The sequence below is a fragment of the Amblyomma mixtum genome, chromosome 4, assembly GCF_055824585.1.
Source record: "Amblyomma mixtum isolate Tamu chromosome 4, ASM5582458v1, whole genome shotgun sequence".
Classification (NCBI taxonomy): domain Eukaryota; kingdom Metazoa; phylum Arthropoda; class Arachnida; order Ixodida; family Ixodidae; genus Amblyomma; species Amblyomma mixtum.
In genome coordinates, this window is record NC_143015.1 from 33796008 (window position 1) to 33940186 (window position 144179).

At 47.1% G+C, this 144179-nt stretch overlaps 2 protein-coding genes and 1 pseudogene across 2 annotated transcripts; 2 read left to right on the forward strand and 1 right to left on the reverse strand.

Annotated features, from left to right (window-relative positions):
- The first annotated feature begins 1809 nt into the window (after window positions 1-1809).
- Window positions 1810-82510, forward strand: LOC149346093 (uncharacterized). The gene is made up of 4 exons (XM_089541250.1): window positions 1810-2175; window positions 14679-15428; window positions 81770-81956; window positions 82434-82510. Exons 1-4 carry the CDS (start codon window positions 1810-1812, stop codon window positions 82508-82510), a joined length of 1380 nt encoding a protein of 459 aa, XP_089397376.1.
- Window positions 82511-100608: 18098 nt separating this feature from the next.
- LOC149346094 (uncharacterized) lies at window positions 100609-101685 on the forward strand (annotated as a pseudogene).
- Window positions 101686-130858: 29173 nt separating this feature from the next.
- Window positions 130859-132157, reverse strand: LOC149346095 (uncharacterized). The gene has a single exon (XM_089585348.1). It carries the CDS (start codon window positions 132155-132157, stop codon window positions 131300-131302), a length of 858 nt encoding a protein of 285 aa, XP_089441474.1. The 3' UTR covers window positions 130859-131299.
- Window positions 132158-144179: the final 12022 nt, after the last annotated feature.

Below are 144179 nucleotides of genomic sequence, written 5' to 3' on the forward strand. Positions count from 1 at the left end.
TCAACGTTAGTGATGGTGTGCTTACGCAGGTGGAACGATTCTTCTGAATGATGAACGCTTCGTATATCTCTCGCATGAGCTTTCGGGGGTATCTTCTCAGAATCTTGCAGCGTCGAAAGTGTGGAATGCATTCGCAGTCCGACACGTGTCCCGCTAGCTTGCTGCCATATCCTTTTTCGATGTTGCCGACGTGTTCCATGAGACGTATGTTGACGCAGCGTCCTGACTGCCCAACATATGACGCCCCGCATGACAAGGGGATCTTATAAACTACATCACTGTCGCATTCGGTGAATTTGTCTTTGTGCTTTGTTTTACAACGTGCTGTTTTTTCAGCGCCTTGGTTGACCATTTTGCACAACTTGGATAATTTGCTGGGCGCATTGAAAACTAAGTCCACTCCAGCTCGCGCCACCACTTCCTTTAGTGCGTGGCTGACACCGTGGACATATGGCATGACGGCTACCTTCCGCTCTACTTTTTGAGGCTTCTTGGGGTTCGGTCGCCGGAACTCTTTCAGTAACTTGAAGCCAAGGCTACAGATGAGGTCGTCCGGGAAACCAGCTTCACGTAACCGTGTCAGCTGTGTCTGGACGCTTTGCTGCTGACGGTGAATGCAGGATCTATTCACGGCACTCCTCAATGCGCCTGTGGCCACAGCTCTTTTTACCAGTTTCGAGTGCGCCGATGAATATGGTAGCAGGCCTTTTTTTTGACCGCGGTGCATAACACCAGCACAGATGGGCTTCTTCGATGAATAGTCGTAGATCAAGGAACTGAAGCTGATTCTCCGTCGGTAATTCTTTGGTCTGTTCAAGGTCAGCAAGACCTTCACAGAAGATCTTGAAGATGCCGTCGACAACGTCCTTGTGCTGCTCCTGGTTTGGAAGCTTGTGGATAACAAGGAAGTCGTCCACAAACCGGAATGTCCTCACGACAGTGGTATTAGCCAGAGTTTCTTGTAGTTGACGGTCTCGGCGAGCTAGCAGAAGGTCACTGAGAATTGGTGCAACGCACGAACCAATGCATACGCCTTGCCGTTGGATGTATAGGTCATCATTATGCTTTACAAATGTCGAACGTAGATAGAAGGCCAGCAACTCAAGGAATCTATCCGCATTGATTCCGAATTCATTCTGGAACCTTACAGTTCCCATGGCATCGATTCCTTCTCTCACTGTCTCAAACAAGGCAGTATGTGGCAGAGTGTAATAAAGATCTTTGATGTCTATTGAGAAGACATTCACTTTTTCCTGGCAGCCGTTCATGAGAAATGCGGAAACTTCTTCTGTCTTCTTGACAAGGAAAGGGTCTTCGACGGCGAGGAAGGAGAGCGATTCTTGCAGGTATCGTCCCAAGGGTTGCTGCCACGTTCCTCTTTCAGACACAATTACTCTGAAAGGGCAGTCGTCTTTGTGGGTTTTTGCCGTGAAGAAGGCATTCAGGCATAAGCCCTCACTGTTCTTCACAGCTAGTCCTAGTTTTGTCAAGTTGTTGGCTTCACACAGTTTTAGGGCTTCGTTGCTTACTTTTGGGGGTTTAATCTTGTTCAGTTTGCGGAAGTTCTTTGCGATGGCCTGGCTTGCCTTCTCGCCAAAGGAAGCTGACGACATGACGACAAATCCTCCTTCTTTATCCGACAATAGACTGAGTTTTAAGTCGAGCCTTTAAGTCGAGAGTTTTAAGTCGAGAGTTTTAAGTCGAGCCTCGAAGAAAAGAGCCTTTCCACGCCTTGACAAGACGGCCAAGTCTTTACAGGAGGCGGACCTCAGCCTTCTATTGTCGGATAAAGAAGGAGGATTTGTCGTCATGTCGTCAGCTTCCTTTGGCGAGAAGGCAAGCCAGGCCATCGCAATGAACTTCCGCAAACTGAACAAGATTAAACCCCAAAAAGTAAGGAACGAAGCCCTAAAACTGTGTGAAGCCAACAACTTGACAAAACTAGGACTAGCTGTGAAGAACAGTGAGGGCTTATGCCTGAATGCCTTCTTCACGGCAAAAACCCACAAAGACGACTGCCCTTTCAGAGTAATTGTGTCTGAAAGAGGAACGTGGCAGCAACCCTTGGGACGATACCTGCAAGAATCGCTCTCCTTCCTCGCCGTCGAAGACCCTTTCCTTGTCAAGAAGGCAGAAGAAGTTTCCGCATTTCTCATGAACGGCTGCCAGGAAAAAGTGAGTGTCTTCTCAATAGACATCAAAGATCTTTATTACACTCTGCCACATACTGCCTTGTTTGAGACAGTGAGAGAAGGAATCGATGCCATGGGAACTGTAAGGTTCCAGAATGAATGCGGAATCAATGCGGATAGATTCCTTGAGTTGCTGGCCTTCTATCTACGTTCGACATTTGTAAAGCATAATGATGACCTATACATCCAACGGCAAGGCGTATGCATTGGTTCGTGCGTTGCACCAATTCTCAGTGACCTTCTGCTAGCTCGCCGAGACCGTCAACTACAAGAAACTCTGGCTAATACCACTGTCGTGAGGACATTCCGGTTTGTGGACGACTTCCTTGTTATCCACAAGCTTCCAAACCAGGAGCAGCACAAGGACGTTGTCGACGGCATCTTCAAGATCTTCTGTGAAGGTCTTGCTGACCTTGAACTGACCAAAGAATTACCGACGGAGAATCAGCTTCAGTTCCTTGATCTACGACTATTCATCGAAGAAGCCCATCTGTGCTGGTGTTATGCACCGCGGTCAAAAAAAAGGCCTGCTACCATATTCATCGGCGCACTCGAAACTGGTAAAAAGAGCTGTGGCCACAGGCGCATTGAGGAGTGCCGTGAATAGATCCTGCATTCACCGTCAGCAGCAAAGCGTCCAGACACAGCTGACACGGTTACGTGAAGCTGGTTTCCCGGACGACCTCATCTGTAGCCTTGGCTTCAAGTTACTGAAAGAGTTCCGGCGACCGAACCCCAAGAAGCCTCAAAAAGTAGAGCGGAAGGTAGCCGTCATGCCATATGTCCACGGTGTCAGCCACGCACTAAAGGAAGTGGTGGCGCGAGCTGGAGTGGACTTAGTTTTCAATGCGCCCAGCAAATTATCCAAGTTGTGCAAAATGGTCAACCAAGGCGCTGAAAAAACAGCACGTTGTAAAACAAAGCACAAAGACAAATTCACCGAATGCGACAGTGATGTAGTTTATAAGATCCCCTTGTCATGCGGGGCGTCATATGTTGGGCAGTCAGGACGCTGCGTCAACATACGTCTCATGGAACACGTCGGCAACATCGAAAAAGGATATGGCAGCAAGCTAGCGGGACACGTGTCGGACTGCGAATGCATTCCACACTTTCGACGCTGCAAGATTCTGAGAAGATACCCCCGAAAGCTCATGCGAGAGATATACGAAGCGTTCATCATTCAGAAGAATCGTTCCACCTGCGTAAGCACACCATCACTAACGTTGACGAAAAAAGAAATGTGTTATCTGCACAAGCAATGACGACAGAAGTGACAAAATGACGATTTCAAGGCTTTCTTTGTATTTTAGACGATACTTTCTGTATTTATTGCAAGCAAAGCAGTAAATTCCTCAGTTGTCAGTCAGTGCTGTGTCTGTGTGTTTCTTGACTGTGTCCTGTCCCTGCGCACTGTTTTAAGTTGAAAAATGAACCAACTGGCCCCGCTACTTCCCATGATGCGGATACAATAGTTGCTTATTTTATATATCTCCACACTTCTCAATTTTGTGCCACTTCAAGCACTGCTGATGTTGTCTACGTAGCGCGCAGTATTTTATAATGTCGCTCTCTGAATAGCAGTACTTGGTACTAAGAGGTCCTTGAACACTCGATGAATTAGAACATGCAATTAGTGTATTGTCACTTTCAGAAAGCCCCGCCTTGTCAGCCTTTCACGGGAATTTTACCAGGCACTTAAGTCTGTTTTATCCGGAGTCCTACTCCAAGTTTTAGAGACCAGTATTGAAGTTGGACTTTTGCTACAGTCACTTGCCAATAGTCATATTGTAACGTAACGTTACAATGAAGCCTCTTGCGCCGGAACACCAGCAGCAAGTCAGGTCAGCACGAGGCGGAGCATAGTCACTTCGTCTTTCTCCAATTGCCCGTTGCGTTCCTCCACATCTTCTAAGGAAGGCATGTATCATTGCCCCCCTTGTTTGCAGCATCGCCTCGATGCGGCCGACTAGGAGCATACTGATGAGCTATGGGCTGACAGGTAGTTTGCTAAGTTGGTACAAGAGTATCACAGCACAAAACGGGGCACTATCAGTCTCCAGATCAGTGAGCAGGGCGGCCGTGGTAGGGTTTTATTCGGACGACGTGTACAACGTCAGTGAGCTTGCGTCGTCTGCGGCGTGAGGGGTCTTGGGTGGCAGATTCAACTTCGTAGGTAACGTCACTGATGCGGCGGAGGACACGGTATGGTCCGAAGTACTAACGCAGTAATTTTTCAGACAGTCCGGGATGATAAACAGGTGTCCAAATCCAGACATAGTCTCCAGGCTCATAGGAAACGAAGCGCCGTCCCTGGTTGTAGCGATCAGCGTCTAGTTGCTTTTTTCATTTATTTACCCTAAAGGCCCACCTGGGCATTACCTAGGGGGGGAACATCACGAAAGAAATACAAAGATCAAAATACAATGCATAAATTCAAAGAACACAATACAAATACCAGGATATACAAGGAACAAAAGACGACAGGTAAATCAAAGGTAAATCTTACATACCTACTCTGCCCCACTATCTTTTAGTATTGAAAGAAACTGGTCGCGATTAATAGTGTTAACTACAGAATGGGGGAGGGCATTCCATTCTCTTATCGCCAGGTAAAGAAACGAGAATCTGACTGCGTCAGTTCGCGCAAATGGAGGTTAGACTTTTTTTTTTTAGTGGTCAAGTCGATGAAATTTATATGCGCTGCCGTGCCAACTGCCGCGCTTATTCTGCACGCTGAGCAAAACTAGCGACGTCCAAATCAAGCTCACGTTCGCAGTCGGGGTATACGGGCAACATCGTATCCAGGGGAGTGGTCACTCGGCGGCCGAAGACAAGCTCGAAGGAAAGCTCGTCAAGCTCGAAGAGACAAGCCGCGTCGTCTCTTGAAGTGCCGTATTGTACGCGAACATGGCGTATTGGAGAATTTGATCCCAGGTCTTATGCTCTATATCCACGTACATGGACAAGATGTCAGGCAGAGTTCTGTTTAGCCGTTCCACCAGGCCGTTAGTCTCCTGGTGGTACGCTGTGGCCTATCTATGGCTAGTGTGTGTAAGATTCAGCACTGCTTTAGTCATGCGGGCCGTAAAAGCTGCCCCACGGTCGGTAATAATAATAGCCGGGGCGCCATGGCGCAATACAATGTCGTGAACAAAAAATGCTGTGACTTCGGTGGCAGTTCCACTTGTGAGCGACGCGGTCTCAGAATACTGGGTCAGGTAATCCGTCGCGACAACACTCCAACGCTTTCTATTAGTTGACTTTGGAAAAGGGCGAAGGAGATCCATTCCCACTTGTTGGAAAGGAGTTTTCGGTGGAGCAATAGGTTGAATAAATCCGGCTGGTTTCATGGGGGGCGATTTTCGGCTTTGACAGTCACGGCAGGTTTTAACATAAGATCGTACTGAAGGTAATGATTTCGGCCAATAATACTTCGCCCGAATTCTGGCAAGCGTGCGACAAACTCCCAAGTGGCCGGCGGATGGTTCGTCGTGACAAGCGCTGAGGATGTCAGGCCGTAGGTTCATAGGTACTACGAGTAGGAATGTTTCTTGTGATATTTCAAAATTGCGCTTGTGGAGAACCCCACTTCGTAAAGTGTATGACTGCAAGCCACGACGAAAAACAGGTGGTACCCGATCACCGCGGCCTTCTAGATACTCGATGAGCGGCGCCAGCTGCTGGTCCTTGCGTTGAAGGTCAGCCATATGGGATTGAGTAATGGCCCCAATGAAGGGAAATCGTCGGCGTTTTCCGCTGCAGCGCAGTCCAAGTGCGCGCGTGACAAGCAATCTGCGTCTTGGTGTTTAAGTCCCGACTTATAAACGACGGTAACGTCATACTCTTGAAGATGAAGGCTCCATCGAGCCAAGCGTCCAGACGGGTCTTTGAGGCTTGCCAGCCAGCACAGCGAATGATGGTCGCTGACAATACGAAGGGTCGTCCATACAGGTATACAGGTATGGTCGAAACTAGCTTATGGCCCAGATTATGGTCCGAAGGCCGCTGGCATTAGTTTTCCCGGCGAGGGCTGGGAGAGCGGCGGCTTCGGGGATAGCTCGGAGTTGAGGAACGGTAGCTTGTCGGGGACGTAGACTGACGCTCTTGTTAGCGGGACGTAACAGGATGCTGTTGCGCAGCAAGGTGGCTTGCGATTTCATTAGGCCGCTCGCCATTTCGAGGGCAGGGGTCGTCCCAGTAGAGGTGCCCTGCTGCACCGCAATGGTAGCAGAGGGGCCGACGGTCGCGGGCCCGCCATACTTGACTCTTAAGGGGTCGCTGATAGAGGAGGACCGTGCGGCTCCATTGCTGGAGCTGCGGTGTTGATACTGTGGCCCTGCGTGAGAGCCCTACGTAGGACGGACGCGTAGGTGGGTCTCGCGTCCAGCTGGTAGGAAACGTCAGGAACTTGCTCAGCTGCCATACGCACCTCGTCCCAGACGACTTCAACCAGTGATGGAAAGGACGGCGTGTTGCAAGGCATCCGGAGGGCTTGCAGTTCTTCTCGCACGACAGAACGAACGAGGTTGCGTAGTGCATCCATATGCTACCGCCCTGCATAGGGAGTGCGTCGGACCCAATGATCTTCACGTCACGATTGTATTGATGAGCCCGGTGTTGCAGCGTCGTCTCCATGGTGGTTGCCTGACTGAGGAACTCCGCAACAGTGCGCGGTGGGCTGCGCACTAGTCCTGCGAAAAGTTCATGCTTCACGCCCCGCATCAGGTGGCGCAGCTTCTTGTCTTCTGGCATCTGTGGGTCTGCGCGCTTGAAAAGAAGTGCCATGTCCTCATAAAACATGCGCACGCTCTCGTTTTGGCGCTGGTTGCACGAGTGCAGCGCAGCTTCTGCTCGCTCCCGGCGGTCGGCACTTGAAAAAGTGGCCTTCAAGACCCGACAGAAGGCTTCCCAGGATGGAAAGGAAGCCTCATGGTTTTCAAACCATGACCGTGCCGACTCTTCAAGAGCAAAGTACACGTTGTGGAGCTTACGCTCATCGGTCCACCCGTTGTAACGTGCCACACGCTCGAAGGTCTCAAGCCAGTCCTCGGCGTCCTCGAACACGTCTCCATGAAATGACGGTGGTGTTCGCGGCTGATGGCAGAGGATGTTTGCGCGAAGCCTACTCTCAGATGTCATTGCCGCAGGTGTTGCAGGGGCCCGAGGCTGCGTCGTCCTGGTAGCGGCCGGAAGGGGACCGAATTCCGGGGGCTCTCTACGTAGGCGGCGGCCGAGGCGCTGATGTACCGGAGTAAGCTCTGTAGTCAGAGGTAGATTATGCAGCACTGGAAGCGAACCCGGCACTGCCTCTACCACATTTCTAACGTAACGTTACAAAGAAGTCTCTTGCGCCGGAACACCAGCAGCCAGTCAGGTCAGCGCGATGATGATGATGATGATGTCCTCAGCACTAGGCGGAGCAGAGTCACTTCGTCTTTCTCCAATTGCCGGTTGCGTTCTTCCTCATCTTCTACGGAAGGCATGAGTCAATATTTTGTTAATACTAAACACTGACGAAAAGGAAAAACTACGATTTGTTCAAGTGTACAGACGCAACACGCTTTCTAACGTTAATTAAGGCGAACACGCTTTCCGAGAACAAGCTTCTCAGGATGCGGGAGCAACCAGTAAGGAAAGAAAACAAACTCGCCAAAAAGTTCTACACATGGCTGCTGAGGATTGTGTTATATGCTCTGTCGTAACTGCTGCAATTCGCTGTTGCGAAAAACGCTGTTCGTCCTCCCCCTTTAGCAATAAAGAATAAAGCTTCTATTGAAGCAGAAATTTGGAGGAGCTGCTGCACATTCTATGTGCACCAATATTGCTTTTCGAAGTCCCTCCGCTGTAGCGCTGTTGCCGTACAATTAGGCTGCCACAGTGCCCACTGTGGGTGAAATTTGGGACGGGCACATTCTCCAATCCGCGCAATGACCGTTGCAAGATGTGTGAAAGAAAAAAGCATGACGTCGCACGAAATGTGCGTTTTAGAAAAATCTGCGGAAAAATAAATCCTACTCCGATGTGAATGTGGGGCTCATTTTATACATGCCATTTCAGGGTGGATGATAATCCGGCATCAATTAAGGCTGCTTTTTCAGTGATATGTAACAAAATACCAGTGCTCTTATCGGTCTCCACGGTAACCCTCTAGGGTTCCGTGGGTTATACACACAATTACTGTGATCCGTGAATTATAGCGATCCCAGTCTGGAGGAGCTGCAATAACCTGAAAGAAAGCTACTGGCTGCACCCGATTATTTAAATTATACTCGTTGATGAACCTCCCCAATTCACCATACAGTTTAAAGTCGTAACATATAATGCGCTTTTCTTTGTCAGCATGATACATGAAATGAGAAACGGAGAGTCTATTTTTAAAGAACACAAAGCAAGCTGTTGAAAAGTCTTCTGAGTGCAACATATTTATTGTAGGTTACAAAAAGCCTGCTGGGCAACCCCTGTATCCATTTCACTTCCTCTCATGGTCTCTTCAATGGCAACAACGTCTAGTCGAATGCCCGAAAATGATCGGCGCAAGTGTACGTATTTCGGCCTAGACCAGAGCCCACAGATGTGTTGCGACGATCAACTGCCTGTCGTTCGCTATGGTGACCTATGTGTACTTAACGAAATAAAACAGCGCAGGGAACGGGACGAAACACGAAGGAGCAAAACACAGACACGGGCGCTGACTAACAACTGAAATTTTATTTCGATGCAGGACACATATATAAGGTACAAAGAGGGGAGTGTGTCCAAGGCGATCCTGCACAATCACCGAAACAGTGTAGTCGCGTCCAAGGATAAAAACGATAAAAAAAGGTGAAAGGCCGAAGAAAAGACAAAAAGCGATAAAACCACGGTGTAAAAGGCCGGGACGGAAGGTGAAAGCGATGAAAACAGATATACACATAGCCAAAAAAGGCAAAAAACAGCTTTAAACTAACGGTAAAAAGGGGACTAAAATCGCGAAACGTTCAGGGGTTGACGTCGTCTTCTCAGCGCCAAACAAGCTTTCCGCCCTATGCCCGAAGGTAAACAAACCTCTGATCGCCCGGGGGTGTGGGCAGACTCATTCGGAACAACTCGTCTCCTGCAAAACCGGCGTCGTCTACTCTCTGCCCGTATCCTGTGGGAAGAGATACATTGCCCAAACAGGCCGGTGCCTCAACTTTAGGCTTCAAGAGCACAGGAACAATGTAGACAGTATTGCTATTTCTGGGCACCTTGCCAAGCACTGCAAAAAGTGCAAACGTAAGCATGATGATCCGGACGAAACCTGTTACCTAGATTTCAATCGCTGCACAATTCTTGCTGGAGGACGGGATAGGATATCTAGGGAAATCGCAGAAGCGTTCGAAATCCACAACGCAAAGGAACGATGTGGGAGTACACCCTCCCTCTGCTTATCGCAAAAAGAATTGGATTTTCTTAGAGGCAGGGTGAATGTTTAATCCTTTTCTTAAATGCCCCTCTCTGTCATTTTTGTTAATCACCATTGCGCCGCGATTTTAGTCCCGTTTTTCACCGTTAGTTTAACGCTTTTTTTTTTTGCCTTTTTTGCCTATGTGTATATCTTTTTTCATCGCTTTCACCTTCCGTCCCGGCCTTTTAAGCCGTGGTTTTATCGCTTTTTGTCTTTTCTTCGGCCTTTCACCTTTTTTATCGTTTTTACCGTTGGAGGTGACTACACTGTTTTGGTGATTTTGCAGCATCGCCTTGGACACACCCCCCTCTTTGTACCTTATATATGTGTCCTGCATCGAAATAAAATTTCAGTTGTTAGTCAGCGCCCGTGTCTGTGTTTTGCTCCTTCGTGTTTCGTCCCGTTCCTTGCGGTGTTTTATTTCATTGCGCAATACCAACTAGCCCGGCATCTTGCACTTATATGTGTACTTATGTCAGCCATCCGCGATGTCTGGCGCCAATCCAGAAGGTGAGACCTCCCTAGCGCTGGCATTCTTTCTTGTCGATCTGGAGCGCCGAGAACATTTCTTATGCTTTGAATCGACGGCGGAACTTCTGCCTGAGCCATCGCGGTGACTAAATGGTTGTGGTGCTCGGCTGCTGAACTGAAAGACATGGGCCCAATCCCGGCCGGTGCAGTCGAATTTCGATGGAGCCGAAATGGTAGAGGCCGATGTCTGGGCTATGTAACAGAAAGCTAACAACCCGAGGGAGTCAAAAATTTCCGGGGCCCTCTATCACAGCGTGCTCATAGTCTTAGTCGCTTTGGGACGTTAAACCACATAAAACGAAAACTAAATTTTTATTCGCTAGAGACGGCATCCTCCCGAGAGGACTATGCTATAGCCGCAACAGGTCGCCGCACGTGTTTAACTGTCATTCACTCGCGCTGCAGGCTGCATGTCATCGTCTGCATTAACTTCCTATCCCTGGATCCAGAACACACCGCTTCCGATGGTCCTCATAAGGCGTGTTAAGCGGACCCAAACTTTAATTGTTGGCTACCACTAAGGTTAGCAGTCAAAGATCTCACCGTTCTTTTTCCCGGAGCCAGACCTTGAAAAGGTAGCATCGAACTAAAGGCGAAATAGTACCCTACGTTCCAGCCAGCATACTTCACATTGCATGAAGTAAGCAAAATCCCCCTTAATTTTTAAGGCGGAAGCCTTTAATGCCTCATCGTTGTAAGCAGGAGCTGTCGACAGAAATGTCACGCTTTTCAATTGGTCGAAACGGTCGTGACGTCACAGGGCGCGAATTTCAAACGGGGCCAATTGTACTTTGGCTACTAACTATGCAACCAATTAAAGGGATCGTATAGTGATGCTCCAAGTAAGTTTGAGTGAGTTTAGTTAATTGCTTACTTAACCAATTAGTCTAATTAACCTTTCTAGTCAGACCAGATAAATAAATAAAACCAAGTAAGAAATTGGCCGAGCTTGGGAATCGAACCCCGGTCTCCGGAGTGCGAGTCGAGCACGCTACCACTCCACCATGCCAGCTCGATGGTTTCGAATGAACAAAGGTGCGTCTAGTGAATACGGTGTCTTCGTTCACTCCCATCTTCCTCCCTTCCCGTTACGGCGAGGTTTAGGTGTCCACCGAGATATGAGAGACAGATACATTTCCTTTCCTCAAAAGCCAATTTACCAACGAGCAAGGCGTATTTGTCCGCGTTTCAGATTGGTCCAAATTGTCGTGATGTCACCACGCGCGAATTTTGACGGGTGTCCACTGAAATATGTGAGACAGTTACTGCGCAACTTCCTTTCCTCAAATACAATTTTCAACTAGTGTCTACTGAGATATGTGAGACAGTTCATGCGTAATTTCCTTTCCTCAAATACAATTTTCATTTTCTTCATTACGGCCCATCTTTCTTCTTTCACTCACACTTCCTCCCTTCCTGTACCATGCGGCTCAGGTGTGCACCGAGACGACAGAGAATTACAGCCCCATTTCCTTTCCTTAAAAAGCGTTGCGTTCAAAGGGCAACGCATCGCGCCGAACGGGTGGTGGCGTTCCTTGGACTCCGTGGCAGCGCTACAACACGCTGTCGCGTTCCACTCCTAAAGGCGAAGCTTAAGCGTCATTAATTGGCAGTTAATTAATGCACCAACAAAATGTGCAGTGAACAATCGCGTAGCAGAATGCATGCAGCTCTCAGGCTTTCGCCTTTCACCACTTTAGCCGCTAAAGTTCCTCGTAATTTTTTTGGCTTTAGTCGAAAAGTACTTACAGCAGACGCACTGATGACCGAAATATTCTGATGTGCTGAAGTAGCGCAGTGATCAGATAACCAATGTTATGTTGGTACCCTTCTTGTCTTTGTGCTCTGTTTCAGTGCCTATAACCTGATTTGCGAGTATCTGATGCGGACTTTGAGGATCCTCACCAAAAGTACCAAAAGCATTACAAAAGCACAATATCGGACTGGAACACTCTGCCTTCACATATCGCAACCACCACTGATCCTGATAAATATTTTAAACTTATATCTTCAATAACTACTGCTTAACTCTTCGCATACATTGTTATTTTATTTGTTCATGGCTTCCTTTTTTGCAGGGTTTGTTACTAAAAAGATTCATTGTATTAGTGTTCTGTTTGTATAATTTTAATAATGCAGTAATCTTCGTTCTTTGCCTCGCCGCCATTCTTTTGATTCTTTTGCTTACTTATTTCATCCAGTGTGTCTTATTTGTGCTTTTGTTGTTTGTTTTATATTTGTGGTTTTTTTTTATTCTGTTCAATTGCCTGTGCCCCCCCCCCCCCCTATGTAATACCCTCTCGAGGGCCTTTAGGGGTATTCTGTATAAATAAATAAAAATAAAAAAATGTTATCTCAGAGCTCTTCCTGGCTTCACTTGCATGGCATGATGATCAATCCCTGATCAAGCCTTGTGGCCCCTCCCTGACAACCAAATTCTCAGTATGTGCATTCACGCAGTTAGCAAATAATAAAAAATGTCAGCAGATGTACAGTCTACCTTCTCCTGGATTTAATAATATCCCATCTTCTTGTCGTTGTCAAACGCAATACAAATCCCGGAGTAAGAAGTTGCACCGATGGTAAAAAGAACGCCTAGTTCTCGTGGTTTTCGCTTGGTTCTCGGTGATTTTCATATTTTTAAGGTTTTAAATGTTACTTTTTTCTTTCCTCATTTAAAGACACCAAGACTAACAGGTTCCAGCTCGTGAACAGGCTTCGCACGTGACGTCGGATGCTTGGCCCAGACGCGTAATTTGAGTAGAATATCTAAGAGCAGGCTGCAAAATCGCTTCACTCTCCCAAAGGAAGCATTCAGCAGTGAATACAGGATACGGAAGCGAGATACCGCGTAACTTCAGATAAAGGACTGTCTATCATCAATGTGCTATCACCGCAGTCGTGGCCTAGTGGTTTGGCCGTCCGCCTCGGCTGCGGGAGGTGGCAGGTTCGAAACCCACCGACGGTTACCCAGCGTATAAGGGTACAGGCGCACCCCGACCTGGCGGCCGGTTTGTTCGTGAGGTACAGTCCTGGGAGAGGCTCCGTATATCCCGCTGAGCTCTTCGGAGCACCCACCCTGTTTCGAACAGCAGCCTGAGAAGGTTGCCTCATGTGTGTGATTGCGCTGTCCATGTGTTTGTCCTCGTGCCGTCTTAGTGTTCAATGTAAACCCTCCCAGGAAGGATGCCCAGGCCATCAGTGCCGGGCAAAGGACAAAGCTATTCCAGTGAATGTGTGGCCGCTCTTGTGGCGGGAGGTGCGGTCGCCGCCACGGAGCTTCTTTTTGCTTCCGTTCTTTTTTATTGCTATGATAGCTTTTAAAAGGACGCGGATGACCGGTGCACTCAATTTTTGACCCCAGTTAAAAATCATTTGTTGGATCTTTCTGACTACTTTCCATTTATTCCGCCACAACGACAACAACAAAGATTACGATATCTTTTAATACTCAGTAATATGGTCACAACTAACAAAACTCGTGCTGAATTATATGTTAAAGACTGGTATTCGCCTTAACTTTTTTTAAAGCATGAAATGCTGTTAGCCCCCGTTGTCAGTGCGCCATCTATGACTTTGGCGCTAGAAAGAAGGAGGACACGAAGCCGTACCTAAACGAACATTCGCGAAACTTTCAGTTCGCCTGCGTCAGGTGCCTATGTGCTGCGCTGTCGCTAGTGCAGCGCATGCATCGATAACAGCGTCTTTACGGTTCGTGCTGGTAAAAGCCACATTGCGACACGAAGGAGCCATCGTTCTGTCCAATATCCAGAGAGGAGCACGCGTAGCACTACTTTCATTTGATAAGCGAGGACACATCGCCGCGTGAATTATCGTCATTACGTAATGCATGCGTCAGTGATACAGGTGCCATTGCGCCATCTATCAGCAGTACCAGTCATCAGCTCTGGTCGCGCGGGTCAACGTACTTTAAAAGCGGCAAAGAAAGCCGAGTGCGCTGCCGCTCGCGAAAGAAAGCTGAGGAAAGAAAAATTGCTGGCGTCGAAAGAGCGTCGAAAGAGCGTCGAAGCGGATTTTTTTCGGGTGGGCTCGGATACACGCTTTTCGGATAAGTTCCGAGTACGGCTCCGGAGCGACTTTCTGTTCCGGTTCGAACCGGTCTTGACCAGATCGAACCGGTTGCAACGGCTTCAGGAGAAAAAAAAAATTGTGAATATAACAAGGATTTTAATCAACCTTGTAACGTTGGTTTCTTTTGTGTGTGGCAACGATAAATGAAATAAAGAACTAAAGATTAGTTGAATGCGAGATTTTTTCACTCTGTCAACATTAATTTATTGTCCGCTGAAAAATAAAGTGAAGTGGAAATTAATCTAGATCGGCTATTTATACGCTAGAGTCCATCTGAAAAAGGTACATAAGGCAAAACAATGGCGCATTTTGCATAAATAATACCCTCCTGCTTCAGGAGCTCCGGAGACCCCGTCGTGCCATTAATACTACTCCCCTGCACCTCGTGTAATCGGCCATTCATGCTCAGCAACCATTTTTGTCTTGCTCTACAGATTTTGGCGGCCCTTCTGTGCGGACCAGTTCCACCGCGTGGCTGCGACCCAGTGGCTACGTCGTTTGACCTGGTCAACGAGCCCTCGCATCGCGGGAATGAATGGTGGCCCAGCGCCTACGCATCAAGGGCAATCGACGTGGATGTGTTCAGTGAGCCGGCATCGGAAAATCTGGCTCGTGCCAGGTGCCCGGCGATTACATTGCTTTCCGTTCCGCAACTGACAGCGCATCGCTTCATCTCGACAACTGTGACGTCACATCACATGGCTCAGCAAGCCCCTTTAAAAGAGCGAGCAACATCGACTTTCTTCAGTGGGCAGGCCAGCAGCAGTATCGGCAACATGCTCAGCAACCATTTTTGTCTTGCTCTACAGATTTTGGCGGCCCTTCTGTGCGGACCAGTTCCACCGCGTGGCTGCGACCCAGTGGCTACGTCGTTTGACCTGGTCAACGAGCCCTCGCATCGCGGGAATGAATGGTGGCCCAGCGCCTACGCATCAAGGGCAATCGACGTGGATGTGTTCAGTGAGCCGGCATCGGAAAATCTGGCTCGTGCCAGGTGCCCGGCGATTACATTGCTTTCCGTTCCGCAACTGACAGCGCATCGCTTCATCTCGACAACTGTGACGTCACATCACATGGCTCAGCAAGCCCCTTTAAAAGAGCGAGCAACATCGACTTTCTTCAGTGGGCAGGCCAGCAGCAGTATCGGCAACATGCTCAGCAACCATTTTTGTCTTGCTCTACAGGTTAGTAAAAACGTTCCCATGTACTGTTATCGTAGTGACAACCGGTTTCTGTTGCTGCTGCCCTGCCCACAGTGTTTCAAATGTATTCTGGCGCACATTGCTTTATTGCCTACTAACCTACTTCTTTCGGGCGATATTGAGACAAACCCGGGACCAACTGAGAAGCAATTGCTGTCGGAACTGCTAGACGGCCAAAAGAAAGTGCAAGGAACTATTGAAGGCATTATCGACGGTCAGAACGAAATAAAAGAGCAAATGGTTACACTAAACAACAGAATAGATAGCATTGAACAACAGTTGTCCAAACTAGGCACGCTGACAAAACAAGTAAGCGAAATAGAAAAAACAATAGCAGATTTTGACAGCCAGTTGTCCTTTCTGATGAATAAGGTGGACGACTTAGAAAACAGAAGCCGTCGCAATAATCTTATAATTTACGGTTTAGAAGAGTCAGAAAACGAGACGCTTGAAGAACTTGAGAACACAGTGAAAGACGACATAATAAAAGAGAAGATAGGTATAACACCTACAGGTATAGAAAGACTTCATAGGCTTGGCCGTAAATCCAGTGACAAATCTAGACCGGTTATCATAAAATTTCTTGACTATCGGGAAAAGGCATCCATTTTACAAGCAGCCTACAAACTAAAAGGATCGTCGTACTCTATCTCGGAAGACTTCTCAAAGCGCGTGCGTGACTTACGTAAACTTTTATGGGACAGCGCAGCGGAAGAAAAAGCAAATGGCGCTAAGGTAAAGCTGGTCTTTGATAAAATTAGCATTGATAGTGTTATGTTTGCATGGGATGCCCAGAAAGGAGAGCGCGTCAGATTGGTCAATAAGAAAAAAAACTGACAGAAAAAGCATGATCCTACATCCTTGAAAATCTTAAACATTAACTGCAGAAGTGTAATCAATAAAGTAACCGAGCTTGAAGGGCTCCTTTTTACTAACGATTCAGACATTGCTGTGCTAACCGAAACATGGTTACATGATGCAATTTTCGACAGTGAATTCGTGCCTACTGGTTACAATGTACTCCGGAAAGACCGTACTGGAAGAGGTGGCGGCGTCTGTATGATATACAAGAAATCATTACGAGTTTTAAGGATGCCTGATGTGCCTAATGTAGAGTGCATTTTCAGTAAAACATATTGTGGTACAATCAGGTACATTATAGGTGTGTTGTACAGGCCCCCTTCTTCTTCCATATCGGTTTTAAATGATTTGAAAACTTACATGAACACATATTTAAAACCTGGCGATCGGATAATTCTAGCTGGCGACTTTAATCTGCCTAATATTGACTGGCGCACGATGTCCCTCAAAAACCATAACGACAAAACAGGTGATGCCATGTTGGACATAGCATTTGCATTTGATTTATCCCAACTTGTTGACGAGTACACCAGGGTACACGATGGCGCTAAATCTATACTGGACCTTTTCTTCGTAAGCGGATCTATTAGTACTAAAACAAAATGCGAAATAATCCCAGGAATCTCCGATCACCAGGCCGTGTTCCTTACCTTATCTGATGCCGCTATTGACAGGCATCCAAAGCAGTCATGTTTTTCTAACTTCTCACGCGCTGATGACACATCAATAATCGATACCTTATCCTTTTATTTTGATAGTTTTTCGAAGTCTACCGCAAATGTAGACGATCTGTGGATTTCATTCAAGGATCTGGTTATGATGTGTATTAACCGTTTTGTGCCAAGCATTGTTAAAAAGGCAAAACGTGACAATCCCTGGATTTCCCGCACTTCAATACAAATGCGTAGAAAATTAAAAAAGTTGAAAAAGAAAAGGCAAGCAGTTGTCCAACCTGAAGGCCTGCTGGATAAAATTTCCGCTCTGTCAAGTCAACTACGAGGACAAGTAGCACTTGATAAAGAAAATTATTTTGGCGATTTGTTGCCTAATTTTATAACTAGCTCGCCTGAAAAATTTTGGCGTACAATCTCACCAGTATCAAGGGATTCTCATGCATTTGAAATCAATGGCACATTAACACATGACGGAAAGGTAATATCAACCGCCTTTAACGAATACTTCAAATCCGTTTTTACTAAGGATAATGGCATACAACCTGTGTTCGAAACATGCTTACCTCCGATGCCTGATCTTGTCATCAGTGAACAGGGTATAACTAAAATGCTTTTGAATCTTAACGTAAAAAAATCCCTTGGGCCTGATAAAATACCCAATGCATTCCTAACGAGGTATGCAGAATGGGTGTCCAAGTATTTGTTCATAATTTTTTCTAGGTCTCTAAACGAAGGACAGGTTCCGGGCGACTGGAGGACAGCCAGAGTCCAACCAATTCATAAAAATGGAAACAAACAGTACATTAATAATTACCGACCGATTTCATTAACATCGACAGTTTGCAAAATTATGGAACACATAATACACACCCACATTTCCCATTTTCTTGAACAACACAATTTTATTACAAATTTCCAACACGGATTCCGGAAAGGTTATTCTACTTGTACCCAATTAGTTCAGACTATACACGATTTTGCGAATGCTATTAACAATAGTAGCCAAACAGATGCCATTTTTATGGATTTCGCCAAAGCATTTGATAAGGTCTCTCACAAAAAACTGCTTTCCAAAATTAATAGCACACTCAGAAATAACAAAATCATTAATTGGATTTCAGCATATTTGAATAACCGTCAGCAATATGTCTCTTTTGGGGAACATTCCTCTCAAACTGTTTTTGTTGACTCTGGCGTCCCTCAGGGCTCAGTGCTTGGCCCACTCTTGTTTATCATTTACATTAACGACATCGTGAAAGACATTCCTGTTAATATTAAACTATATGCGGATGATTGTGTGCTATACTCCGAAATTAAAAACATGTCAGATCAGGTAAAACTTAATGAGGCTTTTCAGAAAATTAATGCCTGGTGTGATGCATGGCAGATGCCTATCAACTTTCAAAAAACCGTGTATATGAGAATCACTCACAAGAAAAGTCCACTGATGTTCCAATATTCATTTGATAACAACATTCTTTCCGAAGTCTCACACTACAAATATCTAGGGCTATGGATTACTAACAACCTTGACTGGACTAAACACATTGATCAAACTGTAAATAATGCAAACCGTAAACTTTTCTTTCTTAGGCGTGCATTGAGATTTTCCACACCCCGAGTTCGGCTTTTAGCGTATAAATCGATTGTCCTTCCAATACTAGATTATGCGGCAATAATCTGGGATCCATTCACCAAAACAAACGTAAATAAAATTGAAAAAATACAAAAGAAAGCAGTACGTTTTGTTTACAATAGCTATGGACGCACATCAGTAAGTGACCTCTTAAACAGGGCTGCTTTAATATCTATAACCGAAAGGAATCGCGTTGCTCGACTAAAGTTCTTATACCAATTGGTCAAAGGTCATTTTAAAATTAACATTGATGGACTAATATCCTTCTCTTCAGGTTATTCTACAAGACAACGTCACAATCTTACAATCACCCCTTTCACCCAGCGTAATAACTGCTTTAAATATTCTTTTTTTCCGCGAACAGTAACGGAGTGGAATCAACTTACTAACGACGAAGTCCTACAGCTATCTGTAACATCATTTATCGGCAACCTCAGTACACAATAATGTCCTCTGTCATGCATTCCCGTTTCCAATTTTTTATGACCTGACTTTAATATTGTGATCGTTTTGGTGCTCTTTCTTCATTTCATTAATTCCCTGTTGACCATGTTCACTGATGACTTGATAGTAGTGTATTTATATGCCCCAAACCTTATTGTACTTTTTTGCTGTGTTACGTCATTGAGCCTTTCATTTTTGCTGTTGTGTTTTTGTTGCTTATTATTAATTTGTGGCCTTTGTACTTTTTTTTCTTAATATTTGTACTTACCTATTTTCTGTATGCTCACCCTGCGAAAATCCCTTCCTGGGATTGCAGTATTAATAAATAAATAAATAATAATAATTTCTCCTACACAGAGTACTTGCGCGGGTGTCGCCAGGACAGCCGCATGCGACTTCTATGTTACCGCCTCCTCTTGAGGGAGCAAGCTGGACTGTATGGGCAGATATAATTACAGATATACACTTTTCCACAGCCTGAAAACTGACTATCCAGTCTCTCGCCGCCACACCTCCGACCTGTACCTTTGACCAGACCCCTCATCCGACCACCTCTCCCCCGACCCTCTATACCACATGCTCTGAAAGCATACGCGATCCCCTCTGCCCATCCATGACCCCATCAAACAAAAGCCTCGTGGGAACACTGGCTCTCCCTATAAACAACCAAGAGCTTATCAAGCATCTTTTCTTTTAATCACCTGTTCGACATCGACTCTCTAACTCGCGTTTTATATTTGCTTCTATATCTCAGTATCTTCAAAAAAAAGGCTGATCTTATAAGACGGGTACTGCGGTAACAAAGGACAGCATAAGAATACAGGACAGCGCGCATCCGGTCTTCTTCTGTTGTCCCTGCTAGTTAGCGCAGTACCCGTTTTAAAAATGAACATCCACCAACTAGCCCAACTTTAGACTCTAAAATGGAGCCAATCATAGCTTGTCGCTATCGCAGCGTTAAGTTATGACTTTGCCCTATGCTCATGACATCGCTCTCTTCTGTTCTGATAAAAAAAGGGTACGATAAAGAAACAGGCTTATATGGGTTGGAATCACTTCGTGTCGGCACACATACAAATTTACATCTTCGTTGTGACGTCAAGTTGAACCCTGCGGCAAGTGCTGTATTTTTCGAGGAAGATTGGTTTAGGGGTTTATTAGGGTTTAACCTCCCAAAGCAACTCAGGCTAAAAGGGACGACGTAATGAATGGCTCCGGAAATTTCGACCACCTGGGGTTCTTCAACGTGCACCGACATCGCACAGAATTTCGCCGGCATCGAAATTCGGCCGCCGCGGCCGGGATCGAACCCGCGTCTTTCGGGTCAGCAGCCGCGTGCCGCAACCACAGAGAATTACAGTGTGCCGCGTATATATAGATCCTCATCTTAAAACAACAACCCACGATTTAGAAGACCTTTTAGATCAATTACCAGAATCTTTTTTAATGATAGGAGATTTTAACACCCACTCCTGCTTTGTACTAGGGAGAAAACCGACAATAGAGGTCAACTGATTAAAGATTTGATACACTGCAATAACATTTATCTCTTAAAAACTGGCAAGCCAACCTATTGTTCTCCTAGGTCAGGAAAAGTGAGTTGTATAGATTTATCTTTTGGTCCGTTCTCTATTTTTACAGGCTGTAATTGGGATGTCTGAGATAAACCATATGGAAGCGATCATCTACCCATTCTAATTAGCTCAGCACATTCACCCGAAGTAATCCCAACTAAACCGCAACGGTGGAAACTGCACTTAGCCGACTGGGCACCGTTCCGTGAAAAAGCCAGTCTAGATAAAATAGTTTCTGGCGACCTGAGTGTAGACAAACTTCACGAATTTTTCACAAACTGTATTATTGCCGCTGCACGCCAAGCTGTTCCTCAATCCTATGTAATAGTGAACCAAAATCACAAATGCTGGTACACAAAAGAATGTAAAGAAGAAAAAAAGAAGCAAAACAAAGCCTGGGGCATTTTGCGGAGATATCCTACACAGGAGAATTTTATAAATTTCAAAAAAGCAAGAGCGAAAGCTCGCTATATTCGTCGCAGTGCCTAAAATGTTCCTGGAAAAATTGTTTCGTCGATAAACAGCTCGACCACGTCAAAACAAATGTGGGAGGAGGTCAGAAAGCTAAATGGCAACTACTCTCCGTTCACAGTCCAACTTCTCACTGCTCCCTGCGTACAGACGAGTCTAGAAGAACAGACAGATATTTTAGGCGAATATTTTTGCAATTTCCAGCTCATCCCACTACACAGCAGCTTTTCTAAAACACAAAAACACAGCGTAGAAGCAAAGACTGCCAGCACCTAGCGGTACAAATGAACCCTAAAATGATTTATTTACGATATAAAAAATCCAAACAGTAATTTCTGCCGCTAAACATACTGCACCCCGCCCAGACCGAGTACATTACCAAATGCTAGCCCATCTTTATGAACCTGCCGTAGAGGCACTTTTAAGATTTTTAACAAAATTTTGGTGTCGGGGAAAATACCCAAAGCCTAGAAGGAAGCTATTATTGTACCGTTTCTTAAACCCGGGAAGCCACCAACATCTCCTAGCAGTTATAGACCCGTAGCCCTGACCAGTTGCCTCGCCAAGTCCTTCGAAAGTGTCCTAAATATAAGATTAACACTTGTCCTCCAATCTTGTGAACTTGTCGACAGCCATCAATGTGGTTTTAAAAAGGGATGCTCAATTACAGATCACCTCGTTCGCCTTCAAAATACTGTAAGAGATGCTTCTGTACGCAAACAGCACAATCTTGCAGTCTTTTTTTACTTAAAAAAGGCGTATAACACAACCCGGAGCTTCGGGATTCTTCAAGACCTTGCCGAGCTTGGCATCCGAGGTAGAATTTTGAACTGCCTGAACGACTTTTATCTAACCGTTCATTCCATGTACGCCTGGGAATGGGGTACCACAAGGATGCATCTTAAGTACAACACTCTTTGTTGTAAAAATGAATTCTATTAGGAAAATAATCCCAAGGTCCATAATGTATTCTGTCTATGTTGACGATCTGCAAATAGCATACACATCCTCCAACATATCCACATCAGAAAGTCAAATGCAGCTTACAGTAGATAAACTGACAACATGGGCAGACAGGAATGGTTTCCACCTCTCCCCACAGAAAACAGTGTCCTTGCTTTTTTCACTCAAACGGAGCCTACAGACAGAGCCCGCACTACATCTAAATGAAACCGAGTTACCTTTAAAAACTGAACAGAAATTCTTATGCATAACATCCGACCGAAAACTAACTTTCCTGCCTCACATAAATGCGTTCAAAAAGAAAGCTTCTCGATCAGTTAATATACTCAAAGTCCTTTCACACAAACACTGGGGCTCTGACAGGGCAAGCCTTCTAAGCTCTACTGGATTATATAGTAGCAGCCAATTTCTACATAGCCACTGACATCTCCTGTCCCACGAGGACTGGTAACAGCGTAACAGCGGACACATCTCCCGAATTTACGCTATGTAGTAACGTTGGTATTGTGAAATGGCGGAACCGACAGGAAGATTTGGGTAGCGATCACTTTCTGCTGGAGCTCGAGCTCAGCAGGAATGTCAACGTGAAACATACAACCTACAGGCAAGAGAAGCTTACGGATTGGCATAAATTCAGAGCTATCAGAGAAGAACATGAGCATAGCGACATAAGCTATATCCAGAACTGGACGGCAACGCTGCTTGAGCACGTAAAAAGAGCAACTGAGGAGGTTCACGTAGATAACTCCCAAGATAGAATGGACAGCAGGCTCTTCAGCATGTACAAAAGGAAGGAACAGCTAAATAACCAGCTGAAACGTCAAAGGTGGAACACCAACCTAAGGAGTGAAATAGCTCGACACAACGTAGAATTAGAAAGGTACGCTCGACAGTTGGAATCTCAGGGATGGAATAATAGATGTGAGGAAATGGAGTAAAGCATGGGAAAATCCAGTACATGGCAGTTGCTCAAATTTCTTATAGATCCAAATAAATCTAAGACGGCTATGAGAACTGAGCAAATAAAAGCTAGGCATAAGTTTAATGGCACAGATGAGCAACTTATTGACACGCTCACGTCATTGTATATTGCTCCCCATGGGGCCGCTCAATATGAGGACTATGAGGGACAACCAAATGAAGAGTTGGATGCCCCCATATTAAGAGCCGAGGTCAGGATGGAACTGCTGAAGCTAAAACGAAGGTCAGCCCCGGGGCTCGACAGAGTAGATAACAGAACGTTGAGAAACTTGGATGAAGAATCAATAAATAGCCTAACTAGGTATCTCAACCAAGTGTGGAAAGAGGGCGCTGTCCCCGAAGAGTGGAAAAAGGTCAAGATCACGCTTATACACAAGCAGGGCAAACCTCCGAGCTTGGAGAACCTCAGGCCGGTCTCACTAACATCACGTGTAGGGAAACTGCTTGAGAAGGTCATCCTGACCAGACTGACTAAATACATGGAGGATAACGGCCTCTGGCCAGATGAAATGGTCGGATTTAGGCCCGGGCTCAAAAACTCTGGAGATATAGTAGATCAGCTGGACCTCGTCAACCTGAAGGCGATCTTACGTATAGATCTTAAGAAAGCCTTTGACAATGTCAGCCATGACACCATCCTTGATGGGCTAAATGAGATAGCCGTAGGAAAAAACACCTACAACTACATCCGATCGTTCCTAAGGGACAGGGCTGCAATCATTACCTTTTAGGGCATCACATGCGATGAGTTCCCCATGGAATGTATAGAGGAACCCCGAAAGGGGCTGTCCTATCCCCATTTCTCTTTAATATGGTAATGAGGGACCTTCCCTGCAAGCTTAGAGAGATTGAAATGAAACATCAGCCTTTAGGCAGAGGATGTAAATGTCTAGCTAAACAAAGGAGGTGAATTAGAAATGAAAGAAAAGCTACAGAAGGCAGCGGATATCATTAACGAGCATGAGAAATACGCGGTCTCAGCTGCTCTCCGCAAAAGTCGGAGCTTTTTGTAGCAATCAGCAAGAGCAGTCAAAGGATACCGGCAATCGAGGTTACACTTGAAAATATAACGATACCAAATGTCGAGGAAGTAAGAATCCTAGGCATGTATATTAACAGAAAAAGGAAAACAAAACTACGCTGGACAAGCTCAAAGCGCAAGCTGAACTTGTCGTCAGAGCCTTCAGAAAGGTATCGAGAAGGGGGGAAGGACTCTCAGAGTCCAGCAAACTAAGACTCACGCAGGCCTTCATCGTTAGCAGGATATGCTACGCAACCCCATTCCTGAAAATAAACAAAACCGAATAAAAGGCATTAGATACAATCTTCAGAAAATGTGTCTTAACGAGAGCTATGGCTGCCCATTTCCACGTCCAATGATATACTGCAAAAAATGGGCCTGCATAACAATTGGAGAGAACTGACTGGAGCGGTTAGAACATCGCAAATCGAAAGACTAACATCCACACCCGCAGAAAGGAAATATCTAGAGCTAGCGAAATGGGTAATCGTAGATAATGCAGTGAACACTAGAACAGATCTGGGGAGTGAAATAAGAGAGGATCTTATTATCGCTCCCATACCCAAAAACATGCATCCCATCCACGACACAGGCAGAAGGAAAAGCAGGGTCGCACAGCTCCCTGCCAAGCTAGGCAAGATGCCACTGGGAACCGTGGCCTACACTGATTCCGCGGTAGGCACGCTAGGAGACACCGTCTCCGTAGCCGTCGGAGACACAGTCATAACGTTAGGCGTTGTAAGACACCTTGACTTAAAACCCGTTGTGGCGGAGGAGGTTGCAATAGCGATCGCTCTAACTCAGCCAGGTACCAAATACGTAGTAAGCGACTGCAAAGCCGCAATTAGACATTACAGTAACGTACGCATCCATTCAATGGCGGCTAAATATCTAAAAGACTTCATCCCAGCCCACCGTATTCTAGTCATCTGGACCCCAGCCCACTCGGGTCTGGTTGGAAACAAGACCGCCCGCTCCTCTTTACCCCGGGGAGCCGTGGACACCTCATGCGAATTCAGCACTGAAGGGGAAACCAACACCTTTAATAGCATCACAGACAATCATAAAAAGATCAAAAGGATAGATCCCGGATAGATCGCTTAGCTCGGCTGAGGCCTATGACTGGAGAAGAATCAAGCAAGAAACTTCGCATCCCCGCTCTGGAGGAGCTGGACAGGAGGTGACACGACGGAGGATGCGGAGGTGTGCGAGTTCTCCGGGCATACTGCTACACTCGAACACATACTATGGAGATGCCCCAGTCCCCCAGGATATGGCAGAATTAATAATGCAGAGGAATGGGAGACCATACTCAGAAGTGCCGACCTTGGCATACAACCATACACTACCCGCCTGGCGTCAGAAGCTGCGCGACTATATCGTTGCTAGTCTTCCATCTGCGACGCTGCCCCTCCGCGGACTCCTGCGTGCAGACCCGGAAGGGCGCGGGTCTTCTTCTGGCGGAAATAAAGTTTCTTCATCATCATCATCTACAGATTTATCGCTCTGTGGTACGATCCTGCTTAGATTAAGGTTGCATAGTGTATGGTTCAGCAAGGCCATCCTACTTGAAACTACTAGATCCAGTGCATAATTTGGGTTTGCGTCTTTCCAGTGGTGCTTACAGGACGTCATCCATAAATAGTCTTTATGTTGAAACAAACGAACCATCACTTACAGATCGAAGAAGCATACCTACGTGCTCATATGTTCTAAAAATCCGTTCCCTTCCAAAACATATCTGTTACGAAAGAGTTAGAAAGTGTCCATCTAGAACAGTCTAACACCAAACCGCAAACCACCAGGCCAATGCTATTGCGTTTTGAGGAGATTTGCCAGAATCTCGGCGTACTGAACACATTGCCCAGCATTTCGTTAAGACGAGAACTGCTGCCTCCACGGTACAAATTTCCAGCGATATGCGATTTCACCCTTCCTCAATTTCACAAAAAGCCAACTCCACAACAACAAATAATACGTGAATTTCTTTCACTGGAAGAAAAATACAATGGTTTCACGAACTTTTATACTGACGGTTCAAAAACGGATACCTACGTAGGAAGCGCAGAGGTACGAGGAATTGAGAAGGAAATAGTAAGACTTCCACACTGTGCATCTGTCTTCACAGCAGAATGTTATGCTGTGTGCGTAGCCGTATGAAAAATAGTAAATGAGAACCTCAGAAACAGTATTATTCTAACAGACTCCCTCAGTGTACTTACAGATCTGCACTCCAGAAATGCAACCACTCCAATGTTTCGTGACATCATACACAACATAACAAAAGCCATAGCTCAGGGACAAAATATAAAACTTTGCTGAGTACCGAGTCGTGTCGGAATTGAAGGCAACGAAAGAGCAGACCTCTGCGCTGGTCAAGCTTGCGGCAAGCAAATAAAGAAAGTAAATATGCCCTTTAAAGACTGCATGAACTTAGCACACTGTAAACTAAGGAAGAAATGGCAGTCCACGTGGAACAATGAAGGAAATAACAAATTACACTTTGTAAAACCAATTTTAGGAGAATGGAAGTCCTGCACCCACCAGGAACGTTTCAAAGAAATGATTATCTGCCGTCTCCGTATACAACACACACACCTCACGCATAATTTCCTACCAGCCAAACGAGACAAGCCCCGATGTGAATTATGCGAAGGTGAGTTAACAATAAACCATGTTTTATTCTCATGCAGAAAACTGGAAACACTGAGGAAGGAGCATTTCGCAATATTTTATATAGAAAACCTACCATTTCGTCCATCTTTGCTCTTAGGAGAAGATGCACTTGTTGGCATTACACAGGTTTTTAAGTTTTTAAACAGAGCATGTATTTTAAACTAATTGTAAATCTATTAAAATATTGTTAGGCCCAGAAGTTTATTAAGACCGGGACGGAGGATTGAAAACAGCTGGGTTCGCTTGCCGAGCACGAGACGCCACCAACCTCGTTCTCTTCAGCAACGCCGACCACGCAGAATAGGTATCGGCTTTTCATGGGTGTCACATTATAGAGCGGGTGTTTCAGCGAACACTTTCAAAAATTCCTAAAGATAGGACCAGAAATAGAAAAAAAAATATTTTCAGGAATATACTCTCTGCTGCGGCGGACAAAACTTACCATAAGAAATTATATAGTAATGTAGCTAATTTACTAAAATTTAATAATTAACTTTTTAATTAAAACAGTTGGGTGGTTAGTACCAAAGGGGAGTTCGAAGCCATGGACAAGACGATGCTATATCAGTTTTTGAAACGAAGAAAAAGTCGTTCTCTAAAGCTCTGCAGCGCGAGGAAAACCAGCGCTTTGTTCCGCATAAAACCGAAACTCAGCGCAAAAGGCGCGCGGGAAACTTGATGCTAGCGCAACATGCGCTGGTGACGTGTGAAATGAATGAGGCGCCTAATTTGAAACGTCTGCGCTGTTTTTCCCGGTTAGGGGGCCTCAACGCTAGGATTAGATCGCGGCCGGCGCTATCTTTTGCTTCGTCGCTCGGCCAGCTACGTGGGCGTCGATTTTGAGAAACAGATTGGCGCTGGCCTTGTGCCCAATTTCATTAACATCATGCCTAGGCAAACTCATGGAGCATGTCATCCTCAACAGGCTTCAAAACTATGCGGAGGACATGAACCTCCTACCTGAAACAATGTTAGGATTCAGGGCCCAACTATGTACCCAGGACATACTCTTGCAGCTTAACACAGACATACGGACATCATTGAAGCTGACGAGGGAACAGGAACGAAAGCAATATTGGGTTTAGACCTTATTAAAGCTTTCGACAACGTCACCCACAAAGCCATTTTGACAAACTTGTCAGAAATCAACCCTAGAGAAAGGACGTACAACTACATCCGATCCTTCCTTACTAACAGAACAGCAGTGATAACGGTCGGAACAATACAGTCTGCTCCAATCACACTAGGAAGTAAAGGAACGCCACAGGGCTCCGTCCGGTCCCCTTTCCTTTTTAACCTCTCCCTCATCAAAATTCCCCCCCCCCCCCCCCCCCCCCCCCCCCAACTGGCACAAATACCAGACCTACATCACAGGTTCTATGCAGATGACATTACACTTTGGGTAACCAAAGGATGCAAAGGCTACATAGAAGACACACTCCAAGAAGCAGTGGACATCATTGAGTCATTGAGGCATGCGCATGGGAATCCGGCCTCACTTGTTCTAAGCAAAAATCTGAACTCTTCGTGATCCGTCATAAACAAAGCGGTAAGCGCACTACAACTCCCCCCCGCATATAAACATCTATGTTAATGGACGATCTGTCAAAGAGGTACAAACCATGAGAATACTGGGGTTGTATTTACAAACAAATGGAAAGAAAACTGACACACTCACTAAGCTAAAAAGCACGGTAGAAGCGACGGCGCGATTAATCCGCCGCATAGCTGATCGCAGACAAGGGGTGAGGGAAAGAGATTTATGCCGACTAGTGCAGGGCTTTGCGCTAAGCAGGATACTCTATGCCACCCCTTATGTCAAATTTGCGAAAGCTGAAAAGGACAAATTGGATAGCATGATACGGCAGGCCTTCAAAACTGCGTTAGGACTCCCACTGAATGCCTCAACCGAAAGGCTTATGAAGTTAGGAATACATAACACCTACAATGAACTGAAAGAAGCCCCTTTAATGGCTCAAACAGCGAGATTAGCCAATTCCAGGACTGGCAGGAGTATTCTTACCAGGCTTGGAATTAACTTTCAACCTACGAATAAAGATGCTAAAGTAGACTTACCCCGCGACTATAGGACGGCCCTACTTATCAATACACTCCCCAAAAACATGCACCCCTTACACCATGAGGGCAGAAGACAAGCACGAGGCAAATCCTTACATAATAAATACGGACAGTGTGCTGGAACACTTTATGTAGGTGCGGCAGAATAGAAACATATCAATGCCTTTGCAATTGTGGCTGTGAACGAGAATGGTGACCACATCGTCTCGGCAACAATCAAAACGAAATCCTCTGACACGGCAGAAGAGGCGGCTATAGCCCTCGCCCTAGCGCATACCCAAGAGAGCATCATCCTCAGCGATTCCAAAATGGGTATTAATAATTTCGCCAAAGGGCGTATTACAACCACCTCCCTTAGAATCCACCAAATTATTCCGAACTGATATGGGTCCCAGCCCATTCGGGGAATCCGGGGAACGAGGCAGCCCACACAAAGCCCAAGGTTTCGTCGACCGGGCAGTGGATGAGTCTGGCTGCCTGAATTTCACGAAGGACTCCATGGTCCCATATCATGATCTCACGAATCAGTTTAAACTAGAGAGAATTTTCCCCCCTCAGGACAAAAGCCTGACTAAAGAACAAGAGGTTACGTGGCGTCGTCTACAGACGAGATCGATACGCACCCCATCACTCCTCGCGCACATTTATCCAGATCTTTACAACCCAAACTGTAAACACTGTGGCCAGCAAGCCACCTACGATCACATCCTGTGGGACTTGAAAATAGAGCCACCTCCGGGTGATCTAGTTACCGCTCGTTCTCTCGAGCGGTGGGAGACCGTGCTGGCTAGCTCTAACCCCAGAACGCAAGTTTTGGCGGTGGAGTGGGCTGACAAAGTCGTCGAGGGCTGCGTACTCTCGACCACTTAACGCGGCCTCTTACCAAGCTCTTTCCGGCGAATAAAATGTTTTACAATCAATTGTGCCCTGCCTGTGCAGTCACCACAGGAAGCAGTTTTTTTTTCTCTCCTCACTCTAGCTACGTGAAAGGAAAAAACCATGCTTCTTTGAAAGTGTACAGAGTTCTCTTTAGCGCTGCCGGTATTTTGACATGCATTGTGTAATTTCTATCAAGCATTCATTTCTTTTATTCTTTGTAGCCTTGACACCTAACATCTACGAGAATGCCTTCATAGATGAAAACTTTTTGGCATTACATCACGACGTTGTTTCGTACCTGCTGCCTCGATACAGTTGGCGTGTGCACGAGCAGGCACACCTCCTGATTTATAAACGTAGTCCATGATTATGATACCTTTACCTCAGATGTTAAGCAGTTTCAAGTCTTACAACACACATGAATGAACAAAATTTGAATATGGTTTTTTCTTAGTTGGTTGCAGCCACATGTGGGCACTCCACGAAAGCACTATCAGTTGGGACGACAACAACCAATCTTCACATGATGTGCTCAAATTTCTTTCCGTCCATTGCGATGCACAGAAGAATGCGGTCTTTCGTGGAGTTCACAACAGATAAATGCATCTCTCTGGGAATATTTTCAAGTGATATTCTTACACGTTGCTTCGGGTCATCGAGGTTGACTGGTTCCGTCTTGAAAACGATTTTTTACATATCCCCACAGGAGGAATTACAAGGGTGATAAATATGTGACCTAGGAGACCAGGCTGTGGTTCCACCACGCCCAATCCATTGGTTGGGAAAGAAGCCGTCCATGTGTTGCCGAGAGGATGAAGAAAATTGCGGCGGGGCTCTGTCATGCTGGAACCACATTTTTTTTTAACACTGCCAGGGGCATCTCCGAGGCAAATTCGGAGACAACGCCCTTTAGAACGCAATCTGTGTACTTCTTTCCAGTAAGGTTTCCGTCAGTGAAGTAAGGACCTATTACACGGCCAATATAAATGCCCCACCAAACATTCGCTGACCATCTTGCCTGGTGCTTGTGCTGTCGTAGCCAATGCGGGTTCTGATCGCACCAATAATGGGCCTTGTGCAAATTGACATTTGAATCCCTGCGAAATTGGGCCTCGTCCGTCCAACGCACTCTCTGGAGAAATCCCGGGTCTTTGTCGCACTGAAGTAGGCACCAGTTGCAAAAATCAAGCCGTTTTCGAAAGTCATTTGGTGTCAGTTCCTGGTGAAGATTCACATGATATGGGTGGTTGCTGTGTCTTGAAAGTGACCTCCAAACTGAAGTCGGACTCGCTCCACATGCACTTGCTATTTCCTTGACACTTGCTTCTGGCCTGACAGAGACGTAAGCGAGGACATCAATCTCAAAATCGTCGGTTGCACTGGCTTGCCTTTTCCTTTTCTGAACATGGACTGATCCAGTGGTCCTAAATCGATTAAATATCGATGTGAATGTGGGGCGAGTCGGCACACGACGACCAGGATGTTGGGCAGCATACAGTCTGGATGCCAGCTCCGCGTCCATTTGCGCGGTGACATAAGCGAGCAGAATGCCCACTTTCTCGGCAGCTGAGTACTGGAGTTGCGCTGGCGCGACCATTCCCACGATTTACACGCAGCGGCGTTGAAGTTTTAATCCGAGACGACACTTCCGTACATTCAATTAATTTGAAACACTGGCACTGCAATGGCTGTGTCGCACGCCAAGCACCTCAAACAGAAATGTCAACGCTTTTTGTGAAATTGGAACTACAGACTGCAAGGACAACTGCCTGATGCACCCACTGTCGTGCTAGCCCTCCTCGTTACGCGGACAAAACTTACGCCTGATGCGGTTCCTAACATGCAGCGATTATAGAGCAGCAGCTCAGCATATGGATAAATGAAGGGAAGGTGACGCCTCACATCTCGCCCGTCCGGTAGCCAGATAAGAAGTGGCGGAAACAGAAGAAGAAAGAAAGCAAACTGCAGGCAGCGCTTATCAGGATTCTCAACATCGACGGTCGGATAGATGGCGATGACTATCCTCTTTCGCGCGCCGAGTGACGAAGCGGCAGATAACGCCGGCCGCGGTCTAGGCTGAGCGCTGAGGCTCCCTAGCCGGGGAAATTAGCAAAGACGTCTCAAATTGCGCGCCACTATACACGTCATCAGCGGACATTGTGTTCGCACTAGACTTCCGGCGCTACTCGTGCACCGATTTTTGGTTTCGTGCGGGAAAAACGCCAGATTTCCTCGCGCTGCAGGGCTTTAGAGAAAGAATTTTTCTTCGCTTTAAAAACTCATATAACATCATCTTGTCCCTGCCTTCAAACTCCTTATTGGTACTAGCCACCCAACTGTGTTCATTAAAAACTTACTTAGTAGATTTTAGTTAATTAGCTACATTATTATAGTATTTCCTGTGGCAAATTTTGTCCACCGCAGCAATTTCCTATCTTTAGGAATTTTTGAAAGAGTTCGCTGAAACACCCCCTATATATACTTTTTTACAACAAGCGACTCTTTTACCCAAGCCCCAGCCACATTCTCATTCCTGAGAAGAAGGCTGAGGTTTTTTTTTTTTTTGATCAGTTGGGAGCCTCGACATGCTTGCCCCGCCAAGGATGGTTGCAGAGGCTTCCCAACTTTTTTATAACTTTTATTCATGGCCATTTTAAAATGACTTTGCTTTCGCATTACTAGGCAGTACAACTAATGTTTTAGGCCCTCTACACCACCGACCACATTTTACTTTTCTATAAAAATCTGCTGAAAACTTTTCTACACCTTGTGGCTGTCTCATGGTGACCTTAGCTGCGTATGTGCCATTAAACCCAAAACAAACCAAAGCATGAAATTTCAGAAACGTATTTCCTGCATATTTTTAGAGCATTCATGAATACAAAATATGTTTAGAATGCAATTTAAATAGACCACCGTATATTCCAAACATATTACTTTTCGCTAAGGGCCAGCCTGCAAACATCACTGTACAACATTTCGACACAATCTAAGGAATCAGGAAGATATCGCGCAGCTGCAGTTATATGACTGTAAGAAAACAGCGCGCTATCACCGCAGCCGTGGCCTAGTGGTTTGGTCGCCCGCCTCGGCTGCGGGAGGTGGCAGGTTCGAAACCCACCGTCGGATACCCACCGTATATGGGTACAGGCTCCCCCCGACCTGGCGACCGGTTTGTTCAGAGGGTGCAGTCCTGGGAGATGCTCCGTAGACCCCGCTATGACCTTCGGGGACGAACCCTGTTTCGAACAATGATTATGATGATGATGTCCTCAGGCTTAATGGGACATACCCATGGCCGTTAAGCCATGGGTATGGCGGAGCCTCTTTTTGTTCCTCCGTATTTTTTTTTTCTAGTGGAAGCTGTTGAAGGGTCACTCAGCAGAACTGCATCCATTTCTTTTGCGAAGCTGAAATCGAACCTGTTCCTTTCTCTGTGTATGCTGACAGTTATGCGGCGTCAGAAGACGCGTCTATGTTGTTAACATGGCATTTACATGTTGTATCGTGATGTTTCGTGAATAGCTTCGTGATCGCTGTTTCGATGCCAACGGCCTCGTATGCTAACCTCTGTGATCTGAACCCTCGAAACCGTGGCGACAAACCGCACCCTAGTTGCAAAATAACCCGTTGATGGCGTAACATTCTTTCCATATTGTTTTCTTTTCAGCCTTATATGAAACCTGGAATGAAGTTTGCGCGATTAAAGCGCCGCACTGCTCCTGTAGTGCGGAATTTTGAGGGCTCTGATCGGGAAACGACGGTTGCGCGGAGAGGCGACTGTGTTCGTATCCTTCTCGCGCGCCTTGCTCCCCTAGCTCTGATTCCCTTTAGTGCCAGAAGGGGAGGGCGCACACAGATGCCCGATATGCGCAGCGTACGCAAATGCTGTTAATTGATGGGCTCTTTTAGGAAACACTGAAGCAGCGCATCGGATGCTACTCACAAATCCTAGACAATTCTGGAAAATCATTAACCCAACCCAATCCAATCCCTTATTTCTTCTCGACGAACACAACAATCCTATTCCTGATCCGGCAGTGCCTCAAGCTCTAAATTCCGTATTTTCATCCCCATTTACTAATGAGCCTGATGGTAACCTCCCAGATTTCCCGAAATACAATCACCAAGTCATGCCTGCCGTTACCTTTGACGCTATTGGCATCGAGAATTTAATAGACAACCTTAAGGTCTCATCCTCAGCCGGTGTTGACGGGATCAACTCCTAACTACTCAAGAACACAAAAAATATCACAAGCCTAATACTCTCGTACATATTTCAGCAATCATTATCATCTGGAGTGGTGCCACAGGACTGGAAGGTAGGCAAGGTGATTCCAGTACCAAAAAAAGGTTTGCCGTCTTCATGCAAGAGCTATCGTCCTATATCCCTCACAAGCATTTGTTCGAAGTTAATGGAACATGTAATTTACTCTCACATCGTAAATTTCCTTATATCAGTAAATTTCTTTCATCCGTGTTAGCACGGTTTCCGAAAAGGTATGTCATGTGACACTCAACAAGCTCTCTTCATTAATGACATTAGTACTAACCTAGACCTTAACATACCGGTAGATGCATTATTTTTGAATTTTGAGAAAGCTTTCGACAAAGTTCCCCATAGACGGCTTATTTTTAAACTTTCACGACTGAACCTTAACCCTCTCATTCTTGATTGATTACAAAGCTTCCTCACTAACCGTCAACAGTTCGTACATGCTAATGGACACTCCTCCCCCTTGCACCTCGTTGTTTCTGCTGTGCCACAAGGCACAGCACTCGGCCCTTTGCTTTCGTAATCTACATTAATCACTTGCCTACTGGTATCACTTCTAACATGCGATTGTTTGCCGGCGACTGCGTAGTCTACCAGCCTATCACTAACAGCAGCGATCTCGAAATATTGCAAGCAGACCTAGGCTACATTGAATCTTGGTGCAGCAAACACTAACAAAACATCGTTAAATACATTTCATCGCAGGCAGTCCTTTGTTTCACCAAATTACTATATCTCTGGCTCCGTAATTTCCGCTGTTGAATCTTATAAATACCTTGGTGTCACCATTTCTAATTCCCTGAACTGGGCGTCCCATATTTCTAACATTACTAAAGACGCCAACCGTGTGCTCGGTTTTTTACGCCGTAACCTACCACTAGCACCTCCTTCTATAAAACAGCTTACCTACATGACACTCTTCCGTCCCAAATTGGAGTACGCATGTGCAGTTTGGCACCCTCATCAGTCAAATCTTTCTGTCGCCCTCGAATCCATTCAAAATCGTGCAGCAAGATTCATTCATTCGAACTACTCCTATCATTCAATGTCACTAATATGAAGTTGCAATCTAATCTTCCATCCCTCGATTCGCGTCGTAAAATAGCCAGACTATGCCTTTTTCACAAGTTTTACCACTCATTACTTGGAAGCTGTGTCATCGTCCCTGCACATCGAGCCTCTCACCGCCTTAACCACGGCAAAGCACTCTACCCGCCATCAGCACATACAGCTGCGCATCTGAACGCTTTTTTCGTTCAGACAGCAAAGGACTGGAATCGCCTTCCTGCCGAAGTAGTTCGCCACATTCATCCAGACCGCTTCAAGTCATTCATCGAAAGAATAACGTAAAGCCTGTAATAAGCCCACCCCTCATGTAATACCCCACCTGAGGCATTTGAGGTATAGGTTTGGTTTATGGGGTTTAACGTCCCAAAGCGACTGAGGCTATGAGAGACGCCGTAGTGGAGGGCTCCGGAAATTTCGACCATCTGGGGTTCTTTAACGTGCACTGACATCGCACAGTACACGGGCCTCTAGAATTTCTCCTCCAAAGAAATTCCAGCCGCCGCGGCCGGGATCGAACCCGCGTCTTTCGGGTCTTGAGGTATAATAAATTAAGGTATAATAAATAAATAAATAAATAAATAAATAAATAAATAAATAAATAAATAAATAAATAAAAATGCGCCTTGTTCCTGTTGTTGGCTTTGCTCACATGTCAACTTCGCTTACAGACGCGTGTTGTCAACAGAAACTCTAGACAGGTGACATCGTATAACCCAGATCAAGTATCAGTAAGCTAGAGCGCTGGAGGACTGGAAGACTGATTACACAGCAATACTAATGATTTATCACCGCTAGCTACTCCAGAGAACTGTCTGCCACAACCTGTAATGGGGGCGTTTAGCGCCGTGAAGGCCGGAGACGCGTGCAACTGCACAGGCAATTGACAGCTGTCATTCACCACGTAAACTAGCACTGTGTCACGGTAGCAGTTCGGAACTGCAAATTGCAGCCCCTTTAATTCGTAGACCACGGCGCTGCCGCACACTAGCCGTACCCGACTGAAGGAGGGCAAAACTGTAGCCATGGTTTTTGTATTGATGGTAACGTCCCAAGCTTGCACGTACGCCATTTCACAGAGAACTTAGCCAAGAATCACATAGTGATTGCATGGAATGCACCTACTTTTTTAGTCGGTAAAGAGTGCATACCGCATCGCCTACCTCGAGTGGCGCTCACGTGAATCTGGCTCGGTGCGCTGGTCGGTCCGGAGTGCATACCGCATCGCCTGCCTATCCTCTTTCCTCTCTTCCCGGCGCCGTCAGGATGCCATTTGTGTTTGTGATGTTTGGTTTTTCGCGAGTGCAGCGCGTCGACTCATCAGCGGCGGTGGCATGAAGCGCAGCGCAGAGTGTGTGCGCGAAGCCGCGTGCGACCAGAAGTTTCCATGTCGCCATCTAAAGCCCTATAATGCGCGCTTAAGGGCGGTGTGTTTCCGCACTCGCTGCTTGTTTCCAGTCACCTTTCTTTCAAAGAATCGGGTTTATGCTTCTTTGAAAGAAAAGAACGCCGCGAACCGTATACATGCAGTCACTTCCTCAATGACGACGCCATAGTCCAGTTCACCTAGCCGACGAAGGACCTTGTACGGGCCGAAATAGCGCCGCAAAAGTTTTCCACTCAGTCCGCGGCGGAGAATGTTCGCCCAGACCCAGACTCGCTTGTATTCCGCATTGCGTCTTCGTAGGTTGTAGCATCTAGCATCGGTTCGCTGTTGGTGATGGTGGCGAAAAACATTGATCCTGTATTAATTTTTTTTAGAGAGATGATTGGGGTAGGGCTTTATCTTCCCTTACAGTACTATGTGGAGCCTATATTCCAGGGCCCCATTGGCAAGCAACGCCGCCCGCGTCCGTTGAACCAAGGACTTTTGGGTCTTTAGTTCATGGCAGCCAAGCAAGGCCGCCTCCCAGTCCTCTCAGGTGGGGTTACGGTTGGGGGGTTAGATTGATTGACAAGCCCAAACCATGTGGAAGGTGTCAGCCACCTCCCCACAGAAGTGGCACGCGCCATCAAAGGATGGATTGAAATGTTTAAGCACCGCCGGGCACAGTACAGTGTTAGTGAGAATGTTGATGAGAAGGCGCTCCTCAGCGCGATCCAGACCCTTACAAGGGGCCGGGTAGCGCCGGTGCTCCTCCTTGTAGCAATCGGTGATGTCTTTGAATGTAAGGGCCAGATTGTCTGATTGGGAGTATCCTTCCAAGGACAGGCAGATAGCCCGGGAAGAGAGTGCGCGGGCGGCCTGAACGGCCTGTTCATTTCCCTGAGTCCCTGGTGACCGGCGGCCCATATCAGGTTGCGTGGAGTTTGATCTTCGCATCGGCAGCTATATTGCAGTATGTGCCAGGCAAGCGGGGGAGCCCAGCCCAGCCCAGCTCACAGTTCCGACAGGCCCCTCGGGAGTCGGTGATGATATTTTGACTTGGGATTAGTGAGAGCCAGAGCAATAGCAATCTCCTCCGCGTGTGCTGCGCTTTACGCTGTGAAAGTGAGTTAGTTAACTGTGTTTGTGTTGAGTACGACTGCGGCCGTGTACCACCCCCCGTAGTGTGGGCTGGTAACGTAGACGTAATACACGTGTTGTTGGTTACCATAGTATCAAATTGAAATTTCAAATTCAAATTTTATTTTCCCACCATGGTACAGATGATGGCGGGGACCCGTAGTAAAAGCTGCCGTTTGACAGCTTGACAAGGCCACGGGCCCCCACTTTGACAGCAATGCAGTGGTTTGTTTTTTTTTCACGCACACGAAAAAGAATAAAATACAGGAAATACAGATAACAAAGGAAAAAAATACATATAGCAGAGCTGTTATCAGGTTACAGTAGTCAGCATAAAATCAACAGCATTGTCCTGGCTGGAAAGAAAACTTACAATGATGGTGAAAGAAAGAAGAATTAGGTAAACAAATGACAGAAAAAAAAGGTTAGGTGTAGTGTAAAAAATACTCGAACAGTTTGTGGCGTGTTGGGTTTTGGAGATCAATATCGTTTTGTGCGAGTTTGTTAAGAAGTCGTGGTAGTTTATTTTCTAATGTTTGATTACCATAGAAAGTTCTGTATGTTTTTACGTTCCATTGTGCTATATTTTTTGTGTTGTACATTGCATCTTGATTTTCTAAACCAGCTAATTTGGATAGAAAAGATATATTCTTCAACACCTCCTTTTTCACACACTTGCTCAGACGATAGTCATAAAGCTTAGTAATTGGAAGTAAGTTATACTTTAAGAAAAGTGCGGCCGTATGGTAGGTATGCGAAACATTTTCAACAATTCTTAGAAGTTTTTTCTGTAACAAGTGTACTTTCTGAATATTGCCTGCTGTTGTTGCACCCCAGGTTAAATGGCAATAGCTGAAATGAGATTGTATCAATGAATTATATAGCATTAGCATTACATTTCGCGGCAGTATCTCACGGTTATTGTAAAGAAGACCAATAATACGTGAACATTTATTTATTGCAAATCTAACATGATCATCCCATGACATTCTTTCATTAAATATTACACCTAATGTTTTAAATGAAGGCACAGCTTCTAAGGGTACGGACTGAAGGAATATATTCTCAGTGAGACAGACCTTCTTGTTTCTACCTCTGAAAACAACGACTTTAGTCTTCGCTGTGTTAATCAGCAACGCATTTCTGCTACTCCAGTTTTCTATTTGCTTCAGTGCATTCAGTATCGCGCCAACGCTTCCGCACGCGCCTGGCGACGACCGCTATGGTCTTTTCTGGACATGTTGTACGGAAGGGTTCGGACCCGGAGGGTGCCTCTCCAGGGTCCTGGCACTCTCTCTCTTTCCTCATTGGGGTAGTCGTGTTTTATGTGTAGCCGGTCCTTGAGGTGGCGACCGGACGTGGTCTGTGCCAGACACGTGTATTGGTTGACTAAGTGGGCTTCTAGAAGCTCCCGGAATGTGTTCACCACGCTCAAGGCCAGACGTTTCTGGTCGGACGTGGCGACCGGGAAGTCGAGAGCCCACTTGATGACTGTCCGATGGATGACCTCCACTTGGTGAGCATCGTGTTTGTGCACGTGGAAGTAGAGGGTTGAGTAGAAGATTCTGCTCGTTACAAAAGCGTGGGCAAGCCGCAGTGCATCTTTGCTTCGTAATACGCCCCGATTTTTGGAGGCCCGGCGGACCATGCGGCCCACCGGGTCTCCCACCGTGCGATGTTTGGCCAGGTTGGTGTCGACCCTGCGTGGTGCGTGTATGAAGAGACCAAGGACACCGATCTCCTTGGCCACCTGGATCGGCCCCTAGGGGAGACTGATGCGAAACAGAGTTGTGTCCCAGGGGGAGGGCTGTACGTGCATGAATTCCTGTTCAGCTGGGGTGCACTGGACTTCGCAGTAGGCCGCGCTGTCGTCGACTATGGTCGCCGCCGCTCGCAGGCAGGATTCCATGTGGCCCAGGTTGCCTGCGTGGCCCAGATTGTAATGTCATCCGCATAAAGAGCCTACTTCGTCAATAATGATAGAGTTGAACTTACAACAACTTACAAGTACCAAGTACTCTCAGTCTGACCTAACTGGCGATTACCATATTAACACAATCTTAGCATGAGCAAATCGCGCACTCGGCCTTCTTAGGCGTAATCTCAAACACGCTCCTTCACACTTAAAAAAACTTGCTTACATCACGCTAATCCACCCGAAAGTTGAGTATGCTTCTGCCATATGGGACCCTCAACAAGTATGCATCATAAACAACATTGAATCCCTGCAAAACCGTGCTGTTCGCTTCATCTTTTCAGGTTATTCACGGTTCACCAGTGTCACAGCATTAAAACAACGTGCCGAGTTGGAACCACTATCATGTCGACGCCATTTCGGTCGCCTAACCTTACTTCACAAACTGTATCACCACGTGAAAGGAATGGATCTTGAAAAGGTTACTGTGGCATTATTTTTGTGTTCTTACTCCTAGCTGAAATCTTTTATGTAAGCATACTTCTTACAGTACTGCATTTTACGGCTTTATTTGAATGCGTGTGGTTAGACGTAGCAAGGAAATGTATAACTCCCATCAGGTAAGAGGTGTGCTTTTCATCCATATAGTGGAGCATTGAAAATTCCCATCAAGGTGAAATTTTGTAAGGCAAGAAGATTCTTTCTTCTCACTTTGTAATGGTATGTTCCAGTTGGCGATTGGGAGCAACTCTACAGATGCAGATATTCGCCACTTCCTTTCTGGCCTCAGAATTTTGGATTTGTGCAATGAAGCTCGCTGAACAGATCCAAAGATTTCACCTGGTTTGACAGGAGCGAAAACATAAAATCTTGGAGTTGCTTCATATTGCCTATTGGAACACGTCACAAGGTTCTCTGATATCCAAGGCTGTCATGAGTGCTCCACTGTGTAGATCAGTGGCAGGGAGACGCAAACCATTTTGTGGCCATGGCAAGAATGGCTTCCTCTTTGTATAGTGTAGTGGCAATGATTAGACTGCGCACGTGCATGACAGAAGAACAATTTAGAAAAACTGGTAGCATGGACGGCAAGCAGGTGTCTTTTGGGGGATGTGAGTTTTGGGTGATGTGAGAATTTTTTTCTGGAATCTAGAACCAAGCGATAGAGCGAATCGAATGGTGCAGCAAAATACAGTTGACAAAATAACACGGCTCATAGCTTTTTGTTTCTGCTGCTTAGTCATTCGCGTGGAATTTTCCACTTATAGTGTCAGACTTAAGTACATCAATATCGAAAACCCTACATAAACAAATCAGTCAACCATTTGGGAAGCACCCCATTCAGTCATTTGCACAAGCATGTGTGCTATTTATGGCTGTGCCTGATCACGTTGGTTGCAACTGGCCACTGGGTGGTGCAGTGTAGAGAAAATAGCTGGCGCACCAAAGTTCCAGTGACAGTAACGGGCTGGACACGAGACGAAGGAACAACAACACAGCACAAGGCGCTGTCCCGTGTCGTCCGGTGTCTAGCTCTATTTTACATTCTTATGATGTACAGGCTCGGACAAAAGTAAACGGAGCACGCAACTGTCTTCGAATATTTTTCACGCGTCACCTAATTGAAATTTCCATCATTGGTACGCGCATGCTGGTAGCGGAGTTTGGTGGGCTTTCTTGTAGACAAACAACGCTCCTTCAATACCAATGGAGAAAGCGTGATGGCACTTCGAACGCAATAGCGTGCTCCGTTTACTTAAGGCCGCGCCTGTACCAACTTGCCCAAGCCTCCGCCTTAAAACAATAACTGGCATGGATGAGTAAAAAAGTTCATCAAAACAGTTATTTAAACAGTGGAAATGTTTAGAAAGTTTTTCTACAGAGGGCTCTTACCAACCTAACTGTACGTATATTTGCTTTGCCCTAGATTTTCAGTATAATTACTAGCGAGGTTAGGCTGCATTAGGCATCACTAATAAATTTGCATCCATTCATCTGAGCTCATAACTAACCACACTATACTAGCTGGGAGGCGAGAGGGGCCATAGCAAGATTGAAAAGGGTAGGAGAGAGAACAGCACCTTGAGGAGTGCCTCGGGTGAGGTTGTGGGGGTCGGACAGATAGGTGTCGACTCGAAAGCGAGCGACACGTTTAGAGAGGAATGAGCGGATATAACAGTACATGCGGGAGCCACAGTCTAGGGAGGCGATTTGGGAAAGGATGTGGTCGTGGCAAACACCGTCGAAGGCCTTGCGAACATCGACGGTCACAAGTGCCTGAATTTGAGTGGGGGTAGGTGACAGAAACGTGTGCTGGAGAACCAGAAACATGTCCTGTGCACAGACGTGGCGTCGGAAGCCGATGAGAGAATGAGGGAAGAACTCCCTCGTCTCGAGAAAATTAGAGAGGCGAGTCAGGGCCATTCGCTCAAGGGTCTTACCAACACATGATGTCAGGGAGATTGGGCGGAGGTTAGAGAGAGAGGGAGGCTCATCGACTCCTTTCTCACCACCGCTGGCCTCTCTCCTGCTCCTGAGAAATCCGAGCTTCTCCTTCTCAACCATTCCTCCTACCAGCGCTCACACAACCACTTCGTCTCTCTCCACCTTTCTGGCTCTCCCATTCCTGTCGTCACACAGTGCAAAGTTCTTGGCTTCCCTTTGCATGCGGCTCAGAATGTGCAATCCCTTCACCACGCTGTCACCACCTGCCACTCTGTAACTCACCTCCTGCGGCGCGTGGTCACTCGACGCTCAGGTCTCCACGAGGCTCACGCGTGCCGAGTTGCCCACGCGCTGGCCCTCAACAAGGTCTTCTTGTACTTTGCACCCTACGCTTCCTTCACTCAGACTCAACTTAACGCTCTCGAGACTGCCCTTGTGGGCCTCTACAAGGCAGCTCTCAACCTCCCTATCACTACCTCTACCACTAAGCTCTTTGCCACAGGCCTCTTTCATCCTCTTCGTTCTCTTCTCAGTCTCCATCGTGACTCGCAGCTTGCCCGGCTTTCCCTTACCCGTCAGGGTCAGTGGTTATTGACTCAAGCGGGTATCTCGCCCATTCCAATCTCCCCGTTTACCTCTCCTATTCCCACCCCCGCCCCCAATCTTCGTATCCTTTCCCTCCCGACCAACATGTCCCCCGTCCTGCACGCCGGACGTCGTCATGCGGCCGCACAGCACCATTCCCCTCTCTTTGATACCCAGGGTGTAGCTTACACGGATGCCTCCTTCGTGGCTCCTCGAGGTTCCTGCGGCTACGCCCTGTACCATCCACACCTCCCTGCTCCTGAAACCCACACCTGCGGGCCGTATCTACACCCTCCAGACGCATTGTTCCTCGAGGTCCTCGCCATTGCGCATGCCCTCCAGTCATTTTCCCTCCTTCCCTCTCTCCAAGAGTACACAGTCTATTCGGACTCACAAGCCGCTATACACCACATAAAGAAACGCACCCTGACCCCTTCTCTCCAACAGGAGGTCGAACGAGCGGTCTCCGCACTGCAGCCTTCCATCGTTTTCCTCCGCTGGGTCCCTGGGCATTCAGGGATTGACGGCAATGAGCTGGCCCATCAGCTCGCCCGCGACACACTTTTCCGGGCACCGTTGATCCCCTGGCCCAAGCCCTCGGAGGACGGTGGGAGACTCACCCTTCGCCGCACCATAAAAGAGGTCTACCTTGAGCTCCGCCTCGACAAACGCCTTTACCCTCCCCCTCATCCATCACTCACGGTGCCGGAGTCTCGCCTTCTTCGGCACATTAAGATGAATGCAGTTATCACCCCGTCCCGCCTCTTCCTCTATCGCTATCGATCGGACCCTTCCTGTCCCAACTGCCCCTGTATCTATGCGGACCTGGCCCATTGCCTATTCTATTGCCCGGCTGCTCAGCAGTCGGGTTCCTTACCCCCACCCTCTCTATCCATCACCACCTGGCTCGACTGGCTTGGCGCTGAAGGGGAAGAAGAACAGCGGCTTCTGGCCGCCCAGGCGGTCGAAATGCTCGGCCTGTAAATTATGGTCGATTAAAAGTCTTTTACTACTACTACTACTACTTTCTTATAACATGCTTTCGGTGTTAATAAGTCGCCATTAATGTTCTTTTATGTCAAATAAAAATTGCTTGCATGTGAATTTTCTTTCAGCGGAATCAGCTGATGCGCCTGGGTGGCAAAACGTTGAAAGAAGTAGGAGGAAATACTATGTCGGCCATAATGGGCGTGGAGGCCCAGAGGCTGTACAGCCTCCACGGACGTAAGGGCAAGAAGGCCTTTGTAAGCTCAAAGCTTTGCAAAGTGGCAACAGATACGTTTCTTATAATAGTTTTGTCATTTAATTTTGAAACGTTGAGCAGTGCGGATGAAGCGGCAGTGTGCGCATATGATAGGGTTAAAATAAATACTGGACCTTTTTCGAGCAGTAGACATATATTGTTAGGCCGATGGCGAATGGTTTCTTTTAGACACAACAGGTTGTGGTGCTACAGATTGTTTCCCTACTTTAACAGTTTCACTGCTGCCTTTGTAAACGGGTAGAATATGTAATCCTTTGTGCGCCATAAGGTTTTTTTTAACTACCTGCCTGAAAGACAGCTTATTGCGCCTTATCAATTGTACCAATTTATGGGGCACAGGAAACATTGCGTTTAATGAAAGCTTTGTCAGTGTTTCATTTACCTACAAATGCTTATTTTGTGGTTTGGGGACAATGATGGAGGGGGCAGACTCATAGGTCGGCACACTCACTCATTAGTGCACTCATATCGCCTCACTCACACTCACATCTGTGAGTGTGAGTGAGTGGTCGTGAGTTGACGTGAGTGTGAGTGCGAGTGAGTGGATGCGAGTGTGGGTGGTCATGAGTTTGAGTGCGAGTAAGTAGTTGTGAGTGTGAGTGGGCATGCGTGTGAGTGCTAGTGAGTGGATTTGAGTGTCAGTGGTCATGAGTGTGAGTGAGTGGTTACGAGTGTGGGTGGTCATGAGTGTGAGTGAGAGTGAGTGGTCATGAGTGTGAGTGGACGTGAGTGTGAGTGCGAGTCAGTGGATGCCAGCATTGGTGGCCATGAGTGTGAGTTAGTGGATGGGAGTGTAAGTGGAGATGAGTGTGAGTGAGTGGATGTGGGCGTGAGTAGAGGTGAGCGGACATGAGTGGCAATAAGTGGACGTGAGTGGACGTGAGTAGCAATTAGTGGTTGTGAGTGGACGTGAGTGGCAATTAGTGGTTGTGAGTGGACGTGAGTGGCAGTAAGTGGATGCGAGTGGCGGGTGGGCACGGCAGCGAAGTCGGTTGCGTATTTTCATGTCGACAGCTGAGGGAAGCAACTGTTCACTACTGAGGGCGTTCGAGGCAGCATAAGGCATCGTGCCGGTGTTTTTGGCCAACCAAAACAGAGGATTCCGCTGGCATGGGACCGGCAATCTTTTGTTGCTTTTGTAGTTCACTGTTGCCGGGGACGAAGGCCCTTCGCTGATGCATTGAGCCGCTGCGAGTTTCGTGAGATCCTATATCGAATTTCGCATTGCCAGTCCTGAAAATATAGATAAATGTCTCTTGCCACGCTTCCCACACGTATCGATTTGTATACACAAGAGTTGCAATGCTTGCCGCTGAAACGACTGTCCGCTTCTCGGTTATAACTACCGTAAAATGGAATGTGGAGTGCTGCAGTGGACAGAGGTTTTTTCTGTGCCCACGTGTGCGCATTGCAGAGCACTGCTCTGGCCGTAATTTGTTGATTGAGCCAGACCCACTCGAAAGCCTGGCCTACTTGGCCCAGCTCTTGAACCCCGACTCAAGCACTGAAACGACGCGAAAACCAAGTGCGCTTGGCGGTAACGCCAGAGGATTCCTGTTCTATCATGTATTTGAAAAAGCCCAGCGTCACAAATCAAGCATGAGGTTTTTATTTTTTGTTCGCATACATCACTACCGTAAGATGGGATCTTGAGTGCTTAATTCCTTTGACGCCCAAAGAGATATCCAAGCTAAAAATGCGACAACTGGGGATAGTTGGTATTTCATTTTTGAGCTGTAGTAGAAATTCCCTGAGTATAAAAAGAACAAGACTAGACCAGACTGGACGATGCACTTCGTCCAGTCCTGTCTCGTCTTGTTCTTTTTATACTCAGCGCATATCTACTAGAGCTCAAAAAGAGATATCCAGAATGATAATATTTTATGTTTTAATTTGCGCCAGAAATGATTGTTTCGTGCCGATAGTGATAGTGAAGTTCACGGTGTTGAGCACTGTTAACCGCATCCGGGTTCGTGATAGAGGAATACCCATTGAGTTTTTTTTTTCTCTGCCCTCCCCACAACGGCAGAGAACGTGGTGAGTCACACTCGCTGCCCAGCGGGATAAGGGGCGCCGGACAGCGCAGGATTCCGAGAATACGGGTAAGGTCAAACCCCCTCCAGGAACGTAAACATCAGGTCGAATCCCACTGTGCACGTTTTTGCGGCAAGGCCGATCCACGTCGCGTCGCGTGGCTTTTGTCCCTTGTCTATGGCGGCGCGCAATGACAGATTGAGGCACGGTCGACAGTATATTGCCATGCTAGCTCCAGGCATGAAGACAGTTTGTAAGTGACGGTCTGAACGGATTGGCCTTGAGGTGGCTTTCCTGGAACCTGGGTTTACCAGAGGTTGAAACAACCTGAACCATGGGAAAGCGAGAGTGTTTGCGAAGCTCGCGGGAGGAAGGGAAAATCTTCCGAAATCTTGATGGTGGAAAGTGTACATATTTGTACAGTGTTCGTGGAGATGAGTTATCTTCTTTCCAAAATTATTGATTGGCTGTGCTGTCCTTTCGTAATTGTTGATTGGTGATGTTTTCGTTTCCCCAATGATTTGTTGGGCGAATGATTTTAGCGTTACCTGATTGGTTACTGTCCCCATTGTGGGCGGAGACACAGGGTTCAAAACCAGCTGTTTCGGCGGTACCGAGGGCTGGTTTCGTGGCTTAAAGCTACGAGTCAGTGAAAGGTAAATAAGTTTTCTCCTTGCTTGTATCTTTCTGTTTTTTATTAATTGTAAAGGCAACCTCTCCAGAAGTGTCCTCTAGCAATGTGATTGAGCAATATCGAATCTGCAAGACGTCAAGCATCCTTCAGTAATCATCATAATGCAATTTCCTTCTAACAGATTGAGAGGAAAACTCAACTGTGATTAAACGTTGCGGCGATTTTCGGCAGTGGACATGAAGTGGCAACCAAACTGGCTGCACCCTTTTTGATTGGGTGGACGTGCATTTCGAACTTAATTTTTATGTGCTCGGGAAAGGGGTAGAAAATAGAATGTCTTTGAGTATTGTCACCATTTCGCTCAAGAAAAAAGCTAAAAAGAAAAGCAGTACAAGCAAATCAAAGCTAATATGAATCAAGCTAGGGCGACATTCTTCGTTTCACCTCAAATTATCATGCAATCGAGTGCTGCTGTTGAAACTGCCAATACCGGGAAGGCAGTGAAGAAAAAAACGTCCGACTGACGCCACAGCCAAAATTGTAACCAGAAGAAGACAGAAAACTGTTTGCGGCAGGCGGAAAGGGGGCCAGGACTTTTTCGTAAAACGCCGAAAGGGGCCGCCATGTTCGACACTGGACTGTTCTCGTAGAACTGGAAAGAGATGAAAATTAAGCTCCCTGCACTCTCCCTGAAGTCCAAAAAAAAAGTTGCGTTTTTTTTTTTGGTCATGAAATGGCACACGTCAGCGTCATGTAAGGGGAACTCCGTCACCGGCAATTCGAGCGGCTGGAGGTGGCCATATGGCAAGTCAACAACTGCGTACTAGCTTCCGCTGTATGTGTGCAACGCGTGGTTCTGATTTATGGAGCGTAATCTTTGGCAGTGGGCGAGTGAAATCGAAATGAGCTTTTGAAATGCGATTTTTTTATTTTTCGCGTTTTCAGTACAGTAAGTGGCTTAACTTCTGTATGCACGCACCAATTTCAGCAATTCTACCCGCACTGATATCTGGACAGCATGAGGTATCCTTTCAACCGGATAATACAATTTCATCTAAGAACTTCTGGATAGCAGTTTTCCCCAGTAAAGCCCTATCCTTTCAGAAGGGCACGCGCTACAAAATGGCTCACAAATTAGCTGCATGCACATTCTTCCTCGAACGACGTTGGAGAATAATCTGGTGGAATGTAAGCACCCACATTACCACGCGCATGCGCACGTAGTCTCCGCACGCACTGGATTCAAAAATACCTGACTGGTTTGTAAAGCCCCCTTCAACAGGGCTTATGTGCGATGCAGAAAACGTACTACACCACAGACATGTCCACAGATCGGTCACACATAGTAAGCTTAGGAGGTTTTGTAAATGGGCTGATAATGGCAACTACCCCTAGCATCGTTATTGCGCGGGGAAATCCTCTACTTGCGGCCCATGCGTGAATAAATCACTCGGTCATTTGAAAAACATGCTCCCTTTTCCATTCTGCGAAAAGTATTCAAAGTCACCACTTGACAGCAATGTGTTCATGCCAGTCCCCGAACGTCATGGTCAAAGAAGACCAAATATTAGTAATTTACACCCCAACCTAGACTATTTTCACGGCAACTCATTATTGTTACTTAGACACCGTCATAGGCACGCGCCTAAGGGAGTGGGCTGCGACCCACTCCCAATGGTCTTAGCCTCCGAATCGTCAAGTAAGTGTGCCCCATACGTTTACTCTGTCGGGCCTGTTTTGTTATTGTTTCAGTGCAGTGCTGTGGCCAAGCAGGTTTTTGAACTGCCGAAGACCCATGATGTCGCTTTCCAAGAACTGTTTACTTGCCGGGTCATTTTGAGGCAATCCTTGCAGGGCTTTTTTTTTTTTGCAGTGACAGTAACCAAAAACAAATTTTTCGCATTTTCTGGGGTCTAGAGAGAATGGAAATCACTCTGGGAGCGCGATGCTACATGAATGCCTCAGCGACCCAGTGACTGCCTTTGCCTTCCTCTGCCGGCACTCACGTGGTGATCAAGGAGGGGAAAGCCTCAGGGTGCTTTCGAACGTTTCAGCAAGAGGACTGCTTTCGTCTGGGTGAAAACAAGACCTCTTGGGGAAACGCTGGCAAGCACCCTGAATTTTCCCCTTCCTTGTTCACATTTTGATTGTCAAAAAATCAGGCGCTTATCCTCTCTATATCATATATTCCTCTGCCGATGTTACAGAAAAAAATAAAAACTACTTCTGAATAATATCTTGTATATTCTGCAATTCCATCACATGGAAAGAAATGTTTTATAATCATTCCTCTTCTTTCCCCTCTGTTTAGGCCATAGGGCCTAGGTGAGAGGAGGTTGGAGGGGGGGGGGGGGGCTATGCGCTGAAACTTGACTCATTCTCACGGAGAACCCTGCGCACGCCTATGGACACCATTCAAAAACGTGTCTAGGCATTTTAGCTGACGCTGGACAGGCACTCATCGTCTTAGCAGCAAGCCTGGGGGCACACGTGCGTAGCATTCGCTCCATAGAATATGCGTGATGAGAGACCGCTGTCTTCGAAACTGTGAAAATGGGCCAACTAGCCCTACAAAGCCTGGGTGGCTCACCACCCCATCTTTGCGACTCAGGCTATGCTAGGGGAGCCACGTAGGCAGTCGCTCATCCCCTCCGTTGTCAGCAAACAAGGAAAGAATGAGTGAACGTCAATGAGAGTGAGTGAGTGGACAAGAGGGTGAGTGAATTGTTGTGGACGCGAGTGAGACGCTGTGAGAGCGAGTGGTCATGAGTGTGAGTGAATTGTTGTGAGTGATAGAGTGCATGGACCTGAGTGCGAGTGAGTGGCTGTGAGCGCGAGTGGTAATGAGTGTAAGGCAGTGGTCTTGAGTGCGAGTGGTAATGCGATTGTGAGTGAGCGCGGTTGTGAGTGTTAGTGGACACGAGTGCGAGTGTGAGTGGTTCTGAGTGTGAGTGGATACCAGTGGGAGTGAGTGGCTGTGAATGTGAGTTGACATGAGTACGAGTGTGAGTGAGTGGTTTTCAGTGCGAGTGGTCATGAGTGTGAGTGCGAATGAGTGGTTGTGAGTGTGAGTGATCATGAGTATGAGTGTGAGTGAGTGGTTGTGAGTTTGAATGGACATGAGTGTGAGTGTGAATGAGTGGATGTGAGTGCGAGAGGCCATGAGTGTGAGTGTGATTGAGGCACCTCTCATGGTGCCGGGGCATGGGCAGACTACAGTAAAACTCTTGGTGCGATACAAGAGGTGTGACCTTAGGGACAATGCATTCTCGAAACAATACCTCTCACTTTGATGAACGTCCATGGAACAATCATGTTTTGCAAAGCAGTGCACGCAGTTTCGCTTTGTCACTGACAGGTTACTTTTGCAGGGGCTAAACAATGGTGCCAGTTATGCTCCCCGCAAGATATAACTGCACATTCTTCTTCAGTCTACACAGTGGGCTCACAACAAGGTGAATAAGAGGCGATTGGCTTGGCTGAGGGGAGTCTCAACGCTGCCACCTCTTGCCAAAGCTAAAGTTACTTCCAGCAGCAGAATTGTGTGGCTATTGACATGAATGACATGACCACATTTTTCTGTGAACTCTGCTGCTCATATAGGCTGCACCATGCATTTTCCCAATTGTGTATGCATTCTTTATAAAGCTTTATCTAGCTGGAGATGTAATTGCACACAGAGACAGGCGGAGAATTTTGAACTGAGTTGAGGTGCTAATATTGTGATCCAAATAATAATCTTTTTTGCTGTAACCTATTCTAAGCAGCAGTTTTCTTGCAACTTGCTCCACATTTATGATAATATTTTGATTCAACGGACTTATAGAAGTGGTCTGTGTGAATATGAGTGATATTTAAAAAGCTCTGCATGGGCCCCAGCTGGAATTCACAAATTCTTAAAAAGTGCTTCTGGTGACCACTGGTGACACCTCAACACGCTTTTTGTACCCCCTTCCAGTTGACGTCAGCTGGGATTTTTGGGTGCACCCTCACTGTGTGCGCTCAAGAAACACAGGCCGGGTGAGGTGGGGCATGTCACAACCTGTTTTCTTTAGCTTTTCTTGCACACTGGGGTGCTCTGGGTTGAGGGGACAGGATCATCTTTTTTGATCGCCAATATCTTCGGTGTTAATGAAGCTAGCCTAAAAATTCTTACCTTGCAGAGTGAACTGATGGAATAGCAACTGTGTGGATTTTCTAGCTTTAGTAAATAGTTTTTCATGTTCCCTTTCACATGCTTTCACAGTTTTATTTTCATTGTTTGGAAAGCTTAATGAAGCTGAAAATGCCCTTCGAACCTGTGGTGTGTAATAGAAGCTGCAGTCACTTGCCTTCTATTTATAGGATCTATGATGCCACTTAGCAGGTGCAAGGTGGTCGATCGCAGCGAGAAGTCAGTGTCAATGGATTCAGGCCCCTCCAGGGGTTCTTTACTTCATTGTTCAGTTGTGTCCAGGTTTTGTATGTTGCCTTGATAATGAGGCACGTAATAATGTATCGGTTTACTGTACTTCTTACCTGATGTCCTCGCTCAGGTGCTCAGCTACTGATTCCAAGTGAGGGATCAAACACCATCCATAGTAGCTGCATTGCTCTGAAGGCTAATTGCAAAGAAGCACGTGGGCTAAGCGATGTCGGTGCATCTTAAATTAAGAACTCCAGGTGGCCAAAATTAATCTGGAGCCCTTCAGTACAGCATTTCCCATTGGCCATGTCATGGAATTTATTTTCTACATTTTTCTAAATTCATGGACATGATTTTTGAGTGCCTGGAAATATTGTTAATTTTCTTTGTTCAGTTTTCCTGTGCAGATGCCATTTGCGTAAAACTGCACGTCGATGCATCAGAGGCACAAGGTTTTATTCGCAGGTGGCTGCCCAGTTCATGGAATAGAGGGGGGTGGAAGGAAGAGGCGCTTTACCAAAGTCTTCTCCCCTCTCCAACCAAGCACACCTCCTGAGAGTGCAGGGACAGCCGCCTGCACTGTGCCGGCATGTGCGCCTCCCAATCCCCTGACCTCTTCCACTTCCCGAGAGCCCTCCCTCCCTACAACCCCTGCCACCACTCACCCTACAGCCCCTGCCCCCACTCACCCCACAGTCCCTGCTACCATCCCACAACCCCTGCCACCGCCCTTCCCGACCCCTAACGATTAATTTTATTTGGACTTTTTTCGTAAAATAAATGTTCTCTTCATGAATACTTAGGTTGTCTCATTTTATGAATATTTACATGGTTGTTTACGAGTGAACATTTTCATTAATGTTGGCCACTGAAAATAGAAATGAACACAGGCTTTACTGGCGAGTAGTAAATAGAAAGGGGCAGTGGCATGCCAGTCTGTAAGCCACTGATGTGACAGGTTATATGCGCTGTCATGTACGGAAAAGCCTGTGCTTAGTCTGCATTGACAGTGCCGAATGACTGAACATATCAATATTGGCATCAACAGTGGGATATGAATGGAGAAGCCGGTTTTCAGTACATATTGGCATGGCCAGAATAGCTGTCCATGGGACTAATATTGGCATCAACAATGGGACATCAATGGAATAGCTGATGTTCAGTACATATTGGTAGTACCAGCATGGCTGAACATTACACCGATACTTGCAGGAAAAGTGAAGTATGAGTGGGAAGGCCAGTGATATGCCCATATTGGCAGTGCCAGAATGGCTGAACAATGGACCAATCTTGGTATGAAGTATGGGCCAAGGTTGGAAAATATAGTAATGTGCTTGTAGGCCAATGCCAGCCCAATATTGATGCCACTGTATTCCAACAATGAGCCGTTGTTGGTCCAATCCTGGCGTGCTGCCTCGGAAATTTTGCGTCGTAGGTATGTTTAATGTTCTTCAGCGAGCTATATCCTCGACTGTTACTGAAATATGGAGCATTATACGGCGTAATGTTAGACAAGCAAAATAAGAAACAAAATCTTCCAGACATGCAGGCATGTAGAAATGGGTATGTAGCCATGTAGAAATTGTCATGAATTAGCACACAAGAAAAAATTGATAGAGCATGTTTACAACACTCGGTTCAGTGCAAAAGCATAGGATTTTTTTTTTTTCAAAGCCTGCTCTTGCTGATTTTACTTGCATGAACGACTGAACTGAGGCACGCTCATGATGACTAAGCTAATTTTCTGCCTTTTTTAACCGGACACGCAAGAGACGATTTTGCGTGGTCCAGAACCTCAGGATTATTACTGTTTATAAGACGACGATGAGTAGGCAGTGCCGCGGGTCGGAGCGCTCGCTCTCAGGTACATACATGAAAGAGATGATTTTGATAGCCTCTCAATGGCCGGATTAACTTCACGCCTGAGTGTAATCCTCCCGCGTTTACAACCTAGACACAACGTGACATGCTGCCGGAAGGACGTGTAGTGAACAAACTTTGTCTCTCCTGCAGGAGTCCTCTTTTTGTCACGTGGCTTTTCCGCCATGCAGTCGTTGCTATGAGGAGGGGCCTATCGCACTTTCGTAGCGAAAAATTTCCAACTTGTTGTAAACTTCGCGTTGGTCGGCCGAGCCGCTGCGACGGCCGAGACAGGCTTTTACGCCGCGGCGACAAGAATAGCGAGCATTTCACTTCATGTAAAACAGCCTTCAGTATCGCGAGGGAAACAACAAGGAGTGAATACATTCATAAGTGTAGCCAACAAAGATCGTTCGTTGTACAACATTTCGACAAAAGACAAGAGATCAAGACAACATCGCGCAACTGCAGTGAAATAAGTGTATAACAAGAGAGTGCTATCACCGCAGCCGTGGCCTAGTGGTTTGGTCGTCCGCTTCGGCTGCGGGAGGTGGCAGGTTCGAAACCCACCGACGGGTACCCACCGTATGGGTACAGGCTCCCTCCGACCTGGCGACCGGTTTGTTCAGGGGGTGCAGTCCTGGGAGAGGCTCCGTAGACCCCGCTATGCCCTTCGGGGACGTACTCTGTTTCGAACACGCACCTGAAATGCTGGCTCGATATATGTTACTGTGCCGTCTCGTGGTTGTCTCTGTGCCGTGTAAGTGTTATACGTCAACCCACCTCATGGGTGATGCCCAGGCCATAAATGGCGGGCAGAAGCGAATGGAAACCGGTTAATGAGTGGCGGGTGTATTGGTCACCATCGCGGAGCCTCTTTTTGTTGCCTTTTTTTTTTCTAGTGAAAGTTCTTAAAGGGACGCTCAGCAGAACTACCTCCAATTTTTGTGCATAGCTAAAATCGAAACTGTGCCTCTCTCTGTCTATGCTGACAGTTATTTGGCATCAGAAGACGGATTTATGCTGTGAACATGGCATTTACATCTTATTTCGCCCCGGCACCAATCAGAGATATTTACGCAGAAAATAGCTTCGCAATACGGAGTAATTTCGGTTTCCGGCGTAATTTCGACCGCCTGGAAGTGTTAAAAGTGCACTGACGTCGCGCAGCTCGCCGGCGGACTTTTCTTTTCACCTCCATCGAAACGAGGCCGGCGCGGTCGGGTTCAACCCGGCTCGATAGACGAGAGCCTTGTGCACTGCGCCAGCGAGGTGGATAGGATAGAAGCTAGCTTTTTCTGTAAAAAGGTGCAATGATAGAATCTATGATAGCTTCCGGACTATGATACTCTCTAAAAAACGATGAGAGGTGCAACAGGAAATGGTGTGGCCATCGATAGTTACCGGATATGGTATCATACATTTGGCTGTAAATGCCACTAACAAGCACTTCGCAGCTGGAACGCTCAGACCTTGCTCTCAGAAATAGGAGGAAGTTATGTTGGCTGCATGCTGCAGGCTTGCTTGCTCCCGGAGTCGTGTCGCAGAGCTGGACAAAATGCAGATATCGTCGGCATTCACAGATGTCTGCACGCTATCTGGTAGGCTGTCTGGAAGTGCCATAAGTGACAGATTAAAGAAAGTATGGCAGAGAACAACACCTTGCTAGGCGTAATCCACAGGAGCCCGGCCATCTTCACACAAGATAAAAGTCACCTGCTGGCCAGATAGTTTTGTATCACCCGAACATCCGACCACCGATTCTAGCAGCTTCTTGAGCAACAAGAATGGCTTCTTGTCGCACGTCATCGTAAGCACTTTTGGCATCAAGATAAAGTTCCACGTTCATGGGCTTTTGGCGTTTCTGACGCTAAACTGTACGCACAAGACCAATGACACTGTCTAAAGAGAAGCGACCCCTCCGAAAACCCGCCATGGCTTTAGGGTATACAGTATTAATGTACGACTGAAGGGCCATGAGAGGCATTCTTTCCATATATTAACAAATCACCGATTACTACAAGGAGGAGCACCAGCGCTACCCGGCCCCTTGTAAGGGTCTGGATCGCGCTGACGAGCGCCTCCTCATCAAAATTCTCACTAACACTGTACTGTGCCCGGCGGTGCTTAAACATTTCAATACATCCTTTGATGGCACGAGCCAGTTCTGTGGGGAGGTGTCTGACACCTTCCACATGGTTTGGGCGTGTCAATCTAACCCATCTATCCCCCCCAACCCCAACAACACCAGAGAGGACTGGGAGGCGGCCCTGCTCGGCTGTCAAGACCTGAAGAGCCAAAAGGCCTTGGTTCAACGGACGCGGGCGGCGTTGCTTGCCAATGGGGCCCCGGTATAGGGGCTCTACCTAGTACTGTGAGGGGAAAGGGCCAATAGGGTCCTACCCCAATCACCTTTCTGTAAAAAATTTAATTGCTTATAAATATTTTTCACCACCACCACCCACCCAACTGGCCAAAGCTTTTCGCGTGCATGACCTGTGCTCGAGGGGGGGGGGATTTCCCTGGTTTAAGTAATAGTACCATTCCACAGGATTTCCACAGGAAAAAAAACGACGTCAGTGCTCCCGCAGTTATCCTGCACAAGTCTGTTGATACTTCAATTTGGTCATGGTCTTAGTATACAGCTAAGGCATAGAAAGGTTGTTCTTTTTGTGGAAGCGTTCCAAGCCCTCTTGTGTCACGTGATCGTAAGTACTTTCGAGGACCTAGAGACTGAAAGTACAACCAGAGCTGGTTCACCAGCCTCTACATTCTTCGTTTGATATTCTTCTGCAAACGTCGCGCCTATCTGAGATTCTGTTGAATTTCGTCCGTCTGAAGCGTCTTTCCGCACTGCGCCTAATGGAACATAAGTGGTCAAATTCTACATCAAATTCAGAACGTATTTTATTTGACGTGAGGTACTCTGTCACAGTCTTCATTGCAATTGCTATGGTGTCCTCTTAACTAGAAGTGAGGGCACGTTTTCATAATCTTTAATAGGTATTTTAAATACCATCTAGTCGGTGTGTGCGTGTTTAGCTGGGCCAGACGACCCAAGACCTGGAATCTCGAGGTAAGTCTGTATCGGATGCCGTCATTCATTACGTAAAGTTCATTGTCTGAGGCGAATAAAGCAAAATTTCCTCCTCTAGCGTTGACTGTAGGACCTCCCCAGAGCAGGTGGTGAGCGCAAGAATCGCCAGTAATAATCCAAGGAACCCGGTTTCGCTCTATGACGGCCGTCTGCCTTTTGCAGTCCAATTGAGAACAGGGACATGCATACGCTGCATGCCAGAACTTCGCTGCGTTCTCCAAATGTAGGGGGCGAAGGGCCCGTACCTGGAAAACCTGATTGGTTGGGGCAAGTTATGCTAGCAGTTGGCCAGTATCGGGAAGTGGTTGTTGAAAAAATATTGCCGGAAAATCGAGATACATGACTTCAGGCAACTTGCGTTCAGCAGTAAGAGCGCAGCGCCTCAGAATTCCTCACGAAACGTAGGAAACTGGCCAGCCACTGTGTGTTAAAGATCTTGAAGCGCTCGACCCAGGGAGTCAAGCACCAGTAAAACAGCGATTGAGGATTGCACGGACTGTACCACAGGCATCGGCCACCGTCCTAAAGATCACGAGGACTTGATGATCTTTCTCTGGGAGCCCGTCTGCAATAACTGTTGAGCTCGATAATGGAAGTTTACGCTGAGGGGGCTCAGCAGGACGTAACGGTGGAAGCACAGACCTAGCATCCGCACACGACGAGGTCTGCACATCCTTGACCACTGTCCGCTTACAGGGCACACTTGGACGGGGGGGGGGGGGGGTTCACGGGAGGGAGTTGTGAAGGAGGTGCCATGAGCATTTCGGTGTGGCTGTTTTTCGCAGCAGTCTTTCTGGAATTCTTTTGGCGCCGAGAATGCCTTTTCCGAACAGTCGCTCGTCTTTTATGCTCGACTGTACTTTTTCAACCTAAAAACAAAAATGTCCACATTGACGGCCATTTGCAAATGGGTTCCTCGGTTATCAACATTGTGCCATCCATTAAGTGCCTCGGGGTCGTATTTCAAGAGAACTTACTTTGGAATCTTTGTACAGACTCAGTTGCTAACAAAATCGCTCGTGTTGTGGGGATACTAACGAAACTTCGATTTTTTCTTCCCTTGAGCGTGAAAAAGCTGCTTTACAACTGTCTCTTCCTGTCCCATCTGAATTACTGCCATTTAGTGTGGGGAAACACCACAGTGTCTAACATCACAAAGCTTTATCTTTTGCAGAAGAAAGCAGTGCGCGCTCTCGCTAATTCCTCATATGACGCTCATACGCAGCCTCTTTTCAGTGCCCTTAACTTACAGCCGGTGACCTCCATATATCGTAGTATTTTACTCAAGCGTTTCACTACTGCGAAAAAACAGAACACCAAATTCTTCGAGCATTTATCTCTATTGACAATGAGTTCTAACATTTACAACACACGTCACAGAGAAACATGGTACGTTCCTAAAACGCGCACTAACTACGGTCAACAAATGTTACGCCACACACTGCCATCTTTGTTAAACTCATTAGAAACTTAATAACAACGTAGCTCTCCTTTTATGGGCTCATTGTGGATTCGTTTTTTTGTTTTGTTTGCTTTGCTGTAGTATACACTGACGCCATGAATGTCTAACCAATTTTCTTTGCTTGTTAGTAACTTATTATTTATGTTTCTGAATTTCAAAGCTATTTTATTTGTATAATTTTATGCTTTCTGCTTTTTAAATCCTTTCAGCATTCTATCATTGATTTTTTTTTGGCCGTATGTATTTCTGTTATAGAATGTTCACTAATACTTTTTTTCGTTTATCCATTATTGTATCTTTGCGTTCTCTTTATTGTGCATAGTGAAATTTCTGTAGGGGGTACAGACCCCGTCAAGCCAAATCCATTTGGCTTTTTGTCTGCACTCCCGTCATCTGTACATGTATAGATGCAAATAAACTTGAATTGAATTGAATTGAATTGACTTTTACGCGCGCGGCCATTCCTAATACGAGGTGTCATAAGGCCCGTTTCAGTTAGAACAGTTAAGTACTAGCTCATTACTGAACTCAGTGCTCTGATCTCCTGCACGACGTGAGCACACACTCACGTTACCGCAGAAACCGATCACTTGACCCAGTTTCAAATATTGAGGAGACTGCAGGGCTTTGGCATAAATCGCCGCACAGCGTGACGAAAATGTGCTGCCTACACGCGTGACTCAAAACTGTCGGCTTGGAACAGAATCTTCACACAGCGAGAACTACCAGACGTCAGACCCATAGAATTACGGTGCCTTCGTTTGCCGGCTTCATGAGTATGGGCAAATCACCTTTCGCGATAGCCTCGTCGACATCACAGATTACGCCGGAAGAGGACTGAGCCGCGCCGACTGCAATAACTGTACGGACTGGTAAACCACCGATTTATGGCCTCAAGTGATTCCTGCGCAGCCGCATGGTGGGCGTCAGCTGCAACGATATTCTTCCGCGTATTCACTCAAACGCCTTCTCTTTCGTTAGGCACGAGTCCATCGGGCTCCACAGAGACCCCTTGCCTGTTAAGCCGGCTCACGTTGTCGGTTGGCTGCACAGAAAGGACGAGGATGGTGTGTGGCGGTGTTTGCCCACTTGATTTTACAGTGGACTCACTTGATGACGATCCGCGTCTCAATAGTCTCTTCTTCTCTTCCAGCTGCTGTACGTCACAAAGCTATCTTCACTACTGGCCTCGCGAAGGACTAGAAAGTGTCGTCGCTCTCGGGACCATGCGAATTAATTTGGTGCAGAAGACAGCAAAACGCGACTGGAAGATTGAATACTCAAAAGCAGAGAAGTTACATATGGTTAACTGTGTGGGATGGAAAAAAGTATTAAAGCAATGTGGCCAATTTATAGGCCCCTTTATTACAACGCTAAAGATATATCGAGAAAAAAAGCCGAGCGTAATGTGAACTGCAACCAGCCCGTTTCATGGGTAGGCTATTGTCTTCTATCCTTAATTCCATCCAACCGTCCTTCCGTCCCGGTCGCATTTCCACAGATTTGGCGAAAGTGCTAGAACAAGTGACTTGAAATACCATGGCGCGCTTGTAGCGCGCACAGCTTTGGGGCCGAGACGCCTTGGAACGCAGCCAAGTCTGCGTCGCTTAGCAACGAAGCAGAAGCGCAGAGAGGAGGGGGTCTGAGATCCAGTGATAAAAACCACTCACATTCATGGAGCGCTGGCCATACGATCGCGATAACACCAAATGTTCTTCTTTGTGTAGGTAGATACAGACAGAACGAGCCAAAAGGAAAAGAAATCATTATAGAGAAAAAAAAATGAATTCCTTGATTGGCACGTCCGCGCTCTATGTCGATTTTAATGCAGAAGTGTGATTGTTATTACTTTGTTATTTTGTCTGTTGCTGCCATGTGCGCACATCGTCTATGATTGTACCTTGTTTTTTTTTGTTTTGTTGAAGGATCTTATAAGCCTGCTGCTTTGACGCAATGAACAAGTTGGAATTCTGTGCTTTGTGTGGTCCTGTTTGTGCCTCATCTTGTCATCCCGTCTTCGTCGCGCAGTTTTAAAACGACTGAAGCGAAGAGGGCCAGGCGCTCCCATTTTGAGTGCAGTTTCTTTTTTTATTCGACTGAAGAGGTATTGTATAGCAGCTGACCGGAGGACGACGGGCATCTTCAAACTGCCAGTTGATTAGTTTTCCCTCAGCCAATTTCACAGCCGCCGTGCTGCTTGTTCTTATGCGCGGATTTCTTTCAAGCGGCTTTCCCGCAAAGCTCGGAACATAATTGCTGACATTCGCACAACTGCGCTCCGAGCGCAAGCATACGCACGAACACTAGTATAGGCTACTTTCCACTGATTCTAACAAACACCCTCTCGCATTCGCGTTGTTAGTACAGCATTCCTGTCGCATGCCGCTTACGCTGTTCCATATGGCCTTTGTGGCCTGGACGCTTCCCTTCCTTTTTATACAAGCACGTCCATGCGCCGTGGTTTTCTGCTTGGATTCGCTGCACTGAACTGTCAAACCTTCTTAATACAGCTTACCAGCCACGTGGCTCTGGCTCCTATATAAACACGTCCGGTATTCAGACCTGCTTCCCGTGTCTTCTTCCCTTATATCAAGCTGTTCACTTCCGTAACGGGACCAGCCTGTTCAGGGAGTATCAGTACCACCTCAGGAAGACGCTAAGGTATGCAACGTTTGACGTCACCACTGAATGACGTCATACATAATTGGTTGGTTTATTAGGGTTTGAGCAACTCAGGCTATGAGGGACGCTGTAGTGAAGGGCTGCGGAAATTTAGACCACCTCGGGTGGGGGTGGTGAAAAACATTTATGGGAAATTAAGTTCTTTACAGAAAGGTGATTGGGGTAGGACCCTATTGGCCCTTTCCCCTTACAATACTGGGTGGAGCCCCTATTCCGGTGCCCCATTGGCAAGCAGCGCCGCCCGCGTCCGTTGAACCAAAGCCTTTTGGCTCTTTAGGTCTTGACAGCCGAGCAGGGCCGCCTCCCAGTCCTCTCTGGTGGGGTTGGGGTTGGGGGGGATAGATGGGTTTGACTGACATGCCCAAACCATGTGGAAGGTGTCAGCCACCTCCCCACAGAACTGGCACGCACCATCAAATGATGTATTGAAATGTTTAAGCACCGCCGGGCACAGCACAGTGTTAGTAAGAATTTTGATGAGGAGGCGCTCGTCAGCGCGATCCAGACCCTTACAAGGGGCCGGTAGCGCCGGCGCTCCTCCTTGTAGTAATCGGTGATTTGTTTGAATGTAAGGGCCAGATTGTCTGATTGGGAGTACCCTTCCAAGGACAGGGAGATAGCCCGGGGAGAGAGTGCGCGGGCGGCCTGATCGGCCTGTTCGTTTCCCTGGAGTCCCTAGTGACCGGGGGCCCAAATCAGGTTGTGTGGAGTTGGATCTTCGCATCGACAGCTCTATTCCAGTATGCGCCAGGCAAGCGGGGGAGCCCAGCCCAACTCGTAGTTCCGACAGGCCCCTCGCGAGTCGGTGATGATGTGTTTTGACTTGGGATTCGTGAGAGCCAGAGCAATGGCAATCTCCTCCGCGTGTGTTGCGTTGTAGGCTTTGAAAGTGAGCCCGTTAACTGTGTTTGTGTTGTGTACGACTGCGGCCGTGTACCACCCCCCGTGGTGTGGGCCGGCAACGTCTACGTAATACACGTGTTCTTGGTTACCATAGTATCGCGCCAACGCTTCCGCGCTCGCCTGGCGACGACCGCTATGGTCTTCTCTGGACATGTTGCGGGGAAGGGGTCGGACCCGGAGGGCGCGTCTCCAGGGTTCTGGCACTCTCTCCCTTTCCTCGGGTTCTTTAACGTGCACTGACATCGCACAGCACACAGGCTTCTAGAATTTCGCCTTTATCGAAATTCAGCCGCTGCGTCCGGGATCGAACCCGCGTCTTTCGGGTCAGCAGCCGAGCGCCGTAATCACTGAGCCACCGCGGAGGGGCTGATGACGACGTAATTACAAATTACTAATTTGTGACTAATTTCTTATTTATGACTAAATACTAAATAACTGCTAATTAATGGCGCTTAACCTTCGCCTTTTGGACTGGAACGCTCCAGCGTGTTGTAACGCTGCCAGGCAGTCCACGGAACGCCACCACCCGTTCGGCGCGATGCCCTGCCCTTTCAACGCGACGCTTTTTGAGGAAAGGAAATTACGCAGTAATTCTCTGTCATCTCTGTGGACACCCGAACCGCACCGTACAAGAAGAGAGGAACGCCACCACCCGTTCGGCGCGATGGCTTGCCCTTTGAACGCAACGCTTTTTGAGGAAAGGAAATAGCGCAGTAGTTCTCTGTCATCTCCGTGGACACCCGAACCGCACCGTACACGAAGGGAGGAACGCCACCACCCGTTCGGCGCGATGCCTTGCCCTTTGAACGCAACGCTTTTTGAGGGTGGATGGATGGAAAACTTTATTAAACAAGTTAGTTTGGACCGTACAAGGTCTCAGGGCCACCGCAGAGCCCTCACATTACGCGCGTGTGTCCAGGCCACGTAGGGCCATGGCACTGGCACCCCGGTTCACACAGCTAAGTTGCGCGTCCGGGTCCTGCGACGCAAGGAGGGCCTCCCATTCCTCCCATGAACCGATGGCGGGCTGTCCCTGCGGGGGAGGATCGGCAGGGCAGCCGAAGAGGATGTGGTCCAGGGTGGCGTGCGGTTCTCCGCAGAGAGTGCACTCTGGGGAAACATGGCGGAAGTAGGATAGAAGCTGAGGGGTAGGAAGAGTTCGGGTCTGGAGTCGCCTCCAGAGGATTTGTTGGGAGTGGGATAGGCGGGGGTGGGGAGCGGGATAGAGCCGACGGGCAAGGCGTGCTTGTTGAGTTAGTTCTGAGAACGTGTGTGCCCGCTCCCTCGAGAAATCCCGGCTGGGGTCGCCATTTGCCCGGCAAATAAGTCCTCGGGCTATGTTATCGGCGGCCTCATTTCCGGGATTGCCAGAGGATAGGAAATTCTGTGTCTTCTCGGTGGACGCCAGAACCACACCGTACAGGAAGGGAGGAAGTGGGAGTGAAAGAAGAAAGAGAAAGAGGGGCGTAATGAAGAAACTGAAAATTGTATTTGTGGAAAGGAAATGATGCAGTAACTGTCTCGCATATCTCGGTGGACACCCGTCAAAGCGCGGACACATCTGTCGACACGGACGCAGATACGGCTGCCGACACGGACGGTGACACGGCTGCCGACAAGGATTGCTAACGACAGCATGAGGCATTAAAGGCTTTCGCCTTAAAATTGTATTTGAGGAAAGGAAATTATGCAGTAACTGTCTTGCATATCTCGATGGACACCCGTCAAAACGCGAACACATCTGTCGACACGGATGCAGACACGGCTGCCGACACGGACGGAGACACGGCTGTCGACACGGACGGAGATACGGCTGCCGACACGGATTGCTAACGACAGCATGAGGCATTAAGGGCTTTCGCCTTAAAAGCGCAGTGCAGGCCGCTGGATTATTATATCACACAAAGGCACGGACAGAATTTCACTCAGTAACAACAGCGGCAAGAACAATCAGAATGAATGAATGAAAAACTTTATTGTACTATAAGGGTTCTTTCTCGAAGCATAGGTGGAGCCCTCATTCCAGAGCCCCAGAGGCCTTTGCAGTCTTGCGAGCCCTGTCCATCAGTCTGTCCTCGCTTCGGCGAGCGCGGCTTCGGGCGCTTATCTGATTTTTTCAGCAGCGTCCGCTCCGGCGGACGCAGTTGTTGCTGCGGCGCGCGTCTTTTTTTGCCTTTTTCTCTTTCCTCTGATCTCTTACCTCTCCTCTATCTGCACGTGGCAGCGGTGGTGGCTTGGCTAGAGCCAGTAGCAGGCCCGTGCAATTTCCTTTTCATCCTTCTCTCAGTCACAACAACAACTGCTTGGGCTGCTCTTCAGGCTTCGAGCTGGACAGCGCAGCCTCCCACTGCTCCGGTGTTTATCGGCGCTGCCTGCATTTTCTGACAGGCCCATGTAACGTGGTAAAGCGTTGGATGTTCACCGCATAGCGGGCATTTGTTGTCATATGTGGTAGGATAGATTTTGCTCAGTAAACTGAGATTGGAGTATGTATTAGTCTGCAGTTGTCGCCAGGCAACCGACTGCCTTCTACTAAGGTCTTTGTGGGGAGGAGGGTAGGTCCTCCGGAGGGCTCATTGGTGTTCTAAGATGGCTCCATACCGTCTAGTGACTGCGTCCAGTTCCCCTTCTGTGCGCGCCTCCCGGTTGGCGTATGCTCGTGCGTTGGCGTCCGCACATTGGTTCCCTTTGACAGCCTCATGGCCTGGTGTCCACGTGATGAAGCATCTCGTAAAGGTTATTGTCCTCGCCTTGAGTATGTGAATGGCTGCAGTGGATATGCGTCCACTGCTGTACCTTTTGAACGCCTCTTGCGAGTCTGTAATGAGGTGTGCATGGGACTCATCACTCTGCTGGGTCACGGCGAGTGCAATTGCTGCTGCTGCTTCCTCAGCCTCGAGGATGTTGTTGGTTTTTATCGAAGCGTAGTTGATTTCCCTGAGCTGGTGATCCACCACGCTGGCTACCGAGCCGTGTCGGTAGCCAGCGTAGTATGTTGTTGCGTCAATGTATAATACCTCTTTGCCCCTGCGAAGCTTCTTTTGTGGAATTTGGATCTTGCCTTTCTTCTCGCCTGATGTATATCTGGATGCATGTTTTTTGGAATTGGACTGATCTCAATGATCCTCCTGATTTCATTTGGAACGCTCGCTGTGCTATTTATTTCTTTCAAAGCGTCCCTCATGCCCAGCGACCGCAGCGTGTTTCTGCCTGTTTCGGACAGCATCAGTCTTGTTTTCTGAGCAAGAAGGTGGGCCTCGATATGTTCTTATACTGTGTTGTTTATGCCAAGTTTAAGGAATTTCTGCGTCGAAGTGTTGACCGGCAGTCCGAGAGCGCACTTGTATGCTTGTCTAAGAATTGCCTCTAACTGCTCCTTTTCTTGCTCGAGCGGTGTATGGTAGGGGACGTCGTCTAAGATCCTACTGACTACGAGGGCCTGTACTATCCTATATGTGTCTTCCTCCTTCATACCTCTTCTTCTGTTGGAAGTTCTTGCAATCATCCTGGTGATCTGTGCTGTGGTATTTGCTAGCTGTCTGATCATGTGATTAATACAACGGTTGCTTTGGATCAACATGCCGCGGATCCTAATTTTCGATACTTCCGGAACCTTCGTTTCCCCTATGTAGAAATCTATGGAGTTTTACAGATCATACCCTTTTCTGTAGACTCTGAGCACCTCAGATTTTTCAGGGGAGCATGCAAGTCCACAGTGTGGGGCGTATGCGTTGACCGTGTCTGCTGCTCGCTGAAGAAGCTCTTGTTTTTCTCCTAAGGATCCCCTTGTCACCCAGAGTGTGATATCGTCTGCTTAGATGGCATGCCTGATTCCTTCAATTTCTTCGAGCGCCCTTGCTAAACCAATCATTGCAATGTTAAAAAGCATAGGTGATAGCACAGAGCCTTGCGGTGTTCCTTTTTCGGGGGTGTTGAAGGTGTCAGTCCTGATGCCTCCAATTCCAATGGTAGCGGTTCTGTTAGTCAGAAAGGCTTTCACATAGTGGAATATTCTCTGCCCGTAACCCAGTTTGCTGAGCCCCTCCAGCACAGCCCTGTGACTGACGTTGTCGAAGGCCGCTTTAAGATCGAGAGCGAACAAGATGTTTTCTCCATATTTTGGGACGGTAGTCAGCACCTCCTCCTTGATCGGCAGGAGAACGTCTTGTGTTGATAGGTATTTTCGAAATCCAAACATTGTGTGCGGCATGAGTTTGTTGTCCTCAAGGTGGGTCTGCAACCTGTGATGCACAACTCTCTCGTACACTTTTCCCAAGCATGATGTTAAGGAAATGGGTCTAAGATTTTCCAGGTTTGGAGTCTTTCCGGACTTCGGAATCATTACTATTTCCGCATGTCGCCAGTCGTCCGGGAGGGTCCCTTGTTCCCAGTGCTTATTGACGAATTCTGTGAATATTTTCAATTGTCATCCAGATTCCTTATCATGGCATTGGTGATGCCATCCTTCCCTGGTGTTCTGTTCTTTGTGGAGGACATCACAGCGTGTCTGACTTCTTCTATGGTAAGGGGTTCGTCCAGAGCGGGATTCGCTTCGCCCGTGTATGCCAAGCTGCTGTCGGCGTGTGTTGCATTGCCGATATAACGCTGCTTGATGTCCTGTAGCATTTCCTCGTCAGTGCCTTGGAACTGGTGCGCGACCCTTTGGGTCGTCTAACGTGTTTCGGATTTTGTCGTGGTTGAGTCTATGAGAGCCCTTAGCAAGGCCCATGTCTTGGCCCAACCTTGAGTCCCCTGCAGTTTGCTGCATTTTTGGTTCCAGTCGCGCCTCGAGAGCTCCGTCGCATATTATTCGGCTTGTCTGGTGACCTCAGCGATCTTACGCTTGAGCCGCCTATTATGCTTTTGCCTTCTCCACCATTTTTGTAGGCCCCGTCTGGCGTCCCACAGATGTAAGAGATGTTTGTCCACCTCGGGTGTGTTGGTAGTGAGGGCGACCTTTCGGGTTAGTTTTTGCCAGTCTGTCTTGATTCTTGCGACCCAGCCTTTTATGTCGGTGATCGTAGCGTCATCAGACTGTGCCCTGGATTTCCTATAGGTTTCCCAGTTTCTCGGTCTAGGCTGGCCGTGTTTTCTCCTGATCAGGAGGGTTTCTATATAGATGCGCAAGATGCAGTGATGCACAACTCTCTCGTACACTTTTCTCAAGCATGCTGTTCACGAAATGGGTCTACGATTTTCTAGGTTTGGAGTTTTTCCGGACTTAGGAATCATTACTATTTCCGTATGTCGCCAGTCGTCCGGAAGGGTCCCCTGTTCCCAGTGCTTATTGAAGAATTCCGGGAATCTTTTGATTGGATTGTCATCCAGATTACTTATCATGGCATTGGCGATGCCATCCTTCCCTAGTGTTGTGTTCTTTGTGGAGGACATCACAGCGTGTCTGACTTTTTCTATGGTGAGGGGTTCGTCGTCCAGAGCGGGATTCGCTTCGCCCGTGTATGCCAAGCTGCTGTCGGCATGTGTTGCATTGCCGATATAACGCTGCTTGATGTCCTGTAGCATTTCCTCGTCAGTGCCTTGGAACTGGTGCGCGACCCTTTGGGTCGTCTAACGTGTTTCGGATTTTGTCGTGGTTGAGTCTATGAGAGCCCTTAGCAAGGCCCATGTCTTGGCCCAACCTTGAGTCCCCTGCAGTTTGCTGCATTTTTGGTTCCAGTCGCGCCTCGAGAGCTCCGTCGCATATTATTCGGCTTGTCTGGTGACCTCAGCGATCTTACGCTTGAGCCGCCTATTATGCTTTTGCCTTCTCCACCATTTTTGTAGGCCCCGTCTGGCGTCCCACAGATGTAAGAGATGTTTGTCCACCTCGGGTGTGTTGGTAGTGAGGGCGACCTTTCGGGTTAGTTTTTGCCAGTATGTCTTGATTCTTGCGACCCAGCCTTTTATGTCGGTGATCGCAGCGTCTTCAGACTGTGCCCTGGATTTCCTATAGGCTTCCCAGTTTGTCAGTCTAGCCTGGCCGTGTTGTCTCCTAATCAGGAGGGTTTCTATATGGATGCGCAAGATGCAGTGGTCACTGCCTAGAGTTTCGCCGTCGTTTTCCCATCTTGCGTGCCTTACCCCTCTGACAAATGATAAGTCTAGATACGAATCTCGGTTGATGGTGTTCCCCTCTCGCGTAGGTTGGGTGTGGTCAGTGATGAGGGTGAGCCTTCTACGATCAGATTCCCTGGCTAGATCCCTGCCTTTCTGGGTTTCCCGAACGTAGCCCCAGCTTTTATGCCAGGCATTAAAGTCCCCCAGGATAACGATAACGTTATTTCCTGCTGCTTCTTCTGCCTTGCCAGCAGGTAGCTGAAATTGGCTTTCCTCTGGCTTGGCGGGGTGTACACGTTAAGTAGGAAGGTGCTTTATTGGCTTCCCTTTTGGAAAATAATTTCTATAAGGACGTGGCCAATGTCCGTACCGTCGATGTCGTGTCTGATTGCGGTGACTGCTTTCGCAACCAGCGCGGCGACCTTGCTTTGCCCCTGCCCCTCGTAGACGTAGTACCCCGCGAGAGTGAGTGAGCAGCCAGTTTCCTGTAGGCCGATAATGTCTGGCGGAGAGGTGCAATTTGTGATGTGTTGTTTAAGAAGACCCTGCTTTCGGCGGATCCCACGGCAGTTCCACTGCCATATTTCAAGGGTTTCCAACTTCACCAAACGTTTACGGTTGCTCGCCATACTGAGATGGCCTGTTATAGGGTTTTCCTCTGCATTTCATGGCTGTGAATTCTACTAGACGGCATCTATCCTTGCGCGTCTCGTATTTGTTACATGCGTCTGGTACGTTCCTTTATTAGAGACACACTGAGGGATACATGGGTAAGTTACAGGAGAGGAGGCTGTGCTCTCGGCGCATGCGCTGCAGCTGGGATCTCTGGCGGTGCGTTCTTGCGGTGCTGAATCCGAAACTCGCGCACTCCACACTTCAAACCGAAACTCAAGAACACCACACATCCCTTCCCACTCAGACTGAGTCACCACCGATCTTCGTAACGGTCCGGGGGATGACGACACCTTGGCGGCCTCTGTGGTGGTCCTTGCAGAGTATCACCGGATGGGAGTGGCCCAGTTGTGCCGTGGTCATCTGGAGCACTTCTTGTGGGCCCCCTTTGCTGATCGTAGGTCTGGCAGTCCGGGAGAAATAGCGGGAGCAGCGAAGACCGGAGATGACTGCTTGACGGCTCTGCTGTAGAAGTGTCGTCGTGAGTCGCCTGCTCCCTCGTAGTGTGAATGTCATTCCTGTGTCTTCGCACGACGCCTCTGTCCGTGCTGATCAGCCAAGACCGACGACCGACCTTCTTCAGGATGGTTCCTTTCATCCACGACGGGTCGCCTGTGAAGTTCTTGACGTAAACCATCTGATTTCTGCGAATGCGCTGATCGTCATCCGTTTCCTCCTTCGTTAACTGGGAGTTTGTAGGCTTCAGGAATCTCAATGCGGTCGGAATTTCGCGACCATACATCATCATAGCGGGCGTTTGCTTTGTGCCGGCATGCACTGTTGTGTGCTGCTTTAGGAGAAATCGAGACAATTGACAGGTGACAGGGCTGTCTTTTTCTCTTGTGAGCGGTTGCTTTAGTTCGAAAACCATGCGTTCCACTTGACCGTTCGTGGCAGGATGATATGGAGCGCTTGTGACATGTTTCACTCCGTTTCGTTTGAAAAATTCTTCTCTTTCCGCTGAAACGAAAGACGGCCCTTTGTCGGTAACTACTTTTCTTGGTACACCGAAAGCTGCAAAAAGGTTTCTGCACTCCTTGATTACGTGCTTCGACTGGATGCTTTTGAAGTGTGGAGTGCGCGAGTTTCCGTTTCAGCACCGCAAGAACCCAACGCCAGAGATCCCAGCGGCAGCGCATGCGCCGAGAGCACAGCCTCCTCTCCTGTAACTTACCCATGTATCCCTCAGTGTGTCTCCAATAAAGGAACGTACCAGACGCATGTAACACTGGCGACGAGGATGGGATTTGCCACGAAGTAAAATCCAAGGCGTTGCATCCATGATGTCCAGGACTTCCCCGAGAAAGGCTCGATGGAGGCTTGCAAGGATGCCATCGCCAGTTGACTCCACCCGTTTCTTCAGTGGGTTTTCGCTTCCCTCGTCGCCAGTGTTACATGCGTCTGGTACGTTCCTTTATTGGAGACACACTGAGGGATACATGGGTAAGTTACAGGAGAGGAGGCTGTGCTCTCCGCGCATGCGCTGCCGCTGGGATCTCTGGCGGTGGGTTCTTGCGGTGCTGAAACCGAAACTCGCGCACTCCACACTTCAAACCGAAACTCACGAACACCACAGTCTTGGATGTTCGAGATGAGGCTGCTAAGATTAGCCAGTGCGTTGTTAACAGCAACCATGGCAGTTGTAAATTCCTGGCGCCCTATAGTTGTCGCCTGATCTTCGTCTGTTTGCGGGTTTGTGTTGTTCTGCCTTGTTCTTTGGGCCTTTAGTTCGTCTATCAGATCGTTTAGTTTCTGTCTGAGCTCGGCGTTTTCTGCCCTGAGCGTCTGAATTATTTGTCTTAGCTCTCGAAATTCCTCGTTAGGTTCCCCATTAGCGTTGTTAGCTATCACTGTTTAGGTGTGTTAGTGTTTTTGGAGCAGTGGGAGAGGTAGGGAAAAGATGCTCTTTCCAGCTCACCCTGGTTGCTTCCTCTTTTTTTGGAGTGGTCTTCTCTGCTGCTGCTTCTTTTTGGTTTCCGGATCCTCCCGGGTCCGGGACGCCGATCTCGACTTTGATCGTGATCTCGATGCCGATATGGACTTGAATATCTAACTGGAGTCCTCGCTGAACCAGCGTTTACGGGTCCGGCCGCGTCCGCCGTTATCTCCGCCGCCTGGTTCCTCTTTTTCTCGTCCGTGGTCTCGGTTTCCTCAGGCGTTCCTTGCACTCTTTTGCCCCTGTAGAATGCGCTTCCGTGCATAGCACACACCTGTGCTCGCAGGAGTGTCCGTCCTCGATCACTGGCTCGGTGCATTTAGAGCAGACGACGACGGCAGGTGTCGGGCATACGTCCGCCCTATGTCCGGCCTTTAAGCATGTATAGCAAACTTGCCGCCATGATCGATAGAGAGAGCAACGTATCGTACCGCCGTAATAGTAGACGTAGCGCGGAACGATCTTTCCCTCGAAGGTAATGACCGCGCTTTGGGATTTGCCAAGCATTCTTGCATAAAGTATTTTGACTCCTTGGGTACGTACCTGAAGATGTGATAGTACTTCAGTTGGCGGGGTCCCGGCGTCCACTCCATGAATGACACCTTTGCACGAATTGTCCGGCGCGGCCACGTAAGCCGTCACTGCATAGTTGTTTGCACCAAAGTGTAGACTCGAGATACACTTCACAGCACTGGCAGTCTCCATGCTTGGCGTACTGAGTATAGCGATGTTGGATCCGTTCCGCAGCCGTATAAGGAAGCTGCCTTTGTTGCAGATGTCTGGTTTTGCGCATGATTCGGTTATAGCCCGGGCCATCTGATGCGTGCTCAGTTCGCTGATGTTGAGTCCATTCTTAGGTCTAAGGATGACTTTGAAGTTTTTTGGCAAAGGAGGTAGCTTCTCTCGCCGAACTGAATTCCACTGCAGTTTGGGTTGGCTCAGCGCTGAATTGTCCGCCGCGTCTGTCCCGGCCTCCGGAACGGCAATCAGTCTTGAGTTCTGGTATTTGGCAGTGAACCATCCCCCGTTGTCGATTGTTCTCTTCTGCGAGAGGTCGGTAGCGTTGTCGGTAGCGTTGTCGTCGCTTTGAAGATTCTCTTTTAGCGGTGTCGCGGCTCCGGCCGACGCCACCGCGTAAGCGTCCGCCATCCTCACGGGTGCGGCGTGAGCTGTAGCAACGTTCCTTCAGGCCGACGGCCCGACGCCGCCTAGGCTTAGCTCGGCGTTCTCCGCCTTGGATTTTCAAACGGACAGGAAATGGCGAAATCTGGACTTACGGATGTATAGCGGGTATCCACGGTTTTCGTTTGATCAATAAAAAGCGATGGAGTACTTCATTTTCTACTGTGTTGATGTTTGCCGGGTGAAATTAGGCGTCGAGGCAGGAGCACTTCCGAAAGGCGTTCTCTTCGTCTGGCCCCTTAGCGGCGTCCCAAAATTTCTCCATTTACTTTATTGATTTTTCCAATAGTGCACACCTTTTATGTGGTTCCAGCAAGGAGGGCGCAAGCGTAGGAAAAAATGTTCATATCTTTAATCAGTGCAAGTACAATGATTACAATGGCTGTATGTAGGTGCACATATTATCACCGATAAACGGTTGAAGCGCACAGTTTAATTAGACGTGCTGTGCGTGCAAGACAGCGGGGAGCTCGAGCGAAGAAGATGACAGTCTTCCAGCCTCCCGAATGCCCAAGACATAGCAAGTCCTGGATGGATTCGTACTGCGGCAATATCCTATATATAACGCTAAAACTAAAAACCTAATTACTTATCTAATCAATATATTAACTATTCCTGACTATATTTTTATATGATGATTTAATCTCACGACACACGTGTTCACGGCAAACGCCACCAGATAGAAAAAGATATTACACCATTCTACCTAGCTCCAGATTAACCTCATATATCACACTCCTCAAAAAGGGCACACATTTTTTTTTAAATGAACAAGGCTATGTACTTGTCATGTACCCATTTCGTTTCGCAATACTACAGCCCGAGGTTTCCTGCCACCATAAGGTACCATCATAAACCAGAGTGAGGTTATGCACACTGCAGCACAAATATATCTATAACACTGCTCTCCTTTGAGATATATACCATCGATGCCACGAAATAGATATGACGCCTTCCGTTCACAGTGAACCATAGTGCTCCCTAATGGGAACCGCCCTCTGGACTTTCTTCGAGAACCTTTCCCGGTTCCCTGCTGTTGAATTTTTCAGCAGTGTACTGATGACAAGGTTACAGCGCACAGTATACTCTTCCACAATTCAAGCTGTGATTGAAGCGTACTCTCTTATTACACACCTTTGACAACCTGCTGTATTCAGTGAGTGGAGCGGTTCAGTACTCCGAAAATACAGAAAAGCTGCAGTCATATCAGTGAATGCTAGTTGAAAATACTGCAGGAATCAATGCCTCTCTCTCTTCTCCTTACAACAACATACTCACACATCTAAGCGCGCGAAATTTTCCCCACCTGTCATCTACTCTTTGTGTATAATATCCGATAAAACCGTACATGTTCTATGTATGCCGTCTTCTTCGTTTCCTATCTCCTACAGGGTTCATTTCTGATTCCCTTTGCCAGTCCTTACCTCCTCAACCAAGAACGCGTATCTTTTGCCGCAACTTTTAGTCTTTATATGATCCTTGAGTAGTGTCTGCTGTCGCTCTTTAATTTTGTTTCGTCAACCCCGGCAACAGCCGCCTCACATAGCATGAAACTCCACTTAGGCCAGCTGTTCCTTGTGCTCCAAACCCTGGGCATCTTTATCAGAATCATTTATTTGTGTTTAAATAAAGTGGCCGAGTGACTTGGGTGTTCCGCTACTGATCCCAAGGTCGCAGTTTCGATTTCAATCCCGGCGGCCGTATTTATCTGCAGCCAAAATCTTCAAGGAAGAGCACCACTGTGTAACATGAAGTTAGCTGGTAGCTTTCGAGGTATTTTTAGTTAATGATGCATTATGTAAAGAATATGAGAGCGACATGCATTATAGTATATAGTTATTGAGCACCATAGCCAGCCTTTACTATATATTCGTTCTCGATTACCGCTGCGATAAATGCACCGTTCCACGTGCGCCTCTACTTGGGCGCCACGCTTTTAGGAGATGTCGCAAACGGACGGTGCAACATTCCGGCGCCCCCACCTCACATTGCTTCATTAAACGGTAGCCCTTCTTCGGATGGTTCCCGGGGCTGCCAACATCCGGTTGCTCGTTTGTCGCTATTGACGTACCTACCTCCCTCCCCGATAACTTCCTTCTCTTCCTCACACAGTAACCACCCTGCAATTATACATTCGTCCGCTCCCGCCATACTCCCATTATTTCCAGTAACCGCCGTCCGGGTGGCTCCTGTGGCAACCCTTCTGCAAGACAGTAGCAGGGGCTTGTGGGTGTTTCATGCTAAGGAAATCGCGTTAAGTAGTACCGAAAGACGTGATCTTACCCCTTCCACGGTTCTACGACAGCCGGGATTCTGTTGCGGATGTTTCCGCTCTCAATATACCCGCGTTCTTCCATGGTAACCTTCCTTCAAGTAGTACCCGTGGCAACGAACGCATCGGTTACGCCGACTACTGCTACTACTGCTACTACTACTACTACTACTACTACTACTACTACTAATACTATTACTACTACTGCTAGTACTACTGCTACTACTACTACTACTACTAATACTACTACTATTAGTACTACTACTACTACTGCTAGTACTACTGCTACTACTACTACTACTACTAGGACTACTACTACTACTACTACCACGACTACTACTACTACTACTACTACTACTACTACTGCCGCTACTACTACTACTACTAATGATACTGCTACTGCTACTACTACTACTACTACGACTGCGACTACGACTACTATAATACTAATAATACTACTCCTGCTACTGCTACTGCTACTGCTACTACTACTACTATGACTACGACTTCTACTACTACTACTATTACTACTGCTACTATTACTACTGCTACTAGTACTGCTACTACGACTACCACTACGACTTCTACTACTACTACCATTACTACTACTACTATTACTACTGCTACTACTACTGCTACTACGACTACGACTACGACTACTGCTACTACTACTATTATGACTACTACTACTACGACTACTACTACTACTACTACTACTACTACTACTACTACTACTACTACTACTACTACTACTGCACTGGCGGAAAGTGCGCTTAACAACAGTCGGTGTCAAACGCTAGTGTGTTGTAAACTACCTGCGCATGTTTAAGAACATCGGGCGGTTTAAATTGCACCTGGTTGCTATCTGGATAACACTGTATTCTTTTATGAGTCCCAGTGAGCCCAGACAAAAAGCTTGGCACCGATCTGATTAGGTACCTTTCGTCTTCACTTCCTTCCTCTTACACAAACTAGCACCACAGCCTAAGTATTTAGTCAAGCATATACTCCTCCTCTTGGCCGTGTTCCTCAAAACCCATCAGAATTACTCGGAACGCCTCTACTACCTACATGCTCATATGCGCAGTGTACGCTATACGCACTCATGTAAACAGGGTACACTCATAAATACAGCGGCGCTCTTCAATGAAGGCCGAAATGAGGCTATGATTCTTCTACTGCGCAGACAAAAACAACGTACGACAAGAACTGCTGATGTAGACATCGGATGCATTGCGACACAATGCCTGTGGATGATATTGATACATGCATTCGAAGAGACAGAAGTACTGCATGCACTAGAAGAGTAAGAAGTTAGTTCTCTCTCGCGCGTGCGCTCGAACAACTGGGGGACCGCCGCAGGTTTTTCGTCTCTGCGCTGGTGTTCTTTTTGGCGTTGAAGGCTACAATATACTCACATCCAGACTGTCGACATTGCAACGCACCATTTGCACGGAGTCAGTGGCGAGTAATGTTGAAAGCAAGTCATTTTGCAATGACACACTGCCCATTCTTGACTTACAGGGAAAAAATAGCGCCAAACCGTGCACACCACAAGAAAGGAACGAGGACGAGACACAAGCCCTACTCACAGTTTTGAGTAGCGCTTGAGTCTCGTCCTCCTTCCTTTCTTGTGGTACGCATGGTTTGGCGCTATTTTTTCCCTCTAATTCAATTATGCACCAACTAGCCCAAAAAGATTTGTTAACACTACCTATTCTTCAGCATGTAACGTCATACAGGCTGTTTCACCTAAGATCTTACACAAATTTTTAAAATGGGGCTTTCGAGTTAGTAGAGCTCATTTTCGGCACATCGCTGGTAGTGGTGTGTTAAATTAGAACACAGCTAAGGTGCGCTAACCAGCAGCAAGGTTAACTAATACTGAAAAGTTAGCGTTTAACTAATCACTGTTAGACTCATTAATTATTGAGAGACGTGTAGCCAACCTCAAGTAATATCAAGTAATGCTGTTATCTCTGCGCTATGGTCCAACAAATTTTGGTTATTTCGAAGGTTACGTGCACTGGAGAGGTTGCTTTGCCTGCAAGCTTCTCCAAAGCGCATGTATTTTGGTGCGATGTAGCCAAAACTTGTACGGCCACAGCGCCCAGGGTAACCGCTTTTAAAAATTGCAACTATTACTTATATATCTCACGGCAGCCTAAACACCTAGGAATAATTAGAGATCCTAACTTTAGTAGTTATAAACTATTCATTATTACTCAACCATCCAACTAGTTAGCACTTCTCGTAGTCTGATGTGCTACAACGCTGACACTGCTCTGCAGAAAAAAGCGCGCATCCAACTAGAAAAACGCATTTTTCAAAATTGAGTTAAGTCTTCGGAGAAACGCCCGATGTATTTCTAGCCTTAACTCAAGGTAGAGAAGGCAGGTGCTTCTTGAATGTGAAGAAGGGATGGAGAGCCTCGGGGTTCTTGCCACACTTTCGTCACGATGATTTGTCGAAACGAAGACAAGTATTTTTCTCGAAACGTTGGAGAGCGCCCCGAGGTTTACCCCTCCACTGTAGTCTTAACCCAGGTTATTAGTGCGATGACCAAGAATCAACTCGACGGTAAATATAAAACTGGAAACGCACGTGAAGCACACGAAAGTGTACAGAAACACCGAAAATTCAAATATTTGGGATATTTCAACACCATCACTGTGTGTCATGGCTCCTGCTTCAACATCGCAGCTATCCCACTTGTTATAGTACGGACTCAATATTGTCTCGAATAATCTCTGCAGGAGTTAGTCGTAAGCCTTGGGGAAGGGATAGTCCTTTCTGATCGGAGTCGAAGCAAAAACGACATTCAACGCTTCTCGGGACTCGACGTATTGTATAGCCGCTGCCTGGGCTTCACAATACTCCAGGCCGCATAAAATGCACACAAAGCCAGGCGCATTGCTTGCGCATTTGAGGCAATCGCCGTGGTGTTCAGAAAGGAGAGTGATTCCTCCCTCTTTGCGCCTGAACGCTTCTCTCAACTTGACGTACCAAGTGTGTTCGCTGTATCCCCTTCTGCCTTCAACTTCACGGCGCCCGCAGCCCTGGTCATTGATGCAGAGCTTAATTTCTTTCTTGTCGAGCCCCATCTCAAGTTCCTCCAGCGTGTCGACGGGGTTCGGCGGAACCGCGACAGCCAGTCGTGATGTCAGTTCACTGCGGAAATAAACTGACACTGGCATAACGGCCAGCATCCATGCAGTCAAAGTTATGATACGCGCAAGCCTGCCTGGGTGCGATCTATATTCTGTGCAACTCGTCTCCAATGGTGACGAAGATGACAGGAAAGAAGCGATCAAAAACAGTGCCGTGTCCATAAGCGAGTCCGCTCGAAAAGCATGTGTGTAAAAGTAGTCAGCAAGATTCACTACCAGCCACACAGCGATCGTGGCAAAGATGAGAGTTAGAAAGGCCACCTCGGAATGTTTCAGGGCCTCGAAAAATGATATTTCCGGTCTTTTGTTCTCTTTCCAGACGTAAAAGGTCTGGTATGAGAACCGTAACGGACACGAAAGAAGAACGAAGTCTTAAATGTCTCCGTCCGTCTTAATGAGCGCCATGAAGATATCTGCGTCGCCATTCACGGGAGCAAAAATCGCTGAATCCCTGTCTCTGTACTTCTTAAACCGAAAAGATGCGTTTAGAGCTACAAGTGCCTCTCCTATTCCTTTAGACTCTGTGAACGCACAGCTCACATGCAGCGAACTTGCGCGTGCTTGTCGAGGCGCACAGGCGAATACGATGCGCTGTCCTGCGAACGCCGCCGCAAACGTCTTGCCTCGGCTGCTGTCCAGAAAGCCGTACATCTTGGACAATGCCGTCGCTCCATTCAATAGCAAGCAGACCTCTCCTGGCTTCTATGACAGAGCACTGATGCTGTCATATCGAAAGCCTAGCGTGGACAACACGGCGTTTCTAGGTTTTGACTTTGTGTCACCAACTGTTAACTCGATCCAGTCGGTAAGGTACACCCAAAAGGGATGCTTCCAGATGCGCTTAGCATATGCAGCCTGCCTTTCAAGAGAACTTAACAAATTAATTACTGTCCGCACGTTTTTATACGAGTTTTCCCGAAGCATCTTGTAAAAGGAAGGACTTGGAAAAGTCCATAGCATTGTCGTCTTCGGGACAACTCCTGATAAAGCGTGCTGGATATCTTTCTGGTCGTTACCGCAGGCTAGAAATACCAGTCTGTCGTGAAATAGCATCCAGTATTGCATCGAGGTTGAACAATGTTCAATCTTCCCTCCGAGCCATGATGGCGGTCTTACACCGGATGCAGGTCCCCGCTGCTAGCAAAGAGAATATGATGCGAAGAAGGGCACATCCAGTGAACATCGTTGAGCGGCAAAAGGTGCTAGCTGGAAAAAGCACTTTTCAGTCCCTGAGGGGCTCAGTCATGATATCTGCGCTCGAACGAAGAGAACAGCAGCCATTTCCCCGTCATCACAACGATGCGCCCACCGACACGCGCTACTGAACTCAAAATGCCTGTATTATTGCTTTGGGTGCAGTTAATATGCACCGCATCCATTCTGAAAAAAAAACAATGAATTGCGAAATGCAATTCATGCAGCTCTGACAGGTAGGCGCACAAAAAGACCGGAAAACAGAAGAAACGACATCAATGATTAGGGAAAAAAAGCGCGTGCAAGGAGACCTTGTTTTGTGTGGGCTCAGCTGACAAGAAAAGAAACCGTTGAATGAATTGCAACGAACTGGCTCTCAATTTTTATATTGGCTTATAAATTCCCAGTGTTCACAAGTGCGAATCGATGCGGTTGGAGGTACTAGAGTCGCTTGGCGCAATGCATGCCCTTTCAAATGTAGCTTTCCAGCGCAGAGTGGATCGATAGCGGGCGTCGTACGTGCCTTTCAAAGCACCATCAATTCTTGTGTTTGTTATCTGTCATAACATTGTTTTGAATGGTCTTCGTATACTCTGAAAACATCGAATTAAAGAGAAAAAGTTCTCGGCACGAAAAGTGTCACCCACGTGGAAGAAATTAGCCGCAGTATGCGCCAACCTATAATTATAAGTTTTTGTGGCATTGAACCGAAACTGTCACGTGGACGTCACCTTTTCACTAACTGACGGCAGGAACTCGATGACAATGAAGAAGTGGTTAAATACTCAGCGCTATATGTTTTTACAGAACTGTTCCAAAGTGCCATCGCTGACATCGCTGTTTCTTACGCGACGTAGCTGCCGCTAAGCCATCTGAATTGCATGCTACGCCTCTGGAAGCAAAGTTACCGGCTTTAATAATGTATGCCGGGAAATGCTTGTCATTGCATGCTGACGAATCTGGAGCTTTGGAGGCTTCAAATCAATCCGTCCGCTAATTGTATAATTGCGAAACAACTATTTCGATGGGTAAACCCCAAGCAAAATCTTGGAGTGTTTGGGAGTTCGCGAACGTCTTTCGGTATTTGTAGGTTTAAGACGTGCCAAATTATGCATATTTTTAGCGCAACCAGGAGAGGAACCCAAAGAACGACAGGCAAACAGAAGTACACTGTCTACATCACTGTGATCTTGAAATAAACGAGCAACGTCAGTGGAATTCTTTACCAGGAAGGGGTCTTTTACATCGAGGACATTCAAAACATTTAAAATGAGTTTACTAACACAGTGCTGCCACGAGCCACCTTCATTCACAATGGTGCAAAACGGAGTATCCAGTTTATGCGCCTTAACGGTAAAGAAATGACATGGCAGGCATTTTAGCGACAGTTGTGCTGAAATGCTCCATAAAGAAGTTCGTCTGAAGACTGAAGGAAGCAGTTCTCCGTTGCGAAGAACCGCTGTACATAGAGCAAAACAGAGCACGCAAATTTACCTAGAAATGCTGTCCCATGTCCATCATGAGAGGTTGTTTCGGTGTGAATATGGAAGAATGCTGTCGACAAAAATTTTCGGAACATTCGCTCAACTCCCTCTCAGCAAAGCTATCCCTTCGGCATAAGTGGAAGGCTGCCTGGTAGATTCCTCAAGATAGCGCTTCCCGGTCGAAACAGCAGTACTGTTCTCTTAATGCTACCGCTAGAACACACCGGCGCGACGGTGCAAACAGTTATTCTTCCCTACAATGCATTGACCATAGTTCAGTGGGAAAGCCACTCACTATTTCTTAGCTTACAAGGTATGATCAGTCAGAGAGAGAGCACTTTTCTTGTACTACCTAAACTGACAGGCTGTGGTGAAGAAACTGTAGGCGGCACTTAAGCTCCGCTTTAGCCCACGGAACAAAACAGTGGGCTGGCCTGGAAAACAAAGAACACTGATGTACTCTCTCTAACACTGGCTGCTAAGCGCCAAGCAGAAGAAATCTGTTGTCTCATGATTTCCTTTCTAACAAACACCAGCCGGCCTAAAATGCAGCACAGAAATTAAAATCTAAATATCTACGTTGATTCAGGCGTACAAACCACGATTTCTATACGCTGCCCAAGACAACCGCTCGACCAAAACGTCGCGCGAGGTTCATCCAATTATCTGCCACTATACAATGCAATAGCAATATCCCATTGGCTAACCAGTCACGTGATTTCGGTCTAATAAAACTCCTCGGGTTGCTGCTTAAAAGTGTTAACTGGCTCTTCACTTCATTGTCCGACACAAATCTGGCCCCCTTGAGCTGTTTCTTTTTTCAATTTTCCGAAGACGTGGAAATCGAAAAGTGACAGGTCCGGACTTTGGGGTGGTTGGTGCAGCGTTTCCCCACTTGAAGTTTGCCAGTTTTGAGTTAACCCCCATCAGTGATGTGGAGACGGCCATTGTCGTAGAGCAAGATGACCCCATACGTCAATTTTCCACGTCGCTTGTTCTTGATTGCGACACGCAGCAGATCCAGCATTCCACAATATCAGAAACGATTGATAGTCTCTCCAGGTCTAGCAAATTTGATCAGTAATGGCCCCTGACATTCGAAAAAAAATGTCAAAGCACCTTTCTTGCAGACAGAAACGTCAGCCTTTGTCATCTTTGTGGACAGTGAATTCGAATGTTACTACTGTAAGCTTTGCCGTCGTGCGTCACGCTCCTATGATTTGTCCACAGCCACAATTGCAGACAAGTCGTCTCCCTCGTTGTGATACCGGATTAATTGGGTCAAGGAAACGCGTAACCTTGGGCATCTGGGCATCTATTGCGCACACAACAGCCGATAAGCAATATGGTCATGAGTTATGGTGTGAACCGAACCTGGACTTTTTCTCCGTTCTTGTCTAATCAGATTAGCTATATCTTAGCAGCTAAGCTGGGGGTGACTGCAAGATGGCTTTGGCTCGATCTTGGATCGTCCTTGCAATCTTCATGTCCTTCTTTGAACCTGTGGCATCTTCACGTGTGTTTCCGATGTGCGCGCACCTTTTATCGCCTTATCTGGCGATCCTTCATAGCTTTGAGCTATCGCTATGTACACGTGCTCCTTCCTATCTTCCGGCCACTCGGCTGCTTATAAATACGTCCTACACTTTTGAATAAACGTTCATTCTTCTGGTTCTACTGGTTGTGCGGCTGCTTCCTTGGTTCGGCGTTCTGCGGGCACGCTATGGATATGCAACAGTGGCGACGAGGATGAACGCTGCCCATGCAGTGAAAGTCGACATTGGACAGGAACCCACAGAGAACCGAGAAACCAAGGCCAGCATGGCTCACCACCTTCCGGACTTCGAAGAAGGCAAAGATAAGTGGCAACCGTACCTTGTTAAAGTGGAAGCATACTTCGAAGCGAATGCGATTGAAGACGGGTCTAAGAAAAGAGCGTTGCTGGTTGCCGCGTTAAATACGCATACGATTCAAGTGCTGGAAGGAAAGGTTGCCCCGCGCAAACCAAATGCGTTGACGTATGCAGAAGTCGTCGAAGTACTAAGTGAGCACTACAGTCCGAAGAGACACGAAATCACCGAAAGCTTCAAGTTCTTCAGTCGTTGTCAAGCGGAGGGAGAGCCGATTAATGAATTCCTGGAAGAGATTCGCCGAATAGCTGACAATTACAATTTTGGCAGTGCTTTGGATTGCATGCTACGAGATCGCATTGTGTGTGGTATACGGTCAAGTGCCCTACAGAAGCAGCTACTGGCAAAGCAGGACTTAACGCTTCAAGACGCTGAGACGATGGTCCTTGCAGCTGAGGCTGCGGATAGTGGCGTGGAACGCATGTTTAGACCGACAACGACACCCGGTACAACAACACCCGTGTTAAAAGTACGGGCGTATCAGACGGGAATTCGGCCAGATGAGAGGAGGGCTGCTGAGCATCAAGAATGCGCAAGGTGTGGTAGTACAAAGCATAATGGCGCAGGTTGCTCCTGGTCTAACGCCCGTTGTTACCGCTGTGGACGACGTGGTCACCTCGCAAGGAAATGTCGAAGCCACGGCGCTCGGGGACAATGCACGGCAAGGACGGCGCAAACTAACGCCCTTTCAGGGACGGAAACCCCAGTAGAAGAGGAACACGATGCCGCCCACATTTGGACTTTGGTATCTCAACGAAAAAACTGTCTGGAACCACCGATCCGCCGAACATTTACCTGGGGAGGCGTGCAGCTTAGCATGGAAGTCGATACTGGGTCGCCCGTTTGTGTCATTCCGCGTCAGCTGTACGATAAGCATCGCGAGCAATGGCCGAAACTCAAACCGTCCAGCCTGAATTTATCGTCCTACACAGGACGCCTTCCCATAGTTGGGGAGCTTGCGCTCCAGGTTTGCCATAAAGGGGCGACAGTAAAGTGTGCGCTGACTGTGTTGGACTGTGCGGGACCAAGCCTCTGTGGTCGTGATTTAATCCAGCAGCTGAACAGCGCAGGCGTTCCAGTGGTTCGGTTTGTCGAGGACTCCGTGTCAACAAAAGAAGCAAGCGAAGCCAGCGTGAACAACATATTCCATGACTACCACGACGTGTTCTCCGAGGAACTGGGGCTTATCAAGGGTCCTCCAGCCAGCTTGCACCTGAAGGAAGGCGCCGTACCCAAGTTCTGTAAGGCCAGACCCATTCCATACGCGTTACGCGAGCGAGTGTCACTTGAACTAGACCCGTCTTCAATCGCATTCGCTTCGAAGTATGCTTCCACTTTAACAAGGTACGGTTGCCACTTATCTTTGCCTTCTTCGAAGTCCGGAAGGTGGTGAGCCATGCTGGCCTTGGTTTCTCGGTTCTCTGTGGGTTCCTGTTCAATGTCGACTTTCACTGCATGGGCAGCGTTCATCCTCGTCGCCACTGTTGCATATCCATAGCGTGCCCGCAGAACGCCGAACCAAGGAAGCAGCCGCACAACCAGTAGAACCAGAAGAATGAACGTTTATTCAAAAGTGTAGGACGTATTTATAAGCAGCCGAGTGGCCGGAAGATAGGAAGGAGCACGTGTACATAGCGATAGCTCAAAGCTATGAAGGATCGCCAGATAAGGCGATAAAAGGTGCGCGCACATCGGAAACACACGTGAAGATGCCACAGGTTCAAAGAAGGACATGAAGATTGCAAGGACGATCCAAGATCGAGCCAAAGCCATCTTGCAGTCACCCCCAGCTTAGCTGCTAAGATATAGCTAATCTGATTAGACAAGAACGGAGAAAAAGTCCAGGTTCGGTTCACACCATAACTCATGACCATATCGCTTATCGGCTGTTGTGTGCGCAATAGATGCCCAGATGCCCAAGGTTACGCGTTTCCTTGACCCAATTAATCCGGTATCACAATGAGGGAGACGACTTGTCTGCAATTGTGGCTGTGGACAAATCATAGGAGCGTGACGCACGACGGCAAAGCTTACAGTAGTAACATTCGAATTCACTGTCCACAAAGATGACAAAGGCTGACGTCTCTGTCTGCAAGAAAGGTGCTTTGACATTTTTTTTCGAATGTCAAGGGCCATTACTGATCAAATTTGCTAGACCTGGAGAGACTATCAATCGTTTCTGATATTGTGGAATGCTGGATCTGCTGCGTGTCGCAATCAAGAACAAGCGACGTGGAAAATTGACGTATGGGGTCATCTTGCTCTACGACAATGGCCGTCTCCACATCACTGATGGGGGTTAACTCAAAACTGGCAAAATTCAAGTGGGGAAACGCTGCACCAACCACCCCAAAGCCCGGACCTGTCACTTTTCGATTTCCACGCCTTCGGAAAATTGAAAAAAGAAACAGCTCAAGGGGGCCAGATTTGTGTCGGACAATGAGGTGAAGAGCCAGTTAACACTTTTAAGCAGCAACCCGAGGAGTTTTATTAGACCGAAATCACGTGACTGGTTAGCCAATGGGATATTGCTATTGCATTGTATAGTGGCAGATAATTGGATGAACCTCGCGCGAGGTTTTGGTCGAGCGGTTGTCTTGGGCAGCGTATAGAAATCGTGGTTTGTACGCCTGAATCAACGTAGATATTTAGATTTTAATTTCTGTGCTGCATTTTAGGCCGGCTGGTGTTTGTTAGAAAGGAAATCATGAGACAACAGATTTCTTCTGCTTGGCGCTTAGCAGCCAGTGTTAGAGAGAGTACATCAGTGTTCTTTGTTTTCCAGGCCAGCCCACTGTTTTGTTCCGTGGGCTAAAGCGGAGCTTAAGTGCCGCCTACAGTTTCTTCACCACAGCCTGTGAGTTTAGGTAGTACAAGAAAAGTGCTCTCTCTCTGACTGATCATACCTTGTAAGCTAAGAAATAGTGAGTGGCTTTCCCACTGAACTATGGTCAATGCATTGTAGGGAAGAATAACTGTTTGCACCGTCGCGCCGGTGTGTTCTAGCGGTAGCATTAAGAGAACAGTACTGCTGTTTCGACCGGGAAGCGCCATCTTGAGGAATCTACCAGGCAGCCTTCCACTTATGCCGAAGGGATAGCTTTGCTGAGAGGGAGTTGAGCGAATGTTCCGAAAATTTTTGTCGACAGCATTCTTCCATATTCACACCGAAACAACCTCTCATGATGGACATGGGACAGCATTTCTAGGTAAATTTGCGTGCTCTGTTTTGCTCTATGTACAGCGGTTCTTCGCAACGGAGAACTGCTTCCTTCAGTCTTCAGACGAACTTCTTTATGGAGCATTTCAGCACAACTGTCGCTAAAATGCCTGCCATGTCGTTTCTTTACCGTTAAGGCGCATAAACTGGATACTCCGTTTTGCACCATTGTGAATGAAGGTGGCTCGTGGCAGCACTGTGTTAGTAAACTCATTTTAAATGTTTTGAATGTCCTCGATGTAAAAGACCTCTTCCTGGTAAAGAATTCCACTGACGTTGCTCGTTTCTTTCAAGATCACAGTGATGTAGATAGTGTACTTCTGTTTGCCTGTCGTTCTTTGGGTTCCTCTCCTGGTTGCGCTAAAAATATGCATAATTTGGCACGTCGTAAACCTACAAATACCGAAACACGTTCGCGAACTCCCAAACACTCCAAGATTTTGCTTGGGGTTTACCCATCGAAATAGTTGTTTCGCAATTATACAATTAGCGGACGGATTGATTTGAAGCCTCCAAAGCTCCAGATTCGTCAGCATGCAATGACAAGCATTTCCCGGCATACATTATTAAAGCCGGTAACTTTGCTTCCAGAGGCGTAGCATGCAATTCAGATGGCTTAGCGGCAGCTACGTCGCGTAAGAAACAGCGATGTCAGCGATGGCACTTTGGAACAGTTCTGTAAAAACATATAGCGCTGAGTATTTAACCACTTCTTCATTGTCATCGAGTTCCTGCCGTCAGTTAGTGAAAAGGTGACGTCCACGTGAGAGTTTCGGTTCAATGCCACAAAAACTTATAATTATAGGTTGGCGCATACTGCGGCTAATTCCTTCCACGTGGGTGACACTTTTCGTGCCGAGAACTTTTTCTCTTTAATTCGATGTTTTCAGAGTATACGAAGACCATTCAAAACAATGTTATGACAGATAACAAACACAAGAATTGATGGTGCTTTGAAAGGCACGTACGACGCCCGCTATCGATCCACTCTGCGCTGCAAAGCTACATTTGAAAGGGCATGCATTGCGCCAAGCGACTCTAGTACCTCCAACCGCATCGATTCGCACTTGTGAACACTGGGAATTTATAAGCCAATATAAAAATTGAGAGCCAGTTCGTTGCAATTCATTCAACGGTTTCTTTTCTTGTCAGCTGAGCCCACACAAAACAAGGTCTCCTTGCACGCGCTTTTTTTCCCCAATCATTGATGCCGTTTCTTCTGTTTTCCGGTCTTTTTGTGCGCCTACCTGTCAGAGCTGCATGAATTGCATTTCACAATTCACTGTTTTTTTTTTCAGAATGGATGCGGTGCATATTAACTGCACCCAAAGCAATAATACAGGCATTTTGAGTTCAGTAGCGCGTGTCGGTGTACGCATCGTTGTGATGACGGGGAAATGGCTGCTGTTCTCTTCGTTCGAGCGCAGATATCATGACTGAGCCCCTCAGGGACTGAAAAGTGCTTTTTCCAGCTAGCACCTTTTGCCGCTCAACGATGTTCACTGGATGTGCCCTTCTTCGCATCATATTCTCTTTGCTAGCAGTGGGGACCTGCATCCGGTGTAAGACCGCCATCATGGCTCAGAGGGAAGGCGGAACATTTTTCAACCTCGATGCAATACTGGATGCTATTTCACGACAGACTGGTATTTCTAGCCTGCGGTAACCACCAGAAAGATATCCAGCACGCTTTATCAGGAGTTGTCCCGAAGACGACAATGCTATGGACTTTTCCAAGTCCTTCCTTTTACAAGATGCTTCGGGAAAACTCGTATAAAAACGTGCGGACAGTAATTAATTTGTTAAGTTCTCTTGAAAGGCAGGCTGCATATGCTAAGCGCATCTGGAAGCATCCCTTTTGGGTGTACCTTACCGACTGGATCGAGTTAACAGTTGGTGACACAAAGTCAAAACCTAGAAACGCCGTGTTGTCCACGCTAGGCTTTCGATATGACAGCATCAGTGCTCTGTCATAGAAGCCAGGAGAGGTCTGCTTGCTATTGAATGGAGCGACGGCGTTGTCCAAGATGTACGGCTTTCTGGACAGCAGCCGAGGCAAGACGTTTGCGGCTGCGTTCGCAGGACAGCGCATCGTATTCGCCTGTGCGCCTCGACAAGCACGCGCAAGTTCGCTGCATGTGAGCTGTGCGTTCACAGAGTCTAAAGGAATAGGAGAGGCACTTGTAGCTCTAAACGCATCTTTTCGGTTTAAGAAGTACAGAGACAGGGATTCAGCGATTTTTGCTCTCATGAATGGCGACGCAGATATCTTCATGGCGCTCATTAAGACGGACGGAGACATTTAAGACTTAGTTCTTCTTTCGTGACCGTTACGGTTCTCATACCAGACCTTTTACGTCTGGAAAGAGAACAAAAGACCGGAAATATCATTTTTCGAGGCCCTGAAACATTCCGAGGTGGCCTTTCTAACTCTCATCTTTGCCACGATCGCTGTGTGGCTGGTAGTGAATCTTGCTGACTACTTTTACATACATGCTTTTCGAGCGGACTCGCTTATGGACACGGCACTGTTTTTGATCGCTTCTTTCCTGTCATCTTCGTCACCATTGGAGACGAGTTACACAGAATATAGATCGCACCCAGGCAGGCTTGCGCGTATCATAACTTTGGCTGCATGGATGCTGGCCGTTATGCCAGTGTCAGTTTATTTCCGCAGTGAACTGACATCACGACTGGCTGTCGCGGTTCCGCCGAACCCCGTCGACACGCTGGAGGAACTTGAGATGGGGCTCGACAAGAAAGAAATTAAGCTCTGCATCAATGACCAGGGCTGCGGGCGCCGTGAAGTTGAAGGCAGAAGGGGATACAGCGAACACACTTGGTACGTCAAGTTGAGAGAAGCGTTCAGGCGCAAAGAGGGAGGAATCACTCTCCTTTCTGAACACTACGGCGATTGCCTCAAATGCGCAAGCAATGCGCCTGGCTTTGTGTGCATTTTATGCGGCCTGGAGTATTGTGAAGCCCAGGCAGCGGCTAGACAATACGTCGAGTCCCGAGAAGCGTTGAATGTCGTTTTTGCTTCGACTCCGATCAGAAAGGACTATCCCTTCCCCAAGGCTTACGACCAACTCCTGCAGAGATTATTCGAGACAATATTGAGTCCGTACTATAACAAGTGGGATAGCTGCGATGTTGAAGCAGGAGCCATGACACACAGTGATGGTGTTGAAATATCCCAAATATTTGAATTGTCGGTGTTTCTGTACACTTTCGTGTGCTTCACGTGCGTTTCCAGTTTTATATTTACCGTCGAGTTGATTCTTGGTCATCGCACTAATATCCTGGGTTAAGACTACAGTGGAGGGGTAAACCTCGGGGCGCTCTCCAACGTTTCGAGAAAAATACTTGTCTTCGTTTCGACAAATCATCGTGACGAAAGTGTGGCAAGAACCCCGAGGCTATCCATCCCTTCTTCACATTCAAGAAGCACCTGCCTTCTCTACCTTGAGTTAAGGCTAGAAATACATCGGGCGTTTCTCCGAAGACTTAACTCAATTTAGAAAAATGCGTTTTTCTAGTTGGATGCGCGCTTTTTTCTGCAGAGCAGTGTCAGCGTTGTAGCACATCAGACTACGAGAAGTGCTAACTAGTTGGATGGTTGAGTAATAATGAATAGTTTATAACTACTAAAGTTAGGATCTCTAATTATTCCTAGGTGTTTAGGCTGCCGTGAGATATATAAGTAATAGTTGCAATTTTTTAAAAGCGGTTACCCTGGGCGCTGTGGCCGTACAAGTTTTGGCTACATCGCACCAAAATACATGCGCTTTGGAGAAGCTTGCAGGCAAAGCAACCTCTCCAGTGCACGTAACCTTCGAAATAACCAAAATTTGTTGGACCATAGCGCAGAGATAACCGCATTACTTGATATTACTTGAGGTTGGCTACACGTCTCTCAATAATTAATGAGTCTAACAGTGATTAGTTAAACGCTAACTTTTCAGTATTAGTTAACCTTGCTGCTGGTTAGCCCACCTTAGCTGTGTTCTAATTTAACACACCACTGCCAGCGATGTGCCGAAAATGAGCTCTTCTAACTCGAAAGCCCCATTTTAAAAATTTGTGTAAGATCTTAGGTGAAACAGCCTGTATGACGTTACATGCTGAAGAATAGGTAGTGTTAACAAATCTTTTTGGGCTAGTTGGTGCATAATTGAATTAGAGGGAAAAAATAGCGCCAAACCATGCGTACCACAAGAAAGGAAGGAGGACGAGACTCAAGCGCTACTCAAAACTGTGAGTAGGGCTTGTGTCTCGTCCTCGTTCCTTTCTTGTGGTGTGCACGGTTTGGCGCTATTTTTTCCCTGTAAGTCAAGAATGGGCAGTGTGTCATTGCAAAATGACTTGCTTTCAACATTACTCGCCACTGACTCCGTGCAAATGGTGCGTTGCAATGTCGACAGTCTGGATGTGAGTATATTGTAGCCTGCAACGCCAAAAAGAACACCAGCGCAGAGACGAAAAACCTGCGGCGGTCCCCCAGTTGTTCGAGCGCACGCGCGAGAGAGAACTAACTTCTTACTCTTCTAGTGCATGCAGTACTTCTGTCTCTTCGAATGCATGTATCAATATTATCCACAGGCATTGTGTCGCAATGCATCCGATGTCTACATCAGCAGTTCTTGTCGTACGTTGTTTTTGTCTGCGCAGTAGAAGAATCATAGCCTCATTTCGGCCTTCATTGAAGAGCGCCGCTGTATTTATGAGTGTACCCTGTTTACATGAGTGCGTATAGCGTACACTGCGCATATGAGCATGTAGGTAGTAGAGGCGTTCCGAGTAATTCTGATGGGTTTTGAGGAACACGGCCAAGAGGAGGAGTATATGCTTGACTAAATACTTAGGCTGTGGTGCTAGTTTGTGTAAGAGGAAGGAAGTGAAGACGAAAGGTATCTAATCAAATGGGTGCCAAGCTTTTTGTCTGGGCTCACTGGGACTCATAAAAGAATACAGTGTTATCCAGATAGCAACCAGGTGCAATTTAAACCGCCCGATGTTCTTAAACATGCGCAGGTAGTTTACAACACACTAGCGTTTGACACCGACTGTTGTTAAGCGCACTTTCCGCCAGTGCAGTAGTAGTAGTAGTAGTAGTAGTAGTAGTAGTAGTAGTAGTAGTAGTAGTAGTAGTAGTAGTAGTAGTCGTAGTAGTAGTAGTCATAATAGTAGTAGTAGCAGTAGTCGTAGTCGTAGTCGTAGTAGCAGTAGTAGTAGCAGTAGTAATAGTAGTAGTAGTAATGGTAGTAGTAGTAGAAGTCGTAGTGGTAGTCGTAGTAGCAGTACTAGTAGCAGTAGTAATAGTAGCAGTAGTAATAGTAGTAGTAGTAGAAGTCTTAGTCATAGTAGTAGTAGTAGCAGTAGCAGTAGCAGTAGCAGGAGTAGTATTATTAGTATTATAGTAGTCGTAGTCGCAGTCGTAGTAGTAGTAGTAGTAGCAGTAGCAGTATCATTAGTAGTAGTAGTAGTAGCGGCAGTAGTAGTAGTAGTAGTAGTAGTCGTAGTAGTAGTAGTAGTAGTAGTCCTAGTAGTAGTAGTAGTAGTAGTAGCAGTAGTACTAGCAGTAGTAGTAGTAGTACTAATAGTAGTAGTATTAGTAGTAGTAGTAGTAGTAGCAGTAGTACTAGCAGTAGTAGTAATAGTATTAGTAGTAGTAGTAGTAGTAGTAGTAGTAGTAGTAGTAGTAGCAGTAGTAGCAGTAGTCGGCGTAACCGATGCGTTCGTTGCCACGGGTACTACTTGAAGGAAGGTTACCATGGAAGAACGCGGGTATATTGAGAGCGGAAACATCCGCAACAGAATCCCGGCTGTCGTAGAACCGTGGAAGGGGTAAGATCACGTCTTTCGGTACTACTTAACGCGATTTCCTTAGCATGAAACACCCACAAGCCCCTGCTACTGTCTTGCAGAAGGGTTGCCACAGGAGCCACCCGGACGGCGGTTACTGGAAATAATGGGAGTATGGCGGGAGCGGACGAATGTATAATTGCAGGGTGGTTACTGTGTGAGGAAGAGAAGGAAGTTATCGGGGAGGGAGGTAGGTACGTCAATAGCGACAAACGAGCAACCGGATGTTGGCAGCCCCGGGAACCATCCGAAGAAGGGCTACCGTTTAATGAAGCAATGTGAGGTGGGGGCGCCGGAATGTTGCACCGTCCGTTTGCGACATCTCCTAAAAGCGTGGCGCCCAAGTAGAGGCGCACGTGGAACGGCGCATTAATCGCAGCGGTAATCGAGAACGAATATATAGTAAAGGCTGGCTATGGTGCTCAATACCTATATACTATAATGCATGTCGCTCTCAAATTCTTTACATAATGCATCATTAACAAAAAATGCCTCGAAAGCTATCAGCTAACTTCATGTTACACAGTGGTGCTCTTCCTTGAAGATTTTGGCTGCAGATAAATACGGCCGCCGGGATTGAAATCGAAACTGCGACCTTGGGATCAGTAGCGGAACACCCAAGTCACTCGGCCACTTTATTTAAACACAAATAAATGATTCTGATAAAGATGCCCAGGGTTTGGAGCACAAGGAACAGCTGGCCTAAGTGGAGTTTCATGCTATGTGAGGCGGCTGTTGCCGGGGTTGACGAAACAAAATTAAAGAGCGACAGCAGACACTACTCAAGGATCATATGAAGACTAAAAGTTGCGGCAAAAGATACGCGTTCTTGGTTGGGGAGGTAAGGACTGGCAAAGGGAATCAGAAATGAACCCTGTAGGAGATAGGAAACGAAGAAGACGGCATACATAGAACATGTACGGTTTTATCGGATATTATACACAAAGAGTAGATAACAGGTGGGGAAAATTTCGCGCGCTTAGATGTGTGAGTATGTTGTTGTAAGGAGAAGAGAGAGAGGCATTGATTCCTGCAGTATTTTCAACTAGCATTCACTGATATGACTGCAGCTTTTCTATATTTTCGGAGTACTGAACCGCTCCACTCACTGAATACAGCAGGTTGTCAAAGGTGTGTAATAAGAGAGTACGCTTCAATCACAGCTTGAATTGTGGAAGAGTATACTGTGCGCTGTAACCTTGTCATCAGTACACTGCTGAAAAATTCAACAGCAGGGAACCGGGAAAGGTTCTCGAAGAAAGTCCAGAGGGCGGTTCCCATTAGGGAGCACTATGGTTCACTGTGAACGGAAGGCGTCATATCTATTTCGTGGCATCGATGGTATATATCTCAAAGGAGAGCAGTGTTATAGATATATTTGTGCTGCAGTGTGCATAACCTCACTCTGGTTTATGATGGTACCTTATGGTGGCAGGAAACCTCGGGCTGTAGTATTGCGAAACGAAATGGGTACATGACAAGTACATCGCTTTGTTCATTTAAAAAAAAAATGTGTGCCCTTTTTGAGGAGTGTGATATATGAGGTTAATTTGGAGCTAGGTAGAATGGTGTAATATCTTTTTCTATCTGGTGGCGTTTGCCGTGAACACGTGTGTCGTGAGATTAAATCATCATATAAAAATATAGTCAGGAATAGTTAATATATTGATTAGATAAGTAATTAGGTTTTTAGTTTTAGCGTTATATATAGGATATTGCCGCAGTACGAATCCATCCAGGACTTGCTATGTCTTGGGCATTCGGGAGGCTGGAAGACTGTCATCTTCTTCGCTCGAGCTCCCTGCTGTCTTGCACGCACAGCACGTCTAATTAAACTGTGCGCTTCAACCGTTTATCGGTGATAATATGTGCACCTACATACAGCCATTGTAATCATTGTACTTGCACTGATTAAAGATATGAACATTTTTTCCTACGCTTGCGCCCTCCTTGCTGGAACCACATAAAAGGTGTGCACTATTGGAAAAATCAATAAAGTAAATGGAGAAATTTTGGGACGCCCCTAAGGGGCCAGACGAAGAGAACGCCTTTCGGAAGTGCTCCTGCCTCGACGCCTAATTTCACCCGGCAAACATCAACACAGTAGAAAATGAAGTACTCCATCGCTTTTTATTGATCAAACGAAAACCGTGGATACCCGCTATACATCCGTAAGTCCAGATTTCGCCATTTCCTGTCCGTTTGAAAATCCAAGGCGGAGAACGCCGAGCTAAGCCTAGGCGGCGTCGGGCCGTCGGCCTGAAGGAACGTTGCTACAGCTCACGCCGCACCCGTGAGGATGGCGGACGCTGACGCGGTGGCGTCGGCCGGAGCCGCGACACCGCTCGAAGAGAATCTTCAAAGCGACGACAACGCTACCGACAACGCTACCGACCTCTCGCAGAAGAGAACAATCGACAACGGGGGATGGTTCACTGCCAAATACCAGAACTCAAGACTGATTGCCGTTCCGGAGGCCGGGACAGACGCGGCGGACAATTCAGCGCTGAGCCAACCCAAACTGCAGTGGAATTCAGTTCGGCGAGAGAAGCTACCTCCTTTGCCAAAAAACTTCAAAGTCATCCTTAGACCTAAGAATGGACTCAACATCAGCGAACTGAGCACGCATCAGATGGCCCGGGCTATAACCGAATCATGCGCAAAACCAGACATCTGCAACAAAGGCAGCTTCCTTATACGGCTGCGGAACGGATCCAACATCGCTATACTCAGTACGCCAAGCATGGAGACTGCCAGTGCTGTGAAGTGTATCTCGAGTCTACACTTTGGTGCAAACAACTATGCAGTGACGGCTTACGTGGCCGCGCCGGACAATTCGTGCAAAGGTGTCATTCATGGAGTGGACGCCGGGACCCCGCCAACTGAAGTACTATCACATCTTCAGGTACGTACCCAAGGAGTCAAAATACTTTATGCAAGAATGCTTGGCAAATCCCAAAGCGCGGTCATTACCTTCGAGGGAAAGATCGTTCCGCGCTACGTCTACTATTACGGCGGTACGATACGTTGCTCTCTCTATCGATCATGGCGGCAAGTTTGCTATACATGCTTAAAGGCCGGACATAGGGCGGACGTATGCCCGACACCTGCCGTCGTCGTCTGCTCTAAATGCACCGAGCCAGTGATCGAGGACGGACACTCCTGCGAGCACAGGTGTGTGCTATGCACGGAAGCGCATTCTACAGGGGCAAAAGAGTGCAAGGAACGCCTGAGGAAACCGAGACCACGGACGAGAAAAAGAGGAACCAGGCGGCGGAGATAACGGCGGACGCGGCCGGGCCCGTAAACGCTGGTTCAGCGAGGACTCCAGTTAGATATTCAAGTCCATATCGGCATCGAGATCACGATCAAAGTCGAGATCGGCGTCCCGGACCCGGGAGGATCCAAAAACCAAAAAGAAGCAGCAGCAGAGAAGACCACTCCAAAAAAAGAGGAAGCAACCAGGGTGAGCTGGAAAGAGCATCTTTTCCCTACCTCTTCCACTGCTCCAAAAACACAAACACACCGAAAACAGTGATAGCTAACAACGCTAATGGGGAACCTAACGAGGAAGTTCGAGAGCTAAGACAAATAATTCAGACGCTCAGGGCAGAAAACGCCGAGCTCAGACAGAAACTAAACGATCTGATAGACGAACTAAAGGCCCAAAGAACAAGGCAGAACAACACAAACCCGCAAACAGACGAAGATCAGGCGACAACTATAGGGCGCCAGGAATTTACAACTGCCATGGTTGCTGTTAACAACGCACTGGTTAATCTTAGCAGCCTCATCTCGAACATCCAAGACTGTGGTGTTCGTGAGTTTCGGTTTGAAGTGTGGAGTGCGCGAGTTTCGGTTTCAGCACCGCAAGAACCCACCGCCAGAGATCCCAGCGGCAGCGCATGCGCGGAGAGCACAGCCTCCTCTCCTGTAACTTACCCATATATCCCTCAGTGTGTCTCCAATAAAGGAACGTACCAGACGCATGTAACACTGGCGACGAGGGAAGCGAAAACCCACTGAAGAAACGGGTGGAGTCAACTGGCGATGGCATCCTTGCAAGCCTCCATCGAGCCTTTCTCGGGGAAGTCCTGGACATCATGGATGCAACGCCTTGGATTTTACTTCGTGGCAAATCCCATCCTCGTCGCCAGTGTAACATGCGTCTGGTACGTTCCTTTATTGGAGACACACTGAGGGATACATGGGTAAGTTACAGGAGAGGAGGCTGTGCTCTCGGCGCATGCGCTGCCGCTGGGATCTCTGGCGTTGGGTTCTTGCGGTGCTGAAACGGAAACTCGCGCACTCCACACTTCAAAAGCATCCAGTCGAAGCACGTAATCAAGGAGTGCAGAAACCTTTTTGCAGCTTTTGGTGTACCAAGAAAAGTAGTTACCGACAAAGGGCCGTCTTTCGTTTCAGCGGAAAGAGAAGAATTTTTCAAACGAAACGGAGTGAAACATGTCACAAGCGCTCCATATCATCCTGCCACGAACGGTCAAGTGGAACGCATGGTTTTCGAACTAAAGCAACCGCTCACAAGAGAAAAAGACAGCCCTGTCACCTGTCAATTGTCTCGATTTCTCCTAAAGCAGCACACAACAGTGCATGCCGGCACAAAGCAAACGCCCGCTATGATGATGTATGGTCGCGAAATTCCGACCGCATTGAGATTCCTGAAGCCTACAAACTCCCAGTTAACGAAGGAGGAAACGGATGACGATCAGCGCATTCGCAGAAATCAGATGGTTTACGTCAAGAACTTCACAGGCGACCCGTCGTGGATGAAAGGAACCATCCTGAAGAAGGTCGGTCGTCGGTCTTGGCTGATCAGCACGGACAGAGGCGTCGTGCGAAGACACAGGAATGACATTCACACTACGAGGGAGCAGGCGACTCACGACGACACTTCTACAGCAGAGCCGTCAAGCAGTCATCTCCGGTCTTCGCTGCTCCCGCTATTTCTCCCGGACTGCCAGACCTACGATCAGCAAAGGGGGCCCACAAGAAGTGCTCCAGATGACCACGGCACAACTGGGCCACTCCCATCCGGTGATACTCTGCAAGGACCACCACAGAGGCCGCCAAGGTGTCGTCATCCCCCGGACCGTTACGAAGATCGGTGGTGACTCAGTCTGAGTGGGAAGGGATGTGTGGTGTTCTTGAGTTTCGGTTTGAAGTGTGGAGTGCGCGAGTTTCGGATTCAGCACCGCAAGAACGCACCGCCAGAGATCCCAGCTGCAGCGCATGCGCCGAGAGCACAGCCTCCTCTCCTGTAACTTACCCATGTATCCCTCAGTGTGTCTCTAATAAAGGAACGTACCAGACGCATGTAACAAATACGAGACGCGCAAGGATAGATGCCGTCTAGTAGAATTCACAGCCATGAAATGCAGAGGAAAACCCTATAACAGGCCATCTCAGTATGGCGAGCAACCGTAAACGTTTGGTGAAGTTGGAAACCCTTGAAATATGGCAGTGGAACTGCCGTGGGATCCGCCGAAAGCAGGGTCTTCTTAAACAACACATCACAAATTGCACCTCTCCGCCAGACATTATCGGCCTACAGGAAACTGGCTGCTCACTCACTCTCGCGGGGTACTACGTCTACGAGGGGCAGGGGCAAAGCAAGGTCGCCGCGCTGGTTGCGAAAGCAGTCACCGCAATCAGACACGACATCGACGGTACGGACATTGGCCACGTCCTTATAGAAATTATTTTCCAAAAGGGAAGCCAAGAAAGCACCTTCCTACTTAACGTGTACACCCCGCCAAGCCAGAGGAAAGCCAATTTCAGCTACCTGCTGGCAAGGCAGAAGAAGCAGCAGGAAATAACGTTATCGTTATCCTGGGGGACTTTAATGCCTGGCATAAAAGCTGGGGCTACGTTCGGGAAACCCAGAAAGGCAGGGATCTAGCCAGGGAATCTGATCGTAGAAGGCTCACCCTCATCACTGACCACACCCAACCTACGCGAGAGGGGAACACCATCAACCGAGATTCGTATCTAGACTTATCATTTGTCAGAGGGGTAAGGCACGCAAGATGGGAAAACGACGGCGAAACTCTAGGCAGTGACCACTGCATCTTGCGCATCCATATAGAAACCCTCCTGATTAGGAGACAACACGGCCAGGCTAGACTGACAAACTGGGAAGCCTATAGGAAATCCAGGGCACAGTCTGAAGACGCTGCGATCACCGACATAAAAGGCTGGGTCGCAAGAATCAAGACATACTGGCAAAAACTAACCCGAAAGGTCGCCCTCACTACCAACACACCCGAGGTGGACAAACATCTCTTACATCTGTGGGCCGCCAGACGGGGCCTACAAAAATGGTGGAGAAGGCAAAAGCATAATAGGCGGCTCAAGCGTAAGATCGCTGAGGTCACCAGACAAGCCGAATAATATGCGACGGAGCTCTCGAGGCGCGACTGGAACCAAAAATGCCGCAAACTGCAGGGGACTCAACGTTGGGCCCAGACATGGGCCTTGCTAAGGGCTCTCATAGACTCAACCACGACAAAATCCGAAACACGTTAGACGACCCAAAGGGTCGCGCACCAGTTCCAAGGCACTGACGAGGAAATGCTACAGGACATCAAGCAGCGTTATATCGGCAATGCAACACACGCCGACAGCAGCTTGGCATACACGGGCGAAGCGAATCCCGCTCTGGACGAACCCCTTACCATAGAAGAAGTCAGACACGCTGTGATGTCCTCCACAAAGAACAGACCACTAGGGAAGGATGGCATCGCCAATGCCATGATAAGGAATCTGGATGACAATCCAATCAAAAGATTCCCGGAATTCTTCAATAAGCACTGGGAACAGGGGACCCTTCCGGACGACTGGCGACATACGGAAATAGTAATGATTCCTAAGTCCGGAAAGACTCCAAACCTAGAAAATCTTAGACCCATTTCGTGAACAGCATGCTTGAGAAAAGTGTACGAGAGAGTTGTGCATCACTGCATCTTGCGCATCTATATAGAAACCCTCCTGATCAGGAGACAACACGGCCAGCCTAGACCGAGAAACTGGGAAACCTATAGGAAATCCAGGGCACAGTCTGATGACGCTACGATCACCGACATAAAAGGCTGGGTCGCAAGAATCAAGACATACTGGCAAAAACTAACCCGAAAGGTCGCCCTCACTACCAACACACCCGAGGTGGACAAACATCTCTTACATCTGTGGGACGCCAGACGGGGCCTACAAAAATGGTGGAGAAGGCAAAAGCATAATAGGCGGCTCAAGCGTAAGATCGCTGAGGTCACCAGACAAGCCGAATAATATGCGACGGAGCTCTCGAGGCGCGACTGGAACCAAAAATGCAGCAAACTGCAGGGGACTCAATGTTGGGCCCAGACATGGGCCTTGCTAAGGGCTCTCATAGACTCAACCACGACAAAATCCGAAACACGTTAGACGACCCAAAGGGTCGCGCACCAGTTCCAAGGCACTGACGAGGAAATGCTACAGGACATCAAGCAGCGTTATATCGGCAATGCAACACACGCCGACAGCAGCTTGGCATACACGGGCGAAGCGAATCCCGCTCTGGACGAACCCCTTACCATAGAAGAAGTCAGACACGCTGTGATGTCCTCCACAAAGAACAGACCACTAGGGAAGGATGGCATCGCCAATGCCATGATAAGGAATCTGGATGACAATCCAATCAAAAGATTCCCGGAATTCTTCAATAAGCACTGGGAACAGGGGACCCTTCCGGACGACTGGCGACATACGGAAATAGTAATGATTCCTAAGTCCGGAAAGACTCCAAACCTAGAAAATCTTAGACCCATTTCGTGAACAGCATGCTTGAGAAAAGTGTACGAGAGAGTTGTGCATCACTGCATCTTGCGCATCTATATAGAAACCCTCCTGATCAGGAGACAACACGGCCAGCCTAGACCGAGAAACTGGGAAACCTATAGGAAATCCAGGGCACAGTCTGATGACGCTACGATCACCGACATAAAAGGCTGGGTCGCAAGAATCAAGACAGACTGGCAAAAACTAACCCGAAAGGTCGCCCTCACTACCAACACACCCGAGGTGGACAAACATCTCTTACATCTGTGGGACGCCAGACGGGGCCTACAAAAATGGTGGAGAAGGCAAAAGCATAATAGGCGGCTCAAGCGTAAGATCGCTGAGGTCACCAGACAAGCCGAATAATATGCGACGGAGCTCTCGAGGCGGGACTGGAACCAAAAATGCAGCAAACTGCAGGGGACTCAAGGTTGGGCCAAGACATGGGCCTTGCTAAGGGCTCTTATAGACTCAACCACGACAAAATCCGAAACACGTTAGACGACCCAAAGGGTCGCGCACCAGTTCCAAGGCACTGACGAGGAAATGCTACAGGACATCAAGCAGCGTTATATCGGCAATGCAACACATGCCGACAGCAGCTTGGCATACACGGGCGAAGCGAATCCCGCTCTGGACGACGAACCCCTCACCATAGAAAAAGTCAGACACGCTGTGATGTCCTCCACAAAGAACACAACACTAGGGAAGGATGGCATCGCCAATGCCATGATAAGGAATCTGGATGACAATCCAATCAAAAGATTCCCGGAATTCTTCAATAAGCACTGGGAACAGGGGACCCTTCCGGACGACTGGCGACATACGGAAATAGTAATGATTCCTAAGTCCGGAAAGACTCCAAACCTAGAAAATCTTAGACCCATTTCGTGAACAGCATGCTTGAGAAAAGTGTACGAGAGAGTTGTGCATCACTGCATCTTGCGCATCTATATAGAAACCCTCCTGATCAGGAGACAACACGGCCAGCCTAGACCGAGAAACTGGGAAACCTATAGGAAATCCAGGGCACAGTCTGAAGACGCTACGATCACCGACATAAAAGGCTGGGTCGCAAGAATCAAGACAGACTGGCAAAAACTAACCCGAAAGGTCGCCCTCACTACCAACACACCCGAGGTGGAAAAACATCTCTTACATCTGTGGGACGCCAGACGGGGCCTACAAAAATGGTGGAGAAGGCAAAAGCATAATAGGCGGCTCAAGCGTAAGATCGCTGAGGTCACCAGACAAGCCGAATAATATGCGACGGAGCTCTCGAGGCGGGACTGGAACCAAAAATGCAGCAAACTGCAGGGGACTCAAGGTTGGGCCAAGACATGGGCCTTGCTAAGGGCTCTCATAGACTCAACCACGACAAAATCCGAAACACGTTAGACGACCCAAAGGGTCGCGCACCAGTTCCAAGGCACTGACGAGGAAATGCTACAGGACATCAAGCAGCGTTATATCGGCAATGCAACACACGCCGACAGCAGCTTGGCATACACGGGCGAAGCGAATCCCGCTCTGGACGAACCCCTTACCATAGAAGAAGTCAGACACGCTGTGATGTCCTCCACAAAGAACAGAACACCAGGGAAGGATGGCATCACCAATGCCATGATAAGGAATCTGGATGACAATTGAAAATATTCACAGAATTCGTCAATAAGCACTGGGAACAAGGGACCCTCCCGGACGACTGGCGACATGCGGAAATAGTAATGATTCCGAAGTCCGGAAAGACTCTAAACCTGGAAAATCTTAGACCCATTTCCTTAACATCATGCTTGGGAAAAGTGTACGAGAGAGTTGTGCATCACAGGTTGCAGACCCACCTTGAGGACAACAAACTCATGCCGCACACAATGTTTGGATTTCGAAAATACCTATCAACACAAGACGTTCTCCTGCCGATCAAGGAGGAGGTGCTGACTACCGTCCCAAAATATGGAGAAAACATCTTGTTCGCTCTCGATCTTAAAGCGGCCTTCGACAACGTCAGTCACAGGGCTGTGCTGGAGGGGCTCAGCAAACTGGGTTACGGGCAGAGAATATTCCACTATGTGAAAGCCTTTCTGACTAACAGAACCGCTACCATTGGAATTGGAGGCATCAGGACTGACACCTTCAACACCCCCGAAAAAGGAACACCGCAAGGCTCTGTGCTATCACCTATGCTTTTTAACATTGCAATGATTGGTTTAGCAAGGGCGCTCGAAGAAATTGAAGGAATCAGGCATGCCATCTAAGCAGACGATATCACACTCTGGGTGACAAGGGGATCCTTAGGAGAAAAACAAGAGCTTCTTCAGCGAGCAGCAGACACGGTCAACGCATACGCCCCACACTGTGGACTTGCATGCTCCCCTGAAAAATCTGAGGTGCTCAGAGTCTACAGAAAAGGGTATGATCTGTAAAACTCCATAGATTTCTACATAGGGGAAACGAAGGTTCCAGAAGTATCGAAAGTTAGGATCCGCGGCATGTTGATCCAAAGCAACCGTTGTATTAATCACATGATCAGACAGCTAGCAAATACCACAGCACAGATCACCAGGATGATTGCAAGAATTTCCAACAGAAGAAGAGGTATGAAGGAGGAAGACACATATAGGATAGTACAGGCCCTCGTAGTCAGTAGGATCTTAGACGACGTCCCCTACCATACACCGCTCGAGCAAGAAAAGGAGCAGTTAGAGGCAATTCTTAGACAAGCATACAAGTGCGCTCTCGGACTGCCGGTCAACACTTCGACGCAGAAATTCCTTAAACTTGGCATAAACAACACAGTATAAGAACATATCGAGGCCCACCTTCTTGCTCAGAAAACAAGACTGATGCTGTCCGAAACAGGCAGAAACACGCTGCGGTCGCTGGGCATGAGGGACGCTTTGAAAGAAATAAATAGCACAGCGAGCGTTCCAAATGAAATCAGGAGGATCATTGAGATCAGTCCAATTCCAAAAAACATGCATCCAGATATACATCAGGCGAGAAGAAAGGCAAGATCCAAATTCCACAAAAGAAGCTTCGCAGGGGCAAAGAGGTATTATACATTGACGCAACAACATACTACGCTGGCTACCGACACGGCTCGGTAGCCAGCGTGGTGGATCACCAGCTCAGGGAAATCAACTACGCTTCGATAAAAACCAACAACATCCTCGAGGCTGAGGAAGCAGCAGAAGCAATTGCACTCGCCGTGACCCAGCAGAGTGATGAGTCCCATGCACACCTCATTACAGACACGCAAGAGGCGTTCAAAAGGTACAGCAGTGGACGCATATCCACTGCAGCCATTCACATACTCAAGGCGAGGACAATAACCTTTACGAGATGCTTCATCACGTGGACACCAGGCCATGAGGCTGTCAAAGGGAACCAATGTGCGGACGCCAACGCACGAGCATACGCCAACCGGGAGGCGCGCACAGAAGGGGAACTGGACGCAGTCACTAGACGGTATGGAGCCATCTTAGAACACCAATGAGCCCTCCGGAGGACCTACCCTCCTCCCCACAAAGACCTTAGTAGAAGGCAGTCGGTTGCCTGGCGACAACTGCAGACTAATACATACTCCAATCTCAGTTTACTGAGCAAAATCTATCCTACCACATATGACAACAAATGCCCGCTATGCGGTGAACATCCAACGCTTTACCACGTTACATGGGCCTGTCAGAAAATGCAGGCAGCGCCGATAAACACCGGAGCAGTGGGAGGCTGCGCTGTCCAGCTCGAAGCCTGAAGAGCAGCCCAAGCAGTTGTTGTTGTGACTGAGAGAAGGATGAAAAGGAAATTGCACGGGCCTGCTACTGGCTCTAGCCAAGCCACCACCGCTGCCACGTGCAGATAGAGGAGAGGTAAGAGATCAGAGGAAAGAGAAAAAGGCAAAAAAAGACGCGCGCCGCAGCAACAACTGCGTCCGCCGGAGCGGACGCTGCTGAAAAAATCAGATAAGCGCCCGAAGCCGCGCTCGCCGAAGCGAGGACAGACTGATGGACAGGGCTCGCAAGACTGCAAAGGCCTCTGGGGCTCTGGAATGAGGGCTCCACCTATGCTTCGAGAAAGAACCCTTATAGTACAATAAAGTTTTTCATTCATTCATTCTGATTGTTCTTGCCGCTGTTGTTACTGAGTGAAATTCTGTCCGTGCCTTTGTGTGATATAATAATCCAGCGGCCTGCACTGCGCTTTTAAGGCGAAAGCCCTTAATGCCTCATGCTGTCGTTAGCAATCCGTGTCGGCAGCCGTATCTCCGTCCGTGTCGACAGCCGTGTCTCCGTCCGTGTCGGCAGCCGTGTCTGCATCCGTGTCGACAGATGTGTTCGCGTTTTGACGGGTGTCCATCGAGATATGCAAGACAGTTACTGCATAATTTCCTTTCCTCAAATACAATTTTAAGGCGAAAGCCTTTAATGCCTCATGCTGTCGTTAGCAATCCTTGTCGGCAGCCGTGTCACCGTCCGTGTCGGCAGCCGTATCTGCGTCCGTGTCGACAGATGTGTCCGCGCTTTGACGGGTGTCCACCGAGATATGCGAGACAGTTACTGCATCATTTCCTTTCCACAAATACAATTTTCAGTTTCTTCATTACGCCCCTCTTTCTCTTTCTTCTTTCACTCCCACTTCCTCCCTTCCTCCCTTCCTGTACGGTGTGGTTCTGGCGTCCACCGAGAAGACAGAATTTCCTATCCTCTGGCAATCCCGGAAATGAGGCCGCCGATAACATAGCCCGAGGACTTATTTGCCGGGCAAATGGCGACCCCAGCCGGGATTTCTCGAGGGAGCGGGCACACACGTTCTCAGAACTAACTCAACAAGCACGCCTTGCCCGTCGGCTCTATCCCCCTCCCCACCCCCGCCTATCCCACTCCCAACAAATCCTCTGGAGGCGACTCCAGACCCGAACTCTTCCTACCCCTCAGCTTCTATCCTACTTCCGCCATGTTTCCCCAGAGTGCACTCTCTGCGGAGAACCGCACGCCACCCTGGACCACATCCTCTTCGGCTGCCCTGCCGATCCTCCCCCGCAGGGACAGCCCGCCATCGGTTCATGGGAGGAATGGGAGGCCCTCCTTGCGTCGCAGGACCCGGACGCGCAACTTAGCTGTGTGAACCGGGGTGCCAGTGCCATGGCCCTACGTGGCCTGGACACACGCGCGTAATGTGAGGGCTGTGCGGTGGCCCTGAGACCTTGCACGGTCCAAACTAACTTGTTTAATAAAGTTTTCCATCCATCCACCCTCAAAAAGCGTTGCGTTCAAAGGGCAAGGCATCGCGCCGAACGGGTGGTGGCGTTCCTCCCTTCGTGTACGGTGTGGTTCGGGTGTCCACCGAGATGACAGAGAACTACTGCGCCATTTCCTTTCCTCAAAAAGCGTTGCGTTCAAAGGGCAAGCCATCGCGCCGAACGGGTGGTGGCGTTCCTCCCTTCTTGTACGGTGCGGTTCGGGTGTCCACAGAGATGACAGAGAATTACTGCGTAATTTCCTTTCCTCAAAAAGCGTCGCGTTGAAAGGGCAGGGCATCGCGCCGAACGGGTGGTGGCGTTCCGTGGACTGCCTGGCAGCGTTACAACACGCTGGAGCGTTCCAGTCCAAAAGGCGAAGGTTAAGCGTCATTAATTAGCAGTTATTTAGTATTTAGTCATAAATAAGAAATTAGTCACTAATTAGTAATTTGTAATTACGTCGTCATCAGCCCCTCCGCGGTGGCTCAGTGATTACGGCGCTCGGCTGCTGACCCGAAAGACGCGGGTTCGATCCCGGACGCGGCGGCTGAATTTCGATAAAGGCGAAATTCTAGAAGCCTGTGTGCTGTGCGATATCAGTGCACGTTAAAGAACCCGAGGAAAGGGAGAGAGTGCCAGAACCCTGGAGACGCGCCCTCCGGGTCCGACCCCTTCCCCGCAACATGTCCAGAGAAGACCATAGCGGTCGTCGCCAGGCGAGCGCGGAAGCGTTGGCGCGATACTATGGTAACCAAGAACACGTGTATTACGTAGACGTTGCCGGCCCACACCACGGGGGGTGGTACACGGCCGCAGTCGTACACAACACAAACACAGTTAACGGGCTCACTTTCAAAGCCTACAACGCAACACACGCGGAGGAGATTGCCATTGCTCTGGCTCTCACGAATCTCAAGTCAAAACACATCATCACCAACTCGCGAGGGGCCTGTCGGAACTACGAGTTGGGCTGGGCTCCCCCGCTTGCCTGGCGCATACTGGAATAGAGCTGTCGATGCGAAGATCCAACTCCACACAACCTGATTTGGGCCCCCGGTCACTAGGGACTCCAGGGAAACGAACAGGCCGATCAGGCCGCCCGCGCACTATCTCCCCGGGCTATCTCCCTGTCCTTGGAAGGGTACTCCCAATCAGACAATCTGGCCCTTACATTCAAACAAATCACCGATTACTACAAGGAGGAGCGCCGGCGCTACCGGCCCCTTGTAAGGGTCTGGATCGCGCTGACGAGCGCCTCCTCATCAAAATTCTTACTAACACTGTGCTGTGCCCGGCGGTGCTTAAACATTTCAATACATCATTTGATGGTGCGTGCCAGTTCTGTGGGGAGGTGGCTGACACCTTCCACATGGTTTGGGCATGTCAATCAAACCCATCTATCCCCCCCAACCCCAACCCCACGAGAGAGGACTGGGAGGCGGCCCTGCTCGGCTGTCAAGACCTAAAGAGCCAAAAGGCTTTGGTTCAACGGACGCGGGCGGCGCTGCTTGCCAATGGGGCACCGGAATAGGGGCTCCACCCAGTATTGTAAGGGGAAAGGGCCAATAGGGTCCTACCCCAATCACCTTTCTGTAAAGAACTTAATTTCCCATAAATGTTTTTCACCACCACCACCCGAGGTGGTCGAAATTTCCGCAGCCCTTCACTACAGCGTCCCTCATAGCCTGAGTTGCTCAAACCCTAATAAACCAACCAATTATGTATGACGTCATTCAGTGGTGACGTCAAACGTTGCATACCTTAGCGTCTTCCTGAGGTGGTACTGATACTCCCTGAACAGGCTGGTCCCGTTACGGAAGTGAACAGCTTGATATAAGGGAAGAAGACACGGGAAGCAGGTCTGCATTCCGGACGTGTTTATATAGGAGCGAGAGCGACGTGGCTGGTAAGCTGCATTAAGAAGGTTTGACAGTTCAGTGCAGCGAATCCAAGCAGAAAACCACGGCGCATGGACGTGCTTGTATAAAAAGGAAGGGAAGCGTCCAGGCCACAAAGGCCATATGGAACAGCGTGAGCGGCATGCGACAGGAATGCTGTACTAACAACGCGAATGCGAGAGGGTGTTTGTTAGAATCAGTGGAAAGTAGCCTATACTAGTGTTCGTGCGTATGCTTGCGCTCGGAGCGCAGTTGTGCGAATGTCAGCAATTATGTTCCGAGCTTTGCGGGAAAGCCGCTTGAAAGAAATCCGCGCATAAGAACAAGCAGCACGGCGGCTGTGAAATTGGCTGAGGGAAAACTAATCAACTGGCAGTTTGAAGATGCCCCTCGTCCTCCGGTCAGCTGCTATACAATACGTCTTCAGTCGAATAAAAAAAGAAACTGCACTCAAAATGGGAGCGCCTGGCCCTCTTCGCTTCAGTCGTTTTAAAACTGCGCGACGAAGACGGGATGACAAGATGAGGCACAAACAGGACCACACAAAGCACAGAATTCCAACTTGTTCATTGCGTCAAAGCAGCAGGCTTATAAGATCGTTCAACAAAACAAAAAAAAAACAAGGTACAATCATAGACGATGTGCGCACATGGCAGCAACAGACAAAATAACAAAGTAATAACAATCACACTTCTGCATTAAAATCGACATAGAGCGCGGACGTGCCAATCAAGGAATTCAATTTTTTTTTCTCTATAATGATTTCTTTTCCTTTTGGCTCGTTCTGTCGGTATCTACCTACACAAAGAAGAACATTTGGTGTTATCGCGATCGTATGGCCAGCGCTCCATGAATGTGAGTGGTTTTTATCACTTGACCAGTCCGTACACTTATTGCAGTCGGCGCGGCTCAGTCCTCTTCCGGCGTAATCTATGATGTCGACGAGGCTATCGCGAAAGGTGATTTGCCCATGCTCATGAGCCCGGCAAACGAAGGCACCGTAATTCTAAGGGTCTCACGTCTGGTAGTTCTCGCTGTGTGAAGATTCTGTTCCAAGCCGACAGCCTTGAGTCACGCGTGTAGGCAGGACATTTTTTATACCAAAGCCCTGCAGTCTCCTAAATATTTGAAACTGGGTCAAGTGATCGGTTTCTGCGGCAACGTGAGTGTGTGCTCACGTTGTGCAGGAGATCAGAGCACTGAGTTCAGTAATGAGCTAGTACTTAACTGTTCTAACTGAAACGGGCCTTATGACACCTCGTATTAGGAATGGCCGCGCGCATAAAAGTCGAGCATAAAAGACGAGCGACTGTTCGGAAAAGGCATTCTCGGCGCCAAAAGAATTCCAGAAAGACTGCTGCGAAAAGCAGCCACACCGAAATGCTCATGGCACCTCCTTCACAACTCCCTCCACCTGCTCTGGGGAGGTCCTACAGTCAACGCTAGAGGAGGAAATTTTGCTTTATTCGCCTCAGACAATGAACTTTACGTAATGAATGACGGCATCCGATACAGACTTACCTCGAGATTCCAGGTCTTGGGTCGTCTGGCCCAGCTAAACACGCACACACCGACTAGATGGTATTTAAAATACCTATTAAAGATCATGAAAACGTGCCCTCACTTCTAGTTAAGAGGACACCATAGCAATTGCAATGAAGACTGTTACAGGGTACCTCACGTCAAATAAAATACGTTCTGAATTTGATGTAGAATTTGACCACATATGTTCCATTAGGCGCAGTGCGGAAAGACGCTTCAGACGGACGAAATTCAACAGAATCTCAGATAGGCGCGACGTTTGCAGAAGAATATCAAACGACGAATGTAGAGGCTGGTGAACCAGCTCTGGTTGTACTTTCAGTCTCTAGGTCCTCGAAAGTACTTACGATCACGTGACATAAGAGGGCTTGGAACGCTGCCACAAAAAGAACAACCTTTCTATGCCTTAGCTGTATACTAAGACCATGACCAAATTGAAGTATCAACAGACTTGTGCAGGATAACTGCGGGAGCACTGACGTCGTTTTTTTTCCTGTGGAAATCCTGTCGAATGATACTATTACTTAAACCAGGGAAATCCCCCCCCTCGAGCTCAGGTCATGCACGCGAAAAGCTTTGGCCAGTTGGGTGGGTGGTGGTGGTGAAAAACATTTATAAGCAATTAAATTTTTTACAGAAAGGTGATTGGGGTAGGACCGTATTGGCCCTTTCCCCTCACAGTACTAGGTGGAGCCCCTATTCCGGGGCCCCATTGGTAAACAACGCCGCCCGCGTCCGTTGAACCAAGGCCTTTTGGCTCTTCAGGTCTTGACAGCCGAGCAGGGCCGCCTCCCAGTCCTCTCTGGTGGGGTTGGGGGGGATAGATGGGTTAGATTGACACGCCCAAACCATGTGGAAGGTGTCAGACACCTCCCCACAGAACTGGCACGTGCCATCAAAGGATGCATTGAAATGTTTAAGCACCGCCGGGCAGTGTCAGTGAGAATTTTGATGAGGAGGCGCTCGTCAGCGCGATCCTGACCCTTACAAGGGGCCGGGTAGCGCCGGTGCTCCTCCTTGTAGTAATCGGTGATTTGTTAATATATGGAAAGAATGCCTCTCATGGCCCTTCAGTGGTACATTAATACTGTATACCATAAAGCCATGGCGGGTTTTCGGAGGGGTCGCTTCTCTTTAGACAGTGTCATTGGTCTTGTGCGTACAGTTTAGCGTCAGAAACGCCAAAAGCCCATGAACGTGGAACTTTATCTTGATGCCAAAAGTGCTTACGATGACGTGCGACAAGAAGCCATTCTTGTTGCTCAAGAAGCTGCTAGAATCGGTGGTCGGATGTTCGGGTGATACAAAACTATCTGACCAGCAGGTGACTTTTATCTTGTGTGAAGATGGCCGGGCTCCTGTGGATTACACCTAGCAAGGTGAGCGCCAAGGTGTTGTTCTCAGCCATACTTCCTTTAATCTGTCACTTATGGCACTTCCAGACAGCCTACCCGATAGCGTGCAGACATCTGTGAATGCCGACGATATCTGCATTTTGTCCAGCTCTGCGACACGACTTCGGGAGCAAGCAAGCCTGCAGCGTGCAGCCAACATAACTTCCTCCTATTTCTGAGAGCAAGGTCTGAGCGTTCCAGCTGCGAAGTGCGTGTTAGTGGCATTTACAGGCAAATGTATGATACCATATCCGGTAACTATCGATGGCCACACTATTTCCTGTTGCACCTCTCATCGTTTTTTAGAGAGTATCATAGTCCGGAAGCTATCATAGATTCTATCATTGCACCTTTTTACAGAAAAAGCTAGCTTCTATCCTATCCACCTCGGTGGCGTAGTGCACAAGGCTCTCGTCTATCGAGCCGGAGTTCCCGGGGTTGAACCCGACCACGCCGGCCTCGTTTCGATGCAGGTGAAAAGAAAAGTCCGCCGGCGAGCTGCGCGACGTCAGTGCACTTTTAACACTTCCAAGCGGTCGAAATTACTCCGGAAACCGAAATTACTCCGTATTGCGATGCTATTTTCTGCGTAAATATCTCTGATTGGTGCCGGGGCGAAATAAGATGTAATGCCATGTTCACAGCATAAATCCGTCTTCTGATGCCAAATAAATGTCAGCATAGACAGAGAGAGGCACAGTTTCGATTTTAGCTATGCATAAAAATTGGAGGTAGTTCTGCTGAGTGTCCCTTTAAGAACTTTCACTAGAAAAAAAAGGCAACAAAAAGAGGCTCCGCGATGGTGACCAATACACCCGCCACTCATTAACCGGTTTCCATTCGCTTCTGCCCGCCACTGATGGCCTGGGCATCACCCATGAGGTGGGTTGACGTATAACACTTACACGGCACAGAGACAACCACGACACGGCACAGTAACATATATCGAGCCAGAATTTCAGGTGCGTGTTCGAAACAGAGTACGTCCCCGAAGGGCATAGCGGGGTCTACGGAGCCTCTCCCAGGACTGCACCCCCTGAACAAACCGGTCGCCAGGTCGGAGGGAGCCTGTACCCATACGGTGGGTATCCGTCGGTGGGTTTCGAACCTGCCACCTCCCGCAGCCGAGGCGGACGACCAAACCACTAGGCCACGGCTGCGGTGATAGCACGCTCTTGTTATACACTTATTTCACTGCAGTTGCGCGATGTTGTCTTGATCTCTTGTCTTTTGTCGAAATGTTGTACAACGAACGATCTTTGTTGGCTACACTTATGAATGTATTCACTCTTTGTTGTTTCCCTCGCGATACTGAAGGCTGTTTAACATGAAGTGAAATGCTCGCTATTCTTGTCGCCGCGGCGTAAAAGCCTGTTTCGGCCGTCGCAGCGGCTCGGCCGACCAACGCGAAGTTTACAACAAGTTGGAAATTTTTCGCTACGAAAGTGCGATAGGCCCCTCCTCATAGCAATGACTGCATGGCGGAAAAGCCACGTGACAAAAAGAGGACTCCTGCAGGAGAGACAATGTTTGTTCACTACACGTCCTTCCGGCAGCATGTCACGTTGTGTCTAGGTTGTAAACGCGGGAGGATTACACTCAGGCGTGAAGTTAATCCGGACATTGAGAGGCTATCAAAATTATCTCTTTCATGTATGTACCTGAGAGCGAGCGCTCCGACCCGCGGCACTGCCTATTCATCGTCGTCTTATAAACAGTAATAATCCTGAGGTTCTGGACCACGCAAAATCGTCTCTTGCGTGTCCGGTATATAAAGGCAGAAAATTAGCTTAGTCATCATGAGCGTGCCTCAGTTCAGTCGTTCGTGCAAGTAAAATCAGCAAGAACAGACTTTGAAAAAAAAAACTATGCTTTTGCACTGAACCGAGTGTTGTAAACATGCTCTATCAATTTTTTCTTGTGTGCTAATTCATGACAATTTCTACATGGCTACATACCCATTTCTACATGCCCACATGTCTGGAAGATTTTGTTTCTTATTTTGCTTGTCTAACATTACGCCGTATAATGCTCCATATTTCAGTAACAGTCGAGGATATAGCTCGCTGAAGAACCTTAAAGATACCTACGACGCAAAATTTCCGAGGCAGCACGCCAGGATTGGACCAACAACGGCTCATTGTTGGAATAGTGGCATCAATATTGGGCTGGCATTGGCATACAAGCACATTACTATATTTTCCAACCTTGGCCCATACTACATACCAAGATTGGTCCATTGTTCAGCCATTCTGGCACTGCCAATATGGGCATATCACTGGCCTTTCCACTCATACTTCACTGGTCCTGCAAGTATCGGTGTAATGTTCAGCCATGCTGGTACTACCAATATGTACTGAACATCAGCTATTCCATTGATGTCCCATTGTTGATGCCAATATTAGTCCCATGGACAGCTATTCTGGCCATGCCAATATGTACTGAAAACCGGCTTCTCCATTCATATCCCACTGTTGATGCCAATATTGATATGTTCAGTCATTCGGCACTGTCAATGCAGACTAAGCACAGGCTTTTCCGTACATGACAGCGCATATAACCTGTCACATCAGTGGCTTACAGACTGGCATGCCACTGCCCTTTTCTATTTACTACTCGCCCGTAAAGCCTGTGTTCGTTTCTATTTTCAGTGGCCAACATTAATGAAAATGTTCACTCGTAAACAACCATGTAAATATTCATAAAATGAGACAACCTAAGTATTCATGAAGAGAACATTTGTTTTACGAAAAAATTCCAAATAAAATTAAACGTTAGGGGTCGGGAAGGGCGGTGGTAGGGGTTGTGGGATGGTGGCAGGGGCTGTGGGGTGAGTGGGGGCAGGGGCTGTAGGGTGAGTGGTGGCAGGGGTTGTAGGGAGGGAGGGCTCTCGGGAAGTGGAAGAGGTCAGGGGATTGGGAGGCACACATGCCGGCACAGTGCAGGCGGCTGTCCGTGCACTCTCAGGAGGTGTGCTTGGTTGGAGAGGGGAGAAGACTTTGGTAAAGCGCCTCTTCCTTCCACCCCCTCTATTCCATGAACTGGGCAGCCACCTGCGAATAAAACCTTGTGCCTCTGATGCATCGACGTGCAGTTTTACGCAAATGGCATCTGCACAGGAAAACTGAACAAAGAAAATTAACAATATTTCCAGGCATTCAAAAATCATGTCCATCAATTTAGAAAAATGTAGAAAATAAATTCCATGACATGGCCAATGGGAAATGCTGTACTGAAGGGCTCCAGATTAATTTTGGCCACCTGGAGTTCTTAATTTAAGATGCACCGACATCGCTTAGCCCACGTGCTTCTTCGCAATTAGCCTTCAGAGCAATGCAGCTACTATGGATGGTGTTTGATCCCTCACTTGGAATCAGTAGCTGAGCACCTGAGCGACGACATCAGGTAAAAAGTATAGTAAACCGATACATTATTACGTGCCTCATAATCAAGGCAACATACAAAACCTGGACACAACTGAACAATGAAGTAAAGAACCCCTGGAGGGGCCTGAATCCATTGACACTGACTTCTCGCTGCGATCGACCACCTTGCACCTGCTAAGTGGCATCATAGATCCTATAAATAGAAGGCAAGTGACTGCAGCTTCTATTTCACACCACAGGTTCGAAGGGCATTTTCAGCTTCATTAAGCTTTCCAAACAATGAAAAAAAAAAACTGTGAAAGCACGTGAAAGGGAACATGAAAAACTATTTACTAAAGCTAGAAAATCCACACATTTGCTATTCCATCAGTTCACTCTGCAAGGTAAGAATTTTTAGGCTAGCTTCACTAACACCGAAGATATTGGCGATCAAAAAAGATGATCCTGTCAACTCAACACAGACCACCCCAGTGTGCAAGAAAAGCTAAAGAAAACAGGTTGTGACATGCCCCACCTCACCCGGCCTGTGTTTCTTGAGCGCACACAGTGAGGGTGCACCCAGAAATCCCAGCTGACGTCAACTGGAAGTGGGTACAAAAAACGTGTTGAGGTATCACCAGTGGTCACTAGAAGCACTTTTTAAGAATTTGTGAATTCCAGCTGGGGCCCATGCAGAGCTTTTTAAATATCACTCATATTCACACAGACCACTTCTATAAGTCCGTTGAATCAAAATATTATCATAAATGTGGAGCAAGTTGCAAGAAAACTGCTGCTTAGAATAGGTTACAGCAAAAAAGATTATTATTTTGACCACAATATTAGCACCTCAACTGAGTTCAAAATTCTTGGCCTGTCTCTGTGTGCAATTACATCTCCAGCTAGATAAAGCTTTATAAAGAATGCATACTCAATTGGGAAAATGCATGGTGCAGCCTATATGAGCAGCAGAGTTCACAGAAAAATGTGGTCATGTCATTCATGTGAATAGCCACACAATTCTGCTGCTGGAAGTAACTTTAGCTTTTGCAAGAGGTGGCAGCCTTGAGACTCCCCTCAGCCACGCCAATCGCCTCTTATTCACCTTGTTTTTAGCCCACTGTGTAGACTGAAGAAGAATGTGCAGTTATATCTTGCGGGGAGCATAACTGGCACCATTGTTTAGCCCCTGGAAAAGTAACCTGTCAGTGACAAAGCGCAACTGCGTGCACTGCTTTGCAAAACATGCATGTACCATGGACATTCATCAAAGTCAGAGGTACTGTTTCGAGAATGTATTGTCCCTAAGGTCACACCTCTTGTATCGCACCAAGAGTTTTACTGTAGTCTGCCCATACCCCGGCACCATGAGAGGTGCCTCAATCACACTCACACTCATGGCCTCTCGCACTCACATCCACTCATTCACACTCACACTCATGTCCATTCACACTCACAACCACTCACTCACACTCATACTCATGATCACTCAAACTCACAACCACTCATTCGCACTCACACTCATGACCACTCGCACTGAAAACCACTCACTCACACTCGTACTCATGTCAACTCACATTCACAGCCACTCACTCCCACTGGTATCCACTCACACTCAGAACCACTCACACTCGCACTCGTGTCCAATAACACTCACAACCGCTCACTGACAATCGCATTACCACTCGCACTCAAGACCACTGCCTTACACTCATTACCACTCGCGCTCACAGCCACTCACTCGCACTCAGGTCCATGCACTCTATCACTCACAACAATTCACTCACACTCATGACCACTCGCTCTCACAGCGTCTCACTCGCGTCCACAACAATTCACTCACCCTCTTGTCCACTCACTCACTCACTCTCATTGACGTTCACTCATTCTTTCCTTGTTTGCTGACAACGGAGGGGATGAGCGACTGCCTACGTGGCTCCCCTAGCATAGCCTGAGTCGCAAAGATGGGGCGGTGAGCCACCCAGGCTTTGTAGGGCTAGTTGGCCCATTTTCACAGTTTCGAAGACAGCGGTCTCTCATCACGCATATTCTATGGACCGAATGCTACGCACGTGTGCCCCCAGGCTTGCTGCTAAGACGATGACTGCCTGTCCAGCGTCAGCTAAAATGCCTAGACACGTTTTTGAATGGTGTCCATAGGCGTGCGCAGGGTGCTCCGTGAGAATGAGTTAAGTTTCAGCGCATAGCCCCCCCCCCCCATCCAACCTCCTCTCACCTAGGCCCTACGGCCTAAACAGAGGGGAAAGAAGAGGAATGATTATAAAACATTTCTTTCCATGTGATGGAATTGCAGAATATACAAGATATTATTCAGAAGTAGTTTTTATTTTTTTCTGTAACATCGGCAGAGGAATATATGATATAGAGAGGATAAGCGCCTGATTTTTTGACAATCAAAATGTGAACAAGGAAGGGGAAAATTCATGGTGCTTGCCAGCGTTTCCCCAAGAGGTCTTGTTTTCACCCAGACGAAAGCAGTCCTCTTGCTGAAACCTTCGCAAGCACCCTGAGGCTTTCCCCTCCTTGATCACCACGTGAGTGCCGGCAGAGGAAGGCAAAGGCAGTCACTGGGTCGCTGAGGCATTCATGTAGCATCGCGCTTCCAGAGTGATTTCCATTCTCTCCAGACCCCAGAAAATGCGAAAAATTTGTTTTTGGTTACTGTCACTGCAAAAAAAACAAAGCCCTGCAAGGATTGCCTCAAAATGACCCGGCAAGTAAACAGTTCTTGGAACGCGACATCATGGGTCTTCGGCCGTTCAAAAACCTGCTTGGCCACTGAAAACCTGCTTGGCCACTGAAAACGCGAAAAATAATTAAATCGCATTTCAGAAGTTCATTTCGATTTCACTCGCCCACTGCCAAAGATTACGCTCCATAAATCAGAACCACGCGTTGCACACATACAGCGGAAGCTAGTACGCAGTTGTTGACTTGCCATATGGCCACCTCCAGCCGCTCGAATTGCCGGTGACGGAGTTCCCCTTACATGACGCTGACGGGTGCCATTTCATGACAAAAAAAAAACGCAACTTTTTTTTTGGACTTCAGGGAGAGTGTGGGGAGCTTAATTTTCATCTCTTTCCAGTTCTACGAGCACAGTCCAGTGTCGAACATGGCGGCCCCTTTCGACGTTTTACGAAAAACTCCTGGCCCCCTTTCCGCCTGCCGCAAACAGTTTTCTGTCTTCTTCTGGTCACAATTTTGGCTGTGGCGTCAGTCGGACGTTTTTTTCTTCACTGCCTTCCCGGTATTGGCAGTTTGAACAGCAGCACTCGATTGCATGATAATTTGAGGCGAAACGAAGAATGTCGCCCTAGCTTGATTCATATTAGCTGTGATTTGCTTGTACTGCTTTTCTTTTGAGCTTTTTTCTTGAGCGAAATGGTGACAACACTCAAAGACATTCTATTTTCTACCCCTTTCCCGAGCACATAAAAATTAAGTTCGAAATGCACGTCCACCCAATCAAAAAGGGTGCAGCCAGTTTGGTTGCCACTTCATGTCCACTGCCGAAAATCGCCGCAACGTTTAATCACAGTCGAGTTTTCCTCTCAATCTTTTAGAAGGAAATTGCATTATGATGATTACTGAAGGATGCTTGACGTCTTGCAGATTCCATATTGCTCAATAACATTGCTAGAGGACACTTCTGGAGAGGTTGCCTTTACAGTTAATTAAAAAAAGAAAGATACAAGCAAGGAGAAAACTTATTTACATTTCACTGACTCGTAGCTTTAAGCGACGAAACCAGCCCTCGGTACCGCCGAAACAGCTGGTTTTAAACCCTCTGTCTCCGCCCACGATGGGGACAGTAACCAATCAGGTAACGCTAAAATCATTCGCCCAACAAATCATTGGGGAAACGAAAACATCACCAATCAACAATTACGAAAGGACAGCGCAGCCAATCAATAATTTTGGAAAGAAGATAACTCATCTCCACGAACACTGTACAAATATGTACACTTTCCACCATCAAGATTTCGGAAGATTTTTCCTTCCTCCCGCGAGCTTCGCAAACACTCTCGCTTTCCCATGGTTCAGGTTGTTTCAACCTCTGGTAAACCCAGGTTCGAGGAAAGCCACCTCAAGGCCAATCCGTTCCGACCGTCACTTACAAACTGTCTTCATGCCTGGAGCTAGCATGGCAATATACTGTCGACCGTGCCTCAATCTGTCAATGCGCGCCGCCATAGACAAGGGACAAAAGCCACGCGACGCGACGTGGATCGGCCTTGCCGCAAAAACGTGCACAGTGGGATTCGACCTGATGTATACGTTCCTGGAGGGGGTTTGACCTTACCCGTATTCTCGGAATCCTGCGCTGTCCGGCGCCCCTTATCCCGCTGGCCAGCGGGTGTGACTCACCACGTTCTCTGCCGTTGTGGGGAGGGCAGAAAAAAAAACTCAATGGGTATTCCTCTATCGCGAACCCGGATGCGGTTAACAGTGCACAACACCGTGAACTTCACTATCACTATCGGCACGAAACAATCATTTCTGGCGCAAATTAAAACATAAAATATTACCATTTTGGATATCTCTTTTTGAGCTCTAGTAGATATGCGCTGAGTATAAAAAGAACAAGACGAGACAGGACTGGACGAAGTGCATCGTCCAGTCTGGTCTAGTCTTGTTCTTTTTATACTCAGGGAATTTCTACTACAGCTCAAAAATGAAATGCCAACTATCCCCAGTTGTCGCATTGTTAGCTTGGATATCTCTTTGGGCGTCAAAGGAATTAAGCACTCAAGATCCCATCTTACGGTAGTGATGTATGCGAACAACAAATGAAAACCTCATGCTTGATTTGTGACGCTGGGCTTTTTTAAATACATGATAGAACAGGAATCCTCTGGCGTTACCGCCAAGCGCACTTGGTTTTCGCGTCGTTTCAGTGCTTGAGTAGGGGTGCAGTTCAAGAGCTGGGCCAAGTAGGCCAGGCTTTCGAGTGGGTCTGGCTCAATCAACAAATTACGGCCAGAGCAGTGCTCTGCAATGCGCACACGTGGGCACAGACAAAACCTGTGTCCATTGCAGCACTCCACATTCCATTTTACGGTGGTTATAACCGAGAAGCGGACCGTCGTTTCAGCGGTAAGCATTGCAACTCTTGTGTATACAAATCGATCCGTGTGGGAAGCGTGGCAAGAGACATTTATCTATATTTTCAGGACTGGCAATGCGAAATTCGATATAGGATCTCACGAAACTCGCAGCGGCTCAATGCATCAGCGAAGGGCCTTCGTCCCCGGCAACAGTGAACTACAAAAGCAACAAAAGATTGCCGGTCCCATGCCAGCGGAATCCTCTGTTTTGGTTGGCCAAAAACGCCGGCACGATGCCTTATGCTGCCTCGAACGCCCTCAGTAGTGAACAGTTGCTTCCCTCAGCTGTCGACATGAAAATACGCAACCGACTTCGCTGCCGTGTCCACCCGCCACTCGCATCCACTTACTGCCACTCACGTCCACTCACAACCACTAATTGCCACTCACGTCCACTCACAACCACTAATTGCTACTCACGTCCACTCACGTCCACTTATTGCCACTCATGTCCACTCACCTCTACTCACGCCCACATCCACTCACTCACACTCATCTCCACTTACACTCCCATCCACTAACTCACACTCATGGCCACCAATGCTGGCATCCACTGACTCGCACTCACACTCACGTCCACTCACACTCATGACCACCCACACTCGTAACCACTCACTCACACTCATGACCACTGACACTCAAATCCACTCACTAGCACTCACACGCATGCCCACTCACACTCACAACTACTTACTCGCACTCAAACTCATGACCACCCACACTCGTATCCACTCACTCGCACTCACACTCATGTCAACTCACGACCACTCACTCACACTCACAGATGTGAGTGTGAGTGTGAGTGAGGCGATATGAGTGCACTAATGAGTGAGTGTGCCGACCTATGAGTCTGCCCCCCTCCAACATTGTCCCCAAACCACAAAATAAGCATTTGTAGGTAAATGAAACACTGACAATTTCAATTTTCAATTTCAATTTATTTCCCAGAAGGTTCTGGTCGGCTGACTGGGCTAAAAGCTGTGCGTAAACAGCTTGACGAGGCCCCAGCCAGCCGTTACAAGGCATAACAGCACACATTAAAAGAATATTCATATACATAGAGAAGCAAATAGTTGATACAACAAGGAAACAAAAGAGTACCATGGATTCAAGTAAAGGCAGTGAACATATAGTTATATTAAGAGGACACCAAAAATATCAATTCGGCAAATAACACTAACTGCAAGGAAATATACATACAATGAACTCAATAAATGACAGCAAATCTTACACACTTTATTAACGCTTTAAACGAGAAATTTGTTAAACAAACTGAGGAAAATTGGAGAGAAATTTTCAACTAAGAGAAAGAACATCAGGTTACATCATTACAAAATAATGACGTAGTGTAGCTTTGGTAGATTTATTCGTGTCTTTGTATTTGTTGAGATTTGTGGGAAGATTGTATTCTAGTGCCTGTAGCCTGTAGTCTGTTCGAAAAAACGGTACTAGCCATTTGTCTGTGTTGCGTGTGTTTACTGGATGGCTATTTTCTTTTAGCAGTGTGGTACCTTCTACCATTGATCTGAAGCTGGAAGAGAAATAGTATGACAACATAATTCGCAATTCGTACATATTTTGAATCCTTACAACATTATGCGCCTGGAGAACTTGTCGAGTATGACCTAAGTAATCAAGATTCGCAATATGACGAATGGCTTTCTTTTGGAGCAGTGAAATTTTCTCTATGTTTGTTTTAGTAGTTGTGAGCCACACTAAAGAACAGTAATTGATGCGTGAGGCAAATAGCGCATTATATATCTGAAGTTTTATTTTACAAGGAAGAAAAGTGCGGCAGCGGCAGATTGCGCCTGTCACTGACGAGAGACTATTAGTTAACTTTTGAACGTGTGAATCCCAAGTAAGGTTAGAAGAAAATGTTACCCCAAGTATGGTGTGTTCATGAACGATTTCAATTTTCTCACCAGCACAGGTAATAACACCTTCAAACCTGATAGCCTTGTTTTTTGGTCGAAATACCATCACTTTTGATTTTGTAGGATTGATTTTGAGTATATTAGCACCACACCACTTCTGAAGAGTATCAAGCAATTGGTTACATTTGACCATTAGTTTAGTTACATCTACACCAGAGAATAGTACTGTGCAATCATCAGCATATATAATGAATTTTAAGGTCTTATCGATGTTTACAATACTGTTGATATACACATTGAATAATAAAGGGCCCAGCACGCTACCCTGCGGTACACCTCTGATGATTGGTAAAAAGGACGATTGATGGTTGGCAAGATATACGCATTGCTGCCTGTTTGCTAAGTAGGACTGTAATAAGGATAGAGGCTTACCCCTGATACCGTAAGCTGAAAGCTTATGAGTTAGAATATCATGGTCCAGAGAATCGAAAGCTTTACTGAAGTCGATGAAAAGGCTGACAGTTATTAGTTTGTTCTCAAAATTTTCCACTATGTATTCCTTAAGTTCTAATAATGCTAATTCAGTAGAGCGTCCTTTTCTGAAGCCAAACTGTGCATTAGAAATTAGGTGGAACTTTTCAAAGAATTTGTTAATGCGGTCATATAATATCTTTTCAAATCCTTTTCCAAATGTAGGTATTATAGATATTGGGCGGTAGTTTTTTGGCACGTTTTTATCCCCTCCTTTGTATACAACAGACACCCGGGACTTTTTCATCGCATTTGGAAATTCCCCGGATTCAAGAGAAAGATTGAATATATACGTTAGTACTGGTGTTAGGTATTCTATAACATACTTGATAGGCTTAATTTGGAGGTTATCAATATCAAGGGCTTTGCTGTTTTTTAGTGACATAAATGTTCTATAAACTTCTGCTTCATCTGTTGGTGTAAGAAATATACTTTCGGCGCATGAACAACTTAAATCTTCGTTTATTTGGGAATTTTTGTGTTGTAGTGCAGTTCCAATGAAGTGCTTATTGAAAAAGTCTGCAAGACCTCGACCGCTAATTATCTGGTCTTCGTGAGTTATTTTATCAGGTAATAAATCCTTCCTGTCTCTACCCAGAACATTATTGATTACTTTCCAGGCTGCAGCCGGCTGTTGTTTACCAATACTTGCAAAGAGATTTTCAAAGTAAGCAACTTTTGCCCGCCGAAGCTCAGAATTCAGCTTGTTTCTGACCACTTTGAAATTTTTCAAAGCATCAGGATTTCGCGTTGTTAGAAAAGTGTGAAAAAGTGTATTTTTTCTCTTTATAGTCTTTAAGTGGTCGGTTGTTACCCACGGCTTTCTTATCTTCTTTGATGGAGTAAACGTTTTGATAGGAAAGTGTTTGGAATAGATTGTGGAAAATATATCGAGAAATTGTACATATGCATCGTTTACATTTAACTTGTCATACACAGAAGACCAGTCTTGGAAACTAATGTCTATTTCGAAAGCCTCTAAAGCACACTGAGGCATATATTGTACGGTTATTTGTTCAGAACGTTTTTTAGGTTTTGGTAATGAGTCATAGAACATAAAGATGGGACAATGATCACTAACATCCGATGCCATAGTACCAGCACTAAAAACAGAAGTTTCTGAGTTTGTTATAAACAAATCTAAAGCAGATGAAGTAGACACAGTAACACGAGTCGGTGTATTGATAACACTTATGAATCCCAACGACTGAAGTTGAATAGTGAAATCAATGACAGTTGAAGTATTATCGAGGGTATTTATATTGAAGTCACCTCCGCATGTTAGCTGAAAATTATTGCTTCGAACATATTCTAGGAGGACGTCAAAAAATATTTCATAAAAGATTTCATGTTTCCCTTCGGTGGACGATACATGACCGTGATAACCTCTAGCCCAGCCTTCACAGTCAAACATTCATGATCATTGGTAATTTCACAAAATTCAGGCAGTAATTCACAATCTTTACATCTTTGGACATGGAGCGCTACACCACCACCTCGTCTATCTTTGCGATTGTTAAAGAATCTGTCATACCCATCAAGATGGAGCATGTCACAGCCATCATAGTACCAGGTCTCAGAGATCATTATGGTGGTATATTTAAAAGGAAATTGACTTAACAAATGTGTGATGTCATCTTGTTTATCATGTACAGAACGAGCATTGATGTGCAAGACTGTTTGAAGAGAGGGTGGTTGAGGACGTATGCACCCAGGTAGGACGAAGCTGTGACAATCCATCTTGACCGATTTAACAAGCAACAATAACGCACTAAAGCGCTAAAGCTGTCTAGGACTCACTCGATTTTCACAAGGTCAGCCTCACAAGTGATCTGAACAACATCAGAAGATTCTGTTTGCTTAGCAAAAATTTTTCCATTCAGAATCCACACCGACTTCCATTTGTGCTCATACTTCCGCTTTACAGTCATACCCAGGAGTCTCTTTAGGGCCGGGCAGAGGTGCTCATTTATATATACTGGGGCGGCATTACTGATCCCAATTACTGATCACAAAGCTTTCATTAAACGCAATGTTTCCTATGCCCCATAAATTGGTACAATTGATAAGGCGCAATAAGCTGTCTTTCAGGCAGGTAGTTAAAAAAAACCTTATGGCGCACAAAGGATTACATATTCTATCCGTTTACAAAGGCAGCAGTGAAACTGTTAAAGTAGGGAAACAATCTGTAGCGCCACAACCTGTTGTGTCTAAAGAAACCTTTCGCCATCGGCCTAACAATATATGTCTACTGCTCGAAAAAGGTCCAGTATTTATTTTAACCCTATCATATGCGCACACTGCCGCTTCATCCGCATTGCTCAACGTTTCAAAATTAAATGGCAAAAGTATTATAATAAACGTATCTGTTGCCACTTTGCAAAGCTTTGAGCTTACAAAGGCCTTCTTGCCCTTACGTCCGTGGAGGCTGTACAGCCTCTGGGCCTCCACGCCCATTATGGCCGACATAGTATTTCCTCCTACTTCTTTCAACGTTTTGCCACCCAGGCGCATCAGCTGATTCCGCTGAAAGAAAATTCACATGCAAGCAATTTTTATTTGACATAAAGAACATTAATGGCGACTTATTAACACCGAAAGCATGTTATAAGAAAGTATAGTGTGGTTACTTATGAGCTCAGATGAATGGATGCAAATTTATTAGTGATGCCTAATACAGCCTAACCTCGCTAGTAATTATACTGAAAATCTACGGCAAAGCAAATATACGTACAGTTAGGTTGGTAAGAGCCCTCTGTAGAAAAACTTTCTAAACATTTCCACTGTTTAAATAACTGATTTGATGAACTTTTTTACTCATCCATGCCAGTTATTGTTTTAAGGCGGAGGCTTGGGCAAGTTGGTACAGGCGCGGCCTTAAGTAAACGGCGCACGCTATTTCGTTCGAAGTGCCATCACGCTTTCTCCATTGGTATTGAAGGAGCGTTGTTTGTCTACAAGAAAGCCCACCAAACTCCGCTACCAGCATGCGCGTACCAATGATGGAAATTTCAATTAGGTGACGCGTGAAAAATATTCGAAGACAGTTGCGTGCTCCGTTTACTTTTGTCCGCGCCTGTACATCATAAGAATGTAAAATAGCGCTACACACCGGACGACACGGGACAGCGCCTTGTGCTGTGTTGTTGTTCCTTCGTCTCGTGTCCAGCCCGTTACTGTCACTGGAACTTTGGTGCGCCAGTTATTTTCTCTACACTGCACCACCCAGTGGCCAGTTGAAACCAACGTGATCAGGCACAGCCATAAATAGCACACATGCTTGTGCAAATGACTGAATGGGGTGCTTCCCAAATGGTTGACTGATTTGTTTATGTAGGGTTTTCGATATTGATGTACTTAAGTCTGACACTATAAGTGGAAAATTCCACGCGAATGACTAAGCAGCAGAAACAAAAAGCTATGAGCCGTGTTATTTTGTCAACTGTATTTTGCTGCACCATTCGATTCGCTCTATCGCTTGGTTCTAGATTCCAGAAAAAAATTCTCACATCACCCAAAACTCACATCCCCCAAAAGACACCTGCTTGCCGTCCATGCTACCAGTTTTTCTAAATTGTTCTTCTCTCATGCACGTGCGCAGTCTAATTGCCACTGCACTATACAAAGAGGAAGCCATTCTTGCCATGGCCACAAAATGGTTTGGGTCTCCCTGCCACTGATCTACACAGTGGAGCACTCATGACAGCCTTGGATATCAGAGAACCTTGTGACGTGTTCCAATAGGCAATATGAAGCAACTCCAAGATTTTATGTTTTCGCTCCTGTCAAACCAGGTGAAATCTTTGGATCTGTTCAGCGAGCTTCATTGCACAAATCCAAAATTCTGAGGCCAGAAAGGAAGTGGCGATTATCTGCATCTGTAGAGTTGCTCCCAATCGCCAACTGGAACATACCATTACAAAGTGAGAAGAAAGAATCTTCTTGCCTTACAAAATTTCACCTTGATGGGAATTTTGAATGCTCCACTATATGGATGAAAAGCATACCTTTTACCTGATGGGAGTTATACATTTCCTTGCTACGTCTAACCACACGCATTCAAATAAAGCCGTAAAATGCAGTACTGTAAGAAGTATGCTTACATAAAAGATTTCAGCTAGGAGTAAGAACACAAAAATAATGCCACAGTAACCTTTTCAAGATCCATTCCTTTCACGTGGTGATACAGTTTGTGAAGTAAAGTTAGGCGACCGAAATGGCGTCGACATGATAGTGGTTCCAACTCGGCACGTTGTTTTAATGCTGTGATACTGGTGAACCGTGAATAACCTGAAAAGATGAAGCGAACAGCACGGTTTTGCAGGGATTCAATGTTGTTTATGATGGATACTTGTTGTGGGTCCCATATGGCAGAAGCATACTCAACTTTCGGGTGGATTAGCGTGATGTAAGCAAGTTTTTTTAAGTGTGAAGGAGCGTGTTTGAGATTACGCCTAAGAAGGCCGAGTGCGCGATTTGCTCATGATAAGATTGTGTTAATATGGTAATCGCCAGTTAGGTCAGACTGAAAGTACTTGGTACTTGTAAGTTGTTGTAAGTTCAACTATCATTATTGACGAAGTAGGCGGATGACATTACAATCTGGGCCACGCAAGCAACCTGGGCCACATGGAATACTGCCTGCGAGCGGCGGCGACCATAGTGGACGACTGCGCGGCCTACTGCGAAGTCCAGTGCACCCCAGCTGAACAGGAATTCATGCACGTACATCCCTCCCCCTGGGACACAACTCTGTTTCGCATCAGTCTCCCCTAGGGGCCGATCCAGGTGGCCAAGGAGATAGGTGTCCTTGGTCTCTTCATACACGCACCACGCAGGGTCGACACCACCCTGGCCAAACTCCGCACGGTGGGAGACCCGGTGGGCTGCATGGTCCGCCGGGTCTCCAAAAATCGGGGCGTATTACGAAGCAAAGATGCACTGCGGCTTGCCCACGCTTTCGTAACGAGCAGAATCTTCTACTCAACCCTCTACTTCCACCTTCACAAACACGATGCTCACCAAGTGGAGGTCATCCATCGGACAGTCATCAAGTGGGCTCTCGACTTCCCGGTCGCCACGTCCGACCAGAAACGTCTGGCCTTGAGCGTGGTGAACACATTCCGGGAGCTTCTAGAAGCCCACTTAGTCAACCAATACACGTGTCTGGCACAGACCACGTCCGGTCGCCACCTCAAGGACCGGCTACACATAAAACACGACTACCCCATTGAGGAAAGAGAGAGAGTGCCAGGACCCTGGAGAGGCACCCTCCGGGTCCGACCCCTTCCGTACATGTCCAGAAAAGACCATAGCGGTCGTCGCCAGGCGCGTGCGGAAGCGCTGGCGCGATATTGAATGCACTGAAGCAAATAGAAAACTGGAGTAGCAGAAATGCGTTGCTGATTAACACAGCAAAGACTAAAGTCGTTGTTTTCAGAGGTAGAAACAAGAAGGTCCGTCTCATTGATAATATATTCCTTCAGTCCGTACCCTTAGAAGTTGTGCCTTCATTTAAAACATTAGGTGTAATATTTAATGAAAGAATGTCATGGGATGATCATGTTAGCTTTGTAATAAATAAATGTTCACGTATTATTGGTCTTCTTTACAAGAACCGTGAGATACTGCCGCGAAATGTAATGCTAATGCTATATAATTCATTGGTACAATCTCATTTCAGCTATTGCCATTTAACCTGGGGTGCAACAACAGCAGGCAATCTTCAGAAACTACACTTGTTACAGAAAAAATTTCTAAGAATTGTTGAAAATGTTTCGCATACCTACCATACGGCCGCACTTTTCTTAAAGTATAACTTACTTCCAATTACTAAGCTTTATGACTATCGTCTGAGCAAGTGTGTGAAAAAGGAGGTGTTGAAGAATATATCTTTTCTATCCAAATTAGCTGGTTTAGAAAAACGAGATGCAATGTACAACACAAGAAATATAGCACAATGGAACGTAAAAACATACAGAACTTTCTATGGTAATCAAACATTAGAAAATAAACTACCACGACTTCTTAACAAACTCGCACAAAACGATATTGATCTCCAAAACACAACACGCCACAAACTGTTCGAGTATTTTTTACACTACACCTAACCTTTTTTTTCTGTCATTTGTTTACCTAATTCTTCTTTCTTTCACCATCATTGTAAGTTTTCTTTCCAGCCAGGACAATGCTGTTGATTTTATGCTGACTACTGTAACCTGATAGCAGCTCTGCTATATGTATTTTTTTCCTTTGTTATCTGTATTTCCTGTATTTTCTTTTTTTTTCGTGTGTGTGAAAAAAACAAACAAAAACAAACCACTGCATTGCTGTCAAAGTGGGGGCCCGTGGCCTTGTCAAGCTGTCAAACGGCAGCTTTTACTACGGGTCCCCGCCATCATCTGTACCATGGTGGCAAAATAAAATTTGAATTTGATACTATGATAACCAACAACACGTGTATTACGTCTACGTTACCAGCCCACACTACGGGGGGTGGTACACGGCCGCAGTCGTACTCAACACAAACACAGTTAACTAACTCACTTTCACAGCGTAAAGCGCAACACACGCGGAGGAGATTGCTATTGCTCTGGCTCTCACTAATCCCAAGTCAAAATATCATCACCGACTCCCGAGGGGCCTGTCGGAACTGTGAGCTGGGCTGGGCTGGGCTCCCCCGCTTGCCTGGCACATACTGCAATATAGCTGCCGATGCGAAGATCAAACTCCACGCAACCTGATATGGGCCGCCAGTCACCAGGGACTCAGGGAAATGAACAGGCCGTTCAGGCCGCCCGCGCACTCTCTTCCCGGGCTATCTGCCTGTCCTTGGAAGGTTACTCCCAATCAGACAATCTGGCCCTTACATTCAAAGACATCACCGATTACTACAAGGAGAAGCACCGGCGCTACCCGGCCCCTTGTAAGGGTCTGGATCGCGCTGAGGAGCGCCTTCTCATCAACATCCTCACTAACACTGTACTGTGCCCGGCGTTGCTTAAACATTTCAATCCATCCTTTGATGGCGCGTGCCACTTCTGTGGGGAGGTGGCTGACACCTTCCACATGGTTTGGGCGTGTCAATCAATCTAACCCCCCAACCGTAACCCCACCTGAAAGGACTGGGAGGCGGCCTTGCTTGGCTGTCATGAACTAAAGACCCAAAAGGCCTTGGTTCAACGGACGCGGGCGGCGTTGCTTGCCAATGGGGCCCTGGAATATAGGCTCCACCTAGTACTGTAAGGGAAGATAAAGCCCTACCCCAATCATCTCTCTAAAAAAAATTAATACAGGATCAATGTTTTTCGCCACCACCACCAACAGCGAACCGATGCTAGATGCTACAACCTACGCAGACGCAACGCGGAATACAAGCGAGTCTGGGTCTGGGCGAACATTCTCCGCCGCGGACTGAGTGGAAAACTTTTGCGGCGCTATTTCGGCCCGTACAAGGTCCTTCGTCGGCTAGGTGAACTGGACGATGGCGTCGTCATTGAGGAAGTGACTGCATGTATACGGTTCGCGGCGTTCTTTTCTTTCAAAGAAGCATAAACCCGATTCTTTGAAAGAAAGGTGACTGGAAACAAGCAGCGAGTGCGGAAACACACCGCCCTTAAGCGCGCATTATAGGGCTTTAGATGGCGACATGGAAACTTCTGGTCGCACGCGGCTTCGCGCACACACTCTGCGCTGCGCTTCATGCCACGGCCGCTGATGAGTCGACGCGCTGCACTCGCGAAAAAACAAACATCACAAACACAAATGGCATCCTGACGGCGCCGGGAAGAGAGGAAAGAGGATAGGCAGGCGATGCGGTATGCACTCCGGACCGACCAGCGCACCGAGCCAGATTCACGTGAGCGCCACTCGAGGTAGGCGATGCGGTATGCACTCTTTACCGACTGAAAAAGTAGGTGCATTCCATGCAATCACTATGTGATTCTTGTCTAAGTTCTCAGTGAAATGGCGTACGTGCAAGCTTGGGACGTTACCATCAATACAAAAACCATGGCTACAGTTTTGCCCTCCTTCAGTCGCGTACGGCTAGTGTGCGGCAGCGCCGTGGTCTACGAATTAAAGGGGCTGCAATTTGCAGTTCCGAACTGCTACCGTGACACAGTGCTAGTTTACGTGGTGAATGACAGCTGTCAATTGCCTGTGCAGTTGCACGCGTCGCCGGCCTTCACGGCGCTAAACGCCCCCATTACAGGTTGTGGCAGACAGTTCTCTGGAGTAGCTAGCGGTGATAAATCATTAGTATTGCTGTGTAATCAGTTCTCCAGTCCTCCAGCCCTCTAGCTTACTGATACTTGATCTGGGTTATACGATGTCACCTGTCTAGAGTTTCTGTTGACAACACGCGTCTGTAAGCGAAGTTCACATGTGAGCAAAGCCAACAACAGGAACAAGGCGCATTTTTATTTATTTATTTATTTATTTATTTATTTATTTATTATACCTCAAATGCCCCAGGTGGGGTATTACATGAGGGGTGGGCTTATTACAGGCTTTACGTTATTCTTTCGATGAATGACTTGAAGCGGTCTGGATGAATGTGGCGAACTACTTCGGCAGGAAGGCGATTCCAGTCCTTTGCTGTCTGAACGAAAAAAGCGTTCAGATGCGCAGTTGTATGTGCTGATGGCGGGTAGAGTGCTTTGCCGTGGTTAAGGCGGTGAGAGGCTCGATGTGCAGGGACGATGACACAGCTTCCAAGTAATGAGTGGTAAAACTTGTGAAAAAGGCATAGTCTGGCTACTTTACGACGCGAATCGAGGGATGGAAGATTAGATTGCAACTTCATATTAGTGACATTGAATGATAGGAGTAGTTCGAATGAATGAATCTTGCTGCACGATTTTGAATGGATTCGAGGGTGACAGAAAGATTTGACTGATGATGGTGCCGAACTGCACATGCGTACTCCAATTTGGGACGGAAGAGTGTCATGTAGGTAAGCTGTTTTAAAGAAGGAGGATCTAGTGGTAGGTTACGGCGTAAAAAAACCGAGCACACGGTTGGCGTCTTTAGTAACGTTAGAAATGTGGGACGCCCAGTTCAGGGAATTAGAAATGGTGACACCAAGGTATCTATAAGATTCAACAGCGGAAATTACGGAGCCAGAGATATAGTAATTTGGTGAAACAAAGGACTGCCTGTGGTGAAATGTATTTAACGATGTTTTGTTAGTGTTTGCTGCACCAAGATTCGATGTAGTCCAGGTCTGCTTGCAATATTTCGGGATCGCTGCTGTTAGTGATAGGCTGGTAGACTACGCAGTCGCCGGCAACCAATCGCATGTTAGAAGTGATACCAGTAGGCAAGTGATTAATGTAGATTACGAAAGCAAAGGGCCGAGTGCTGTGCCTTGTGGCACAGCAGAAACAACGAGGTGCAAGGGGGAGGAGTGTCCATTAGCATGTACGAACTGTTGACGGTTAGTGAGGAAGCTTTGTAATCAATCAAGAATGAGAGGGTTAAGGTTCAGTCGTGAAAGTTTAAGAAAAAGCCGTCTATGGGGAACTTTGTCGAAAGCTTTCTCAAAATTCAAAAATAATGCATCTACCGGTATGTTAAGGTCTAGGTTAGTACTAATGTCATTAATGAAGAGAGCTAATTGAGTGTCACATGACATACCTTTTCGGAAACCGTGCTGACACGGATGAAAGAAATTTACTGATATAAGGAAATTTACGATGTGAGAGTAAATTACATGTTCCATTAACTTCGAACAAATGCTTGTTCAGTTCAGTTCAGTTCAGTTTATTACCTTAAAAGTCCCCCGTAGGGGCATTACATAAGGGGTGTGTTTTTATACAAACAATAAGGATCATGGTAAACAGTTATTGAAAAAATGGTCAGATACAAGTTGCAAAAACGAAGATGGGCAGGTAGTAGAAGCGATTTCGTGGGGAAGGCCGTTCCAGTCTGTGGCGGTTCGGAAAAAAAATGAAGCAGTGAAGGTGGTGGTCCGGGCACGTGGGCGCGCAACTTGAAGTGGATGGCTGGTTCGATATGATATGCGTGCTGCTGCTGTGATGTATGGTGCTTGATTAAGGGACGAAAAAAAGAACTTGTGGTACAGTGAAAGGCTAGCAATGCGACGTCGACAGAAAAGCGATGATAAACCAGATTCTGCTTTGAGAGATGAAACGCTGATATTATATGAGTACGATGAATGAATAAATCTAACAGCGCGATTTTGGACTGATTCTAATGCGTCGGCGAGATATGCTTGGTGCGGATTCCAAATGGGCGACGCGTATTCCAGTTTTGGCCTGACAAGTGATTTATAAGCTAGTAATTTGACATGTTCCGGGGCGTTTCGCAGATTACGTTTCAGAAAGCCTAAGGTTTTGTTAGCTGCGGCGATAATGTTAGTGACATGTGTGCTCCAAGACAAATCGTGAGAGAGCGTTACACCTAGGTATTTGTAAGACTGCACTAGTTCCAGGGGTGTGTTAAGAATTGTGTAAGGGAAACAAAAGGGACTGCGCCGGCGGGAGAAGTGCATGCATTTACATTTGTTGGCATTTAGCGTCATTAGTGAATTGTTGCACCAGTCTGAAACGCTGATTAGATCGTTCTGGAGAGCAGTTTGGTCAGATATGTTTTTGATTGTGCGGTAAATGACGCAGTCGTCTGCGAACATGCGTATATTAGAAGAAATACACTGAGGTAAATCGTTAATGTATATTAAAAACAACAGAGGACCAAGGACAGATCCTTGGGGTACGCCGGAAGTTACTGGGAGGGGTCTAGATAAGTTACTGTTGATTAAAACCATTTGCGTACGATTGGACAAGAATTCCTGTATCCACATTATAACGTTAGGATCTAGGTTTAGCAGTTGAAGTTTTAGTAACAAGCGCTGGTGAGACACCTTATCAAAGGCTTTCGCAAAATCCAGATAGATTGCGTCAGTTTGCACATTAGTGTCCATGTTAGTGTGTAAGTCATGAACAAAAAGAGCTAATTGGGTTTCACAGGAGAAACCTTTGCGGAACCCATGCTGCGAGGGATGAAAAAAATGGTTACAGTCTAAGAAAGAAATAATTTGAGAGTAGATGACATGTTCCATGATTTTGCATGGCACGCTTGTTAGGGAGATAGGTCGGTAATTTAATGGAGAGTTTCTGTTACCTGTTTTGTAGACTGGAACGACCTTTCCCACTTTCCAATCATCTGGCATGGTTCCTGAAGAAAGTGACTGGGAGAACAGCAATGACAAGTATGAAGTAACCGTGTGTCTCGTGTTCCTTAGAATTTTAGAGTTAATACCATCAATGCCAAATGATGACGACAGTTTAGTCTTCTGGATTATGGATGAAATTCCGTCTTCACAAAATGTGATGTTTGGCATGGTACCTTCCATATTGAAATAAGGAAAAGAAGAGGGCGTTTCGATTTCTTTCGTGAAAACAGTGGCAAATGCGCAATTGAAAGCGTCGGCACATTCAGCATCGGTAATGGTTTCTTGTAAATCATTGGTGAGAGTGATAGCGCGTTGTGGGTGAGGGTTTATTACTTGCCAAAACTGTCTTGGGTTACTGCGCAACAAATTTGGAAGTGTAGTAGCATAAAATAAACGCTTTGCGCTGCGGATCGCAGTCAAATATTCATCTTCGGCTTCGTAGTAGGTTTGCAATCGGGATGGGTTGTTTTTAGCCGCCCGATAGAGACGCTTTTTTTTATTTTCTAGTCTTTTTAAGGATTTAGTAAACCAGGGTTTTTGGTGGCTGGTGCGAATGTTAACAGTTGGTATATATTTATTAGCCAAATCATTTAACTTATTCTTAAACATCGCCCAGTTATCTTGGATCGTTTGAGTGTGACATGCAGCTTCGAAGCTGGGAAAAAAGGTATCAAGTTCATGATTTATCGCGTCATAATTACCTTTTTCGTAAAGTGTTATAGTTTTGTTTTGAGTCTTATTTGGTGTTACAGCAAATGAGAAGGTAGCATGAATGACATTATGGTCACTAATTCCTCGAAGATATGCAACGGAAAGTAGGGCATCCGGGTTATTTGTCAAAATAAGATCCAGAATGTTTTCGGATTCAGGCGTGACGCGCGTTGGTTGTGACACTAATTGTGTTAAATTAAAGTTCAAACAGATGTCAATGAAATTCCTTTCCTCTACAGGACCTGCTATTGAAGAAGATGGGAGGTTGCACCAGTCAATGTTTGGGAAGTTAAAGTCCCCGAAAAGGAGAATGGAGGCATTTGGATAGCTTGTTGTCAGATGAATTAAGTTATTATTGAGTTCGTTGCAAAAGTCGGGTGTGGGATGGGGAGGCCTGTAGCAGACTCCCAGTAGCACTGTTTTTGGTGATGCTCGACATAGTAACCAGAGTATTTCAAGCTTTGATTTGATATTTATCATAGTACATAAAATTTGGTTATGAACGGCTATGAGAACACCACCGCCCCTTGATCCTTCGCGGTCATTTCGAAAAACTTGGAAGTCAGGTAGGTCTGCCAAAACTTCGGTATCGGTGACGTAATTTTTTAGCCAGGTTTCTGTTAAGATGACCAGATTGCTGCCTGTTGATGATATGATGTTGGACACGAGCTCTCGCTTTGGAAGATAACTGCGAACGTTGGTGTAAACTACGGATAATGAAAGGTTAAATCTAGATGTGGGTCTTGGTTTGTTTTTTACCTTTAAGAAACGGGATGATTGCTACTGAATTTCTGTGACACTGTTCGAAGCTTCGTCGAAAATGTACCGTTTTGGGCCGATGCACAAGGTTTTGTAACGTAGAGAGTAAGCTACTGATTTGGATTTAGCGAATGCCAGCAGATGTTTTCTTGCTTTCTGGACGGGGCGAGTGAAGTCTTCGCCTATACTGAATTTTGTTCCTTTCAGCATTCGGCCTTTTGATAGAAGAGCGTCTTTAGTTTTCCAGTGCATGAACTTTACTATTATTGGGCGATTCCGGTCCTCTGAATGTTTCCCTAAACGATGTGCCCGTTCTATGTCTGCGGGGTTAATATCAGTTTGTAAGTTTTCATGACAAATCTGGATGACTAGTTCCTCAGACTGAGCATATGTCTCATTAGTAGTGGTGTCAGGGATTCCGTAGAAGATCAGATTACAACGGCGTGATCGGTTTTCAGCATCATCAATGCGAGCCTCTAGCTCTGAAACAAGGTGAGTTGTTTCAGTTGAGGTCGCTTGCAGGGTTTCTCTGTCTTGGCGTAGGGGCATGAGGGTGTGATAGTGGGCCTCTAAATCGATCATGCGGTTGTTAAGGTCGTTTATTGTTTTGTCTGTTGTTGTCAGCTGTACTTTAAGATCCTTTATCTCTTCTACAAGTAGCGCTTGGCCTGCGGTTAGTTTTTGCAATTCGGTCAGGACAGTGTCTAGGTTAGCAGGGCCAGGATTTGTTTCTACATCACCGGATAGGGTTAGTAACAGGCGGACAACATGGGCACATTCAGAAGCAATTGCGACACAACACTGTGGGCTCGGGAGCTGTACCAAGAAGTAATTGCTCGATTTTTTAGCACAGAGTGCGTATGTTTGACTGACCTGCATGGCGAAAGGGAAGCGGTTAGCGAACTGCGCTGTGGCACAGTCTCCGAGCCCACAAAACTGCGTCGACGGTGGCTCCTCATTTATAGCTGGCGGATTGGCTGCTCTTGATGGCGATGAGGCTTTCCAGGGTTGTTCGAGGACAGGCATCTCAGGTTCCAGGAATAAGATGGACGGAAATGACGATGAGTTGAAACCGGGGAAGGGGTGGCATATGGCCGCCCCATCTTCGTGGCAGTGGAAGGCCCGTCCTGACGAGGCACCCGGAGATACACAAGCCAGGGCGGGAATCAGCAGGTTGCTGATTAGACAGATGATGATCTGCATGGCGAAAGGGAAGCGGTTAGCGAACTGCGCTGTGGCACAGTCTCCGAGCCCACAAAACTGCGTCGACGGTGGCTCCTCATTTATAGCTGGCGGATTGGCTGCTCTTGATGGCGATGAGGCTTTCCAGGGTTGTTCGAGGACAGGCATCTCAGGTTCCAGGAATAAGATGGACGGAAATGACGATGAGTTGAAACCGGGGAAGGGGTGGCATATGGCCGCCCCATCTTCGTGGCAGTGGAAGGCCCGTCCTGACGAGGCACCCGGAGATACACAAGCCAGGGCGGGAATCAGCAGGTTGCTGATTAGACAGATGATGATCTGCATGGCGAAAGGGAAGCGGTTAGCGAACTGCGCTGTGGCACAGTCTCCGAGCCCACCTGAGGGATATAGGACGATAGCTCTTGCATGAAGACGGCAAACCTTTTTTTGGTACTGGAATCACCTTGCCTACCTTCCAGTCCTGTGGCACCACTCCAGATGATAATGATTGCTGAAATATGTACGAGAGTATTAGGCTTGTGATATTTTTTGTGTTCTTGAGTAGTTTGGAGTTGATCCCGTCAACACCGGCTGAGGATGAGACCTTAAGGTTGTCTATTAAATTCTCGATGCCAATAGCGTCAAAGGTAACGGCAGGCATGACTTGGTGATTGTATTGCGGGAAATCTGGGAGGTTACCATCAGGCTCATTAGTAAATACGGATGAAAATACGGAATTTAGAGCTTGAGGCACTGCCGGATCAGGAATAGGATTGTTGTGTTCGTCGAGAGGAGATAAGGGATTGGATTGGGTTGGGTTAATGATTTTCCAGAATTGTCTAGGATTTGTGAGTAGCATCCGATGCGCTGCTTCAGTGTTTCCTAAAAGAGCCCATCAATTAACAGCATTTGCGTACGCTGCGCATATCGGGCATCTGTGTGCGCCCTCCCCTTCTGGCACTAAAGGGGATCAGAGCTAGGGGAGCAAGGCGCGTGAGAAGGATGCGAACACAGTCGCCTCTCCGCGCAACCGTCGTTTCCCGATCAGAGCCCTCCAAATTCCGCACTACAGGAGCAGTGCGGCGCTTTAATCGCGGAAACTTCATTCCAGGTTTCATATAAGGCTGAAAAGAAAACAATACGGAAAGAATGTTACGCCATCAACGGGTTATTTTGCAACTAGGGTGCGGTTTGTCGCCACGGTTTGGAGGGTTCAGATCACAGAGGTTAGCATACGAGGCCGTTGGCATCGAAACAGCGATCACGAAGCTATTCACGAAACATCACGAAACAACATGTAAATGCCATGTTAACAACATAGACGCGTCTTCTGACGCCGCATAACTGTCAGCATACACAGAGAAAGGAACAGGTTCGATTTCAGCTTTGCAAAAAAAAAAAATGGATGCAGTTCTGCTGAGTGACCCTTCAACAGCTTCCACTAGAAAAAAAAAATACGGGGGAACAAAAAGAAGCTCCGCCATACCCATGGCTTAACGGCCATGGGTATGTGCCATTAAGCCTGAGGACATCATCATCATAATCATTGTTCGAAACAGGGTTCGTCCCCGAAGGTCATAGCGGGGTCTACGGAGCCTCTCCCAGGACTGCACCCTCTGAACAAACCGGTCGCCAGGTCGGGGGGAGCCTGTACCCATATACGGTGGGTATCCGACGGTGGGTTTCGAACCTGCCACCTCCCGCAGCCGAGGCGGGCGACCAAACCACTAGGCCACGGCTGCGGTGATAGCGCGCTGTTTTCTTACAGTCATATAACTGCAGCTGCGCGATATCTTCCTGATTCCTTAGATTGTGTCGAAATGTTGTACAGTGATGTTTGCAGGCTGGCCCTTAGCGAAAAGTAATACGTTTGGAATATACGGTGGTCTATTTAAATTGCATTCTAAACATATTTTGTATTCATGAATGCTCTAAAAATATGCAGGAAATACGTTCCTGAAATTTCATGCTTTGGTTTGTTTTGGGTTCAATGGCACATACGCAGCTAAGGTCACCATGGGCCAGCCACAAGGTGTAGAAAAGTTTTCAGCAGATTTTTATAGAAAAGTAAAATGTGGTCGGTGGTGTAGAGGGCCTAAAACATTAGTTGTACTGCCTAGTAATGCGAAAGCAAAGTCATTTTAAAATGGCCATGAATAAAAGTTATAAAAAAGTTGGGAAGCCTCTGCAACCATCCTTGGCGGGGCAAGCATGTCGAGGCTCCCAACTGATCGAAAAAAAAAACCTCAGCCTTCTTCTCAGGAATGAGAGTGTGGCTGGGGCTTGGGTAAAAGAGTCGCTTGTTGTAAAAAAGTATATATAGGGTGTGTTTCAGCGAACGCTTTCAAAAATTCCTAAAGATAGGAAATTGCTGCGGTGGACAAAATTTGCCATAGGAAATACTATAATAATGTAGCTAATTAACTAAAATCTACTAAGTAAGTTTTTAATTAACACAGTTGGGTGGCTAGTACCAACAAGGAGTTTGAAGGCAGGGACAAGACGACGTTATATCAGTTTTTAAAGCGAAGAAAAATTCTTTCTCTAAAGCCCTGCAGCGCGAGGAAATCTGGCGTTTTTCCCGCACAAAACCAAAAATCGGTGCACGAGTAGCGCCGGAAGTCTAGTGCGAACGCAATGTCCGCTGATGACGTGTGTAGTGGCGCGCAGTTCGAAACATCTGTGCTAATTTCCCCGGCTAGGGAGCCTCAGCGCTCAGCCTAGACCGCGGCAGGCGTTATCTGTTGCTTCGTCACTCGGCGCAAGAAAGAGAATAGTCATCGCCATCTACGCGACCGTCAAGGTTGAGAATCCTGATAGGCGCTGCCTGCAGTTTTCATTCTTTCTTCTTCTGTTTCCGCCACTTCTGATCTGGCTACCGGACGGGCGAGATGTGAGGCGTCACCTTCACTTCATTTATTCACTATGCTGAGCTGCTGCTCTATAATCGCTGCATGTTAGGAACCGCATCAGGCGTAAGTTTTGTCCGCGTAGCGAGGAGGGCTAGCGCGACAGTGGGTGCTTGCCATCAGGCAGTTGTCCTTGCAGTCTGTAGTTCCAATTTCACAAAAAGCGTTGACATTTCTGTTTGAAGTGCTTGGCGTGCGACACAGCCATTGCAGTGCCAGTGTTTCAAATTACTTGAATGTACGGAAGTGTCGTCTCGGATTAAAACTTCAACGCCGCTGCGTGTGGATCGTGGGAATGGCCGCGCCAGCGCAACTCCAGTACTCAGCTGCCGAGAAAGTGGACATTCTGCTCGCTTATGTCACCGCGAAAATGGACGCGGAGCTGGCATCCAGACTGTATGCTGCCCGCCATCCTGGTCGTCGGGTGCCGACTCACCCTACATTCACATCGATACTTAATCGATTTAGGACCACTGGATCAGTCCATGTTCAGAAAAGGAGAAGACAAGCCAGTGCAACCGACGATTTTGAGATTGATCTCCTAGCTTACGTCTCTCTCAGGCCAGAAGCAAGTGTCAAGGAAATAGCAAGCGCATGTGGAGCGAGTCCGACTTCAGTTTGGAGGTGACTTTCAAGTCACAGCAACCACCCATATCATGTGAGTCTTCACCAGGAACTGACACCAAATGACTTACAAAAACGGCTTGATTTTTGCAACTGGTGCCTGCTTCAGTGCGGCAAAGACCGGGGATTTCTCCGGAGAGTGCGTTGCACGGACGAGGCCCAATTTCGCAGGGATTCAAATGTCAATTTGCGCAAGGCCCATTATTGGTGCGATCAGAACCCGCATTGGCTACGACAGCACAAGCACCAGGCAAGATGGTCAGCAAATGTTTGGTGGGGCATTTATGCCGGCCGTGTAGTCGGTGCTTACTTCACTGACGGAAACCTTACTGGAAAGAAGTACACAGACTCCGTTCTAAAGGGCGTTGTCTCCGCACTTGCCTCGGAGCTGCCACTGGCAGTGTTAAAAAAAAAATGTGGTTCCAGCATGACGGAGCCCCGCCGCACTTTTCTTCATCCTCTCGGCAATACAGGGACGGCTTCTTTCCCTACCAATGGATTGGGCGTGGTGGAACCACAGCTTGGTCTCCTAGGTCACATATTTATCACCCTTGTAATTCCTCCTGTGGGGATATGTAAAAAATCGTTTTCAAGACGGAACCAGCCAGCCTCGAAGACCTGAAGCAACGTGTAAGAATATCACTTGAAAATATTCCCAGAGAGATGCTTTTATCTGTTGTGAACTCTACGAAAGACCGCATTCTTCTGTGCATCGCAATGGACGGCAAGCAATTTGAGCACATCATGTGAAAATTGGTTGTTGTCGTCCCAGCTGATAGTGCTTTCGTGGAGTGCCCACATGTGGCTGCAACCAGCTAAGACAAAACCATATTCAAATTTTGTTCATTCATGTGTGTTGTATGACTTGAGACTGCTTAAAATCTGAGGTAAAGATTTCATAATCATGGACTACGTTTACAAATCATGAGGCGTGTCTGCTCGTGCACACGCCAACTGTATCGAGGCAGCAGGTACGAAACAACGTCGTGATGTAATGCCAAAAAGTTTTCATCTATGAAGGCATTCTCGTAGATGTTAGGTGTCAAGGCTACAAAGAATAAAAGAAATGAACGCTTGATAGAAATTACACAATGCATGTCAAAATACCGGCACTGCTAAAGAGAACTCTGTACACTGTCACAGAAGCATGGTTTTTTCCTTTCACGTAGCTAGAACGATGAGAGAAAAAAAGAAACTGCTTCCCGAGGTGACTGCACAGACAGGGCACAAGCCGGAGCCAATCTGGGTTCTCAAAATCGACGTCCACGTAGTTAGCAATGACTGTTCTTTTTCAAGCGCCGAGCGACGAAGCAAAAGATAGCGCCGGCCGCGGTGTAATCCTAGCGTCGAGGCCCCATAACCGGGCAAATTAGCGCAGACGTTTCAAATTGGGCGCGTCATTTATTTCGACACGTCACCAGCGGACGTTGCGCTAGCACCAAGTTTCCTGGGACGGTATTACGAGTTATCGTCTCAATGTTGAGACTCTGACGTCAAAATGACGACACCGCGAGATGCGAACGCGGAGTCAACCAATCAGCGGTGGCCAGTGAAGTCCCTAGCTAGCGGCTTTAGCGGCTAGTAGCAGGGCTCCACCCAGGAAGCCATAGAGTTAATATAACCAACTAATAAGGAAGCATTTAGTTGCGCAATAGGGGACCGTATGCAAACGTTTTGCTGTAAACAAGCCGTTAATAAAATGAACAATGTTTTATTTTCCCAACAAACTATGTTTCAAACCTAACAACATTAAGCAAAACAAGAAGCGTCCTCAGTTCTGCAATTAAGTTTGTTCTTCAGTCACTTTTGCTGCCGCGAGGGCGCACTGACGCTTGAAAAGCGTGGGCTAGGTGGCGTGAGCTGCCGCCTGATTCAAAGAATTCAGCGACATTCGGCCTTATCCCTCCACCCACATATTCACCCATCGTAAACATGGCACCCAGAAAAAAATCAGCTGATTCGACGGCTGCTCTTTTTTTACACATTGCGCTTAAAAATCTGTTTAAAGGCAGTGATTGCTACGAGTCTGCCGAGATCAGTTTGGAAGGAGCGCTTGGCTCGAAAACCGGCGAAGGCAGCTTCAAGACAAGTTCACACTGGCGAGTTGCAAACGTCGCGCTAGTATTCTAGGCGACCGATTTCGGTCAATTAGTTATGGTTTCCGAAGTACATGTAAAGCGGGGAGAGAGCGTAATAAATCGATTTAAGCCTGTCGCGCGACCTCCGCGACTCGCCAGTGTGAACTCACCTAGCCTGCTATCGACGGCAAATGTGCTCTAAGGGCGATGCGTGGATCTATTTATTTTTGTTCAGAAAATACCAGGCGACCATGAATAATCACACTGCAGCAACTGCCGACACACGGGAGCAGACCGGTGCAGCTCCTGGGAGCTTGCAATCTCACTGCGGGAATTAAGAGCCGGCACGCGCCCGGTCCCTGCGCCAACAATCACTCACGACACCTCGTAACCAACTCATGCCGCCCGCTTCGGGTTAAGCACTTGACATTCGTGTTGATGTTGTTGTCGTTCCGTTCGGATGATGCTCGGATGACGCCGCCGGGGATACTGCGGTGGCGAAAGTTTATCCAAAGGAAGTCCTCTTTCGCCGCCGCCTTGTCTTGGGGGTCTCGCCGGAAAGCGCGCACCTTCTGCGACTTAACTTTGACAGTGGTATCCGCAACTCATCGCAAACACTTGCTCACAGTCGGTTGGGCTACGCCGACGTTTACTTCATTTCCGACGGTGTCTTGAAACCCACCGGCAGCGAAGGCGCGCACATCACTTGCCGCTCCAATGACCGCGCACTCACCCGCACACCTCCAAGTTCAACGGCGAGTTCGTCGCACAACTATTGTGCTCCTTCCTTTGTCAAAACGTCGAAACAACTCGTCCCGCACGTCAAAACCGTCTTCATGCACCCTCTTACACCGTCGCTCGCGCGGCCACCGGCGATGTAAACAACCGCCATTTTCTGTCTCAAGCGGTTGGAGACCACTCGTTCCAATCCCGAAAAATCGTCTCAATCGGCTCGCATAATTAGGTAAGCAACGTCAAAATTTCTGCCCGTTTTATGACGTCGGCCGGTGACGCAAAAAAACAATATGGCCGCTGGTCACGACCGACCAATAGGAACGGGGCAAATGAGACACTTTTTTAGACACTTTCCGATTGAGACGATTTTGAGCGACTCGTAATCGCGCCCCTGCGCGCCTTTTGCGCTGAGTTTCCGTTTTATGCGGGAAAAAGCGCCGGTTTTCCTCGCGCTGCAGAGCTTTAGACAGCGACTTTTTCTTCGTTTCAAAAACTGATATAACCTCGTCTTGTCCATGGCTTCGAACTCCCCATTGGTACTAACCACCCAACTGTTTTAATTAAAAAGTTAATCAGTTGATCTTAGTTAATTCGCTACATTATTATAGTATTTCTTATAGTAAATTTTGTCCGCCGCAGCAGAGAGTATGTTCCTGAAAACATTTTTTTCTATTTCTGATTTCCTATCTTTAGGAATTTTTGAAAGTGCTCGCTCAAACACCCGGTTACAGTGCTCTAGAACATTGGCACTGTAACCCGGTATATAATGTGACACCCATGAAAAGGCGATTCCTATTCTGTGTGGTCGGCGTTGCTGGATAAGCCGAAGATGAGGAGAACGAAGTTGGTGGCGTCTCGTGCTCGGCAAGCGGACCCAGCTGTTTTTCGGTCCTCCGTTCGGGTCTTAATAAACTACTGGGCGTAACAATAATTTAATAGGTCTACAATTAGTTTAAAATACATGCCCTGTTTAAAAAGTTAAAAACCTGTGTAATGTCAACAAGGGCATCTTCTCCTAAGAGCAAAGCTGGACGAAATGGTATGTTTTCAGTATAAAATATTGCGAAATGCTCCTTCCTTAGTGTTTCCAGTTTTCTGCATGAGAACAAAACATGGTTTATTGTTAACTCATCTTCGCATAATTCACATCGGGACTTGTCTTGTTTTGTTCTTAGGAAATTATGCGTGAGGTGTGTGTGTCCTATACGGAGACCGCAGATAATCACTTCTTTGAAACGTTCCTCGCGGGTGCAGTACTTCCATTCTCCTAAAATTGGTTTTTGTTGTTTAATTTGTAATTTGTTTTCTAATTTGTTCTAATTTGTAAGTGTAATTTGTTGTTTCCTTCATTGTTCCACGTGGACTGCCATTTCTTCCTTAATTTGCAGTGTGCTAAGTTCATGCAGTCTTTAAAGGGCATATTTGCTTTCTTTCTTTGCTTGCCGCAAGCTTCACCAGCACAGCGGTCTGCTCTTTCGTTGCCTTCAATTCCGACATGACTCGGTACCCAGCAAAGTTTTATATTTTGTCCTTGAGCTATGGCTTTTGTTATGTTGTGGATGATGTCACCAAGCATTGGAGTGGTTGCATTTCTGGAGTGGAGAGCTGTAAGTACACTGAGGGAGTCTGTTTAAATAATACTGTTCCTGAGGTTCCCATTTACTATTTTTCTTACGGCTACGCACGCAGCATAACATTCTGCTGTAAAGATAGATGCACACTGTGGAAGTCTTATTATTTCCTTCTCATTTCCTCGTACCACTGCGCTTATTACGTAGGTATATTTTTTAACCGTCAGTATAAAAGTTCGTGAAACCATTGTATTTTTTCTTCCATTGAAAGAAATTCTTGTAATATATGTTGTTGTGGAGTTTGCTTTTTGTGAAATCGTATTGAAAGTATTGAAGTATTGAAGGTATTAATTTAGCATAAAACATGAAATACGAACACATAACTTCAGGGACCCAACAAAATTTGTTTAAGGGTCCCGACCACTATAAGCTATTACATATGATGTAGACGACAGCAAAAAATAAGGCAACTATATAGCAATAAGCATGTTACAGCAGTAGGCACTGGATACTAGTGAAAACATGAAATAAACACGTTATAATTAGAAAACAAAACACAAACCAAAGCACTAAAGAATGTACACTAGGTTGAACTTAGTAGAAAATGTTTTAATTGTTTTTGAAAGGCATGAAGAGCGGGTGAAATTTGAATGTTATAATCAAGACTATTCCACAAATGAGGACCCGTAAATTGCAACGTTTGCCGACCATAATTTGTGTGTATGGTAGAAAGCAAGAGCCGATGTCTTGTAGTGGACGTGTTGGTGCGTAGTGAGCGATGAAGACGTACTGTAGTTAAATTGAGTGTGTTATGAATTATCTGATAAATTAAGGAAGCGGTATTATAAGTTAGTAGGTCGTATACACTTAGGATACCAAGAACGGCAAATAATTCATCCGGATGAGTATGCTGAATGTTTTGCGCGACAAATCGAAGAGCTATTTTTTGAAAAGCATGTATGATTTTATATAGCATATATGCTCAAGGGTGAAATCGCATATCGCTGGAAATTTGTACTATGGAGGCAGTGGCTCTCGTCTTAGCGCAATGCTGGGCAATGTGTTCAATACGCTGAGATTCTGACAAATCTCATCAGTGGCCTGGTGGTTTGCGGTTTGTTGTTGAAGAGTGTTCTAGATGGACACATTCTAACTATTTCGTAACAGATATGTTTTGGTAGGAAACGGATTTATAGAACGTATGAGCATGTAAGTATGCTTATTTTATCTGTAAGTGACGGTTCGTTTGTTTCAACATGAAGACTATTTATGGGTGACGCCCTGTAAGCAACACTGGAAAGACGCAAACCCAATTTATGCACTGGATCTAGTCGTTTCAAGTAGGATGACCTTGCTGAACCATACACTATGCAACCATAATCTAAGCAGGATCGTACCACAGAGCGATAAATCTGTAGAAGGCTTGCCCTGTCAGGGCCCCAGTGTTTGTCTGAAAGGACTTTGAGTATATTATGTGATCGAGAAGCTTTCCTTTAACGCATTTATGTGAGGCAGGAAAGTTAGTCTTGGGTCAAATGTTATGCTTAAGAATTTGTGTTCAGATTTTAAATGTAACTCGGTTTCCTTTAGGTGTAGTGCGGGTTCTGTCTGTAGGCCCCGTTTGAGTGAAAAAAGTAAGGACACTGTTTTCTGTGGGGAGAGGTGGAAACCATTCCTGTCTGCCCATGTTGCCAGTTTATCTATTGTAAGCTGCATTTGACTTTGGCATGTGGATATGTTGTAGGATGTGCACGCTATCTGCAGATCGTCAACATGGACAGAATACATTATAGACCTTGGGATTATTTTCCTAATAGAATTCATATTTACGACAAAGAGTGCTGTACTTAAGATACATCATTGTGGTACCCTGTTCCCCTCATTAAAATTCTTTGAAAGTGTTCACCCTAGGCGTACATGGAATGAACGGTTAGATAAGAAGTCTTTTAGGCAGTTCAACATTCTGCCTCGGATGCCAAGCTCGGCAAGGTCTTGAAGAATTCCGAACCTCCAGGTTGTGTCATATGCCGTTTCTAAGTCAAAAAAGACTGCAAAACAGTGTTGTTTGCGTACAAAAGCATCTCTTACAGTATATTCAAGGTGAACTAGCTAGATGATCTGTAGTGGACCATCCCTTTTTAAAACCACATTGATGGCTGTCGAGAAGTTCATAAGATTGGAGGACAAAAGTTAATCTTATATTCAGGACACTTTCGAAGGACTTGGCGAGGCAACTGGTCAGGGCTACGGGTCTATAACTGCTAGGAGATGTTGGTGGTTTCCCGGGTTTAAGAAACGGTACAATAATAGCTTCCTTCTAGGCTTTCGGTATTTTCGCCGACACCCAAAGTTTGTTAAAAAAAAACTTAAAGGTGCCTCTACGGCAGGTTCAGAAACATGGGCTAGCATTTGGTAATGTATTCGGTCTGGGCCGGGTGCAGTATGTTTAGCGGCAGAAATTACTGTTTGAATTTCTTGCATTGTAAATAAATTATTGTAGGGTTCATTTGTACCGCTACGTGTTGGCAGTCTTTGCTTCTCCGCTGTGTTTTTGTGTTTTAGAAAAGCTTCTGTGTTGTTGGATGAGCTGGAAATTGGAGAAAAATATTCGCCTAAAGTATCTGTCTGTTCTAGACTCGTCTGTTGACCGCGAGCAGTGAGAAGGGGGACTGTGAACAGAGAGTAGTTGCCACTTAGCTTTCTGACCTCCTCCCACATTTGTTTTGATGGGGTCGAGCTGTTTATCGACGAAACGTAATTTTTCCACGAAGTAGTTCCGGTACTGCGACGAATATATCGAGCTTCCGCTCTCGCTTTTTTGAGTTTTATATCATACTCCTGTGTAGAGTATCTCCGAAAAATGCCCCAGTCCCTGTTTAGCTTCTTTTTGCTTCTTTATATTCTTTTGTGTACCAGCATTTGCGATTTTGGTTTACTATTCCAGTGGCTTGCGGAATAGCTTGGCGTGCAGCGGGAATAATACAGTTTGTGAAAAATTCGTGAAGTTTGTGTACACTCAGGTCGTGAGAAACTATTTTATCTAGACTGGCTTTTTCACGGAACAGTGCCCAGTCGGCTAAGTGCAGTTTCAACCGTTGCGGTTTAGTTGGGATTACTTCGGGTGAATGTGCTAAGGTAATTAGTATGGGTAGATGATCGCTTCCGTATGGGTTATCTGAGACGTCCCAATTACAATCTGTAAATATAGAGAACGGACCAAAAGATTAATCTATACAACTCATTTTTCCTGACCTAGGAGAACAATAGGTTGGCTTGCCAGTATTTAAGAGACACATGTTATTGCAGAGTATAAAATCTTCAATCAGTTGACCTCTAGTGTCGGTTTTCTCACTATCCCAAAAGCAGGATTGGGTGTTAAAATCTCCTATCATCAAAAACGATTCTGGTAATTGATCTAAAAGGTCTTCTAAATAATGGGTTTTTATTTTAAGATGATGTCACGGGTTCGGCGACTAGTCGACATCATCACCGAATCCGGACAATGAGGGGGTGGTCGTTTGATGCCCGGCGTAGCCGGTAAGCAAACGCAGTGACTGAGACCGAGGCGTGTTAAGGGGTAACAACAACAAAAACAACGTTTATAGCTTCGATTGAACAATGCGGTAGCTTTCACAGACTCGTAATTTACATTCTACAAAATAATTGCGGAAAGCACATAAGAGTAAACACACTGAATTAAGTTATACATTGAATATTTCTACACAGGTCAGAACACAAGTGAGAGGCCAATTAGATACAGTCGATCAAAAGTCAGAAGGTGAACAAACATACAGTCAACCGG

What these genes read in the sequence shown, in the direction of transcription:
- LOC149346093 (XM_089541250.1), top strand. Translation starts at nt 1,810, where the DNA reads ATGTCGTCAGCTTCCTTTGGCGAGAAGGCAAGCCAGGCCATCGCAATG. An exon ending in TGAACGGCTGCCAGGAAAAA is followed by an intron (nt 2,176 to 14,678) that starts GTGAGTGTCTTC and finishes CTTGCTCTACAG; the next exon opens with ATTTTGGCGGCCCTTCTGTG. An exon ending in AGGCGCCGTACCCAAGTTCT is followed by an intron (nt 81,957 to 82,433) that starts GTAAGGCCAGAC and finishes AAGATGCCACAG; the next exon opens with GTTCAAAGAAGGACATGAAG.
- LOC149346095 (XM_089585348.1), bottom strand. Translation starts at nt 132,157, where the DNA reads ATGCAGGTCAGTCAAACATACGCACTCTGTGCTAAAAAATCGAGCAAT.